At 33.7% G+C, this 144,179-nt stretch overlaps 2 protein-coding genes across 2 annotated transcripts; both read right to left on the bottom strand.

Moving 5' to 3' along the window:
- Window positions 1–25,215: 25,215 nt before the first annotated feature.
- LOC149573147 (uncharacterized) lies at window positions 25,216–115,298 on the bottom strand. The gene is made up of 4 exons (XM_089815916.1): window positions 115,080–115,298; window positions 114,523–114,813; window positions 113,612–113,728; window positions 25,216–25,464 (listed from the first exon to the last, which is right to left on the bottom strand). Exons 1-4 carry the CDS (start codon window positions 115,296–115,298, stop codon window positions 25,216–25,218), a joined length of 876 nt encoding a protein of 291 aa, XP_089672042.1.
- Window positions 115,299–134,798: 19,500 nt separating this feature from the next.
- LOC149573146 (GDSL esterase/lipase At2g42990-like) lies at window positions 134,799–137,896 on the bottom strand. Its single transcript, XM_089814326.1, has 5 exons — window positions 137,286–137,896; window positions 137,005–137,135; window positions 135,831–136,064; window positions 135,366–135,624; window positions 134,799–135,197 (listed from the first exon to the last, which is right to left on the bottom strand). The coding sequence occupies exons 1-5, from the start codon at window positions 137,554–137,556 to the stop codon at window positions 135,001–135,003; spliced, it is 1,092 nt and encodes a 363-aa protein (XP_089670452.1). The 5' UTR covers window positions 137,557–137,896; the 3' UTR covers window positions 134,799–135,000.
- Window positions 137,897–144,179: the final 6,283 nt, after the last annotated feature.

Here is a 144,179-nt window from a genome sequence, read left to right as displayed (position 1 = left end):
TTATAACAAGGTTTTCTACCAAGCTTAACTAAGTTCATACTAAGTGCTGAGAAAGCTAGTTCATGCCAAGCAATTTTTTAATTAGTGTTGAGCAAATAAAAAATCCAGTGTGTGCTGAGTGATATAGGAGCTAAGAAAAGTAATAAGAGTCGTGTATTAGAAAATTTATTTGATGCTAAGTGAATCCATATTAGGTGTCGAGCATTAGTAAAACATAGTTGTAACTGAGTAACACAATATGTGTCAAACACCATAATTTCAATAGTGTCAAGCTGCTACATTATTTGAAAAGTCAAATATTTTGTATATCTAAGATGACAAGTTTGTTACCTTGAATTTTGTGAACTAGATGGAGGATAAGGATGATGATCTAGAGGCATAAAATTTTAGGTAAACCATTTTTGGGTGAATTCAGGAGGATTCTTCATGATGTTTCTAGAAGGAACAAGATATGGGTTAGATTCAATGAATCCTACCTAATCCATTCAAACTAAAATTAAAAGTGGGAAGTTTTGGGAAGGAAAAGTATTATAGACTTCTATTTAAGGAGTCACAAGGAAAGAAGCTATAGTTTCTAGGTTGCCAAATTGTGAAGTGTTTGAAGGGTGTTAAGGAGAAGACATCAAGAGAAGGAAGAACAGAGCATAGAGACTCTGCTTTGATAAGTGGCCATATAGGAGATTGCATTGGTTTATCAAACATGAAGACTCAAGGAGACAAAGCTTGAAAGGAGGATAAGTTGTTAGAGCTATAAAGACCAAAAGCCAGGCAATGTTGTGAGCTAAACTAAGATCTAAAATCTGTAAATTAAGTTGTGAGTTGTATCAAGTCAAAAGCTCTTGTTTTTACTCTCTAGCAATCATAACACTTAGGGTAAAATCCTATGGACTCAAGTTGGTTCAAAAACCATTTGTAAATCCTTTAACAAGGTGGCATTCCAAGTGAATGCTCTAAAGTCCTCTAACTAGGCCCACTTCTAACAAGGTGATTAAATCCTTTAACCAGGTCACATTTAATAGTGTGTTGTAGCATTTAACAAGGTAGGCCTCTCATAGAGCATCACTTCAAAAGAGTGAGAATTGAGTAGCATGTTACTAGTGGTTTTTCCCAAATTGGGTTTCCATGTAAATCATTATGTTATGTTTTGTTCTTTAATGTTTTATTCTTACATGTTGATTTTATAGTAGCTTGCTGAATAGGAAATTTTAAGCTTGGATGCATGAATGGTTTAATGGGCTCACCTATACTTAGTGAAAAAGTTTTATTAAGACATTTGGACCTTGAATAACTGATTCACCCCCCTCTTAGTTATTCTAAAGCATTTCTAACAACATCTGGTTTGTTGTTATTCTCTAATCTACACTCATATTCTTGGAGTGCATACTTGTTGCAATTGAAGTAGTTACCATCAAATTTAGGCTTAGGATTGGACTAACCCTTTTTTCTCCTCCAAAAATTTGATGTATGACCTAATTTTCTCTAATGATAACATGTAGGCTTCTTGTTCTTTGGTTTTGCAGACACATTCCTTTTTTCTCCATGCTTTTATCACTATGCTTTCTCAATAGATGATATGAACTTGGTATAGTCTAATCTAGTAGTGTCATGAGGTTCTAGGTGATTTTAACTATTTAGAAAGTTGTCTCGTGATCTCTTTAGATTTTTTCGTTCTTTCAATAATTATCTTTCTAGATCTCAACTTATTTTTCATTTTATCATTCTTTTATCTTCAATTTGTAACCTATTTCACCTTCCTAGAAATCTCATGATTTGTACTTAATATTTTATTAACTATGTCAAATTGATTGTATGTAACCTTTTGTACTTTAGTGATCCTTTCATCAAGTCTTGTAATCATTTTCCTTCTATCTTCATCAGTCATTGCTTTATCATCTTCATCTTTTCTCTTTTATTCCATGACTTCACATAGTCTTACTAAGTTTATTTCATGTTCTCTCTTTAGTGCTCTTACTTCTTCATTTATATTTTTGTTCTTCTCCAATATATCTTCTATTGTTGTATCGGTTATACTAGATCTTCCTTCATCAAATAAGTCCTCAATTCTTTCTTCCTAGTTTTCTGTGTCATTTTGTTGGATTATCATCTCCTTCCTTTATTTTAAGGATTTTCTCAATTCTTCCTTTGTATCCTTAGTTTTCTCTAATGAAAGTTGAACTTCAAGTTTCTAATTTTGAATCACCTTTCCTAGTTTGTAGGCTTCCACCTCCAATATCTTTGACTCTCAAGTGTTTAGAATTTTTTCTTAGAGAACTTTTCTCTAATGCAAATTGTTGGAAATATAATGGGAAACTAAGATGTGTAGGGGTGTGTGGGGGGGTGAATTGGGATCACTAAAAATTTTCTCACTTCAAAAATAAATCATATTCAAACTTAATTCACCACACATCTCAACCTTAACCTTAACCATCCATCATCATGCAACAACATCTAATAACATGAATGAAATACATGACACTTAATCAACACATGACACAAGATAAGGTAATGCATAAACCCTCTAATGAGAAAGTAAAACTATAGTGGGGATGCTAGCTACAAAATATTCACTACTACAACAATAAAGTGCTTGTTAGGGCTACAATTTAATCAATTTTGATTATATGCCCTATGAGAGGTCTCCTCTATTAAAATCTTACCAGACCTCTAATTCTACCTTGATTAAAGTATTTTTTCATCACAATTAAAGAAGTACTATGTTAGGATATTTACAATAGGCTTAATAGGAACACTTTATTAAGAGACTCACCTAATACATTGGTTAGAATGTAATTAGTACCATGATCCTTTGGTTTGCACTTAATTGTTGATGAAAAATCTTCTCTGTCCAATATGTAATCACCTCAATATGATTGATGTATAATATCTCATCTTTGCACTACTCGGTTGCCTTAGGCCTTCAACCTATGATTCACCTTCAACTTTTTAATCCTCTTGCTAATAACTTCAACAACACAAAATTATGTCTTAAACCTTTTCTCTTTAACCATCTAAAGAAACTTATATATCTTGATCAACAAATAGGATTCATCCTTTTGTTTTTTAGTCATTCCTATTTTTTGATTGGTTGATTATATCAAATAGGGATTAATGATGTTCAAGTATAGGCATAATTACCTCCTTGACTATCTCCTCAAACTTAGAGACATGCTTCTAACTTGGAAAAAATGGTTTACATATGATTTTGTACCATTCTAGAAACAAATACAAAATCTGTGTAACTTAGCATAAATGGCTTCTAATGCTTGGTTATGCTTTTTATTCATGCTATCTCTCAGCATGAACTTATCTTGGTATAAACTATTTATATTTTCTTGTATAGAACTTGACGTACACTATTTCTTCCTTCTGGATAACTTAGCTTGTATGTTTCCCTCTAAATCACTTGGTAATCATTGGATTGAGAAGTGACACTTATGTGCACTCAACAACTATATTTCCCCTGGTACATACTAACTCTTTTTTCTTCTGTACTTTGTAGCTTGGTTTGCATGATGTCTTAGTCATAGTAGTAATTGACAAACTCTTCCTAATAAATGACTAAGTATTTTGCATTGATTGACAATCCTAAGATTACCTTTAGGGTCAACATGGTACAGCTATCTTTAGGGAGCTATTGGAGGATTCATATACTCTTTCCTCTATTATTATCAATTTACCTACTATTTCCTCAGATAGTGTGATAGTATTACTTGGAGCCATGGTTCTAAGTAGATTTTAAAAACCAACTCTTACTATTATTTTTTAGAGTGGTAGAAAGAGGAAATAGAGAGTCTTCTTGTTTTAGAATAATTTAGGGTAAATTTAGAAAGTATATACATGAAACCTATAAAAATTATAATACTAAAATAAAATATAAATGTACATTGAAAAAGCCATTAGAAGGGAGGATTCCACGAGCCTTCAATTTTTGTCCTCCAAGGAAAAAATGTAAAATATATTAATCTCATTTTCTCTCAATGTTTATAGGTAAAATATATAGAATTAATGCAATGTTCATACCATGTATTTATCTAGGGTTTAGGATACAAATGATTAATATATGAATTGTATGTTGATCATTATATCATAATTTTAAAATTTTGGTTGGAGGAAAATCCATATCTTCCAAGAGTATTAATTAATAGTCATGCAACTTTGGGATAAGACAAGAAGCATGTTGAAAGTTAATATGGAGGATTAATTTAGGATTAAAAATATTTATTCTTTAAATATAAAACTTACAACAACAAAAATTATCCCTTGTGGAAAGGACAATTGGTCAAGTTGTTTCCTTCCAGTAATTTTAAAAATAAAAGTAATAGATTTTGTGAGGAATGGTGGAAAGAAAATATAGTGGAGAATTCAATGAATCTTATTTTTCTTTTTATATGTTGTTGTATTTAATTATAAAATTGAATATTTTATCACTCTTGAGGATAAAGATATCATTTGATTCAATATGAAATGTATAGATTAATTTATCTCTATAATTTTTCTTCATTATTTGAATAAAAGAAATTTTTAGAAGATTGTGATAATTAGATGGAGTAAAAATAAAATATTAGGGTAGATGTGATAATCCCTTTTTTTTCTATTAATGTCAAAAACCAAGTCATTTATTTGGCAACATTGGTTTGTCATCATTGCAACTGATCCATCCCACTATGGTCCAACAATGTATTTAGAATTGTTCATATTTTAGTTAAGGGTTAGAAATTGTTATTGTTGAGTAATTCTAGGGTCACCAAGCATTCATATACATGTCAAGTAAGATAGAAGTAAGTTTGTACCAAGAAACATAGAGTTAGTTCATGTCAAGTTATACATTTAATGTTGAGCATTCAAAAGTTGAGGGATTACATGAAGAACTGGTCATGACTAGGTGTCAGAGTGTTCAAGTGTCAACTAAACCAATTTTGATATATTAGTTTAGAATTGCACAAACATTGAGGAAAAAAACTTTTGGCTAACTTATTTCATGATTTAATTATCAAGGAGTAATTTAAGGATTTGATTACATGTTATAAGTTGGATTACTAATCCCTATGCAATCTATTTAACTAATCAAAAAATGGGAAGGTTTAAGTAGTAAAAGGGAGAAATTTGGATCGTTGATCTTGATCTAGAACTCTCTCTAGTTGGTTATATAAGGAGGATCTTAAACCTAAAATAGTGTGTGAGTAGAAAAAATAAGAGGGTATGCACGAGAAACAAAATTTGAATTCCTAAGAAGGGTTTAAAGATGAAGTAAGGCAACGTGACCAAGTAGAGAAGTCAAGTGCATAACAAAGTTATATTAGATTAGAGAAGGATCAGATTATAGAAAAAGGAGATATGTAATATAGCATTATAGTGCTAACTAAAGGATTGTGTACTAATACATTTTTAGTTTAGTGAATCAGGGTAAATCTCTTAAGAAAGTGGTTCTAATATGCCTATGTAAATCTCCTAACATGGTGCTTACTTTGTTGTAAGTTTAAAATCCTTTATTCAAGGTAGACTAAATAAGTCTTATAAGTTCTTAGTGGCATAGACCTCTCATAGGGCAGATCGTTAGAAGTGATCAAAATTATAGCCTAATAGGAAAATTTGTTATTAGAGCAATGAATATTTGTGGGTCTCCTCCCCACCCCAATTTTACCTTCACCTTGGAGAGTTTTTGGGTAACCAAATCATTGTGTTATATGTTGATCATTTACATTTATGTTTATGGTTTTTATTATTAGATTAGATTTGTTACATCATTGCAATATATTCATATGTGATTTTTGATATTGATAAGAGGGTGAACCCACAATAGTGGGTTACACTTTTTTGGAGGAAGAAATTCCTCCAAAATTGCGAAAGTCGGATTTTTTGCCGAAAAACTTTTGATAGAAACTATAAAAGTTTCTATTGAAACTACTTTTGATGGTAGTTTCGATCGAAACTAACTATGCAAAAAAAAATTATCCTAAATAGTTTCGATAGAAACTAAATAGTTTCTATAGAAACTATTTAGTAAAATAATGATTAGTAGTGAATGCTATCATTTAATTTTTTTTAGAAGGTTAAAAAAATTATAGATCCTAATTCAACACCCCCCTCCTCTCATTATCTCACTTTCCCAATAGACTTCCAACAATTAGTATCAAATATTTGTTCTCTTAGCTAAAGTCTAACCACTTGAGAGATAAGATATTGGAGATGGAGGCCTACAAGTTGGGGAAGATTACTAAAAACTATTAGCTTGAGATATAACTTATATGACAACAACTTGAATGAGCAAGAAAAGAACTAAAGGAATGTTTGAAGAAAAAAAATATTTGGCAATCAAGCACATGAGTATATATTCAAAGCTAGCAACACATCAATTGCACCTGGATTTAAAGTCCATTACTACATTATCATAAATATGGACATAAAGATCAAGAATGTAGATCAAATGCTAAAGCTAACTAGGTACCTAAGAAGTAAGAAAATGCACCAAAGAAGGTGAAAATTTTTGACTAGGATTACAACACATGGTATAGTTGTCAATTATGTGGCAGGTATGGTCATGTTGCAATAAATTGCATCAGGACTCATTTTAAAGTTTAGTTTCTTATAGTTTTCACAAGATTGGACATGTGAGAAAGAACTATAGGACTCAAGCATTAGTACCTAGCAGTGATCAAAACAAAGGATTAAAAGGAAATTTTGATGTAGAATAAACAAAGAATAAGATGAATTAAACATGGAAAAAAAAGGATTAAGGAAATAGCTATGAAAATTGTGATGTTGAGATCACCTAATCCATCAGATCAAAAGACCACACTACCAAAAAATAAGCAAAGAAGGTATGTGAGGGATTATATTTTAAATAATTTATCATACATTAGATCCTAACATGTGATGAGGTGAAGTCCATATCCTCATGAGATTAGATGGATAAGGATAGCCAAAATGTGAGAATAAATAAAGTACACATATACAAAGTTGAAGCACAATTGATGTCGAGCATTAGTATTGATATCTATAGTGACCATGTCACAATGTTGATTGGGTTGTAATTGTGAACTAAAATGATGTTGAGACTAGGTTGGTATATCAAATGAGCTAGTGAATAAAGAATAAACACCAAGTTGTCTTTAAATGTCGAGATAGATGTCATACACTATATGTATACCTACTATATGTATAGAATAATAAATACAAGGGAATTTGGTTGTTTGATGGTATATAGTAAATTTTATGTTTATTTCTTCACTCACATAGTGATTTTGAGTTTGCAAAGTGATTCCAAGGTGATTCAGAGAAATTTGTGAGAATTTTGCAAAGATTTTATGTGTGTTGTTAGCAATAGTAAGAAGGAGTATGTAAATTTTGTGAAGCATATTTAAAACAATTTTAGTTGTTTTGAAAAATTATTTTAAAATTTCAAAACCCTAGTTCAATATGACATCTACTATGTCTATGAGTGGAAAGTGGCCATTGAAGGATAGTAATGCACAAATTGTAAGAAATGATGCATGCCCCCCACCTAAGTTCAAGGGTTATCCTAATATAAAGATGATTGCATATGCATCTGGTGTGTTTTCATATATTCCTCTATGTGCTATCATAGTACACAATGTGTGATCCTATTACATGTACAAGATAAGAGAGATTGGATATTTTGAATTCGGGAATGCATATAAAAAATTGTGCAAAAATGGAGTTTTGAAGGAAGAGAACAAGGTGGTTACTGAGAAAGGCCTTGCATGCCCTATCATTTCCAAAAACAAACAAGGTTGAATGGATCAAAGTGATTTTTAACAGAATTCATGATATTAAGTTATGGTTGGAGAATGGACCAATATAGATAGCAAAAGTGATCATTCAATAAGTCATTAGTTATCCTACCCTAGATCATGTGAAGACCATGTGATGCCCAACTAGGAATGTGATAGAGGAATAGAAAAAGGAAAAATGGAATAGATGAGGAATTTTAATTGATGGTATTGATGATCCTATTATAAAGTTTGTTGTTAGGGTGATTGCTCATAAATTCTACCAGTCAAGTTGAATGAACAATGTACCATGTGTAGTTGTTGAATTAGGTTACAAGATTATCAAGAAGGACCACATATATGATTTGGCCAAGTTGTAGTTGATTCAATTGGAAAATAATTTTAGAGCCATAAGGAAATAAAAGGAAATTTCATGTAAGTTTGACTCACTTTTTTTGTGCATATTCCTTTATGTGAAAAATGTGTTTCCCACCACTGGTTCAATAGTATGGAACAAATGTATGCATGTAACTAAGAAGATTAATGGTTACATTGAGTAATTAGGTGATAATTTTGAAAAAATATTCGATGGTTATTTTGATGATTTTAAGAGAAAGATGAAGAATAGAATGGAAATCCTTGAGTCATTTTTGGATTAGTAATATGATCATGTTTTTTTTATTATGGAAACTAACTACATTTGTGCTCTAGTGGTTATGTCGAGGGATGCATGGTTGAGACTCATGCAATATGAAGTTAATGTTGATGAAGTGTATGTAAAAATGACAACATTGCTATCAAATGAAATAGACAATAATATCAATCCATTCAACACATATGAAACTATTAAGATATTTAAAATGATGATGCAAACCAAGGTTCCCAAGATGGACCAAAAGAGAAAGAAAGTGATTAAATATTTGGAGGGAAAAATTAGTGAGGCACCCCTACAAATCACAGAAGGTAAAGGGGAAGAAAAAGGAAATTGAAGAATAAGATGAAAACAATGAATCCAAGGGATAAGAACTGGTGTTTTCCAAGCCTCAAGAAAAAAAAGGCAAGAAGATAGTAATTTTTTATCCAAATTTCAAGAGAAGCTTGAAGAAAGTGGTTAATTTTCATGTCCCCTTTTAAAATAATTAAAAATAATAATTTTTGTCAAGGCAGGCAGGCCCGAGAAGGTGAAGTTTCAAAAAAAGGGGGTTAATCTTTGGAAACCATTGGACTAATAAATGAAAATTATTATTAAAATATGTTTCATTAACCTCTCTTGGACGTTAGTTAGGGTTATGCACTCTTTTAAGGGGTTTGGAGGCATTTTGGGCTCATTCAAAAACTTGATTTTTGCGCATTGCTTTATTGTTCTTCAGAGGCTGTCAAACCTGTGAAGAAGGAGACCCAAGAATGGGAGTTTAAAGGTTTCTAGGAAGGATAAGGATGGGATTTTGAAGCCATTCCATGTGCATTCTCATGCAAAATTTGTCTTTGTGCTGAACAGTGCAGATTTGTCGGTTTTTAGGTGTATTTTTTGTAAGAGTTTGGTGTTTCCGGTTGAGTATTTCATATCAGTTTGGTTTGCTGATATATATAAGACTTTTAAATGTTAAAATAGATCTAAATATATGTATTTGGATATTATTATACTTCTGTGATAGATTATTAAGTTTTTGTGGTGATTCCGGGCTATTTTGTGCTATTTTCGGGAGCTCGATGAGCATTATTTTTGTCCTCCGTTTGGGAGCTATTGTGTGCATGTTATACAGATCTAGAAATTTAATTTTATAGGCTGTTATTCTTCTCAATTTTTTGTAAAAATTTCCACTTTCAGATTTATTAATAATAGGTGAAGTTGTGAAGCTTTTGGCACTATTTTTGGCATACCCGATTTGGGGTTTATTGAGAAATTGGTGGATCTTTGAAATATTAGTTGTTTGATTTTAAAGATCTGATTTGAGGCTTGAAATATCATATAAAATAAGAGAAAGGGAAATTTTAGTGGTATCAAAGCTATAATGTTTCCAGCTTGAGGGTTTGTAGAAGTTTGCATGTCAGTTTTGACAACTACCCAAATCTTGCATGTCATAATTTATGGTTGCATGTTGCTTCTAATCAGCTGCATGTCAAAATCTATGGTTGCATGCTACTTATAATAATTTGCATGTTAGTTCTTGGTATTTGAAGAAGTTATAACCTATTGGGGTTACACTCTACTTTATTCGAAATGGATAGATATAGTACAGAGTCTCAGAGGACACGATCTTGGACAATTGATATCCAGAGTCAGAACAGTAGAAAGGATGGTTATTTAGACATTCGAGATAAACTTAGGAATATAAGCCATGACATGTCTAAACAGTTGGTTGAGTACCACTGTATGATGAATGACATGTTATCTGACCCAGCTAAGGTGGATAAGTTGACTGGATTTCTATTTGGCAGATTTTTTCGCAGGGCAGATGATACAATTACCAAGAACTTACAAGAGGAGCATGAGAAACTAGCTTATAGCCAGGCAGAGGTCTTAGATTCTACTCCACCATAGGAGGTAGTGAGAAAGGATATTACATAGATTGATAGTAATGGTCAACTTGATACTCAAATTGAGACAATTGTATACAAGTCATCAAAGGGTGATGTCACAGGTACTCAGGATGGTATAGTTACAACAGGCAATGACTACAGTGTAGTGGCTTCAGATGATGATTATGAGGATGTTGTTGTGCATGATGGTGAGATACCTGGTAGAGATGAGTAGACATTGAGTATTCATGACTTTGCTGAGAAAGAGTACAGGCACAATTAGATGCTTCGTCACATGAGGTTGAGGTTGGTAGTACTTCACATGATTTGTCCAGCCAGCTGAAAGTGAACAAAGATAGTATTGTGACTTCATTATCTGATCATGAAAGGTATGTGGAGTTAGTTGGTATTGGTCATATTACTCAAGTGAGGAGTTTGCTTGAGTTACCAGCTAATTCTAGTTTACGGATATGGACTCGAGATTGTTATATTGGCATTTGGGATTCAGTTGACTGGAGATCTTTAACACTTTTTGGTAGCAATGTTTGTTTGGTTTCTATCATGGATTTGATTAGCAGATTGCATGGTGTTGTTTTTTCTTGTGCTAGCAGCTTATCCAATGTTGGTATTAGTTTTTATACACCGGTGTTGGGCTTTGTTCATATATCCAGTCGACCATTTTTGCTACAATGTGTTGATGATCTTTCATATTTGGCAATATGTACAGATAAGTCTCAGGATCATATTGGTATTGATGACATCCAGGAGGATGCAATGGGCAGTTTTGAAGACTTAGTTTCCTTGGTGGTTTCTTTTGGTACAGAGGAGTTGGATAGCAGTGCTACAGTTTTTGATACTCTGTATGTTGATATGAGCTTTGGAGTTGATTCGCATGTTATGGATGGTAATACTCTAGAGACCAGTAACCTTGAGGATACTCCTTTAGATAGTGTGTTAGAGGAGGTTTGTAGGATACAGTCTAGCCAGTGCCATCATGTGTCTAGTCAGTTGAGAGTTAGTGAGCGAGACATTGGTATTGCTTGCCAACATTTTGATGTTGTTTGTCAATTATTAGCAGTTTATGGATGGGGTTCTCCTACTAGTGATGAGTAGGGAGGTAGTTATCTTTCCTTGATAGAGCTCCACTCTTTATGGGAGGCTATCCAGATTTTGAGACAAGATTATATGCAATTGGTAGCCGATAGAGATTATCTTATGGAGTGGGGCAGTACAGCATATGATGCATTGTTGGCCAAGGAAGATGAGGTGAGTGAGCTTACTCAGTTCTAAGATTCTTGAGAGTACACATTTGGCTTTGAAGGAGTCACAGTTTCATTTGGCTAAGGTGACCATGGAGTTAGAGCAACTACAGTCTTTACCAGATTCTATACAGTCACAAGTTGTGGTGTCTGGTGATCTAAGAATTTCCATGATCAAGATTGTCAAAGATACTGGAGATGGGGATGCATCCATCCTTGATACTAACATTAGCATATCAGGTTCATCCCCACTAGAGTCAGGTTCAGTTGAGTTGGGTGTTGCAGCAGATTGTTGTGGTATGCCGAACATGGTGGTGACCTCTAGTACTAATGGAATGAAGACTAGAGATGATGTATCAAAGACCATGTGTGATGTTGGTGAGCTGACAGTTGGCATGGTTCCTGCTAGTAATACTACTCCCTTGGCGATGTCTTTAGAGGTAGTAGTCAGTTCCAACTTGGTTAGTGATCAATTATAGTTAGTTACATCTGGATTGCAGTTTGAGCCACTGACTGATATTGGCACATTCTATCGACATTACATTGTGAGGTATGCTCATCAATTCACCTTTGGTGACCATGTTGATGAGATGATGATATAGAGATGTACTTTGGTTCCTAGTGCTTATCATCAGTTATGGGATAGTTTGATGCCTCGAGATGAGAGTTGTGATGGGCACAACATGGCGATAGGTTCTGTAGTTGATAGTTTGATAATATATGACTTAGAGCAGGAGTTTTGGAGTGATGCTTCAACGGGTGTTGTTATTGATTCTACTCCTTTGGCTATGACATATCCTCACTTAGCTGGTGATCAGTCACAGTGGATTGTATCACTTGTTCATGGTGAGCTATTGACTGAGGTTGGTTTTTTTTACCAACATTATATTGCAGGGTATGTACATCAGTTAGCATTTGATCTTTGTGTTGAGGAGTTGATGGCAGGCAAACTTGGTTTGGGTTCCATTTCTTGCTATTTATCTTGTGATGGCTTCTCACCATCAAGGGTGCATGGGAGTTATGGTTATGAGATAATGGCTGGTGATCTGCAAAGTTGTGTTGACTACAGGAGTTGTACAGTGTGTGGATTCTCCATACATGGTACAGTTTCATTCAAGAGCATTCACCATTGTTGCAGAGTTGGATTGTATATTTCGTATAGGCCAGTGGGATGCATTGATGGTATTTACTGTGCTGGTAGTTTGATTTATCCACTTTACTTGGGTTTTTATGTTCTAAGAGTTTTTGTCTCGTAGGTTTCTGATTGTGGAAGTTGTGACTTTGGAGTTTGGTTGAGCACTAATTGTCAATTTGATTATGGATTCCTCTTGGTTATATTGCAGAGGATATTGTAGGAGCTTGTGTTAGTTGACAATAGTATAGTTCATGACTAAATTTGGGATCTAGGTGGATTGATTGGTTTATTGTTCAGCCATTGCTTGAGGACAAGCAATATTTGGAAGGGGAGGACTTGTCATGTCCCCTTTTGAAATAATTAAAAATAATAATTTTTGTCAAGGCAGGCAGGCCCAAGAAGGTGAAGTTTTGGAAAAAGGGGGTTAATCTTTGGAAACCATTGGACTAATAAATGAAAATTATTATTAAAATATGTTTCATTAACCTCTCTTGGACGTGAGTTAGGGTTATGCCCTCTTTTAAGGGGTTTGGAGGCATTTTGGGCTCATTCCAGAACTTGATTTTTGTGCATTGCTTTATTGTTCTTCAGAGGCTGCCAAAACCTGTGAAGAAGAAGACCCAAGAATGGGAGTTTTCAGGTTTTCAAGAAGGCTAAAGATGGGAGTTTTAATCCATTCCATGTGCATGCTCATGCAGAGTTTGTCTTTGTGTTGAACAGTGTAGATTTGTGGGTTTTTAGGTGTATTTTTTGTAAGAGTTTGGTGTTTCCGGTTGAGTATTTCATATCAGTTTGGGTTGCTGCTTTATATCAGACTTTTAAATTTTAAAATAGAGCTGAATATATTTATTTGGATATGATTATACTTCTGTGATAGATTATTAAATTTTTGTGGTGATTCCAGGCTATTTTGTGCTATTTTCGGGAGCCTGATGAGCATTGTTTTTGTCCTCCATTTGGGAGCTATTGTGTGAATGTTATAAAGATATGGAAATTTAATTTTATATGCTTTTATGCTGCTCAAATATCTGTAAAAATTTCCACTTTCAGATTTATTAATAATAGGTGAAGCTGTGAAGCTTTTGGCACTATTTCTGTCATACCCGATTTGGGGTTTATTGAGAAATTGGTGGATCTTTGAAATATTAGTTGTTTGATTTTAAAGATCTGATTTGAGGCTTGAAATATCATATAAAATAAGAGAAAGGGACATTTCATTAATCTAAATACTTCTTGGAGAAGAGTCACTAGAAAAGGACCAAAGGAAGAATATCCTACATCATCAAAGCCCAAGAAAGGAACTATAAATATTATCAAGCCAGCAAAGGGAAAGTCTCCTAAGGAAGGGAAACTAGAGTATAAAGAGATCGAGCAAGGTCAAAAGAAAAGATCAAGGAGGAAGTTGATTATGAATCCTACTGATGAGGAGGATGATGAAAGAGAAAGAATAGAATCTAATGATCTAAGAAAATTTTATATTTTACCTTTGTAAGCTCCCCATGATATCAAAAAGGTATGTGAAAACATTTAAATTCCATCAATATTTTTTATATTAAAACATGTAAAATATAATTCTTTAGATAAAGGTGAGAAGGAAAATGTAGAACAAGTAGTACTAGATATGATGATTAATTTTAAGTATACTTCTATAGAGCTAAGAAAAGAACTTCCTAAGGATTTATATAATAAGATGGATTCAAAATGGAAATGGGCATTGTCTACTAAAAGACAACTAAGAGAAACAACTCTAGCCCAAATAGTGCTAGATTTAGGGAAGACACATATGTCTATAGCCCTAAGGGGTTATGAAAAGAATTTTGTGCCCAAGACAAGCACTTACAAAATTTTGAGAAATAAGATTGAGGATGTAGTTCAATAAAGAAAGTTGGTATGGAAGAAAGAATTTGGATTTTTGGCACCAAATTTAAAAAAAATACAAAAGAAGATGAGAAAATAGAGCTTGACAATATAGAAGATCTATATAGTGATATCGAACACTCTGTAGAAACTATAGAAAAGATGACTCAAGAAAAGGTAAATTAAACAAAGCTAGTCACCATTGAGGATGAGACACCTGAAGTGACTCAAGTGTCAACTGAGCCAAAAGAGATAGTATGTGTTATGTCAGAACATGGAGACCGGTCTCCAAAGAGAAGAAAAGTGGAGAGCCTATTAAGGTTGATTAGACCACAGTGGGTCAGAATGATGAGCAAAATGAACAAGTAGATAATTTTACTATTGTTGAAATATAAGAACCAGTTTGAGGACCTCTTATAGATGGAAATAAGAATATAGAGAAAGAAAGTGTTATAGTGACCTAGGTACAAGGTCAGAAGAAAAAATAAACAAAGACGGGGTTGAACATAGAACTCTCTACACATTTTGAGACTTGAGAAGGTGGTACACCTAAATAGTAGGTGATTGTGACTTAGAAGGAGATAGGCTTAGAAACCTTGGATGCTAGTGGAGCAAAAAAGCCACAAAGACCAAGTTTTGATGTTCCATCACACTCACTTCAACTAGCACTACCAAGAAACGGTACTTCAAAGAAGAAATTATTTAAGAAGGAAGAAAGGTCACCTGGAAATTTAGTAACCTTATATAAGGTCATTTTCATCCCAAAATATGGCACTGATAATCTTACATTTGAAAAGATGCAAATTTTGTAAGATCTATTAGAAAGAAAAACTAAATAGGAAGAACTGAGAAACCAACTACAATAAAGGCAAGTGCTAGAAGAGATTAAGGAAATTTTTGTTGAAGCATTTGATGTAGAAACTATTGATGAGAATGCTCCTATAATAGCTTAGTTTGTTCATATTATGGAGAAGATCAATAATAATGATGTGAATACAAATGAAAATATGATGGAATGGAGTTCCAAAAATTTGAAAAGAAAGAAGTTGAAAAGGTCTCCACTAATATTACAATAAGGAAAGTATATTTTTCAAGTTTAGTCAATACTATAGATGATGATGTAAAGAACCTTGTTTCTTTGTACAAAAATTAATGTGGTGTTGAATTCTTCACAAAGGAGAATCAAGTTTTTATGATAGGTAGCAAGTAGATTTACAAGCATCTCGACACATTCATTAAACATGGACTTAAGTTCTAGTTTAAATTAGTTTAATAAATTAATTATTTCCCAAGTTAGAATATCTAATCTAGTGCATAATAATGGATGAATAAGGGCTAATCTTTTCTCTATTTAGACAATTTTGTTGTCTCACTTATAGGTTTTGCAGAGAGAGCTTATAATAGCCAAGGATGTAGCCTAAAGAGATCAAAATCTCTCAATTACTAAAAGATTAATTGATCTCACTACTATGCTAGAGATCAAGATTAAATTTCTAAAATATATCAAAAATAGTTTGGGATCATTTGGGGACCTAGCCATGATAATCCAACTTCACAAACCATTTTTAGATAAGTATAGTTTGAGCCCTACATCCCAACAGCCTATTGGAAATATAAGAGGAGTAATTAAGAAGGGAGGGTTGAATTAGTTAATACAAAAATTAATCCTAGATCCCTTAGATGTTAGTATAAAATGCAAAAAAATAACTAAATATTACTGAAGCTCAGCAAACACACAGAATGTTGTAACTTGGTAGTAACTGGATTAGCTTGGTAAAAGATTAACACATAAATTATTATATGTTATCTATGATTACCATTACTTTAACTTAGCTACAAACACATAAAAGAAAATTGCATGAACATATTTGACACCAAGATTTAATGTGGAAACCTATTTTGGGGAAAACCACTAATAGTAACTAACTAATTTTCACTCTTCTAAAGCGATCCCTATTAGAGGATTTCATCACCATGTTAGGAGTGGCCTGGTTAGAGGTCTTGAGAACAATTCAATGGAATTTCCACCTTGTTAAAGGATTTGGAAATAGATATTAAGCCAACTTTGTTAGGAGATTTAGATCAATGCTACAATGGTTAGAGAGTAATAATGAGATGACCTGATTTGACTACAACTAATTTTGTGATTTTAGATGTCTATTCTAGGTTGTACTCAATCCCTCCTAATCAAATATGACATTGTTGCACCACAAGGATATTCTTCTTATCCTTTAATTTTTCTTCCTCTACTCATTAATAGATCTTCAATCACATCATTACAATTCACTCATTTTCTTGCACTTTTTCACACACTTTAAAAGCACAACTTGACCTTATACTTATACCTTCTACTTTTTCAAGTTGGCTTAAATACAACTTACAATAATCAATATTCATCACTTTAGTCAGTTGGATTTTATAGATAAATCAATTAAGCTTATTATGAAAAAATAAGAAAATCCTTTGTTAGCTAACCTTGCTCGATAGAAACTAACTCTGAAATGATTTCCTTCATTAATCAATAGAAGCTTGGTTAGCACTAAAAACTTACAAAACTCCTTTGGAAATTGAGTGATCTCAGTTAGTACTAGTTCCATCCAATTTTCCCTTGTTACTCGAGTGAGCTCAATTAACACTCGCTTTCTGCAACTTTTCCTTTGACACCCGAGTGAACTTGATAGACACTACCTTCTATCTTCATTGCTTGAGTAAGCTAGGCATATACTTACTGATAATAATTATGACATTTTTGTAACATCAAAGACAAAAAAAAGTAATCAATTGTATCCAACAATCTCCCTCTTTGGCATTGATGGTAACACAACATGTCATAACACAATGAAATTTTGGATTTTACATTTGAGAACTCCCTCTGTCAGTATGAGCTCTTCCTTTTACTAAATTCTATCTACAATAACTCTTACCAAGTTCATTCAAAACATCCTCCCTCTTTCAACATACTTCTTCTTTGGAGGACTTCTCCCTCTCTGGTTTCTAACACTATTTTGGTTCCAAAAATTTCTCAAAGATATGATAGTAAACTTCTCCCTCTTTGACAACACATGTCAAAGAAAATAACTCTGTAAATACCAAGGTACCTTAAGTAATGATTCATCTACAATATACCCTTGCCAATTTTGCACCAACTAATTGATCTTTAATAGGTTCTAGTTGATGCATTCACTAAACTTCATTTAGTGAATTTTAGATAGGGCAATGAACCCTAGCTTACCTCTTAGATAAAAAAATGCATCCTTAGGTAATGGCTTTGTGAATATGTTTACATTTTATTCCTTTGTATTCACATATTCCAATCTAACTTCTTTATCTTGCACCAACTCTCTTAAGAAGTGATAATTTATAGAAATATGTTTTGTTTTAGAGTGCATTACTAGATTCTTTAATATGTTGATTGCAATGGTGTTATCACAATATATGACAACTGGATCTTTGATCTCTACCTTCATTCCTTCCAATAGTTGTTTGAACCAAAAAATGTTAGAATAATTGACTACTACTACTACATATTCTACCTCTTCTATGGATTGAGATGTACAATTTTGCTTCTTTCTTGTCCAAGATACTAGTCTTTTGCCAAGAAAATATGCTCCACCACTAGTGCTTTTTTTGTCATCAAGACTTCCTACCCAATCAACATTAGTAAATAATTTCAAGTCCAAATTACCTCCAAGTTTTTAGAAACCATAATCTTTAGTACCTTTCAGATACCTCATGATTCTCTTGATTTCCATTATGTGATTTTCCTTGGGATTTGTTGAGAATCTTGCCACTATTCCAACTGCTAGAGCAATATCAGGCCTTGTGTGTACTACATACTAGAGTTTTCCAATCATTGATTTGTATGTGGTCTTAACTACTTCTTTGAAATCATCATTTTTTAAAATCTTATGTCAAATAGACATAGGTGTTCCAACTGGTCTTGAATCTTCCATTCCAAATTTCTTTAGTATCTGCTTGATATACATGGATTGAGTGATGTAGATACCATTCTTCTTCTGTTGTATTTGCAATCCAACAAAGAATTTTATTTCACCAAACATGGACATCTCAAATTCTTTACTCATTTCTTCTGAGAATTCTTTTCATAAATCATCATTTCTTGTAAATAGAGTGCCATCAACAAATATTTCTACCAACACAATCTTCTTATATGGTCTTTCCTTGATATACAAACTACTCTTATCATTAGACATTTGAAAACCAATATGTACCAAGTAATCATGGAGTCTTTCAAACCAAACTCTGGGAGCTTTCATGAGACCATATAATGCTTTGTGTAGTTTAAAAACATGTCTTCTTTGCTATTACAAAACCTTTTTATTTCTCAATGTAAACTTCTTCATCAAGAATTCTATTCAAGAATGCAAATTTAACATCCATTTGATATAATTTAAATCTTCTATGTGTTGCATATGGTAGTAAAGTTCTAACACCTTCTAGACTTGCCACAAGAGAAAAAGTCTCACCGTAGTCAATACCTTCTTCTTGAGAATAAACTTTGCATACTAATCTTGCTTTGTTTCTTGAAACCTTTCCATCTTCATTTAGCTGATTTCTAAATACCCATGTTGTACCAATTACATTTTTATCCTTGGGTCTAGAAACAAGAGTCCAAGTTTTTTTTTTCTCTATCTATTCTATCTCTTCATTCATTGCTTCAATCTAATTTTCATTTTCTAGAGCATCTTTAACAATTCTAGGTTCAAATTCAGTGAGTAAACATGTACCTTTTAATTTTCTTCTTGTCATTGTTCCATTAGATTTTTTTCCAATGATCTAATTAGGTGCATGATGTCTTCTAACATATCTTGCTAACATAGGCTCCTTGGTCTTTGAATGAGTTCCACCATCCTCTTCTTGAATTTAAGCTTCAAACTTGGGTCCTTCTATCTATGACTTGGGTCCATCGGGCTTGGTTTGAACTACCTCAGTAGCCTTTGATTGTGACTCAGATCCTTGTAGCTCAGCTTGCACTGTCTACAATTTGGTAACTATTGTAGTTTCTAGGGACTTAAGAGATGAAGCTTCTTTTCTCTCAGATAGATTTGGTAGAGTACAGGTTCATAGTAAATGAATCTTCTATAGTCTTCAAGTTCCTTGTTGCTTTCTTTTTCACTCTTTTCTACATATTCCTTAATTTTGACATGTGCACTCTCTATAATTTTGTGAGTAGACAAATTCAAACATTTTTATGCTTTAATTCTACAAGAGTATCCTAGAAATATGTCTTCATCACCTTTTACATAAAATTTTCTTTTCTAGATTCTTTCAATATGTAACATTTGCTACCAAATATTTTCAACTTACATTAGTTTTGTAGCCATACCATAACTAATAAGGTGTCTTATTTGAATCTTTCTTTAACTAAACTTTGTTCAAGGTACAAACTATAGTGTTGATAGGTTCCTTCTAGTATTTGAGAGCAACATTATTTTTAATCAGTAGGGTTCTTGCACAATCCATGATAGATCTGTTTCTTCTTTTTTCCATATCATTTTGCTATGGTTTACCAGGTGAAAATACTTGTCTTTTGATTCCTCTTTCAATGTAGGAATTATTGAATTCATCAGAGATGAATTCACCACCTTTGTCTAATCTTAGGCATTTCAACTTCTTTCTAGTTTCTTTTTCTACTCTTGCCAGATGCCACTTGAATTTTTGAAAGGCTTCTAATTTTTCTTTTAGGTACATTACTATCATCATTCTAGAGTGGTCATCCACAAAGAGAATGAAAAAAATTTCTCCACTATAACTCTCTATTCCAATAGGTCCACATAAGTCTATATGAACAATTTCCAAGACTTCTTCTGACTGATAGTCTTTTCTTTTGAAGTTTTTCTTTCCCATCTTACCAATTTGGAAATTCTTTCATAGACCCATGTTAGGCTTCTTCAAACAAGGAATACCTCTTACTCTTTTATGTTTTCTTATCTTAACCAGATTATCAAAGTTCACATGACATAGCCTTTTGTGCCATAACCAACTTTCCTCTACTTGAGCAAAAAAACATGAAAAGTCACTGAGATCAAGATAAAATAGATTACCTTTTGTTTGTTTGCTAGAACCAACCAAATTTCCTTTTCCATCCAGAAGATTGGTCTATACATTCATGAATTCTACCTTAAATCCAATGTTATTCAATTGTGCCACACTTAATAGACTATGCTTTAGTCCTTCAAATCAATAAGTAGTGTTCTTTAGTTAACAAGATGCATCCTTTTCCTTTTATGTTACGAGGTTCATTGTTTCCAAATCTTACACTACCTCCTTCATAATATTCCATATGCTCAAATTTTGTTTTGTCACCAATCATATGATGTGAGTAGCCACTGTGAATAATCCATATATTATTTTTGCTAATATGAGAGATAAGTACCATCTTATCTCCTTCATCATTAGGTTCATCTTTCACGGCTATATATACCATTTCATCTTCAATGTTATTAGAATCTTTGGCCATAAAACAAGATTTTTTACCTTTTTCCTTACAACTCTTGTAGTTCTTGGAGTCCTTCTTTCCTTTATGCTAATTTCTTTTCTTCTCATCCTTAGTTTCCTTTCTTGGGCACCTAGTAGCAATGTGACCAATTTCTTCACAAGAAAAGTAGATTAAAGCAACTTTACCTTTGTACTATCCTCTTCTTTTGGAATAATTCCTTGCAAGCAAGGCTTCAACAACATCAAGATCATTGTCTAAACTTTCTTCTAATGATCCATCTTCTTCACTTCCTAATTGACTATATTTTGACTTTTAACCCTTTTCTTTGAGTGAAAGCTTAGCTGTAAATGCATATTCAATATTCTTTGAAGCAAGAACATAGTTATCATAATTGTCTAACTCAAAAGCTATTAATCTTCCAACTAGAGCATCCAAACACATCTTTTTATTTGGATCACATCTCATTTCTTGAATAGCAGATACTCTAATAGCATAAATAGGAAGAAGAGTTCTAAGTACTTTACTTAGAATAGTTTCCTCCTTGATGTCTCCTCTAGATGCTTTGATTGCACTTACACTAGCCTTGTTCCTTTCCACATATTTTTCAATATTTTCATCTTCTCTCATTTTCATTTGATCAAATTTTCCTCTAAGGCTTTCTACTTTGGCTCTTCTTACATTATCATCTCCTCCATAGATATATTTTAGTTTGTTCCACATTGCAAAAGCATTTTTGCAATCTTTTACCTCATCAAATTCAGCATAATTGAGAATAGATGCAATATCAATCATCATGACATTATGATTCTTCTTTTCAAAAATGTCTTCAACTGATAATGTTCTAGTGGGAATCTTATATTCAGCATCAAGATACTTACAACTTGAATCACTGATGGTAGTCAGATGTAATATCATAAGTCCTTGCTACAAAATTGTCTCTGATCAACTTGAGAATCTCTCTTTTGTAAGACATCCTAATCTTTACCTTAGGTCCTTGAAACCTTCTCTACAAGCACCAAAATCTCTGATACCAATTGTTGGAAATATAAGAGGAGTAATTGAGAGGGGAGGGGTGAATTAGTTACTACAAAAATAAATCCTAGATCCCTTAGATGTTAGTATAAAATGCAAACAAATAACTGAATACTGCTAAAGCTCGCCAAACACACAGAATATTGTAACTTGGTAGTAACTAGATTAGCTCAATAAAAGATTAACACATAAATCATTAGATGTTATCTATGATTACCATTACTTTAACTTGGCCATAAACAAATAAAAAAAAATATCATGAACACATTTCACACCAAGATTTAATGTGGAAACCCAATTTGGGAAAAACCACCAATAGCAACTACTTACTGATTTTTACTCTTCTCAAGTGAGCCATATTAGGAGCCAACCTTATTAAAGGTTACAAAACACACTGTTAGGTGTGACCCTATTAGAGGATTCAATCACCTTGTTAGGAGTGGCCTAGTTAGAGGTCTTGAGAATAATTCAATGGAATTGCCACCTTGTTAAAGGATTTGCAAATAGCTATTAAGCCAAGTCTATTAGGAGATTTAGATCACTGCTACAATTGTTAGAGAGTAACAATGAGATGACCTGATTTGACTGCAACTATTTTTTTGGTTTTAGATCTCTATCATGGCTTATACTTGATCCTTCCTAATCGAATATGATTTTGCTACATCACAAGGATATTCTTCTTATCCTTCAAATTTGATTCCTCTGCTCATCAATAGATCTTCAATCACATCATTACAATTCACACATTTTCTTGCACTTTTTCACACACCTGGAAATCACAACTTGACCTTATAATCACCTTCTACTTTTTCAATTTGGCTCAAATACAACTTAACATTAATCAATATTCATCACTTTAGTTGGCTGGAATCTATAGATAAATCAATTAAGCTTAATAGGGCAATATAAGAAAATACTTTGTTAGCCAACCTTGCTCAGTAGAAACTAACTCTAAAATGATTTTCTTCATTAACCAATAGAAGCTTGGTTAAAACTAAAAACCTACAAAAATCCTTTGGCAACCAAGTGAGCTTGATTAGCACTAGTTCCATCCAACTTTCCTTTGTTACCCAAGTGAACTTGGTTAACACTCACTTTCTGCAACTTTTCCTTCAATGCCTGAGTGAACTTAGTAGACAATGCCTTCTGTCTTCACTACCCAAGTGAGCTTGGCATATACTAACTGATAATGATTATGAAATATATATAACATCAAAGACAATGCACAATTAATCAATTGTATCCAACAACAGCCATTAGTGACAAAAGAAAGGGGGAATATATTTGTATGGGGGAAATATACCATGATGAGGATTGAATATAAAAAAGAACAAGTATTATTCTTTGACCTATTTTTCTAGTGAGAGTGCATAAATGTCATGTATATATATTGTACATTTTGAAGTCTTAATGAAGATTGAGTGATAGTCTAAGGGGGAGCACTATTTTTTTGATTTTTTGGATTGAATCATGACAAAGTATTTTTTCCACTAATGTCAAAGGGGGATTTTTTTATCCCTATAGTTTTTTGTCTATTAGTGTCAAACACTTAGTCATTTATTTAGTAGCATTGGTAGGTCATCACTATGACTAAGTCATCCTACTAAAGTAGAGAAATGTAATTTAGAATTGTTCATATTTTAGTTAAGGCCAAGAAATTATTATTCAATAAATTATATGGCCACTGAGTGTTCCTATACATGTTGAGTATGATAGAATTCAATTTGTGCTAAGAAACATAGAGTTAGTTCATGTCAAGTTATATAGTGAATATTGAGTGTTCATAATTCCAAGGGTGGTATGAAGAACTAGTCATGACAAAGCATTAGAGTGTTCAAGCATCAAGTGAACTAGTTTTGATATAATAATTTGGGATTGCACAAACACTAAAGTTAATAGTTTTTGGCTGACTTATTACAGGATTTAATGATCAAGGGTTAATTTAAGGAGTTGATTATGCATTATTATTTGGATCATTAATCCCTATGCAAGGTGTTTAACTAATCAGAAAAATTGAAGGTTTAAGCAAAAATTGGAAGAACTACGGATTGTTGATCTTGATATAGAACCATATCTAGTTAGTTATATAAGGAGGATCTAAACCATAAATTAATGCATGAGTAGAAAAAAGAAGAGGGTATGTGTGAGAAGAAAAGTTTGGATGTCTAAGAAGAGTTTAAAGGTGAAGCAAGGTAGAGTGACCAAGTAGAGCAATGAAGTGCAAAAAAACATTATATTGGATCATAGAAGGATCAAACAATGGAAAGAGGATATATGTAATCTAGAATTATAGTGCTAACCAACGGATTAGGTAGTGATACATTTTATCATAGAAAATTAGGGTAAATCTCTTAACAGAGTGGTCCTAATAGGCCTATGTAAATCACCTAACAAAGTGTTTACTTTGTTTTAAGTTTCAAATCCTTTAATCAAGGTAGACTAAATAAGTCTATAAGTTCTTAGCAAGGAAGACCCCTCATAGAGTACATCATCACAAATGATCAAAATTGTAGCCCTAACATGCGAAATTTATTACTACAATAGTGAAGATTTATGGGCCTCATCCCCACCCCAGTTTTACCTTCACCTCAGAGGGTTTCTAGGTAATCATATCATTGTGTTATGTGTTGATCATATATGTTTATGTTTATGTTTAGGATCAATGTATTAGATCTTTTACATCATTGCAATAAATGTTTATGTGATTTTTCATATTGATGAGATGAGGGTTAGTGGTGAAAGTTATCATTTTGATAATTGTTTAGAAGGTTAAAAAATTTATAATTCTAATTCACCATCCCCCACCACAATATCTCACTTTCCCAATATACATCCAACAAGATGATGGCCTTGATAGGACTCTATATTATATTATATTGTAGTGTAGTGTATTGTATTGTAGGAACACCAAATATTTACTCTATTATTGTCTACTTTTCTAGCTATTTATTTTATATAGTTTGATGACTACATCTAATTTGAGATTAAGAATAAAGGATAACATTCTTTAATTACAAAATAATAATTAATTTTTTGAATGTTAACATTAAAATGTTCCTGGGAAGAAAAATATAATATTTCTATCTCCTAATTATGTGGATTTTATTATAATGCATTGAATGATAAATTTAGAATAATGATCATTATAATAAAAATAGTACATAAGTTACGTACATTGTATTATTTCTACAAATATCTAAATATTTTCTAACAAGTTAAAATTCAACAATTAATTATTATGTACTTCACAAACCTGTAAACGTCACACTTTTCATCATATGGTTGAGACTTTATAACCTCTGGTGCCATGTACACATATGTTCCAGTTTCTCCAGTAAGAGCAAGCTCACCATCTACTAACAAGCGAGCATGACCAAAATCTCCAAGTTTAACATGGTAGTTTTCATCTAAAAATATGTTACTGAGCTTTAAGTCACGATGTAAAACCTTAGGTTTTTGTCCATGGAGATACTGTAATCAAACATAAAATGTTAGTATAACAAATTCTATATAATATTAAAGTAAATAATAAGTCGTGAATAGGATGTTGTGAAGAATAATAGTGATATGTTAAGAATTATAGGTTTTTCAAATCAAAGAAAAATGAAAAATATATTGTTAAGATATATAAAGAAAAATGTATGATATATGTTGATTAGAAGAAAAGTGTGTAATATAACTACTTTGAAGATTACAACCTAGTTATCCTCTAATTTTGCAGATCACATGTTAAAGTGTCAATATTATTAATGTAACTAGCATATTAAGATAAATCCTTATGTTGATTATAGTATATAATATAAAATATCTTGCATAGAATTATTTTAAAATAAAAAAAAAGTAAATGCCATTAAGCTCTAGTTGATAAGAAATTAACCTGCATCCCTTGAGAGATCTCCAATGCAATTTGTAATCGATGAGATAATGGTGGAAGTAGTTTGGTTCTTTGGTTTTGGCGATACTTATCACCATAAAGCCACTCTCTTAAAGTTTGTGGGCCTAGTAACTCTGTGACTAGCCATGCTATTCTCGAAGGAGAGAGACATGCTCCTAGAAGTTGAAGCACATATGGATGTCTTTGCCTTGCAATAATTTCTACCTCTTGGCAAAACCATTCTATTGCTTCCTATAATAATAGCAAGATGTATTATATATTCATTAAAATGGGAGAAGATTAAAGGAGAGAGAAGTAATGTAGTAGCAATATATTTACAAAAAAAATCCTTATTTCTTAATGAATAATCATATATTAACTATCGTTAAATTGTTTATAAAACATGATGCATTCAAATTCATTCACCAACATGTGGATTATAAATATAATTTAGATTACCAATGTTGTCTTACAATAAAATTGTGATTTAATACAAACATACTTGATCTATTCATAATAATCACTATTTTGTACAAATTAAATGGTAATTAAAACATAGTTTACATGATAAAATGAGTAACAATAGACAAAAAAGAAGAAGAAATCTGAACAAATTTTTTAAATCAAGAATAAAAACAATGTATGAAAATAATATAGATAATATAAAGTTATATTTCTACACTTACCTAAATATTCAAATTAACATTTAGAAGATTACTTCTAATCTAAAACTCTTCCTTTAATCCATTAGCAGAAGTATTACATTGCAGTGTTCCATATTTGGCCAATATTTCTATTTTATTATTTACTAATATAGAGTAACTTAAAAAAAAATGCAATACATTCTATAAGGAATTCTTGATAACACAAAATGAAGTACAATAGACTTGGTCTCCAAGTATTAAAAAAAAACTAATTATTTGATAGACTATTTGTGGGAATTTTGTTCCAAAAATACTTCTTAGGTAAGAAAATTGTTATATGCTCCACCTTTATCATGTTGAGAGGCATATGAAATGTCATTAGTTACAAACAATTTTTAAAAAAAACCAATTTAAAAGAGCAAATATCATTTGACATTTACAAAAACTTTTAAAACTAAATTTTATTATTCATTTTAATATATTAAACTTCATGTATTAAATCATAATCCCAATTTAAAATTGTTAAAAAGTCCACAATAATGTTAAATTTAAAATAGGAAAATAGGAAAATATGAAAATTTCAAGCTGTACCAAAATGTAGCCAATGCATTAGAAAGGAATTCAAATAGTCATGGTTGTAAAAAAAAATCACAACCTATTAAAATTTCACTCTGCACAAAGCAATTTCAAGTGATAGACTTGCTTGGCAAAAGAGGGTGTCGAGTGATAGGAAGACGGTGTTGAGTAATCTCAGCACAAGAAGGAGCTAAGTGACTTGGCACTAAGGGCAACTCAACATAGTGTATGCCAATTGTAAAGATGTTGAGTGAACTCAATCACCATTGCAAGGTGATGCTCAGAAAAAGAGGATGTCGAGTGAGCTTGATAGTAACATCAGAGAGTGAGCTTAGCCAAATACTAAACTAAGTAAACTATTCAATACACTTACAGTTTGGATTTTTCCACCATTAAAACTCAGAGGGAAAAACTTCAAAACTTGCAAGTATAGAAATCTTAAATGAAGAACATGTAATGTTAAGTAGAAGGAGGAAAATAGATTTCCAAGTATGCCTACTTGCTTGCTTTCTTATATTCTATTTCAACAAAACTATAACAAAATATGGGAGGATTCGACTTCAACTAGAAAAACCCTAAAACTTTAAACTAATAAAACTTAAACTTCAAACTTATAGCTCTAATGGCTACATACAACAATGCCTAGAGAAATCATTGCTTCATAGAAAAAATCAAAAATGAACTTACAGAATGACAAAAGGACCCAACATGTGCAACTGCAAACATGAAAACTTCCTTCTATCTTCTGAACTCTAACTTAATATGTTGATCGACTTCCTTCTCTACTTTGTGCTCTACTCTACAACTAATCCAGCTCTTCTACTCTACTCTCCTTTGAAAACTCAAATGAAATAGATTCATTCCTTTTGTCTCTTGGAAAAAATGTTTTCCCTCTCATTTCAAATCTGAACTCACCTAATAGCATTCAATGTTTCTAACTATTGTATAGGCCATTATGGTGGTAGGTGAGTGTTTGGCTCCATGAGAAAATGACTTACTATATTAAATTTCTAACAATCCCCCTTCCTCCTGAGCCAAACAAACAAGGATCACTCTTGATCAAAATTAACTACACCAAGACTCTCTCTTAGGTGCACAAAAGTTCCAATGCCTAAAGGCTTGGTAAATATGTTTTCTAGTTGCTGCTCAAACTTGCTAAATTCCATCTTGATGTCCCCATTCTCTACTAACACTCTGATGAAGTGATATCTGATCTCTATATGCTTTCTTCTTCCATGAAAGACTAGACTCTTAAACAATTCAATTGAGGAGATGTTGTCACAAATGATTCCGATTCCATCATCTTGCCTTTCGTTTAAATCTGTCAAGATCCTCCATAATCAAATATCTTGACATGCTACTACATTTTCTACTATGTATTTAACCTTTTCTATAGATTGAGCAACAATAGGTTGCTTCTTGGATGCCCATGAAATTGTACCTGATCCAATATGGAATATGTATCTGGAAGTGCTCTTCCTATCATCTAAACTTCTAGCCCAATCACTAACTGTGTAACCAACAAACCTGAAATCATTTTATGTAGTATACAAAATTCCAAATCCCTTGGTACCATTCACATACCTTAGGATCCTATTTCCCACTTGTCAATGGGAATCCTTTGGTGTTTCCATAAATTTGGAAATCAAACTTACTACATGCACCATGTCTAGCTGAGTTGCAGTCAAATACATCAAATTTTTAACCATACTTTTGTATAGTGTTTGATTCACACTTTTGTTGCAATCTTCTTTGCTCAACTTCAAACCTACTGCTATTGGTGTTAGGGTTGCTTTACTATTCTACATTTTGAATCTCTCCAAGATCTGCCTTGTATATTTTTCTTAAGAGATGAAGATGCCATCATGCATTTTTTTTACTTCTATGCCTAAAAATCACTTCAAGAGACATAGGTCTATCATTTCAAATTCATTTTTCATGGCCTCCTTGAACTCATCAAAATTGTCATTTCTAGTGAAGATCAAGTCATCAATATACAAACCAACAATCAACACATTACCATTGGCTACCTTGATGTATAGTATGGGCTCACCATCACTTTTTCTAAAGACATTACTCATCAAATATGATTCAATCCTATTATACCATGCTTCTGGAGCTTGCTTGAGCCCATATAGAGCTCTCTTCAATCTATACACTTTATGCTGTTCACTTGTAACTTCATAACCAAGTGGCTACTCCATATATACTTCTTCCTTCAATACACCATTCAAGAAGGTTGACTTCACATCTATTTGATATACCTTCCATTTGTGATAGGCTATAATTGCTATGACAACATGAACTATTTCCATTCTTGCAACTAGAGCATATGTCTCATCATAATCTATGCTATACTATTGCTTGTACCCCTTGATCACTAATTGTGCCTTATGCCTATCTATTTTTCCTTTAGCATTGCACTTGGTCTTGTAAACCCATTTCACTCCAATTACTTGCTTCTTGGAAGGAAAAATAGTTAACTCCCATGTCTCATTTATTTTAATGATATCTATTTCCTCATCCATGGCATGGCACCATTTCTCTTCATTCATAGCTTCCTCAAAATAAATTGGATCACTATGAGAAAATAATGCAAAATTTACACTCTCATCATAATCTTCATCATACCTTTCATCTTGGTATAACTCCCTTAGATTTTTATTATCTCTTGACAATAGGGGGCCAAGAGTGAGATCTGAATTTTTAGTACTATTGCTGCTATTGTTTTACATACTAGCTTGGGGTTGTCTTGATGTGCTTGGAGCTATTACTTGGCATGTTAAGGGTTGCTCCCCTTTTTTCCTTTTTTTGTAATCCATATTTTCTACTCCATCTTCTTGGCGATCACTAATGTCATTTTTTTTCTCTTCAATAATAGGAATTTACTTGAAGTGCTTGAGGATTCATCTACTAAGCCATCCCATGACTGATTTTCAAGAAATTCCACATCTCTTGAAATGGTGATCTTATTGGCAATTGGATCATATAGCCTATAGGAATTTGATTCTAAGTTGTATCCTATGAAGATGCACTTCAAACCTTTTTCATCCATCTTTTACCTTTGTTCCTTCCGCTCATGTGCATATGCTACACATCCAAACACTTTTAAGGGTTTAATTGCCCATATGTTCCTTAACCATGCCTCAAGAGGAATTTTATCATGAACTAATTTTGTAGGGTACCTATTTATCAAGTACATTGGTTTTTCTAAAGCCTCTCCCTAATATTCAATTGGGAGTCCCTTTGCTTTCATCATGCTTCTTATCATTTCAAAAATGGTCTTGTTCTTCCTATCAACCACTCCATTTTTCTATGGAGTATAACTGGATGTAAGCTCTTTTCTTATGCCATTTTTCTTACAAAAATTTACAAACATATTGGAGGTATACTCCCCTCCTCTATCTAATCTAAGGACATTAACATAATGTCCACATTCTTTTTCAGCTAGGGCTTTGAGTTCAACAAATTTATCAAATGCTTTAGATTTGTTCTTTAAAAAATATACCCATGTCCTACAATTGAAATCATCTATGAATAATAAAATAAGTACTCCCCCCAATAGAAGTATTTTGCATAGGGCTTTCCAAATCAAAATGCACCAATTCTAATGATACTCTAGCCCTTCTAGAATTTCTAGAATTAAAGGGAAGCCTATGTTTCTTAAGCAAAATACAAGCCTCACACTTGTCATATGAATCTACTATACTTGGAAAACCATCTACCATTCTTTTCTAGGATAAAAAATTTCAACCAACAAAACCAAGATGTCCATACTTGAGATGCCAAAGCTTGGAGGGGTCTTCAATCATGCTTCTAAGAGCTGATTGCTGATGTATTGTTGTACATGATACTTGGTAGTTACAACACTAACTTGAGAAGAGAAACATGTCTCTATCTTCAACAAAAACATTTGGTTCTTTGTCATTTGGACTACTGCAAGTAATATATTACTCTCATCCTTCTCATAAATGACACATTTGTCATTTTCCATCAACACCTTGTATCCATTTTGAATGAGTTGTCCAACACTCATCAAATTGTGCTTCATACAAGCGGAAAAATATGCATTCAGTATCTCCTTTTCACCTTTCTTGGTGCAAACCATGATAGATCCTTTGCCCACTATGGGAACGGTTCCATTATTTCCCATCTTTATTTCAAACTTAAAAGTCTTATCAATGAATGAAAATAAACTTTCATTACCACTCATGTGGTTGCTACAACTATTGTCTAGGTACCATACCTCAAGGCTACCTTCTTCACCAACATTATGTTGGACCAAGTTCCAACGTTCCCCTTCAAAATTTGTGACATAGCTTAACCACCTCCTATATTGTATAAGTCTAGTGGTTGTATCAGAAATTGACAGGTCGATCTTTTGGTGCAATGATAACTATAGCTTCTTACAAGTGGTATCAAAGCTTGGTCAAAGGTTTGAATCTCCTTAGGTAATGTTAAGGGGAGGATTTTTGGACTAACCACCAGCATTCCCCTTTGGGATTAATGACATGGCTTAATTTCCTCTTGTATTCTATAAATCTAGTGGTTGTATTGAACATTAACAGGTCAATCTTTCAGTTGCAAATTTCAACTCTAGCTTCTAACATGTTACACATGATGAAGGATGTGGGATTTTTTGCATTTCTCACATTCACATCAACCACATTAGCATTCTACTTTGACTAATGTTGCTTCTTCAAGAATTCACTTACATAATTCCCATACTTATGATAGTAGTAGCATTAAATATTTCTCTTATTAGAGTTGTAATTCTTCTTACCTCCTCTAGAGCTTTTTTCAGAGGTGCTTTCTCCCTTTTGGTTACTTGCTCTTCCTGAGATTTTTGCACCAACATTACTTTGACCATTCCTTCCACAACCTCTACTTCTTGATCCTCTACCAGAGCCATTTCTTCCTCTCCCCCTACCTCTTGAATTCTCTTGAGCCTTGAAATACTACTCTTGGGAAGTTGTTGCTGATTTGTTTAGCTAATGCTCATGGGTTCGAAGAGTTCACATCAATGCATCCATGGTCAATGTGGTGAGGTCCTTTTATTCCTCTATGGTCATCAAAAGATTGTCATATTTTTGAGGTAAACTTCTCAATATATTTTCCACAATCCTCTACTCTTTATAATCTTCTCCATTTGATTTGAGCTAGTTTATCAAAGTGGAGATTCGTGAGTTGAACTCTATAATAGGTTCATTGTCCCTCATCTAAAGGTTCTCAAACTCTCTTCTAATCATCTATAGCTTCATTACTATGACCTTATTAGTCCCCTTTAAGTTTGTCTCAAGGATATCCCATGCTTCCTTTGCATAATTTTTTGTCACAATCTTAGGAAAAATTATATCAGTCATTGTTGCCTGAATCAAACTTAATGCCTTGGCATCCTTTCTCCTTAACTCTTTCAATTAAGTCTTTTGTGGGATTGTGAGAGAAGCATACACTACTGGGACTATAACATCATTAAAACCATTGATCACAAACTCCCATAAGTCATTAGCTACCATTATGGTTTTCATCTTCTTTTCCCATGTATCATAATTCTATCCATTAAAGGATAGTGGTTTCTTCCATATTTTTCCTACATCTCCTACCATGTCAAATATCTTAGAAAACAAATGCCCTAACTCACTATGGATGTGGGGTTTCAAAGATCTAATACCATGTGAAAAATAAATTATAACCTATTAAAAAATTTCTTAGTGCAAAGAAATGCTAAGTGATAGACTTGCTTAGCACTAGAGGGTGCCAAGTGATAGGAAGATAGTGTTGAGTAACCTTAGCACAAGCAAGATATGAGTGACTTGGAACTAAGGGAAACTCTACATGGTGTATGTTGAGTGAGCTCAGTCAGCATTGCAAGGTGATTCTTGGAAAAAGAGGATGCTAAGTGAGCTTAGCAGTAACAACAAAGAGTGAGCTCAACCAAAGACTAAACTAAGTGAACTATTCAACAGACTTACAGTCTGGACTTTTCCACCATTAAAACTTCAAAACTTGCAAGTATGGAAATCTTAAATGCAAAACATGTAATGTTAAGTAGAAGGAGGACAATAGATTGCCAAGTATATCTGTTTACTTTCTTTCTTTCTTATATTCTATTCAACAAAACTATTACAAAATCAAGGAGCATTCAGCTCCAACCAAAAAAACCCTAAAACTTAAAACTAATAAAACTTAAATGCCAAAATTATAGCTCTAATGGTTGCATACAACAATGCCTAGAGCAATTACTACTTCATAGGACAAATCAAAAATGAAGTTACAAAATGAAAAAAGGACCCAATACATACAACTACAAACATGAAAACTTCCTTCTCTCTTTTGAACACTGACTTGATCTACCAATCGACTTCCTTCTGTACTTTGTGCTCTACTTTGCAATTAATCTGGCTCTTCTACTCTGCTCTCCTTTGAATAATCGAATCAATTAGATTCATTCTTTTTATCTCTTGGCAAAAGTGTTTTCCTTCTCATTTTGAATTAGAACTTACCTACTCGCATTCAATGTTTTTTACTATTGTACAAGCCATCAAGGTGATAGGTGAGCATTTGGCTCCAAGAGAAAACAACTTACTAAATTAAGTTTCTTTTAGTGGTCATGAAATAGTTCACCAATGTGTAACTATTAAATAAATGGTTATTATAAAAGTGCAAGAATCAATCAAAAGGGATCGAGAACATAGAGAGAGGATGAAATGTGGTTAAAGATGGCTCTCTGGCTATATAGCCAAACCCATCTAAATGAGTGCAAGGATTTGTAATTTGGAAATCAAATAATAAAGCTTTAATATTCTCATTATGTGTTTCAATTCCTATAGAAGATATTAAGTATTGACTCAAAGTCTAGGCATTGATTATTTGAATGGGTCATTTATGTAGTTTTAATACATTGAATTTGAAAAGTTTTTTATATGCATTTGATCTTATCATATTCATATGCTATAACTATTTTGGATATGCATATGGTTCTATGTGAATCAGATCTGATTTCGAGAATCAATTACACATAGTTTTTCTATCTTATTTTTGGAGCCAATTCAGCAATGCTATAATAGAATGCATTAGTCATAAAATTAATGGGTTTTTAACTCTTATTGGTTCCATGTTCTTAATTCCAATTATCATTGGTTTCATTTTCTTGAAGTCTCCACATTAAATGAAGATTTCTTATAGCAAGTAGATATAGTTGCATAAAATTGATTAATGGCATGAATTTATGAACGGATTTTAATGTATATATTATTTACCTAAATGTCTCAAGATTGAGGAATCGAGTCTTAGTTTAAAAACTGATTTAAACATGAAGTTGTGGCTCTATTTTATGAGCATGAAATCATTGGTAATTCACACCGAAGTTTGAAATTAAAACATGGGCTGAAAATGGCATTTGAAATTTCTGTTTTGTTTTACAGTATTGAGCATGGTTAAAAAAATTAAAGATTGGAATGTGATAAATGTGATGGAGTGTTTCAAGGCTTTGTTTTATAATATTCATTGGATTTTTAGAATGGAAATATCAATAGTAATAGAATGGTGAATTTTAAGAATGGTAAATTGTCAAATTGCATATTTGAAAATCAATAGTACGATTTTGTTTTTTTGTTTTTCTATTGTTTTAAAGTATTATTATTTATTTAATAAATATTAATTTGAAATATAGAACTCTAAAAATAATAATAAATTAAAAAAATAAGAAAATAAATACTCTAAAATAATAATATAGAAATAAATTATTTTTCTAATAACAAGAATTTCTTGCTTTTTATTAATAATCATACTTAATGAGTTATTTCTAATAAGAATATCATGATTAATAAATTTTATAAAAATATAATTTAATTTTGAGTATATATTTAATATAAATTCATTAAAGAATTGGATCTTAAATTTTTTGAAAATATTAATTTATAATTTATTATATATAATTATTTTTAACTATTTTTAAATATAATTATTTAATATTTTTGAATTAATATTTCAACTTAAGCTAAAATCTAAAATTAATTATCACTCCACCTATAATCTTAATTAAATGTTAATCATTAGTTATCTAATATATTAGAAATTATAATTCATGTTTAATTAACTTTGAGAGAGAGAAAGAGAAGGTACAAAATAGAGAGAGAGAGAGAGAGAGAGAGAGAGAGAGAGAGAGAGGGGGGGGGGGGGGGGGGGGGGGGAGGGAGGGAGGGAGGGAGAGATTGTGTTTTTAATAGACAAGGGGGATAGAGGAAGAACTTGGTAGGGGGATAGAGAGGCTCATATTATGTTTCTAATAGAGAGAGTGAGGTAGAGGGAGATGTTGGTAAGGGGATATATATAGATAGATAAATAGATAGAGGGTGATTGAGGAACATATATATAGAAATGTTGGAAAGTAGTAGCATTGGGAGGGATATTTTGAGAGAGAGTGAGGAAGCGGTAAAAGAGAGAGGGAGAGAAAGGGAGATATATATTAGGAAACATATCTAGAGAGAGAGAGAGAGAGAGAGCAATGAAATGGTGGGGGGAGACATAGAGAAAAGGCGGATAGGAGGAAGAAAGAGAATTATGGTGGAAAAAAATGGGGAGAAAGTGAGAGAGGGTGAATAAGGGGCATAATGAGAGAGAGAGAGAGAGAGAGAGAGAGAGAGAGAGAGAGAGAGAGAGAGAGAGATTGGATCACCTTTTATTTTTAATAGCACAATAAACAATAGAAAAAGAGAACACAATTTGAGAGAAAAAATATGGACTTCTTATTATTGCCACAAATACAAAATTATAAAATTACAATATGCAAACCCACATGGGCATCTTTCTTACAACAGTCTACAAGATAGAGCTGCAACTATCACCTAGAACTACCCTAGATAACCTATGGGACTTCCTTATATAGGAACTTTCAACTAGCTAAGAATTTTCTAGAAACTAAGTCCTAAACCTTGAGGCAGACTAACCTCATATTATATCATTACATTACACGTTATTACATAGGATCAACTCAAGATCATTTACAAATTACAGTTGAAAATGGGTCTATTTCTAGAGACCATAACTATCAAACCATTGACCTAATGGGCCATTATAATGCCATTACAAAATCCTAAACTAGCTATCTATAGCAGGTAATTTGTACAAGTGTCCATTAGTTGAGCTTTTGCCTTATTTTGGAGATATTTAAAGCTTCATCATTGGACCTAAAGTTTGGATAGATAAATTTCATATCAAAAATCTACAATGATTGTACTGATACATATGATATGACAATAAAACCCAACATGTAGATTGATATGTCGAGATGAACCTCCACATATGAGATTAGAAAAATATGAGCACACAATACCAACTTACTAAAATTAGCAAGCTCCCTCAAATAGAAACTTCATACATGAATAAAACTTATAAGAAAAACAAAACCTAGAAAAGTAGAAATAGAAATATTTTTGGGTGATGCAAGATTGCTCTTACACCCAGGATGCTCCAACATCAAACACCCAGGGTAATTTTCTTGATCAAAGATTCTCCCCTTAGTACCACAATAAACAAAAAAATTGAGAGAATAAAATGTGTGCTTCTTATTATCACCACAAATGAAAAATTATAGAATTACAATATAAAAACTCACATGGGTGCCTTTCTTACAAAAATTTGCAAGATAGAGCTATGACTATCACCCAAAAGTGCCCTAGGTAACCTGCAAGTCTTCCTCATGTAGACACTTTTAACCACCTGAGAAGGTTCTAAACACTAAGACCTAACCCTTGGGGCTAACCAACCTCATATTAGATCATTACATTACACTTTAGTGCAAAGGATAAACTCAAGATAATTTAAAAATTACATTTTTTCTTGGGTCCACTTCTAGAGACCATAACTAGCAAACCATTGACCTGATGGGCTATTATAACCCCATTCTTGAATCATCGGCTAGCAATCTACAGCTATTGATTGCATAAGAATCCTTGAGTTAAGGTTTTTCCTTGTTTCAAAGCCATTTAGGTCTTCATCACTGGACCAAGAGTTTGAATAACCAAATTTCATATTAGAAATCAATAATGACTGCACAAATACATATGATATGCCAATAAAACTCAATTGGTAGACTGATATGTCAAAGATGAACCTTCAAATATGAGATTAGGACAATTTGAGCACATAATACCAAATTACTTAAATTAGTAAGCTCCCTCAAATAGAATCTCTATATAGGAATAGCCCTTATTAAAAACACATAACCTAGAAAACTCGAAATATAAATATTTTTGTGTAATGCAAGATTTCCCTTACACCTAGAATGTTCCTACATTAGACACCCAGGGTAATTTGAGAAGTGACCCTATCACATCTTAGATGGTCAAAGGAAAACCAAGAAGATTAACCTCTTCCTATGTTAGCCATGATGAGTAATCCACTAGCCTCCCTTTCCATCACTAGATACTCCTCATACATTTTGTTCCTTGTGCTTCTTCCCACATGACTATCCAATGTCTCTTCAATCTCCTTTGTATTTGAAGTATATGCTAGAATACTCCACTAAGCTTTTGCAACTTCATCTCCATCCCTTCCCTTGTACTATTCTATCAAATATAAAATAATAAAAATTTGTGAAATGTTCAATTTAGTAGGAAACTCAACTTCATTAACATTACTAGAATAGCGTCTTTTCACTATCTTACATGATCCAAACTTCTTCATTTTTAGTTTATTATATATACCCACTAGAAATCGCTCCTTCCTTAAATAAACTATTACTTCATCACCAATGTTAAATTCCTTTTACCTCCTTTTAACATTTTTATTGGCCTTATAGTATGTATTCATCTTTGTAATGTGCTTCCTCACCTTGTAAAGGATGTTCAGCAAAATCTTGTGCTTTAGCACTACTTATTTCTCCTTTATCCAACTATCTCAATTCAAAAGCATTTCTAGTACTGCTCCTATATATAATCTAGAATGATGATTTTCTAGTACTCTTGTTGACAGAATTATTGTGTGTAAATTCTACCTGAGGTAAAATTAGATCCTAGCATTTTGGTTTATCTCCACCCAAGCATCTCAAAAAATTCCCCAAACTCTTATTCACAACTTTGGTGTGTCCATAAATCTGTGAATGGTGTGATGAACTAAATGTCAAATCTATCCTCAATTTCTTAATTAATGTACATCAAAAATACCCAAGAAACTTGGTATCTCAATCAAAAACTATACTCTTTGGTACACCACGTAGTCTCGCCACTTCCTCTAAAAATAGCTATGCCACATGAACATCATTATGTTTCTTCTTGTAGGGAATAAAATGTATCATTTTTTAAAATGTCAACCACCACAAATATGGAATTATGCCCTCATGGGTGTCCTTGGTAAACCAAGAATGAAATCCATGATAACCACTTCCCATGGCTTCTCAGGTATAGGTAATGGTTGATACAAACCTGTATTTTCCTTTACTACTTTTTCCATCTGACATACTCTATAACACCCCACAAACTTCTTCACATCTTACTACAATTGTTTTCAATAATAAGTCTTAGAAACTAAAGAAATGGTCTTAATTCTACCAAAGGGTCCAACCAATCATCCATTATGCTTCTCCTTAATGAGATTCTCTCTCATGGAACTCCTGGGAATGCATAACTAACTTCCCTTGAACAACATACCATCTTGGATTATGAAATCCAATCACTTTATCCTATCAAGTCTAACTAGTTATGTACAAGCTTTCCAAGCTTTCCCAAAATCAAGATCATTTGGATACAGATTCTTGAGTTCCTTGAACCCAACCACCTCAATCTGCATTTTTTTTAGCAAACTTGTCTTCTAATAGGATCATATGCAACTCTCTTAGACTTCCCACTCATGTGCTTAAAAAAAAATTTATAACTGTAAAAAAACTTAACCCATTTCAAATGTCTTTGATTCAGTTATCTTTGGCTATTCAAGTATTTCAAAGCTTGATGGTCAATATACAAAAAAAAAAACTTATCAGGAAGAAGGTATTGTCCCCACTTCTTCAATGCCTGAACTATAGCATAAAATCCCTTATCATAAAAAAAACACTTTCTTTTGGCATCATTTAATTTCTCATTTAAATAAGAAACATGTCTACCTTCTTGGCTCAAAACAACTCCTATTACAATACCACTAGCATCATAGTCTACTTGAAACACCTTATTAAAATTTCGAAGTGCTAAAATATGATGCTTTGTAACCTTTTGTTTCAAAAAATCTCCTACAGTCCACTTAAATTATTTCCTATCTCCAATCATTATTTTATAGAAATATTCACAAATATTGCCAAAACCTTTGATAAATTTCTTATAAAAACTATCTAGTCCATAAAAATATTTTACCTCTACTACACTCCTCGGAGTAGGCCATTTGAGGATATCCTTCACTTTCTCAAGGTCCATTTTCAAACCTTCTGCTAATACCACAAATCCTAAGTACACCAACTCCTTCTTTAGAAAACTACACTTCTTCAAATTTATCAATAACATCTCCTCCCTTAACTTATCAAAAACCTTACAAATTTTCATCAAATGATCCTCCAATGTCTTACTAAAGATAAAAATATTATCTAGGTAAACAATGACAAACTTATCTAGAAACTCCTTCAATACCTTATTCATGAGCCTTATGAAAGTTCTTAGTGCATTGGTTAGCCCAAAAGGCATGACTAACAGCTCATATAATCCTTCCCTTGTCTTGAAGGTAGTCTTCCACTCATCTCCTTCTCTCATGCTAATCTAATGGTACCCACTCTTCAGATCTGTCTTTGTGAAATATACAACTCCACTCAAATAATCCATACAACATCCATCTATGGCAATGGAAATTGGTACTTAATTGTGATTTTTTTGATGGCTCAAGAATCTGTACAAAAACTCCATTTTCCATTCTAATTTGGTGCTAATATTACTCGTACATCACATGGACTGAGACTCTCTCAAATCAACCCCTTTTGCAACAACTCATGAACTTGTCTATTCAACTCCTCACTCTCTATTGGTGTCACCCAATGTGCTTCCTTATTTACAAAATTGGCTCCTAGAATCATGTCCATCTGGTGCCTAATCTTCCTCACTAGGGGTGATCCATTAGGTACATTATTGGATACAATATAAGGAAACTCTCCCAACAAATCTGCAACTTCTACAAGTGCCTCCTCTACTTTCTTATTTACCATCTTTTGGGATTACACAAAATATAGGCTCACATTTCATGTCTTTTAGAAACTACTTTCAATCAACAAAAAATATTCTGGTAGCACTACATACCTTCTCTTATTTCTCCTTCAATAGCTTCAACTTATGTTTCACTCCATATTTTTCAAAGTATAGGTATTTGCATTTGCATCATGTACAACATGCTTTTCAAACTACCATAGCCTACCCAAAAACATATGGCATATGTTCATAGGTATGATATCGCATGGCACATCATCCCAGTAGCTTCTAATCTTGAACTTCACTAAGCATTTCTCATTGACCATGATGTTATTCTCATCCTACACCCAACCAATATGGTATGGATGTTGGTGTTTCTGCCTCTTGAGATTTAACTTTGTGACCATCTTCTCTAGTACTAGATTGTCAATACTTCCACCATCAATGATCACATCACAACACTTATCTGCACATTTGAACCTTGTGTGAAACAAACTCCTCCTTTTATCTAGTTCATTCTCACCACTCAACAAGATTATTTAATTAACTAGGACTTCTCCTCTTTTAGCATCTTCACAATGTGATGATTTGGAATCCTCATTAACATGAGCAACTTTGATATGGCCTTTATCTTGTTTGATTTCCCCTTCCTCAATGTTGGGAATTCTCAAATACTCTATGCCCTTCATCTCCATAGTAAAAATATTTTCCATAGAAACCTTCTCTTCGAGATCCTTTGCCTCTTCCTCTTCCTCTTTGATCTCTATTTTTCTAATCATGGAATTTTTTCCCCTCTGGTTCTGACTTCTACTACTAGCCTCATCCTTGTTCTTTGAGTCATCATTTTGTCCTCCATAAAACTATCCACCAAATATTTCACCATGACCTCTTCCATTATTCTTGTTATCTACCATCATGTTCAACTTTTCCTTAACTCTTAGGGAAAACTAGTATGCTTCTTCAATACAAGTCATTGAGACCAAGCTCAATTCCACTTGAATACTTTTCCTTAACCCATTAAGGTAATGGAAAAATTTCTCCTTATCATCTTCCACATGGCTTGTTCTAATGAGAACCTTGTAAAATCCTAAACTAATCTCCAACTTCCTTCAACTCTTACATTTTCTTCAAAAAATTAAGCTCATAATCTACATAAATTAATTGTCACTTCAATCTAGCTATCATGTGGTCCCATCCCATAATTTTTTGCTTTCCTCTCATATTTTTCTCCAACTAGATCTCATGCCAATAGATTTTTACGTGACCCTTCAGTTTGGCCTTTTCAAATTTTACCCTATCTGAATCTTCAATATCTTCATACTCAAATTATTCCTCTAGTTTATTGATCTAATCAATAAATTCCTCTAAGTTAAGATTTCTTGAAAATGTGGGAAGCTAAAACTTAGGTCTTTTTCCAATCCTAGAAATGGCCTTAAAAAGCCTCTCTTTCTTTGGGTTCAAAATGGCCTCTTCTTCAACATTTGCTTCTTCTTCTTCTTCTTCATCCTCACTTTCATTCCTTACAGCAAGATTTATCCCTCTACACATCTATTTTTCCAATGCTTGCATTTATTTCTAGAGGGATCTAAAACCATTAGGTGTAACACATGCAACTCTTCCACCATAGTCTCTACGTATAGGTATTTTTGCACTGTCACCAAAACCCTAGTTCAAACTACCTCACAATCGATGATTATTCCCCATGCTTAGCCCAAACCATAGCCCTAGTGTAGATTGCCTCCAAGCTGATAAGTTGTTTACACATGTAGAAAATCTCACTCTTATATAACTTGATCAAGTGTTCTCCCCTTAATATCATAATAAACAATAGAAACATAGAACAACAAAAATTATGAGGAAAAAAATGGGCTTTTTATTATCACTACAAATTAAGAATTACATAATTACAATATAAAAACCCACATGGGCTCCTTCCTTACAAAAGTCTACTAGATAGAGCTACAACTATCACCCAAAATACCCCTAGATAACCTATGGGCCTTCCTTACATATGCACTTTTAACCACTCGAGAAGGTTCTAGACACTAATCTCTAACTCTTTAGGCTAATCAACCTCAGATTGTATCATTACATTATGCTTTACTACATATGATTGATCCAAGACAATTTACAAATTATATTTTTGGATGGGTTCACTTCTAGAAGCCATAACTAGAAAATTGTTGACTTGATGGGCTATTATAACCCAATTCTAGAATCCTCGGCTAGCAATCTATAGCATTTGGTTGGGTAAGAGTCTATTTGATAAGGATTTTCCTCATTTTAGAGCCATTTAGGCCTTCATCATTAGACCTAAAGTTTGGATAGCTGAATTTCATATTGGAAATCTACACTGACTACAACAATACATGATATGATAATAAAACTAAAATGGTAGACTAAAATTTAAAGATGAACCTCCACATATGAGATTAGAACAATATAATAATACAATACCAACTTAATAAAATTAGCAAGATCCCTCAAACAGAAACTATGTACAAGAATAGCCCTTATTAAAAATACAAAACCTAGAAAACTATAACTAAAAATATTTCTGGGTAATGCAAGATTTCCCTTACACCCAAGTTGCTCCTGCATCAAACACCTAGGATAATTTGAGAAGTGACCATATCACATCTTACGTAGCTAGAGGAAAGCCAAGATGGTCAACCTCCTCCCATGTTAGGCATGATGAGTCCTCCATTGGCATCCCTTTCCATTTGACTAGATGTTCCTCATGTGTTATGTTCCTTCTATTTTTTCCCACACGACTGTCCAATATCTCCTCAATCTATGTTGTAGTTATAGTAGATGTCAAAATAGTCTACTTAGCTTATGCAACTTCATCTCTATCCTTTCCCTCATAATATTCTGTCAAATCTAAAATAATAAACATTGGTGAAATGTTCAATTCAGTAGGCAACTCTACTTTATAGGCATTTCCAAAATCATCACTTTTCACTATTGTATATGGTCCAAACTTATTCATTTCATCTTATTACATATACCTACTAGAAATTTCTCCTTCCTCAAATAGAACATGACTTCATCACCAATCTAAAAAAAAATCTACCTCATTTTCACATCTTCCTTGTCCTTATACTATGTATTCATCTTTGTAACATGCTTCCTCACCTCCTCATGAATGTTCTTGAAATATTCAGCAAAATCATGTGGTTCAATGCTAGTTATCTCTCTTTTATCCAATTGTCTCAATTTAGAAGAATTTTTGGAACTACTCCCATATACAATTAGGAATGGTGATTTTCAAGTACTCATTTTGAATGAATTATTGTTTGCAAATTATTCCTATGGTAAAATAAGATCCCAACCTTTCAGTTTATCTCCAACCAAGTATCTCATCTAATTCCCCAAAATTTGATTCACAACTTTGATTTGTCCATCAAATTTGTGGATGGTGTGATGAACTAAAATTTAAATTTTTCTTCAATTTCTTCAACAACATATGCTAGAAATACCCAAAACTTGGTATATTATTTAGAAACTATACTCTTTAGCAGACCGTGTAGTCTTGTTACTTCTCTAAAAAACAATTTTGTCACATGAACATCATCACTTGTCTTCTTGTGGGGAATGAAATGTTCCGTTTTTTAAAATTTGTCAACCACCACAAATATGGAATCATGCCCTCATTATGTCCTCGATAAACCAAGAATGAAATCTATGCTAACATCTTCCCATGGGTTCTTAGGTATAGGTAATGGTTCATACAACCCTATGTTTTTCTTCACTCCTTTTGCCATATGACATAATCTGCAAGACTGCACAAACTTTTTCATATCTTGTTGTAAGTATGGCTAATAATAATTCCCACCAATGAAATAAATGGTCTTATCTCTACCAAAGTGTCTAGCTAGTTCTCCACTATGCTACTCCTTGATGAGATTCTCTCTTGTGGAACTTATGAGAATGCACAATTGACTTCCCTTGAACAACATACCATCTTGGATTGTGAAATCTAACCACTTTTTCATGTCAAGTGTAACAGGTCTTGTACAAGCTTCCCAAACTTCACCAAAATCAGGATAATCTAGATACAAATTCTTCAATTCCTTGAACCTAGCCACCTCAATCTACATTTTTATTAGAATAACTTGTCTTCTACTAAGAGCTTTTTCAACTCTATAAGACTTTCTACTCTTATGCTTTGAAATAAATCTATAACTCTATAAAAAAAATAACCCATTTCAAATGCCTTTGATTTAATTTTCCTTGACTATTCAAATATTGTAAAGCTTGATGATTAGTATACAAAAGAAACTCATTAGGAAGAATATAGTGTCTCCACTTGTTAAATTCCTGAACTATAGCATAAAATTCTTGATCATGAACAAAATACTTTCTTTTGGCATCATTCAATTTCTCACTAAAACAAGGAATAGGTATACCTTCTTGGCTCAAAACAGCTCCTATTGTAGTATCACTAGCATCACAATCTACTTGAAACATCTTATTAAAATTAGTAAGTGCTAAAAGAGTTTGTTATGTACCTTTCTATTTCAATAAATTAAAACTCTTATCTTCTCTTACAGTCCACTTAAATTCTTTGCTATCTCCTCTCATAGTTTTAGTCAAAGGTCCACAAATACTACTAATACCTCTAATAAACTTCTTGTAAAACAAGTTAGTCCATGAAAATATCTTACCTTTGTTTCACTCCTTGGAGTAGTCCATTTGAGGATATCCTTCACTTTCTCAGGGTCCATTTTTAGACCTTACGTTGATACCAAAAATCCTAAGTATACCAACTCCTTCACAAAAATGCACTCTTCAAATTTATCAGAAACTTCTCCTCCCTCAACTTATTAAACACCACATGAATGTGCATCAAATGATCCTCCAATGACTTACTAAAGATCAAGATATCATCTAGGTAAATAATGACCCATAAACTCCTTTGATACCTCATTCATGAGCCTCGTGAAAGTGCTTGGTGCATTGATTAGCCCAAAAGGCATGAGTAACCACTCATACAATCCTTGCCTTGTTTTTAAGGTAGTCTTCAACTCATTTCCTTCTCTGATGGTACCCACTCTTTAGATTTATCTTTTTGAAATATATAACTCCACTCAAACAATATATAATATCATCCATTTGTGGCAATGGAAATTGGTAATTGATTTTGATTATGTTGATATCTCAAGAATATGTACATGTTCTCCATTCTCTATTCTTCTTTGGTTCTAATACTACTACACATGGACTTTGACTCTCTCAAATCAATTCCTCTTGCAATAACTTATGAAGTTTCCTTTTCAACCCCTCACTCTTTATTGATTTCATCCTATGCACTGCATTATTTGGAATACTAGCTCCTAGAATCAATTCTATTTGGTGACTGGTCTTCCTCATTCTGGGTAATCCATTGGGTACATTATCAAATATAATATCAGTAAACTCTCCCAATAAATCTACAACTTCTATAGATACCTCCTCTACTTCTTCTTTACCATCTTTTGGGATTATAGTGAAATGTGTATGATCATGTTTCATGCCTTACAGAAAATCCTTTCCATCAATAAAACATATTTTGGTATCACAACATACCTTCTCTTCTTTCTACTTCAATGGCGTCAACTTATGTTTCACTCCATCTTTTGTTAGAGTATGGGTATTTACATGCCCATCATGTACAACATGGTTGTCAAACTACCATGTCCAACCCAAAAACATATGACATATGTCCATGGGTATGATATCACAAAACACCTCATCCTCATAGCTTCCAATCTTGAACTTTGCTAAGCATTGCTCATTAACCATGACCTTATGGTCATCCTACACCTAGGCAATATGATATAGATGTTGGTGTTTTTGCCTCTTGATATTTAACTTTGTGACCATTTTTTTGACACAAAATTTTTATTACTTCCACCATCAATGATCACATAACACTTATCTTCACATTTTCAACTTATGTGAAACAAACTCCTCCATTGATCAAGTTCATTCTCACCACTGAGAAAGACTCTTTTATTAGCTAGGACTTCTCTATTAACATGAATTTTGATTGTGCTCCTTTGGTGGAGTATCCTACGAATTGAGGAGATTGTTAGCATGATTGTAATGTTTCATTCATGAATATGTTTGTCATTGATGTCAACATAGTATTTTTTAATGAATATAGGTAGAGTAACAGATGGATAATGATGTGATATAGATTGATTATTGTTGATTAGATCAAGCATAGTTAAGGACATGTTCTACACTATGCATGGATGAAGCGGTTAAGTACACATGAAGAAACTCTAATAAATCATGAAGATATGTTTGATTTACAAAAGATAGTATGCAAACAATGTACTAGAGAATTAGTTTCCAATGTTTGGATTGTATCTCCTAACATAGATAGAATCATGATACATGAAATTAGACAATGATAGTAAATATCATAATGATGGTGCTAATGAGTGCAAAAGTTTTGAGGTCACATGTTTGAGAAGTTTTAAAGAATGTGAAGCCAAAAATTTTGTGTAATTGTAAAATAATTAATTATCTTAAAGAGGTCCTATTATAATTAATTGGGAAAGCCTAGCTGACTCAAGGAATTACTTTTAGGATATGTTATAGAGGAAGGTTATTTTCTTTTTGATGAAGTGTGAATTTGATAAGTGATATGTGAAGTATTTGGTAAATGTGAGTAAGAGATCTAAGGGGTTATTGGATGTGAAGTTGGTGATCTAGTATCGAGATCAAATGAGGATAAGTCTAGTTAGAGGATAGAGAAGGAGTTATACATTTATATTATTTTGTAAAGAATATTATGAAGATCAGTTGGACAGTGAGTTCAATGATCCTACCCTTGACGCTTTTTAGACAGTGGATTCATCTACCTTCTACAACTCCTAACAAGGTTAGAATCTCCTAACATGTGATTCAAAGTGTCCTAACAGGGACTGATATGTACTAAATATATTTCATTGAATCCTACTAGGAGGCATCTTCTAACAAGGAACTTTTATATTAGTATATAGTTTTGTGGATACCATCCCCATCAAGGTTTTCCCTTTGATCAAGGGTTTTTGTAGTTAACATATCTAGAGTCATTGTGTATGAGTATCTTTTTATGGTTACTAATTATATTTCTCATGTGTTTAAAGATTAATAAGGTTGAAAAAGATTATATTTCTCATTATGAAGCAATGAAGAGGATATTCATATATCTAAAGGGTACACCTGATTATGGTATGATAGATCAAGTGATTTCATTTTATGTTCTTATTTAGGATTGGGTAGGTAGTATGGATGACAAAAAGAGAACTATTGGTGGAGCATATTTCCTTGGAGAAAGATTGGTTGCTTGGCTAAGAAAGAAACAAGATTATATTTCATTGAATATAGCAAAACCAAAGTATATAGAAGTAGCAAACAATTGTAATTAGATCATGTGGATGAAGAAGATATTAAAGTACACTAGAATAAAAAATTTAGAACCTATTATCATACATTGTGATAACACAAGTATAGTAAGTATGTCTAAGAATCATGTGTTTCATTTTAAGACTATCGTGTGTATATCTATTAAGTATCATGTTTTGAGAGAGAAAGTTGTAGAAAAGGAAATCATATTGGAGTATGTAAGTACAAAAGAACATATTGTATATATCCTTATGAAGACTTTTCCTAAAGACATATTTGAATATTTGTGAGGTATGCTTGGGTTATGCACTTGCCTACTTATAAAGAGATGATGTGGAGATTACTTTAGTCTAGTAGTATAGAACACTATTGTTTGACTGGATGGAATGCTGATGCTTCTTGTATGGGGGAGTAACTAAGATGAGTAGAGTCATAAAGGACTCTTGGTAGTTGGTTTAGAACAATGTCTTTGGATACTCGAGCTAATTGAAGACTTGGAGTAGATGATTGACATAATGAAGCCTTTGTCATTCATGTCAATGGAGGTGAAGTATAAATGAGAAACATCCTCTAATGGGGGAGAGAGTGTATATATAAAAGACAACTCCTATGTATGGGGGAGAAGTATTTTTAATGTCAATGAAGAAAAACATTGAATGGGGGAGAAGTTGTGAATAATTTATTTCCATCCATGTAAGAAAGAGATTCTTATAGAGAAGTGTTCTAGAGGATTTCAAATTTGATTGATGAAGAGGATTTGAAAAGAAGAAAGCAGCAACAAAGTGTTGATTTGTTATTCTTGGAACTTAGATGTTTTTCATCTATGTTGCCATCAATGCCAAAGGGGGAGATTTTTACCATGACTATTGATGGTAGTCCTTTGGGGGTGTATCCTAAGCATTGAGGATATTATTAGCATGATTAACACATTATATTCATGACCTTGTTTGTCATTCATGTCAACATAGTATTGTTTGTGTGAAGACTGGCAGAGTAGAAGACATAGAATGAGGCCATATGGATTGATTATTAATGATTAGGTCAAGCACATTTAAGAATTTTTTCTATAATGTGTCCTGATGAAGTTGTTAAGTGTACATGAAGAAATTTGAAGACATGCAAAAGATATTTTTTATTTATAGAAGATAGTATATAGATAGGATACCTAAGAAGTAGTTTTAGATGTTTGGATTGTATCTCCTAATAGAAATAGAATTATGATGCATGTAGTTATACAATGACAATAGACAACCTAATAATGATGTCAACAAGTGTAAAAGGTCTAATGTCACACATGTGATAAGTTGTAAAGACTATGAAGCCAACAGTGTTGTGTAATTATAAAATAATTAATTATCTTAAAGAGATCCTATTATAAATAATTGGTAAAGTGGCCTCAAGGCCAAATCAAGGAATTATTTAGAGGGAATGGTATAAAAGAAGGTTAGTTTCCTTTTGATGAAGTGTGAATTTGATAAGTGATATGTGAAGTATTTGGTAAATGTGAGTAAGAGATCCAAGGGATTATTGGATGCAAAGTTGGTGATCTGTTATCAAGATCAAAAGAGGACAAGTCTAGTGATAGGACTAAGAAAGAGCTATACATTTATATTCTATTGCAAGGAATAATACAAATATTAGTTGGATAGTGAGTTCAAAGATCTTACCCTAAAGTTGTTTGGACAATAGGTCCATCTTCCTTCTACAACTCCTAATAGGGTTGGACTCTCCTAATAGGGATTCAAAGTCTCATAATAGGGACTGATATGTACTAAATGTATTTCATTAACTCATAGTAGAGTCCATCCTCTAACAAAGAACTTTTATATTAGTACATCATTTTGTGGGTACCATCCCCACCATGGTTTTCTCTATGATCAAGGGTTTCCCTAGTTAACATATCTAGTATTATTGAGTATGAGTATCTTGTTATGGTTTTTAATTATATTTCTCACATGTTTAAGGATTAATAATGTTGATAAATGTTATAATAGTTGGATAATTGATTCACCACCCCCCCCCTAGTTATATTGGTGGACTTTACTTTCTAACATTCTCCTCTTTTAGCATCTTCAAAATGTGATCATTTGGCATCATCTTCAACATGTAAAACTCTGGTTTGGAATTTTATTATCTGATATGTCCTTCCATGGCACTGAAAAAACTAAAATGTGCTAGAAATAGGGATTACTGAGGAGGGGTGAATCAGTAATCTACAAACTTAGTCACCAACTGGATATTATTACTTACTTGAAACCATGCATAACAAAGAAATAAAGTAATGTTGAATAGTAATAGTAAAAATGGACAAAGATAACTCATAGCACCATATTTTGTTAACTAGGGAAATCCTGGCCAAGGGAAAACCCTGATGGAGATGATACCCACTAGACAATATACTGATATATAAGTTCCTTGTTGGAGGATGGACCCTATTAGGAGTTAATGAGAAAATTCAATATAAGGAGTCTTTGTTAGGAGATTTTGAATCCCTATTAGGAGATTCCAACCCTATTAGGAGTTGTGGAATAACATATGCAAGAAGAGCACACTGCCCAAACATACAATTTCAATTACAAGAAGAGCTCACTACTCAAACAAGTAATTTATTGTTATCTTTTTTTCTTGATTGATCTTTCATCTTTAGCTCAATCTCGAATCACCAAATAGCTCATATAAAACTTTTCATAAATCACTTTTACAAAAGTTCAGATATAGTCACAATTTGCAATTCACACTTGCACTTCACTCACATAACATCTCACTTCTTATCACAAAATGTCCTTAGCATAAATACCATGTCTTTATACAAATTTTTTTTGGGTTGGCTAAGACCACAAACCACTTTTCCAAGTTAGAGTAAACATCTAGGATGTCAGTCCTAATTGGATAAGTAATAACTTTGTAAACAAAACAATTCTTTCCTTTAATTTTGTTGTCCTATTTTGCTTCAAACATGATTATCTATGTTCTGTATAGTTTGTACTAACTTTTGAGGTTATACACATCATCACCAACATGTATAAAATCTCTATGTAACTTCACTAGTCATAATATAACATCAAAAATAAGTTATAAACAAAAAAATACATTGTTGTAAACCAAATTCTATACTTAGACAATTTTATGATTACCAAAAACTAAGTATCTTTATTTTTGAGGTTTCCTATGAATATGTACATCATGTGTTTCCATTAATGACAACAATTACATGTCACTATTAGCCAATTGTCAAAAAAAATCTCCATTCCCTTCTTCTCTACTATGAAAACATTTTCTGTGAAAACCCCCTCTTTCAAATCCTTGCCCTCTTACTCTTCCTCTCTAATCTATATTGTTTTGATCATGGAAATGATTGGATTTTTATTTTTTTTTATTCTGACTACTATTGTTAGCCTCATCCTTGTTCTTCTAATCATCATTTTAGCCTCCATAAGATTGTCTACTACATCTTCCACCATGACCTCTTCCACTATTCTTGTTATTAAACTTCTTCTTCAACTTTTCCTCAACTCTTAGGGAAAACTAGTATGCTTCTTCAATATTGGTCATTTAGACCAAACTCAATTCCTCTTGAATACTTATCCTTAACACATTAAGCTAATGGGAAACTTTCTCCTTGTCAACTTTTACATGGCCCATTTTGGTGAGAACCTGGTAGAACTCCTCAATATACTCCTAAACTAATTTTCTTCAATAGATGAAGATTGTAATCCATAAGAATGAATTGTCACTAAAATTTGGCTATCATCTGGTCCAATCTCATGATTTTTTCCTTTCTTCTCATATTTCTCTCTAATTGGATCTCCTGCCACCATATATTTGCATGACACTTTAGTTTGGCCTTCCTAAATTTGACTATATTCAAATCTTCAATATCTTCATACTCAAAGTATTCCTCGAATTCATTGATCCAATCAACCAATTCCTTTAGGTAAATATATCCTAAAACTATGGGAACCTTAAACTTAGGTATTTTTTCAATATTGGAAATGAACTTAAAAGGCATCTCTTCTTTTAGGTTCAAAATGACATCTTCTTCAACATTTGCTTCTTCTTCTTCATCCTCACTTACATCCCTTATGACAAGATTTATCCATCTACACATTTATTTTTTCAATGCTTGCATTTATCTCTAGAGGGCTCTAAAACCCTCATGTGTAACACATGGTTTTCTTCTACCACACTCTCTTCATGGAGGTATTTTCCTACTTCCAATAAAATCCTAGTGCAAACTGCCTCACAATTAGTGATCCATCCACATGCTCAGCCTAAATCATGGTCTTGGTGCAAACTACCTCCCAGTTGGTGATTTATTTACACACTTAGAAACTCCCACTTTGATACCACTTGATCAAGGGTTCTCCCCTTAATTCCACAATAAACAATAGAAACAAACAAAAACACAAATTAAGAGAATAAAACATGAACTTCTTATTATTGTCACAAAAATGTGGAATTATGTACATAATTAGAATATGCAAACCCACATGGGCACCTTTCATACAATAGTTTTTAAGATAGAACTATGTCTATTACTTAGAACTTCCCTAGATAACCTATGGGTCTTCCTTATATAGGCACTTTTAACCACTGGAGAAGGTTCTAGAAACTAAGCCCCAACCCTTAAGGCCAACCAACCTCATATTATATCATTAAATTACACTTTATTACATAGGATTGACTCAAGAAAATTTAAAAATTATATTTTCAGATGGGTCAACTTTTGCAAACAATAACTAGAAAATTGTTAACTAGATGAGTTATTATAACCCCATTCTAGAATCCTCAACTAGCAATCTATAGTGGCTGATTGCAGAAGCATTTAATAGCCATAGTTTTTCCTTGTTTTAGAGCCATTTATTCCTTCACTATTGGGCCTATAGTTTGAATAGCCAAATTTCATACCAAAAATATGCAATGACTACACCAATACATATGATATAACATTAAAACTCAACTAGTGGACTGATATGTCAAAGATGAACTCCACATATGACATTAGAACAATCTAAGCACATAATAAAAACTTACTAAAATTACCAAGCTCCCTAAATAGAAACTTTATAAAGGAATAGCCCTTATTAAAAACATAAAACCTACAAAACTGAAAATAGAAATAGTTTTGGATGATGTAAGATTGCCCTTACACCCATAATGCTTATGCATCAGATATAGATAGAAAGAGAGATGAAAATAGAGATTAGGGAGCATATATATGTATAGAGAGAGAAAGAGAGAATGGATAGGGGGAAGAGATGGATAGACATATAGATAGATACATAGATCATATGATATATATATATATATATATATATATATATATATATATATATATATATATATATATATATATATATATAGAGAGAGAGAGAGAGAGAGAGATCTTATTATTTTTAATATAAAAATAACTTAGAGATATGGATAGAGAGAGGTAATGGATAGTAGAGGTAGGGAAACATTGAGAGAGATGGGAGAAGGAATAAAAGAGAGAGGGAAAGAGACTAGGAGGCATATATATATATATATATATATATATATATATATATATATATATATATATAGAGAGAGAGAGAGAGAGAGAGAGAGAGAGAGGTTCATATTCTAATTTTTGTTTCTAATAGAGATGAAACTAGTGGTAGGGGATACACAAATAGAGAGTGTGAGAGGGTATATTTAGATGGATTAGTAATTGATATGAGAGAGAAAGAGAGAGTTCTAAATCTTACCATAATTCTAGCCATAATCAAGGTCTTAACTCTAACTCTAATCCTACCCATAACCTCAACCTTAAACTCTAATTGTATAATTTATCCTAACCTTCCCTATAATAAATAAAACCATATGCATGTATACCTTGATATGAACCCAAATAGATTATAACCTAAATACTAACCCTAATCCTCACAACTAATCATAATATAACCCTAACCTTAATAAAATTTAATTATAATTGTTAACTTAATAATATTAATTTCCACTTTAATATTAATCTCAAGTGACTCCTGACCCTAACAGCTAGCCTAAGTCTAATTGTACTCCCACCCATATTCTTAATTCTAAACCTAAATATAACTCTTCTTCTAACTAGATGTCATTTTCCTAAGTCTACTTGTGTCCCTATTCATAACCTTGTCCCTAACACTAAACATACAACATATAAATAAATGGTTTACATAAGTTAAATAAATTGCTAAAATTATAATAAATTGAAGAAAACCAATCTTGTGTGAAATCATGCAACTAAAGTACTAGATATATAATATTCAAAAAAAAAAAAACTAAAAGAATAATTTGATAGTAACCTTACAAAAATAGAACTAAAAAGTGCACTCTAGAACCTAAGCCTAACTACAACCATATCCATAACAAAGTTTTAAAAAAAAAAAATTAGACATAATTTTTTTTCTAAAAAGTATTATCATTCAAAATCTTTGAAAATGTCTTCCATGGTGCCTATTTTCATCAAATCCTAAAGTTTCTTTTTGTGTGGCTTAGGATTTTATGAAAATAGGCACCTCGAGAAGATTACTTTTGACATATTATGTATAAACTTTATTTTTAGTTATTTTTATTTTTTTGACCATATAAATATTTTTAGTTCATTAGCATATTCTTACATGCTTTTTCACTTTTATTCTTATTTTTTCCCTCATCCTTATCTCTTTTTTTTTACACTTGTTTCTTACATTTTAGCAAAATTTAATTATCTTATTTAATAAATTAAATAAATAATTTTATATAATTTTATTGGATATAAATTTACATTTGTTTTTTAATTTAAGATTTCTTTATGTACATTACTATTTTTCCTTATCCATTATTAGATTTTAGTATATAAAAATATTTTATAAATATATATTTATTATTTTAGTTAATATAATATTATTATAATTTTTATTTATTTATAATAATTTTTATTTGGTTATTAATTATAAGATTCAACCAAAGACATAATGGATCATTCCCTTTTTAAGAGATAAAGAAGAATTATTTGATCTTATATATGAGTCATTAATTTTCTTTTTTGACTATATGGTACCAATATCTTATATTATCAAATAAACATTCTACTTACTAATTTCTTTTTTTTCCATAGTTTGACTCAATATTTTATAAATTTCAATATAAAATAATTTAGCTAATTATTTATGTGTTTTAACATAGCATACAAATATCAAAACATTACTTTAGATTAGAACTATAACTATGGTTCAAAATTTATCTCAATTAAAATATAAATTAACTTATAAATTACTCAAAAAATTATTTCTCCCTATACAAAGGTTAACTCTATATCACATGCTTTCAGTCTATATAAATATTAAACTACATAATATAATAAAGATGTTGAAAACCCTAATCGCTTTGATACCCTTAGTCTTCAAACACATTCTACCTTAAGACGTAATCTTAAATTACTTAGATATACACTAAAAAAATACAAAAACCTATCTACATGTTTATTATTATGTTAATTTGAAGACCTCTTTCAATAATATGGAAAATGAATTGTTTGCAATAATGTCAATTTTATCTAATTCATAATACCTCTTCCACAATAGTTCAAATCTATTTGACTTTTTTTTTACCACAATCAAAGTGTTATTGCAACATCAAATGTGATCCAATTATTAATGCATGATCTTTTTCTATTTAGTGTTCTTATTTATGTAATTGTCTACTTAAAACCTACAAGATTTCTTTGAAGGATGTATATTCATAGTAAAATCCTTCTCTAGTATCACTATGATGAAAATATAAGTTTTATATTACAAAATTAACTAACATCGATTTCGTATAAATATGATAGTTTGCCTCTTAACAATTATATATTATGACAAAATAACATGGGAGTAATTTAACTTTTAAAATCATTAGGTATATTAAAATTTCACAATATATCAACCAATTAAAACTCCAACTTAATAAATTCAACTCACATAAACAAGATCCTAAGAGGGGGTCAATTAGGATCTTGAACTTTTGACTTCAAAACCAATTTTATAAATTCATACCTAATTCATCTCATATGACAGGTCTACTAGTAAAATTATAATGCTAAAAATGAAATACATCATGGCCATAAAATATGCAACACATAACACAATGATTTGGTTACCCAGAAACACTTCAAGATGAAGGTAAAACTAGGGTGGGGATGAAACCCACAAATCTTCATTGTTGCAACAATAGAGTTAACCAACTAGGGTTACAATGTTTGATCATAAGATATGATCTACCCTGTTAAAAGCTTAAGAGATTTTTAGGTCTCACCTTGTTGAAGGATTTTACATTCAAAATGAAGTAAGGACTATGTTAGGATTTGATTTACATAGGTTCATTAAAACCACTCTATTAAAAGATTTTATACCCTATCTCAATTAACAATAATTGATTTAGTACCTAACCCTCAATTTTCTACATAAGAAAATTTTGGGTCTCCTCTTTTTTATCTCTCTAATCTATTCTCCTAATCTGATAACTTTTTTTAGTCCTCCACTCCTCTGATTGCTCTCTCTTTGATCTACTTTCAAACTTAGTCTTCACTCCTTCACATGTGCATACACTCATACGCATCTCCACACACACTTGCATATAAGGATACTTCTCCTTCTCTCTTCATGCATACAATTCTATGTTTATAATCCTCCTTAAATAGACGATATGTGAAGGTTCTAGATCTTGATTGATGGCTTACACTTCATCATCTTTTGTCATTTCTATCCCATTTTCTAATTCGTTGAATTTCATACCTTGGCATCATTACCTTCTAAAATGATGTATGATCAACTTCTTAGCTAGCTCTACAAATATTAAATATTATATAAAATTGAGTCGAAATAGTTTAAATATGTGTTTGTGTCATTACAAACTTATATGACAAAATTGGACTACTAAGCACTTGAATGCTCTAATGCTCAGTCATGTATACTTCTTCATGTTCTAACTTGGCTTCTATATTCATGTTTTCTCAAAACTTAATAACTTTTCAATATGCTCAATCTCAACTATATCACTTGGCTCCAACTATATTGCTCGATGCGTACATCTACTCAGTTACTACTAAATACTCATTTGTAGTGATGATCTTGTAATCTTTCCTAGTAAATGACTAAGTTTTTGGACACTAATTGACAACATAGGCTTAGAGATCAACAATCTCCCCCTTTAACATTAGTGGAAAAAACACTTTGTCATGAATAATCATGTCTTTCAAAAAATGACTACTCCACCTGAGACCATAGTTTGATCATGTAAGATCTCATATTTGATCTTTGATTTGTATATTGCCTCTCCTTGTTTTATTTGTCTTTAGCTTGTATTATTCTTTCATATCCCCTTTTATTCCATATCCCCCTTTTTTTGTCACTGATGGAACTTGGGGCTATTGGGGCTAATTGATACTAATTAAAGAATTTTTTATGACTTTCTATAATACTAGCATAGCCTTTTTTCCATCATTCTTGAACTTGTTCTAAAATTTGAAATTGAATCTCTAACTTGGTAGCTAGATCAATGAATCCTACTAAATATTTTTAAAAATTGTTTCTCTTTCTTCAAAATTTATTTGGCAATAGAGACCACCTTCTAAATAATCTCTATATGTAGAAATAACTGTAGTTGAATTGGCATCAACTTATGCCTGATCTTGATATCTTTAGTCATGAGCTAGGCTAACCTATTTTGACTAAATGTCAATTCATTATATGAGGATGAGCTTGAACTTGCATTCTTTCCCAATGTAATAACTCTCACTCTAATGTATGCATATAATGGCTCTAGTGAGTGTGTTGTATCTATTGTAAATAAATTAATATCACACAATCTCAAATATAAAGAATTGATGGTTTGCAAAATTGTTTCCAGCTGTGTGACTGATGTAGAAAGCTCAACTTTTCTATGTACAAGTTCTTTTGAGAATTTTTGTAACACTTTATGCTCCATTCTTCTTTTAGACCATTGTAGTAATTAGTCATTAGTCTTTGTGTCTTTTGTTTGAATCTTATCATTTAAGTATACAAGCATATCCAAAATTGTATGTTGGTTATTCAAATCTTTGATTCCAAATTCCTCTACAAAAATATCTTTGACAATATGCAGTACCTACCTTCTCTTCTACTCTCTTCTCACCTGATCTTGTTTTTCCTTATGGCTCAACAAGGTTTGGAGCTCTTGCATTTTCTCTAGTGTAAGATTTTTCAAATCATACATAGGTAATGTAATTTCCTCATCTAGGCTCATTGACTCATCATCTTCCTCACCTGAATGATTCACATCCTTAGATCATGAAGGTGTATCACTTAGTAGTGATAATTGTAGTTGTTTCCCCTTTTCACTTGATCTTGATTTTGGTTGATACACTTTTGTAGAAATTACCATAGCTGTCATAGTTTTTTATTAAGTAGCCTTTGTACTCAAAAATTGAATAAGAGCTTGAGTATTCCCTTTCTCTTTCTATTTTACTTCTTCTACCAATTTTGTGCATGAGTCTTCTTCAAAATTTGCCTCCTTTTGCAAAATAGGCATACAAGTTAATGGTGTTTATAAAATTAAAGCCTTAACAAGTTTCTCAAAACTTGTATCCTCTATAACTAATGTCACATTTACATCATCAATCTTCTTATTTTGAAGCTTTCAATATTCAACTATCTATAAAAAAATTGGGTTATTACAAAGTTTGCTTGAATCTTTCATTAAACCTTGAATTTCCTCTTCTATCAATATATTTGGATTAGGTGGAGAGGTATTAGTTTCATCTTCTATTGTGATATTCTATTTATATTCATACTAATTGAGAAGTTATTGAATATCCTCAATTAGCTTAGCCACTTCTTGTTTGTAATCATCTTTGAATTCAATTCCATCTTAGCCTTCACTCACTTCCATAGATGGAGTAAGAAATCCAAATGCTTCTTTCTATATTTGAATATTGTCTTTCTCAACTTCATGAGTTTTATTTTCCAAAACCTTATATGCCTTGTCTCTTGGCATAAAATTATTGACAAAATATTCTATGGGCTATAGACATATGAGCCTTCCCCAAATCTGGCATAGCTTGTGCTAGTGTTGTAAACCTTTTCTTTTAGTAGACAATGCCCATTTCCAGTTTTCATCCACTCTTTTGTACAATCCCATGAGAAATCCAATACCCAATTCTAAGGGTGTGCATCTAAATTTGATTATAAGAAATCATTTCTTATGATTTATGCATTGTTGTCCTTCATCATTTCACCTCCAGATGTCATTCTGAACTAGCGTTTGAAATAAAAATCTTTTTCAAATATATTCACTGAATATTTAACTCAACACTAAGAGTAATACTCACTTCATTTCACAAATTTTTTTTAAGTTGTTGTGATTCTTTTTCTCTGATAACTAAAATCACTTTGATCACCTTGAAATTTTCTCACAATCTCTTTGATCACTTGGTGAATGAAAATAAATGTCTAAATTTAATAAATACCTTAGAACTTGCATTTTAGGTCTGCAATAAATGTCTTCATACTTGGTTGATGTATAATAGCTAGCTCAGTCTCCACTTTGGCCTAGTCAAGGTTACTCACTCAGTCATAACCAATTCATTCGGTCAGTATGTTACCTTCCTTGATCACTCGATCTATTCTACAAATCTAAGTCAATATAGACTATACAACTAATACTCAATACTTTATGATTTTGTTTATCTAATAGTTCTTAATTCATCTTTACTTATGTAGATATGAACTTTTAATACTTTTATGCTAGGAACTTATGTAAAATATAACATTGAGTATACTATTCCTACATACCTTCTTTCTTTACATAGATGTGGTGTGATCATCGGAGAAATTAGATTGGGTGATCACAATTTTTCCTACTCTACTACATCCAAATCTTACTATATGTATCCATGTTTTATTTCCTTTAGGTTTCACACTTCCATTGCTAGGTGATGGTGTTGGTGTTCTAGTTTTGCAATTTCTACTCATATGTCCAACTTTGAGATAACTAAAATATACTATCTCTCCATTTAGCCATTTCTTCCAATTTCCTTTAAAATGTGTTTTTATTTAATTCTTTATAATGTATCCATATTCTCCACAATAGTGGCAACTGTACCATGTTTTGTAATCCCAATTGTAGGAATTATCTTTCCTTGATGTATGAGTTTGTTTGTCAGGTGACCAATTTGACTTTTTCTTGAATTTATACTCATGAGCTCTATGTCCATACTTTCAAAAAATATAGCAATGACCTTGGAATTTAGATCACTTTTTGGTTGAGACATTATTCTTTGATCTACATTCATGTGCTTGATGTCCTACTTTCTTGCAATTAAAAAAATTATCACTTGGTTTAGGTTTAGGAGTTTGTATAACATTTTTGCTTTTGCAAATATTGGTTGTGTGATCAATATTCCCACATTGATGACATGTAGGTTTTTCTTTGGATTTTTTATTGTGTTGTTCTCCATTTTTGGATGATTATCCTTCTTTAATAAATGAAGAGTCCTTGTTCTATCCAAGTCCAGAGGTGCCTTTTGTTCTAGCTTACCTCAACATTTCTTCAAAGTTTTTGTTTGCTTCATTTGGTTTATTCATTCTCTCCATGAGTTTTTTTCATGCCTTCACTCACCTTTCAATTTCTCATTTTGTAGCATTAAATTTGTTATCTCCAAATCCTTTATGTTTGCTTCCTTATTTGCAATTACTAGTTGATTTATCATATCTAGCTAATTATTGGTATGATTATGTACTTCAAATGATCTCTCTTCAAGTATACTAGCCATCTTTCTTTTGTCTTCCTCATCCATGATCTTGTCTTCCATTTCTTGCTTCTTTTGATTGATCACTTCACATAGTGTAACTAATTGAATTTCTTGTTCTGTCTTGAGATTGTTTGCTTATTTTGCTAGGGCTCTCTTCTTCTCTAGAAATCCTGTCAATGCTTCATCATTTTTACCAATATTTAAACTATCAATAAGTCCTTCCATGTCAACTTATTTTTATTGAGTGTCATTTAGTTGAATAGCTATATCTCTTCTTCTTTTTAGGGTTTTCCTTAACTCCTCTTTTGTTGCTTCTAATTGTTGCAATACGACCTAGATTTCAATCATCTAATTTTCAAAGATTTTTCACATCTTATACACTTCCATCTCATGACATGATTCTCCCATCCTATTAGGATTCTTGATAAAAGAACTAAGCTCTAAAACTAATTTTTGGAAATAGTATATGTGAAACAAGATACTAAGAGGGGGGTGAATCAAGATCTTAAAATTTTGACTTCAAAACTAGTTTCATAAATTCATACCTAATTCATGTCATATAAAAGGTTAACTTGTAACATAAGTTTTCATAAATTCATAACTAATTCATGTTACAATTTTACGGATGTGATGTATTTCACTAAAAGGTTAACTTGTAACATAGTTAAATAACTATATTATGGTTTTATGGATGTGATGTGATGGGTAACCAAATAACTATTGCAACAATAAAGTTAACTTGTTAGGGTTACAATGTTTGATCATAAGATATGATCTACCCTATGAGGTTTCTACCTTGTTAAAAGCTTTAGATGTTGTTAGGTATCACCTTGTTAAAGGATTTTACACTCACAATGAAGTAAAGATTGTCTTAGGAGGTTTACATAGGTATGTTAAAACCAATTTGTTAAGAGAGTTACCCTATCTCAATTAACAATAACTAATTTAGTATCTGACCCTTAATTTTCCCTATAATCTGATCTTGAGTATCCTCTTTGTTGGAGTTGATGAAAGCCAACTCTGAAGATGCCCAAGATCACCTACATGTGAAAACCGGTCAAAGAGAAGCCAAGGAGAGGAAGAGCATGGAGCAAGGGTAAAACCCTAAACAAACATGAGAAACCACAAGATATTAAAACACAATGAAAATGTATTTACAATATGCAAGAAGTGATGATCTGATGATTAAAATACAAAGAGGAAGCCCACTTATAAAGAGCTCTAGGAATCTTCTAGAACAAGCTAGAAGATGCTAGGAGATAAGGATGACAACCCAGCACACATCCACAAAAGGTGTAACATGCTAGAAGGGAACAAACTCCTGTGTTGTCAACAACTAACCACTACATGCATTAAATACTAACCACTACATGCATTAAATACAAAATATTAAATAAATGCATTTACCTAAGTAAGCTTAAGTAATAGAATAAATAATTAAATAATTAATTATTTACTCTAACACTATTTGCTATCTCCTTAATTTGATCTCCTAATCAGATAACTCTATTCATTCCTTCACTTATTTGATTTCTCTCTCTCTCTCTCTCTCTCTCTCTCTCTCTCTCCCTCACCCTCATATGCTTTCAAACTTAGTCTTCACTCCTTCACATGCACGTACACTCATACACATCTCCACACACATTTTCATATAAGGATATTTTTCCTTCTCTCTTATGCATAAAATTCTAGGGTTGGAAACCTCATTAAATAGATGTTTTGTGAAGGTTCTAGATCTTGATCAATGACTTACACTTCATCATCTTTTCTCATTTCTATTCCATTTTCTAATTGGTTGAATTGCACACCTTGGGATTATTACCTTTAGAAATGATGTGTAATCAACTTCTTAGTTGGGTCTACAAATATTAAATATTATATAAAAGTTGGCCAAAATGGTTTACATATGTGTTTGTACCATTACAAACTTATATGTCAAAAGTTAAAACTAAACTACTCAACACTTGAATGTTTTGACACTTGGTCATGTATACTTGTTCATGTTGTGACTTGGCTTCTATATTCCTATTTTCTTGACACTTAATAATTTTTCAACATGCTCATTCTCAACTATATTGCTTGGCTCCAACTATATTTCTCATTGTTTACTCTTGTTTGGTCGCTACTAAATACTCAACTCCAGTGATGACCTTGTAATCTTGCCTAGTAAATGACTAAGTGTTTGGACACTAATCGACAACATAGGCTTAGAGATCAACAAAGATTTATATTACAAAATTAACCAACATCCATTTTATACAAAACTAATAGTTTGAATCTTAACAATTATATATAATGGTGAAATAAAATGGGAGGAATTTATTTTTAAAATCATTTTGTACATTAAAATTTGACAATATATCAACCAATTAAAACTCCAACTTAATAGATTCAACTCACATAAACATAGAACCCTCAATTAATCTTTTGGTTATTATAATCTCGAATATTTTTATTTTCCCATTGGTGGTTTATTTTTTTTTACTATTTTCATGGTTAGTGTGTATAACATTGAGATTTTGTGTGTTAGGTTTGGTGTCCTATATAGTAATTGCATTGCTTATTTGAATTAGAGTTGCTCCTACATTGGTTTGTACTATTGTAGAAAACTTTTTGGGCTTGCAAATGTGGCTTGAAAATAATATTCATCTATGATAAGGATTGTAGTGAATCAATAGTCTACATGTTCATTCCTCCCCACCATGTTATAGCCATGTGGTTTGCATTGATGCCTCTTCTCCTTTTCATTGAAACTTTCTTGATTTTTCTTCTACCACATTAGCTACAAACTTCATTCTTTTGTAGGCCAATGTTATCTCTTATTCTAATTTTGTATTTGATGATGGAGTTTTATACCTCCAAAAGTAGATCCAAGTACTTGGTCTTATTTTCCTCTATCATTAGTTAGATAACTTACCCCCTTGCATGGGGTGGGAGGCAATAGTTGGCAACTTGATTGATAATTTGACATAGAATATTTGGTGCCCACTATAAATTTATGGAACTATGTGTCTCTACTATATAATACATTGCTAGATTAATCCAACAATGGGGGTTGATGGGTGATATATTTTCCTTTTTAGATATAAGTGCTACATTGGTTGAGACCCAAAGATTTGTGTATCTTAGTTGATGGTTTATCTTAGAATATATTGCTATTAAAACTCTTTCTTCAATTATAAAATAATAAATATTTTCAAACCTTTTTAAGTCACTAATATCAAAAAGAAAAAAATCTATATCAATATATTCAAATTTATGGTCATAGAATGCTATGTACTCTTGCTTATTTTTTCTTAATAGAAAAAGGTATGGTTAATATCTACAAAGATTTAGATTAGCTATAGTAAAATCTTATATGCTAACAATGATGACATATTAATGCATCGGATAGTTATTTTCCAAATGGCTTGGTTTGCATCAAATTTATAGATCTTTCATTGAGAAAGTGGAGGGCCAAGATAGATTGAAGAGATTGTAGAATACTATAGCTTGAGAGGAATGGAGAAATGATGTAATGTCCATTTTTTAGGGATATGTCTATCTTTTTGTCTAATTCTTTAAAGATAATGTAGAAGTACAATTACAATGGGAAACTCTACAATACTTTGGCATAGTTTGATCAAGACTTGTAGAAGTAACATCTAATAATTTGATATATAAATGGAATTACCACTAATCTATTAAATGATGCATTTAATAATCATATTTTGAATGTGAAGTCTAATAGTCACTTCACCATTCAACATATAGATTATTCACTTCATAGCTGAATATATTTCTATAAAAGCTTGTGTATATGTCATGGATGGATGTATTGATTAAAAATTTATAAGAAAATTCTATGCTTTGAGAGTGGACATAAATAAATAAAATTGAACTACTATAAATATTGTGTTTTGTGGTTTTTCTTCTTTTTATTGTAGTCTCCAACATGGTCAATTTTTTTATGTACCTATTTAAAATTTGTAATAGGGATAAGAGCTTCTTTAGAACCAAGGAATGGAAAATATGGAATACGATGAATTTTTTATTTGAACTAGAAAAAAATCACAAAAAACATTGGGTTCTTGTCATTTCATACTACTTTGCATAAGAATCTTTTCAACACCTTCCAAAGTGGTAATTTTTGTAAGTTATCTCTTGCAAATGATAAATATCTTCAAATTATTGGAAAATTGGATGTTTTGTTAAAACTAACAAATCTAAGTAGTTGGTTGTTATAGGATGTTAGGTAATATCCCTCAGCTTAAAAATAAATCAATTTTAGTTGGATAATTGATCTCTCAAGGTTGTGATGTGAGGTTGGAATCTAGCAAATAGAATTACACAAAAGAGTCTTTAATTGCAAAAGGAAGTAGATTAGCTAGTTTATTAGAGAGTCTCAATAAAGTAGGAGTTGTTTGCAATAGTAGTGCAAAGTGTGGGCACAAGTTCCTTGGGGATCCACATCAATAATATGTTAAAAAGGAGAAGAAAACATATAAGGTAAGAAGTTAGGAATTAGATATTAGGGTCTATTTTTTTGCTGGAATTGAACCTAAATCAGTAGGAACAAATGCTAAAAACAAAAATCCTCAATTTGGATGTTTCAAACTATAATTAGAATATGAGTTTTAAATTCTATTTTGATCTAAAATGAGAATTTTTCTTTGATTAGATAAATAGGTTTTACAGGGAACCTGAAACTTGAAAGTTAAAATATAAAAGGCTGATAATAAGCATGAAAGCCCAGCCAAAAAAGTATAAGTTCAAAGTCTGATAATAAGCATAATGCCTAGCCTAAATGTAGAGTTCTATGAAAAGACCAGGAAAAAAGATAGGCAAAGCCACGGCCTAAAGCCAAAAGAAAACAAGAAACAAAAGAGTAGGTGAGAGTTATTCCTCGTTCTTTCACTCCTGCTCTTGTATAACCTAAGCAGCCTCAAAGGCCAGTTGATTCTCCTCCGCTTCTAGCTATTGCGCCCTTTGGTTCCCTTGGTCCTAATCAGGAATGGAGTTTTCCTTTATAGAGTCATCCTTCATTCTGGCTTCAACCCTATCTTTTCCTTCCTCATCTTCTTGCATTTCTCTTTCTTTGATCTAGCCCATGAGAGAGATGATGTTGTTGTTAATGGAGCTTAACAAAGAGAACATCTAATTTGCAAGGTTGTGATTGTATTTCTCCAGGTTATGTATCCTTTTTTCTACCAGACTAAGCTTGTCAACTGAATCCATCCTCCTATTAGCATGCATCCCTTTTCTTGTTGCCTCAATATGTTTCACCTGATCTTTGACCTCCTCCAGCTCATGGCAAAACCATTTGATTGATCTAAAATTTTCAATAATACTATTATGAGAATTATTCAAGAGGTTCATCCCTGTCTCCCTAGCTGTGTCTGAAATAGCCACAATCACTGAGTCAATGATTTCTTCCAGCCACTGTTCTTCTTGATTTTCCATGAGGATTTGGGGTTTCATGGCCTCCCTAAAGATGCCCATCTTTGAAGTCTTGACATTGAAGTTTATCCACACTTTCCTCCTATCATTGGTCTACACTTCCCCTTCTGCATACCCAACTTTCTCCTCTTTCTGCTCCTCAGGTTGGAGATGGATAGGAGAAAGGGGCAGCATAGACGCCTCCTCAAATTGAGAGTGCACTTCCTCCAAACTCTCCCTCCTATGTTTCTTCCTTCCACTTTCCTTCTTAATTTCCTCCTACATCTCCTTAACCACCTCCTTAGACTCTAGCTCCTCATCATCATCATTGTCTCCCTCCTCAGCCTTCTTAGGAAGCTTCTGCCTGAGATCCCTAGGGCTTTTTCTACTTGGGGTTATGGGGGTGAGAATTTTTTAGCTCGGTAAGTCATAGCTTTCCCCAAAGAAGAGATCCCTCCTTTCTTAGAGTTGAGGCTCTGTATTTCATCCAAGTCAAAGGAGTAACTAGAACTACCAGACTCTACATTCTCTTCCTGAGGGGGGGTGATGCTTATAGTTTGAGCCTTGAAGTGCTCATGGATAAGCAATATAAGCCTCTCATGCAAAGCTAGGTTTGCAATGGGCTTCTTTTTGAAGCTATCCACCACCTTGCTCATTGAGGTTAACAGATAATATGAAAAGGAAATTTTGGCATTATGCTAGAAATGATTCAAAATAACAAAGTGGTGGGTACGAGCTCTATCAAACCTAGGGTCCAAAGTAATGTACTTGATAATAGCTTTCAGAACATACCTCCATGGCTTCTTCATGGAGTCAAGGACATAGTAGGTGTCAATCTTTGTCGGTACCTTCAATTCCTTCTCACTCTCCACAAATTCCCTAACCGCATTAGCCGAGAGCTTCTTATCCCTGAAGAATTTAGAACCCTTGATAGGGATTTTAGTGATAGTTGCAATCACCACCTCCATTATATGAAAGTAGATACCATTCACCTTCACCCTGCCATCCTTCCAGGACCCCACCATACTTTTGGTTACCTCCTAATCGAATCCATGCAACTTCATGATATAATTGGTAACCCCACCCTCTTCAAGCTATTCGCACACTTTTGGCCTACTTCTCCATTTCTCAAAATCTCCCACTGGCTAAAATGAGAATTTGTTAATTCCACTTCAAGAGATGGAATTGGAATTGTCGATCCAAATCAAATAAAATTTTCATTTTCATTTTTGCTCTATAAGAAAAATATAACATTTGCAACCAAATAGACCCTTAGAAATTACAAATATAACTATTGCAATTCTATGTTTAAGAATTTAAGAGAAGTTGTGTTTGCTACTATTGTTGAATGTTAAATTATGCCCATACAAAAAGATGATTCTTTATGATTACGTTTCCATTGATATGAAAATAGATTAAGCATATGGTCTAGGAATATTTAATAGTTGTAACCTTGGAATCAGTGTTACTTTCATGTGGCCAAACTTTAGGGAAAAGATAGAGCAAAAAAAAGTATTCTATATGTTTCCTTAGCAACTCAAATTGAATAAGGAATCATCTGTGAAGATGGTTTCAGAGGTTTCCAACATTCAGAAATTAGAACTAACATGGTTTAAAACAAATGGGAGACAATACGAAGGAAAAATTGGTTGATTGTATTCTTTCATGAATGAGAATGATTTTCATTAAATCAAACCATAAATAATATTGATATCTTCCTTCTATATCTACATATTTATTCTTTTATCTTTGTACACAATCTTCTTGTATATTGACATATTCCTTTTCACTATATATGTATATGTCTTCTCTTCTAATTCAACCTCTTAATAACTTATATGTAGATCTAAAATTCTCTCCATCATTCCATGCCCTCTCCATATATATGGTTTATCTTAAGACTTATGTCTTATTGAATTGACATTTTCTTCAAATATTTATTTAATAACAAATTATATCATTCTAAACCAAATCATAACCTTTCCAGAATAATGTTTTCTTTATTTCTAAAATCAAACATAAATTGATCCTTGGAGATTAGTATCATGCATTTTTAGAAGTACATAAACTTTTTTTTTATTTCCTTTGAAATTTTTTTGATATTAATAGCAACCAAAATGAGGGGATTGATCCTTGGTACATAGTCATGGTTAAACCATTAACAACACAATTACAACAAAAGACTACTAGTTGTTGACCTTATGGCCAGACTAGTTGTTAGTTAGTGCCAAAACACTTAGTCATTTGGTTGGTTACATTTTTCTCGAGCACCATAGAGTAAACCTTGCAGACAATGTAAACTAAGCTAGTCATGGAATGTTAACCCAGCAGAGCAATAAGTAGTGTTAACCGAGCAAAGAAAAAATTAGTATTGACAGACCTACAATAGTAACTGAGTTGTTGTAGTGTCAAATGAGATCTTCAATGTTTATCTCGAGTCATTAGTGTTAACCAAATTCCATGCCAACTCCTGAGTGATCAATGTGGACCAAGCACCAGTGTCAACCAAGTGCCATAGATTGTCGAGTTCACTATGTTGTCAAGTATTAGTATAACACCTAAGTGGTCTTATAAACCCAAGTGTCACCACTAAGTCAACTAGGTGAAGATTTTTCAATATGGTATTATAGCTGACTTCAGAAGGTAATTATTTGGATTGGTATAAATGTGAGATATCTTGTCAAATCCAAATAAGAGAAAGAGATTAAAAAGAGAGAGAGGGAAAAAATATGACGATTGACTAAAGGCTACAACTAGTATAAGAGGAAAAGAAGAGTCCCATCCATCACATTCATGTGATCACTCTAAATTAAAGGAATCTCATTCAAAAAATCAAGTTTCATAATAGAAATCAATTATTTATTCAATCCAACAACTACATCGACCAAGTCCTCTACAAGGTGGACTTAACAGTCTTATACATAATCTCCTAACCAAGCACATACTTCATTTATTGTAAAAATCCTTTTACAAGGTGGACCTAAGAGTCCTTATTGCTCCTAATAGGGTAGATCACCAGAAGTGATCAATTATAAGCCTTAATAGAGCAAGTTTATACTCTAGTACTAAAGCTTGTGGATATTGTTGTCACAAAATTTTATACCCTTGTCCAAAGTTCTTACCTAAGGACAACCTTGTGAAACATGGAAACAACCTCCAAGTTGTGGGACTTGAACTGTGAGGTTGAGTCTCTGAAGAAGGTTGGCTTCCTTTACTATCAAGGTGCAACTAGCTACACTTGGAAAGGAAAAGGGAGAAGGAATGCATAGAAAGAAACTCTAACTACTTCTAACCTAAGGGAGTGATGCACCAAAATAGAATGTTCAAACTAATATCTACACATATATGCACTTTTGAACCATCATGACACCAAAAGATATACACATCTAGACTTGTTTTAATATAACAATTGCATGCAGATTAGAAAACCCAAATAAATGGCACAAGGAAGATGGGAATTCACTTATATATCATTCATAGGCCAAAAGGAGATACAGTCATGCAAGATTGTAGATATCCATAATACACTAATGAGAAGAAAATGGGTCTTGCATAATACATCAATGGCTAGAGGAGATAAGGTAGAATGTCATATAAGTTTAGAGACAAAGGGCAATTATGGTGAACTTGTAGCAATATCAAAGAAAACATAGAAGAGTCCAAATTTACAAAGTTTACAGAAATTTCCTTTATAGCTTAGGCATAATTGAGATATTTCTAACTAGAGTTACTCCACAACCACTATCTTAAATGCTTCAAAAAATAATCATACAGCCCTGGGGAAAATCTAATTTTAGTACAGAGTCAAATACAATGAAATCCAATATTTTTCCAAAATAAAGCCTTGAGAAGATAGAATGGTGCCATTAAATAACTCTAACCAAATATATGGATAAAACTAGAGATGGTAGAGTGTTCTCCTTCATTCACTAGCTGCAGTATTCATTGGAAGTGGTTAGAATTGATTATGAAGATTGGATCATGCAAGAAACCCTATCTTCTCATTTTTGGCTTTACAAATCAATGAGGTCAATAGGTCAACTAGGTCAACCAACCAAAAACCTCCATGTGGACCAACCATATCATTTCCTTTTCTCACCTTGTGGAGTCCTCACATGTTTGACCACCATATCACCTTGACTACACCACCCTCAAACTTAACCAGGTTGGCTTACAATATTGTTGATTTAACCTTGATGTTAACCTAATTGCACCTGCCAAACTAGGCTAGTCAAGACATGTAGCAAATCCTCGTTATGTCACTATAACTAAAGGTTGAGAAACTTCCTATAACAACATAGAGAGAAGCATTGATCTCACCATTTAATGGTCCCAAAAAATCATCAATCCTACCAGTACACCAACCAATAGAAACATAGTCCTTTTCCAACCTATCTGACACTAACCCACCACATTGAAACCCATAAAGGTATGGACCCACCTACCACGCACCAACTTGTCACTTTTTTTATATGAATAAATATTGAGCAACTTATTATAGTGACAAAGTGACCATAATTGATCTATTCACATTAGACAGTGGAAGGTATAAATTGAGAACATGTTGCCCATGACCTAGACACATCAGAGGCTCAACCAATTAGGATTCGACCGTATGCCATCTTAGTCTGACCCACCAAAGAACTCAGACCCACACAAAAATATGGTGCAATTCCACTATGTCACATGAAGTAATGGGCATGTAACTCTACATAGTGATAAGGCAACCACCCTAGATGATGAAAGATCTGATAATGGGGAAGTTGCAGGAAGGAACTAGCCTAGACATCTTCCACAGTCATATCATGTCCAATGAGAAACCAAACAAATGTTGACATGCTCTAACAACTACCTGGCTATTCTAACAGGAAAGGGGGTCCATCAAGTCATAGCTATGTCACATGAAATAAAGGTTGTGCAACTCTGCATAGTGACAAAGCAACCACCGTGGATGATGAAGGATCTTATGGAGAGCAAGGTGCAGGTCCACAGAATATTAAAGTGCACAGTCACTTAGTAAATAAATTATAACCTAAATTTTTATATGAAATATTGATGTGCCACACTTTATTTGAATTTTAAAATATGTGGATGTTACCATGTTTAAATTCAAAAGTGGCAATTTTGGTAGGAAGGCAAAAATGACCAACAATTCTAGCAACTTAGGGGGGATGCAAGCCTATTATGCATACGACTAGTGACCTTATGCATCCATTAGGCTATAGAGTCATAAAACATGAGGATCTAAAAATAGTAAAAAACCATAGCCCTACCCCTATTTCTCTGCAACCACAAAAATTTAAAATTTTCTATCCTCCACAGGGACAACCTATGCTCGTGCACTTATTGGAAAGAAAGAAAACTATTCTAATATGTACAAAAAACCTTTAACCTTCTCTAAAAGAAAGGTTTAAGGTGAATCCCATTGACTAAGATTGGGAGAACTTCACCATCAAGCCTAGATAGCTAAAAAGCATTACCCTCTTTATAGTTGGTGATAATATATGGGCCACTCCACATCGCATCAAATTTGGATTTCCTACCTAGCTTAGCTCTATCAGCATCCCATTTAATGACTATGCCTCCTTCCTTGAAGACTCTAGCCATAGCCTTCTTCTAAAAGCTTCTTTTGACCTATATAGTGTATGCATAGCTTCTTGTCTTTTTTCCTTCAGTTCCATTATTTCAGCCATCCTAACTATCATAACATTACCTTCAACTACCTCCAATTGATGAGCTATTTCAAGAAAGGGGAACTCAAGTGAAATAGTAAGCCTTGCTTCCCTTCCATATACTAGCATGAAGGGTGATTTCTTAATTGCTCTCTTCGATGTAATTTTGTTAGTCCAAAGGGTAGTTTTCAACTTAGCATGCCAATACCTCTGATTGTCTTCAATTTTCCTCTTCATTATCTTGATAAGGTTTCTATTGGATGACACAACCAATCCATTTCCTTGAGGGTAGTAGTTTGAGGATGTGCTCAAATATATATCATGATCAACTACCCATGCACAAATCTGAGCTCCTACAAAATATTTTGCATTATCTAAAATAATAGTTGAAGGGGCACCAAACCTGGTCACTCTTCCATCAATAAACTCAATCATTATATTTTCTATTGCATCTCTTAGATCTACTGCCTTTGTCCATCTTGTGAAATTCTTGGTTTCCAAGATACATTTGTGACCAGCACTAAAGGGAAAGTTTATTGGACTAATAAAATCCAAACCCCATTGAGCAAAGGGTTGGTCTAATTGGATGGGATGTAGAGAAAGGGTGGCCAATATTTTATTTTTGGAGAATAAAGCACATTTCTCACATTTCCTCACATGTTTATGGCAATCATTGAAAAGAGTTGGCCAATAATAACCAGCCCTCATTATCTTCATTGTTGTAACCCTAGCTGAGAAATGACCACAAGCAAGCCCATCATGGAATTATTTTAATAGCCTATTGATCCATTCTATTTTGATACATCTCAATAGGACTCCATTAGAATCTTTCCTAAATAGTATTCCATCCATCAAGACATAAGGGATAGACTTCAATCTAAATTGCCTTCTCTTAGCACTACTCAGGCCATGTGGATATCTTCCCTCTACCAAGAAAGTAGTCATATCATGCATCCAATCATTCTAATTTTTATTCCCTCCCTGTTTCTCATTTTGTATTAAGAGGGCAGCTTCCTTGGGTGCCTCAAAAGAAGAGACCATCTACTCACACAATTCCTTGCCTATCACAAGTTTGGTGATCCTGATATCAATATCATATTCCATGACTTTTGTGATCCATCTAGCTCTTTTTTCATTGATATACTTTCTCAAAATAAAATCCTTTACACTGGTGTGGGGTACCAACAAATGGATCTTGTTATGAGACAGAAGGTGTCTAAATTTCTTCAAATCTCTGATGACTACAATGACTTTCTTCTCTACATAATTGTACTTTCTTTTGTATTCCTTAAGCCCTTCACTAAAGAAGGCAATGGGTTACTTTTCATTCTTATCATTTTTTTGAGTCAATATGGAAAAAATACTTGATCCACCAACTAAAGTATAAACAAGGAAATCCTTCTCAAAATTTGGGTTGATGAGAGTAGGAGCTAAGGCTATGGCTACTTTGATCTCTTCAAAACTTTCTTTCCCTTCCTTGGTCCATGAAAAGACCATATTCTTCTTAAGTGTGGCTATAAGACTTTTCACCATGGTAGCTAAATTAGGGACAAACCTCCTCACAAAATTTATTCTACCAAGAAAACTTTGTAGACCCTTCTTATGACTAGGAAAAGAGAGAGAAAGTATTGCCTTTGTTCTCTTTGGATCAATAATTAAGCCACCTTTTGATGCAATGTGTCCCAATAATTTTCCTTGATTGGTGGAAAAGACACAATTGCTTGGGTTAAGGGATATGCCAAACTCTCTACACTTTATGAACACTTGTCTGAGATGACCAAAATGATCCTCCACATTCTTTGAATGCACTATGATATCATCAAGGTAAACCAACACAAACTTTTCATTTATATTTTTGAAGGCCATTTGCATTTGCTTTTGAAATGTGGCACCTAAATTTGTTAGCCCAAAAGGAATCTTACTATAAGCATATGTGCCCCACTTGGTAGTGAATGCATTCTTGTATCTATCAAATTCTTTGACTAGCACTTGATTATAACCACAGAATCCATCAAGAAATGAGAATCTATCTAAACCACTGACCTTAGACAATATTTTCTCCATGGAAGGAAGGGGATGGTGATCTTTAAGAGAATTCTTATTAAGATCCCTAAAATTCACACATAATCTGATTTCTCCATTCTTCTTTCTAATAGGAAAAAGATTGGCTACCCATGAAGAGTGCTTAATAGGAAAAGTGATATTGGCTCCTATAAGTTTGGATAGTTCTTTTCTCATTAAAGGTTCAATCTTAGGATTCACTGGCCTCTATTTTTGTCTTACTAGTTTGACATTATCAATTAAATCTATGGCATGCTGAAACAAACTTGGGTCAAAACCCTTCAAATCATCATATATCCAAGAAAATACAAAATTAAATTATTGACATAGATGAACAAAACTTTCTTGTTTAGTTTTAAAGATACCTTCTCCATGTTTAAGGTCTTTCCATTAGCAACCAAAACTAGTGTATAGTCATCTTTGTTAGTAGCTAGGTTCATGATTCTACCTCTTTCTTGGTCATCAAGGTTGAAAACACTCTCTAAGGTAATGAGACCCTTAGGAAATTTTTTGGAACTGAGCTTGATGATCTGATCTTCATACTAGTCATGTAACCTAGACTGGTTTCTCCCTAAGAACTCTATTTCATTCTACAAGAAGTTTACAATTTGTTCATCAAATTCAAACACTTTCCAATTGGTGCAATTGTCTAGGATTGCTAGTCTTACAAAAATTTGTATTTGCTACCTCTTTTCATCAAAACATGCTCTAGTATATTCGAATGAACACCAATGGTTGCAAGCCTATCAACATGTTTATTTTATTTTCTAGGAATGCTTTGAATATTAAATGCATTGAAATTTCAATAAGATCCCAAACTCTATGTTTGTAAGACTTTATCAAACCATTCTTAGTGATATTTTGATTTCTCACTTGATTAACCATCAACTTACTATCTCTATATACACTTAAGATTTGAATTCCTCTTTTTTGATAAAGCAAGAGACCCTAAATCAAGGATTCATACTTGGCCACATTATTAGTGCAACTAAATTGGAGCCTAAAGGAGAAGTAGTACCTTACTTGTGTAGGAGAAATCAACATCACACTAGCTCCTAATCCATTCTTATTTCTTGATCCATCAAAATACATACTCCATAGCCCATTCACATCTTCTTTGGTTTTCATAAGGTTAGGGACAAGAACATCCTTTTCTTACACACAGTATGTACCAAGACCTATCTCAAGGGTTTCTAATATGTGATCGAATTGATATGCATTACTCAATTCATCTAAGAGAAAATCAGGTATCTCTACTAGAGAAGTGGTAGGCTCAATCACTTTGTCATTCTCATCCATTTCTAGGATAATGCAATTCATATTGATGAGATTAGGGGCATAGGGTTCAATATGATGGAGGGCTAGAGGCTCTACTCTGATTGAAGCCTTGGTCACATATCTTGTTCTAAAAAATGTATATGACCAATTAGAAGATATGTAACCACCTATTTGGGCAGTGAAGTCTCTTGAAATATAGATGACAAAGTGTGGCTTGACTTTAGAAACTATATATCTTGAGTTACAGTACAACTAGGGCATGCATGTAGGGCCATTTCCACATTCCTAAGGATCCCTATAGTCTTGATAGTACTACAATCCAACTATAATACATCCCTAACAATGGGTTCAAATTTCATTTCTAAAGCATCAATAATGCATTTAGGCATCACTGAACTACTAGCCCTTGAATCAATCATGTAATTATGGACTAGTTTATCCCCTATAATCAAAGAAACATAAAATGGAGGGGGTCTAACCTTTTTACTAGTTTCTACCTCCTTTGATGGTTGTACTAAGCTTGTGGCACTTTCCATAATGGAACATCCTCCTTTGCATGGGTATAGTGGTAATAGAATCCCACATGGAAATATTCACATTTATCTTCTTCATTTGATCTACTACATTGAATGATGCATTATGTGCTCTAGTAAAAGCTTTGGGAAGTACATTTGTAGAAGGTTGAGATGGAACAACTTGTGGACTATTCACATATCCTCTAGAATTACTCTATTTTTGTTGTAGAGGAGCATTGGCTCAATCATCTGCTACTTGTATATGAGGCACTACATTTGACATTGAATCTTGATTTGGAGGAGGAGGGGGAGCATCTTCAATAGCTCTTCTTTTTCTCCTAGTTTAGTGAGCAATGGAATTCTAGTTACATTATAGTGTTCCTCCACCCGATAATTCATAAAGGAGCAATCACCTTGTCTTTGCATATATGAGGCATCTTTGGATTGTTCCTCCTTGTATGATTATCCTACTACATGCTCTTGAATGGTAAAACCCAAATAAGATTCAGCCTTCTAACACATGCAATAGGCATAAGAGTAGTTATAGGAGGGACAAAAATATTGATCATGGGCCATATTGTTTTGAGCGACTATGGCCCTACTTTGGTTTACCTTTGAGGTTGAAGTATGACTATTCTACCTACTTTGATCAAAAGAACTGTTCCCATAATTATGATTTGGAGGCCTACCATTGTTAAAAGTTTGATATTGCAATTGATGAGCCTTACTACCTTGATCTTGCTTCCTTTCCAATGTCACCACTTTGTTGCCCACCTTTTGCATCATAGAGAAGCTATCTTTCAATTTCTTCTCCTGGCCTTGAAATCTTTTATCTATGTTCAATATCAAAGACTACATCATCTCCTTGATTTCATCTATTCCATTCAAAGATGTGGAAGCTTGAGGGACTAGAGCAAGGGGTTGTGATGTGGCAATTTTGGGAATAGGAGCCATTACTAGTTGGTGATTTGGGACATCAAGGAAGAAGGGAATAGGAGGCCTTGGGGCTAACTTTCCTCCTTGTAACAATATGTTATAGGCCCTTATTGCAATTTCATAAGCATTAAGAAAAGTGTCTCCTCTCATGGTTTGAATTATGGTGGTGATGTTAATGTTTTTGATTAAGTAAAAGATGTTTTACAAGGATCCTAAAACCCAAAAGTATACAGCATAATAGAAAGAAATTATAAATCCTAGCTAACAAGAGACTACTGCTAAAAGCCAAAAACTGACAAAAGGCATGAGGCTAGGAGGCAAAGGCTAGAAACCAAAATAAAGAACAAAACCAAAAGTGAAGCAGACTATTGGTTGTCCTTCTCTAGGTCCTATAGAGTTTCTACAGCTTCATTATCCTTCTGACTATCTGCTCCTTTCTATTTCCTATTTTGGATCTCCACCTAGTCCACCTTGTTCACCTAGTCCCTGGCTTCAGTCTAAGAAAACTCCAACTACCCAAAATCCATCCCAATCTTCTGTATATTCTCCCTACCTAAGTTAGCTCTCATCAAAGAGTCACCCAAGTTAACAATATTCTCATTTAGAGTGTGCAGGGTGTCCACAATTTGTTTAGTCAGCACTTGGTGGATGGATTTGAACTTCTGGACTTTCTATTCAACCAAGGAGATTTTTTCCTCTTGTCTGTCCTTGGTGTCCTGGCCATCATAGATGTTCTGGTTACCAACCTAGGTAGTATTCTTTCCTGTGGTCTCTTGAACCTTGTGGGTATTCTAACTAGTGTCTTGGTTGTTCTTTTCCTTAAGAGTCTCAATTTCCTGAAATAGCCATTTGATAGAATAGAAATTGTCTACCAAGCAATTCTTCACATTATTTAGGAAATTAAAGCCATTTTCCTACATGTTGTCAGAGATGACCAACATGGTAGGGTCAATTAACTCATCATAGTGGGTTCTTCCATCAAGCTCCCCCAACACTTAGATGTTCACCAGTTCTTTGACAATACCTAGTCTAGTTGTGTCCATGTTAAAATTTCTCTAAGCCCTCCTCCTATTCTTCCTTACCACCTCCCCACTTCTTTCCACCATAATTTCATCCATCTCCTCAAGTGAGGATATGGGTGGGTCAAGGCCATGGGTTTTGGGAATCTAGGCTTCTTCCTAAATTGGGGTCTAGTCAGCCTTTCTTTTCTTGGGGTTACATAGAGCGGAAATAGGGGCAGCCTCCTCCTTGTCATTATCCCTCCCCTTCTCCAAATCACTCACATTGTCCTTGTTGGGTGATGCGATGTGCTCCCCTGTCCATAGGTGGTTAATTATGTGGTGTTCCATGTTCACTAACAGTCATGGCTTTTGGTGCAATGACAAATGGGCCCTACAATTGGTATCAGAGCGAGGTTGTCTTTCAGTTATCCTCTGTAGGAAATTCTAACAGTTAAATGGGAGTCTCATGGTTGAGTGGGAGCGATGGTAGATGAGGGTAAGTTAAGGGTTGACAGGTTTAATGGGCAAAACTTCCAGTTATGGAAGATGCAAATGGAAGACTATCTATATCAGAAGGATTTATGGAAGCCGTTGGAAGGCAAAGCCAAGAATTAGGGAACTATGTCAGAGGTTGAATGGAATCTTTTGGAAAAAAAAGTACTCAGAAGCATTTGGTTATGCTTGGCACCATCGATGGCATTTAATATTACAAAAGCAAAGATGACAGAAGATTTGATGAAAACCCTAGCGACACTATATGAAAATCCCTCTGCTTCAAACAAGGTATTTCTCATGAAGTGTTTATTTAATATGAAAATAGAAAAAGGTGGATCTATTGCAGATCATTTAAATGAGTTTAATACTATTACTAGTCAGTTATCTTCTATGGGTATCAATTTTGATGAAGAAATTAGGGCTCTGTTGATTTTGTGTTCTTTGCTTGAAAGCTGGAATGGCTTGGTAATGGCGGTGAGTAATTCTATTCCTGGATCTAGTACCCTAAAATATGATGATATGATCGGTGTTATTTTAAGTGAGAAAACTCGTAGAAAATCCTCAAGTGGATCTACATCAGGAAGTGCTTTGAATGCACAAAGCAGGGGCAAAACAACTGAGAGAGGAAATAACTTTGGAAATCATGGGAAATCAAGAGGAAAGTCAAAGGGGAGGAGGTATCAATCGAGAGGACCAAATGATTGCTGGTACTATGGGAAACCAGGGCACAAAAAGAAAGATTTTTGGAATCGAAATAAAAATGAAGGAGATAAATCAGATGGAGACAAAGAGGCAAATGTGGTAAGTAACAAATCTGAAGGGGATGCTTTGCTTCTATCTTTAGAGAGTGTTGATGATTCATGGGTTTTAGATTTTGGTGCTTCATTTCATGCTACACCTCATAGAGGTTATTTCATTGATTATGTCCAAGGGGATTTTGGGCTTGTTTATTTGCGGAATAATGAACCCTATCAGATTGTTGAAAAGGGAAAAATTAAGATTAAGTTGCAAAATGGGAATCATTGGCTACTACATGAGGTAAGACATGTTCCAAGGCTGAGTAGAAATTTAATTTCAGCCGGGCAACTCGGTGATGAGGGTTGTGTAGTTACTTTTAATGATAAAATTTGGCAAGTTTCAAAAGGTTCCCTTGTAGTAGAAAAAGGTGTGAAAATAGGCACCTTATATCTTTGTATAGGTCATATTGTTCCTTCTACTTTGATTGTTTCAGAGAAAAATGAATGTTCAGGAACAATTGCTGTAGTTGAGCAGGGAGAACAAATAATTGCTGTAGATTCTAATACAGCGCTGTGGCACAATAGACTTGGGCACATGAGTGAGAAAGGTATGAAAAGTACTTCATTCAAAGAAAGTTTTACCAGGTCTAAAATGTGTGAATATGGATTTTTGTGAAAGTTGTGTGTATGGAAAACAAAAGAGAGTGAGTTTTGTAAAGACAGGGAAGGAAAAAAAAAAAGGAGAAATTAGAGCTTGTGCATACAGATGTATGGGGACCAGCTCAGGTATCTTCCCCTTGTGGCTCTCATTATTATGTTACATTTATTGATGATGCAACTAGAAAAGTATGGGTTTATTTCCTTAGACAAAAATCTAATGTATTTCAAACTTTTAAGAAATGGAAATGCTTGGTTGAAAATGACACTGGTAAGAAATTAAAATGTCTCAGATCTGATAATGGTGGTGAGTATTGCAGTCATGAATTTGAAGATTATTGCTCCACTAATGGTATTCATAGATAGAAAACTATTCCAAGGACTCCACAGGAAAATATAGTAGTTGAATGCATGAACAGGACTATAATGGAGTGTGCAAGGAGCATGAGGTTGCATGTTGGGTTTCCCTTACACATGTGGGTGGAGGCTGTCAATACTATAGTATATTTGATTAATAGAGGTCCCTCTACTCCTTTGGGTTGTGGTATTCCAAAGGAAGCATGGACTGGTAAGAAGGTGAATTATTCTTTCCTCAAGACCTTCAATTGTGAAGCCTTTGCTCATATAGACTTTGAAAATAGAACCAAGCTAGAAGCTAAATCAAAGAAATGTGTCTTTGTTGGATATGGTATTAATGAATTTGGTTATAGGCTTTGGGATTTTGAAAATCTTAAAATTGTTAGAAGTTGGCATGTCATATTCAATGAGAAAGTGTTGTACAAAGATCTATTGCAGCAACATGAGAAGAAAGAAGATGATTATGTAGTGCTGGATGATACTCCAAAAGTTGATGTTCCATCCATTCCTCATGATGTGCAACAACTGTAACAAAAAATACCATACACACCAGTAAATGTTAGATGATAAATGAGGCAAATTAGACCTCCACAAAGGTTTTCTCCCTCTTTGTACTCTATTTTACTTACTGATGCTAGTGAACCTGAAAGTTATGATGAAGCTGTACAGATGGATACTAAGATTCAGTGGGAGTCTGCAATGAAAGATGAAATGGACTCTTTGCTGAAAAATAAGACATTGGATTTGTGCAAGTTACCTACAGGTAAAAAGGCTTTACAGAATAAGTGGGTTTACAGGTTGAAAGAAGAGGAAGGAGATAAGAAAATATTTAAGGCTAGGTTAGTTGTAAAAGGATTTGCACAGAAAAAGCGAATTGATTTTGATGAGATATTTTATCCTATTGTTAAAATGACTTCTATTTGTACTGTTTTAAGTCTTGTGGCTACTGAAGATTTGCATTTGGAGCAGTTGGATGTTAAAACAACCTTTCTTCATGGTTATTTGGATAAAGAAATATATATGGCTCAGCCACAGGGTTTTGAGGTCAAAAGTAAGGAGAACTTAGTGTGCAAATTGAAGAAAAGTTTATATGGCTTGAAGCAAGCACCTCAGCAATGGTATCTAAAATTTGACAGTTTTATGCATGAGCATGGATATAACAGGTGTTATTCAAATTACTGTGTTTATTTTAAGAGATTGGATGATGATAGCTACATTATTTTATGTTTATATGTTGATGATATGCTTGTAGCTGGGTCTAACATGGATCATATTAAGGGGCTAAAATGCCAGTTAGCACATACATTTTCTATGAAGGATTTGGGGGCAACAAAACAAATCTTTGGTATGAAGATATGCAGAGATAGGAAGAATAGAACCTTGACACTATCTTAGGCTGATTATGTTGAGAAGGTGTTGCAATGTTTCTCTATGGAGAATGCTAAAGCTGTCAGCACACCTTTACCTGGTCATTTTAAATTGACTAAGGAGATGTGTCCCAAGACACAGGAAGAGGAGGATAAGATTTCCAAGGTACCCTATGCTTCAGCTGTAGGAAGCTTGATGTATGCTATGGTATGCACTAGGCCAAATATTGCACATGCAGTGGGAGTCGTTAGCAAGTATATGAGTCGTCTAGGATTTGAGCATTGGAATGATGTTAAGTGGATTCTCTGATATTTGAGAGGAACATCCAAAAAGTGTTTACACTTTGGGGGCTCTACTACTGATTTACAGGGCTATGTTGACTCAGATTTGGCAAGGGATATTGATAACAGGCAGAGTACTATAGGTTATGTATTTACTGTTGGTGGGGTAGCTGTGAGCTAGGTTTCTAGGTTACAAAAGATTAATGCTCTATCCACTATAGAGGCATAGTATGTTGATACTACAGAGGCAGCCAAGGAGATGATATGGCTTCAATTCTTCCTGGAAGAATTGGGACATCCTCAAAAGGATAATTATTTGTTTATAGATAGTCAAAGTGCCATTCATCTTGCTAAGAATTCAGCTCTGCATTCTAAGACCAAACACATACAGTTGTGGTACCTTTTCATTCGGTCAATTTTGGAGGATGGACAGTTAAAGCTGGAGAAGATACATACCAATGACAATCCAGCAGATATGTTGACAAAGGTTGTAACAAGGGAGAAGCTAAACTCCTCTTCAGCTTTGGTTGGTCTTTTAGACTAACCATAAATACAAGAACAGTAGAGTCTAGGGTGGTTTGATCTAGTGGGAGCCCCATGTAGTAGTGGTATTGGTACAGAATCAGTCTCCAAGTGGGAGATTGTTGTTTCATGTGGAGCCTGATTAGTCCCAAAGTAGGAGATTGTTAGATTATGGTGATTGATCAAGGAAGTAGTGTACATACTTCATAAAAAAAAATTTGGGTCATGGCCAACATGGTAGCCGACATATTATGGCTGACATATGGCCGACATGTTGTAACCTTAAAATGAATAAAATACTTGTATAAAAGTCTTTTGGGTTAGGTATTTTTCATTATGTTGTGATGCGAAATTGGTTCTTGTCGTGGTATTGAGCTGTAAGGGATTACGGATTGTAATCAGGTTGTAATCACTGGATTGTAATAAGATCAGACTTGTTGTTTGGTGGATGTAGCCCAGGGATTGGGTGAACCACATTAAATCTTGGTGCCTTGTGTTCATTTCTATGTGATCTATTATTTTCTGTTATTGGTTATATTTGTATGTAGTTTTTTATTTATGTTTGTGGTTTATCCTAACACTTAGTTTATACCTTCCATTGTCCAATGCATATAGATCAATGGTGGTCACTTTGTCGCTATAGGAAGTTGCTTGATATTTATTCATAGAAATAAAGTGACAAGTTGATGCATTGTAGGTGGGTTCATTCCTTTGTGGGCCATGGTGTGGTGGGTTAGTTTTAGATAGGTTGGCAAAGGACCATGTTTCCATTGGTTGGTGCATTGGCAAGATTGATGATTTTTTGGGAATGTCAAATGGTGGGAAATCAACATCTCTCACTATGTTGCTATAGGAAGTTGCTCAACCTTCAGTCATAGTTACATAGTGATGATTCACCGTGTGTCCTAGTAGACATAGTTTGGCAGGTGCAATTAGGTTAATATTGCAGTTAAATTAACAATATTGAAAGCCATCATGGTTAAGTTTAAGGATGACATAATCAAGGTGATATGGTGGTCAAATGTGTGAGAACTCCATGAGGTGGAAAAAGGAAATGATATGGTTGGTCCATGTGGAGGTTTCTAGTTGCTTGACTAGGTTGACCTATTGACCTCACTATTTTGTAAAGATAGAAACAAAAAGATAGGGTTTCTTGCACAATCTAATTTTCATGATCAATTCCAACCACTTTCCAATGAATTTTGTACCCAATGAATGAAGGAAAACACTCCACCATCTCTGGTTTTATCCATCTACTTGATCAGAGTGATTTAATGATGCCATTCTATCTTCTCAAGGCTCTATTTTGGAAAAATATTGGATTTCATTGTATTTGAATTTGTACTAAGATCAGATTTTCCCTAGGGCTGTATGATTATTCTTTGAAGCATTTAAGGTAGTGGTTGTGAAGTAACTCTAGTTAGAAATATCTCAATTATGCCTTAGCTATAAAGTTAGTTTTTGTAAATTTTGTAAATGTGGACTCTTCTCTATTTTCTTTGATATTGCTCTATAAGTTCATCATGAATTCCCTTTGCCTCCAAACTTATATGACATTCTACCTTATCTCCTCCAACCATTGATTTATTATGCAAGACCCATTTGCCTCTCATTAGTGTATTATGGATATTTAAAATCTTGCATGACTATATCTCCTTTTGGCCTATGAATGATATATAAGTGAATTCTCATCTCCCTTGTGTCTTTTATTTGGGTTTTCTGATTTGCATGTGATTGTTAGATTAAAAAAAGTACGGATGTGTATATCTTTTGTTGTCATGATGGTTCAAAAGTGCATATATGGTAGAGATTAGTTTGAACATTCTATTTTGGTGCATCACCCCCTTAGATTAGACATAGGTAGAGTTTCTTTCTATGCATTCCTTTTCACTTTTCCTTTCCAAGTGTAGCTAGGTGCATCCTAATAGTAAAGGAAGCTGGCCTTCTTTGAAGACTAAACCTCATAGTTCAAGTCCCACAACTTGGAGGTTGTTTCCATGTTTCACAAGGTTGTCCTTAGGTAAAAACTTTGGACAAGGGTGCAAAATTTTGTTACAACAATTTTTGGCATGCCCAGTGGGACAATATTCATAAAATTTCATGTCTACTGGTGTCAAAAGGAAGATTTCAATATTAATGCTGAGGAAATAGTGCTACTCTTAGTATTCTGGGCCTTTAAGAGGCTCATTTCTAAAAAGTACTTGGCAAATCTACACCCTTCATATCTAGTTTAGACCAAATTGCAGTGATTCATTCTGAAAGCTAAAACAAGGGCATCTTCTAAAGGTAATTTTCAATATCAAGAGCTTTCATTTTCAAATCCTAGAAGAAGAAAGGCTAGATTATGTTTATCACCATTTAGGAGTGTAGCAGTAACAAATACACCTATGAAATCCATCTCTACTCCTCCTGTTGTTAAATCTCAACCTAGAAAGCCATCAACTCATATTAATAGATTACTTGTTTATATGGTTAGAACTCATTCTTTTTCCACCTTTATTGGTGGAAGTCCTCTTTTATTGGTCCAAAGACATGACATAATAGTAGCTACACTTAAAAAGTATACCTGAATTTATTGGTGAAACTTCTATCTCTCCCTTGGACCGTATTCAAGAGGTTGCAAATGTCTATAATATCCATGGTATAAAAAAGATGATGTGGTTGTTAGACTCCTAGCTTCATCTTTAAAAGAAAAAGCCCTACAATGATATAGAAGTATATCAAATGGTTCTATAGCAGATTGGGATGGATTAGGAGTAGGACTATGTAAACACTTTGAGGACAAAAGTGACTATTTGTCACTTTTAGAACAACTAACTACTATAAAAAGAGCCCCCCATGAATTTATGACTAATTTCAATTACACATTTCAGAAAACATGGGACAAAATACATTACCTCAAGGCTTTTAACATTGAAATTGCATGTTGGAAGTAGAGTAATAAGAAGTAATGTGAAGCCCTTTTCAAGATATAATTACGCGTATAGAAGGCATGCTTTGAAGGCAGGCTCGAACAGAACCACTAAAAATCATACAAATGTTTTCATTTTTTGCATCTCAACCAATTCTATGATCTATAATACTACTAGTGGTTTCAAGTTTTCTGAGCTGAAGACTACCATGGTGGGTGAAAGGATCAGAAGAGAGCCTTCAGGGGAATTGAAGAGTTGCAAGGAGAAGAAGGTTTGGCATAAGCTCAGAAAAGGTGGAATAACTAGGTTCATGGAGAAGCTACATGGTTTTGACACTGGGGTTATGAAGGTCATGGTGGACTCTTAGAGAAATAGGAGAGTCAAAATTGATGGTGTCACCCACCAAATTTATGAGGACTTAATCATGGAGGTGACATAAATCTTGCTGGAGGACATAAAATTTTATAGGGACAAAAAGATGTCGGCCAATGCTGTAAATGAATTTGTCAAGGATAATAAGGAGAGAGACAAGATCATCAAGATTGAAACCTACTATGATATTGAATCCATCAAGAAATTATGGAGGTATGTTCTCAGAATCTTCATTGAGTACATCACTCTTGATCCCAGGTTTGACAAGATAAGAACACACCATTTTGTTTTGCTGAACCACTTTAGGCATGGTGTTAAAATTTCTTTTCCCTTTTATCTTTACACTTCCATGTCTAAGGGTATTGAGGGTTTCAAGAAAAAAATTGTTACTAATCCCACCCTCCACGAAGGCATTCTTCTCCTAGTTTATGAGTTTTTGAAAACCCAAATAAGAGGAAAATCCCTTGGTGACCAAAGTAGTGAATTAGAGGATATTGCCAGTTTAGACTCGAAGGATGTTCAAGTCATTAAAATGAAGGATGAGGAAAACCCCACCAAAGCCACCTCTATTACTCACAACCCTACTATTCCTAGTAGAAAGAGTCCTATAAGCCCCCCCCAAGCTTGAGCCTCAAGAGGAGAAAATTGACAGAGGGGAAGAGGAGGAGACAAATACTGATTTAGAGGAAGATGACAAGGAGCTAGGGAAGGACTAAAGGGCCCATTTTCCATTGCACCAAAAGCCATGATTGTTAGTGAAAATGGAACACCACATAATTAACCACCTATGGGCAAGGGAGTGTGTCACATCACCCAAAAATCTCCCCCTCGATGCACATACCAGGTGCTTATGCGGGTCGGGAAGGCACCGGGGAGATTTGAACCCATGACCAAGCTAAAACCAGGCTCTGATACCAATTGTTAGGATAAACCACGGACAGAAATAAAAAACTACATGCAAATATAACCAATAATAGAAAATAATAGATCACACATAAATGAACACAAGGCACCAAGATTTAACGTGGTTCACCTAATCCCTGGGCTACGTCCACCAAACAGCAAGTTTGATCTTATTACAATCCAGTGATTACAACCTGATTACAATCTGTAATCCCTTACAGCTCAATACCGCCACAAGAACCAATTTTGCATCATAACATAATGAAAAATACCTAACCCTAAACCCTTTTATACAAGTATTTTATTCATTTTAACGTTACAACATGCCGGTCATATGTCGTCCATAATATGTCGGCTACCATGTCGGCCACGGCCCAAAAAAAAATTTATGAAGTATGTACAATACTTCCCTGATCAGTCACCATAATCTAACACTAAGAACATGTGGCCCATGACCTAGACACATCATAGGCTTAGCCAATGAAGATTCCACCATATGCCATCTTAGTCCAACCCACCAAAGAACTCAGACCCACACAAACATGTGGCATGATTTTGTTATGTTGCATGAAGTAATGGGCATGCAACTCTACATAGCAACAAGGAAACCACCTTGGATGATGAAAGATCTAATGATGGGGAAGTTACAGTAAGGAACTGGCCCACACACCTTGTATAGTCATATCATGGCCAATGAGAAACCAAGAAAATGTTGGCATGCTTTGACAACTTCCATGTTATTTTGATAGGAAAGGGGGTCCATCGAGCTATCACTATGTCACATGAAATAAAGGTCATCCAACTCTATATAGCAACAAAGTGACCACTGTGGATGATGAAGGATCTTTTAATGAGTAAGGTACAAGTCCACAAAATATTAAAGTGCATAGTCACTTAGGAAATAAATTATAACCATAAGTTTTATAAGTAATATTTTTGCACCCCACTTTATTTGAATTTTAAAATATGTGAATGTTACCATGTGTAAATTCAAATATGGAAATTTTGGTGGCAAGGGAAAAATGACCAATAGGTATCATCCCCACCATAGTTTTACTTCTTTTTGGAAGGTTTTTGGGTTACCAAATATTGTGTCAAGTGTTATGAATTTTTTATTGCTTTTATCCTTTCATGCATACAATTAGATCATAATAGTTTATAAATGATTAAATGGTGAATTGAAGTAAAAAAATTATTGGTTCCTAATTCACCCCCCTCTCCGGCACCTAGCCTACTCTACATTTCCAACAATTGGTATTAGAGCAGGGTTCTCATATCATAAGTTTAGCAGCTTGAGAAAAGATTAGAGGTACTAGAAGTGTACAAACTAGAGAAAGCTTTTGAAAGTGAAAAGTTGGATCTTCATATGGCCATAGAACAATTCAAGAAACTGAAGGAGAAACTCTCTAAATCCTTGCAAAGAAAGAAAGAACTAGTAGTAGAAATGAATGACAATCTTTTCATAGAAGAAAGAATTGAAGATATTTTCCAAGATAGAAGTTTAGATGAAGTTGATGCATCAATTAGAGATCCACTTGAAAAGAATCTCACTCTACATTAAGAAGTTAGAAAATTGAAAAGAGAAAAATAAATTCAGTCTATTAGAATGTTTGAAAACATGGAACAAAAGGACATGGAAAAAGAAGAGAAAAGATTCCTAACTAAAAAGATAGAAGAAAAGGATAATGAAATTCATCACCTATCTCTTTAGCAAGAAGATTTGATAAATTATCTCAATTGTGCAAATCAAGAGCTTATCAACTTGAGGACAAATAATCTAAGATAATGGAATGATCTCATCATAGAAAGGAAAACCAACAAAAGGATAATGAAATCTCAAGAAAGCATGAATCAATTGAAGAAGAAAAATCAATTCAGACACAAAGGAAAAGTTGGATTAGGCTATAGAGATGAAGGTGAATCATCACAAAAAGGAGCTCAAAAGAACAAAGCCTACATGTAATCATTTTGGAAAGATAGGGCATACATCAAACAAGTGTTGGAGCAATGATAAATCAAAATTCAATGGAAATTGTTAAAGTTGTAACAAGCAAGGACATAGAGCAAGTGAATGCACAAAGAAAACCAAGTTTGAAGGAAAAATTATCAAATGCAACAATCAAGGGAACAAATCTTTAGAATGTAAAACAAAGAAATGGAATCCAAGAGAACAAATTGTGAAAGTTATCTTTGGTTGGAATTATAACACATGGTACTAATGTTACTTGTGTGGTGAGCATGGACACATTGGAGATAATTGCATAAGAACTCACATGAGGAAGAGAGACCCTACAAAGATATCCTTTGTATGCAAAGAACTTGCTCATCTACCCAAGAACTGTATGAACTAAGCTACAACTTAAGATAAAAAGAAAGAAAAGGTTGACAATATTAGAAATGAGATGAGGTAGTAATGGTTAAAGAAATCTCTAGAGAATACAAGAAAAAGTCATGAAAGTGTTGACACCCAAGTCAATGTGTTGGGCAATTCAACTACTTCAAACTATTTATCCATGGAGATCATTAGAGTTATGATTCAAAGAAACATCTTATATTGATTCTACTCAAGCAAGCAAGAAGATCCAAATTAGCATTTCAAATGTATTTGAATCACTGGGTTGAATGTCAGTTTGAACAAAGCATCTTAGACATTACTAAAAAGAGTCAAGCACAAGTTCATTCTAATAGAGCTTTACTAAGTTTGGAAACCTCACCAAGCCTAGATGTAGATGACATTAACCAAACTAAAGACTTAAAGGTACCAAAGGTATTAGCTGATCATCTCACATCTGTTGAGTTAAATAGGTTGTCATTGAGATGTTCATCGTATGATGCATTTATGGTGACTTAAAGACAATTTTTTTTAATTAAAGAAAGAATTGAACATTTTCATTTTCCATAATGAATTCAAGAGTGAACAAAGAAGACAAACCTCAAGCCCCCGAGAAATTCAGAGTGAATTTGTCAAAGATTATCCTTCCATCATCGAACATTATGCCATTCTCATCTAGTAGCAAGGTTAAGAAAGGATCTAAGATGTTAGTAAAGGATACTATGTGTGAAGACCCAAATTTCAAGATTTTTCCTATGATTGCAAAGGAATTAGACCAAGTCAATTCACACTCACAAATTTCTTAGAAGGTACTTTTAATTCATGACATCAAATCTTTTTATCACTATTCAATTTAGGAATTGGGAACCCTAAAGGTAAACCAAGCATATGAGGCATTGTGTGTGGATGGAAACCTCAAACCTGAGCACAAACACCTGGAAGTGAAGGGCTTAACTCATATTATGAATATGCTAAAGAATTTTCAAATCAAATGGATTAGGTTCATCTTGAGTTGTGTTCACAATACTCAATTTTAGCTTGACCAATCCATCAAGATCATGAAGAAAATGATTCACAAGGTTACTGGATTTCCTATGCTTGATAAATCCAAGATAACTACAACCCTAGGTTGGGTTGAGCTAGAAAAGAAGACTCTTACCAAGTGGTATGGTAGAGGAATGAAACTAAATGGTATCATTTACATGGAAATTAAGTTTGGTATTCATGTTATTGCACATAAGATATATAGTTCAAGCTGACCAAACAATGTTCCATGTGAAGCTGTGGACCTAGCTTACAAGGTAGTCAAGAATAATCTTTCTTTTGACCTCACCAACTTGCAACCAATTTAGTTGAGAAAAACATGGAAATCATTGGGGCATCAAAGAAAAACTCATGTAAGTTTGGTTCACTTTTAGTCTACTTATTATTTTATGTTCAATTTTTTTTCCCTTCCAAGGTAGATGTAGTATGGAAGAAGGATAGAGCCATTGTGTATCAAAGTAATGAGTACATAATTGAAATGGAGACAACTTTAAAGTCATCATGGATGCATACTTTGAAACTTTCAAGGAAAGGATGCCAAGAAGATTCAGAATTCATAAGAAACTAGTAGAAAACTATGAACAAGACATATGTTTCATTATAGATTGTGATAAGGCACATATTCAGGTAGTCAAGCCTAGAGTTGCATGGGTAAGACCTCTTTCCTATGAGGTGAATCTTGATGATACTAAATACATCATTGAGGCTCTTTTCAATGAGCCTTTGGAGCTAGAAGAAAAAAAAATTGGAACTTATGAAGAAGCTAAAACTAGGATTTCACTTGAAATCAAGATTCCTCAAATTCTAAAGAGAGGAAGAAAGAAGGTAGAAAATATTGACAAGTATAATATGAGATTGGGTTCCCCTCTTCTAATCATAGAAGGTAAGGGTGATGATATTGCATAGGAAGAAGAAGTAGAGGAATATGAAGAAGAAGAAGAAACAGAAGAAGAACCACCTAAGAAAAAGGGAAAATCATAATCAAGGAGAATTACAAGGTCTACACCTACTTTTACACCAAAAAACCCACCAAATCAAGAAAGAAGCTCAAAATTAAAGATGAAGAAGAGCAGCAACATGTATCATTCAAAAGGTCAACTCCAACCTTTGAAGAAAGACTAAATTGATCAAAGAAGGTGGAGGTATGGCATATTTCAAAAATCTTAAATATGATATAAGAAATAAAGAATAATAGATGTAGATAGAAGAAGCCTTAGTAGAAAACATGGTAAAATAGAAATACTCTCCAAGTGAATTAAGAGGGCAAGTCCTTGATATTCTACTTAAGGTAGTACCACATCAATGGGATAATGTAGTAATGAATTCTAAGGATATATGTGATCAAACCTTGAGGAAGCTGATCCAAAACCTATCAAACAAAGAAGTGAAGGAGGCATTGAAAAATCATGAACAAAAGTTAACTCCTAATTTTAATGCATTCTTAGTTATGTCAAATGATATTGAATTTTTTGTGCAATCTAATACAAATGTATGTAAAAACATTTATGGATTGAATTTTTTTAAGACCACTGGGGAAGTAGTACAAATAGTTGATGTGAATGATGATGAAGTGGATACGGAAGATCAAATAGTCACTAAGGATCTACCTAAAATTCAAATTATTGAAGATTCAAATTCAAAAAATATTGTAACAAAGATAATGGCCTCCCTCCCCAACTCTTCGAAAAAAGCCTTAGTGACATCAATCTTAGAGAAGATTGCATTTGAGTCTTAGACCTTGGGTTAAACATAGTTCAACCAAGAACTCAATTAGATGTTGGATATGTCTTACCATGTACAGAGATGAGTATTGTTATTGATGCAGGAGCATCTAGAGGTATAAGGGAAATCCTGTGTCAACCAAAAAAAAATGTACTTAGACTTAGTTTCTATTTCATGTGTTTTCATTTTTGGATACCCATTTGGTCAAATAAAGGTTCCAACTCTCACAGTTCCACTATCAATGTTCTAGGATAGAGTATTTGAACACTTGGGATACGTGTAAATGCTAAAAAATAGGAGTATGTAATTGAGCCATCATTTTGGTGAACTAGAAGGTGTAAATTGGTCAGAAGATTGTAATTGTAATTTAGAGCATTCCAAAAAAAGAATCAGGTCAAAAGGCCCCACGATTTAAAAGTTATCGCAGTTCTTCATTTTTTGGAGACCTAGGAATGCTTCAAAGTTGGGTTATGGGCATTAAATGACCTCAAATAGGGCCAAAAAATGGTGGATGATCTAAGCTAGTCCATAGGGCTATAGAGCGCTTTGAGAGCTTTCTAGATATGTAAACGGTTCGTCAATCGGAGCTACGGTTCAAAAGTTATGCCTCTCAAAAGTTCAATTACCATTTTTGGATTCTTCTAGATTTGTGCCAACTTCTAACATTGCTTCTAGAGCCTTCTACTTGGTCGATGGATGCCAACTAGCACTTTCTAGAATGTATTCCTAATCCTTAACCCTTCGGTGTCTATTTAAGAACATTTTTGGCATTGTAAAAGGCAGTTTGGAGTGGAGTTTGAGAGAAGGTACTGGGAGAAGAAATTATCTCCAGTTTTATGCTATTGTAAGCCCATAGGGCCTATTTTGGAGTCTTTTTCTCTGCACTAAGTGTACTAGCATATTTTTACAGTTAATAAAGTTTTCCCTTTCGTGTTGTGTCCATTCTGTGCTTGGGTTGTGTCCCCATCAGTTATCACCACTTCATCTATCGAGCTACATATCCACTTATCTTAGGATCAAGTCAGACCAAATTATAGCAAGGCACTGTAAGTACTCCTACAATTATTGTTATTTCCCCAATCAGTCATGTTGTTACTAGTGCAAGTGATTCCACAACAAGTGCAATGACAATTGAAGTCAAGCCTCAACCCAGCACTGAAGATATGAGTTAAAGTAAGGAAATTATTCCTTCACCTAGTCCAAAGGATAAGGGAAAGCAAATAGAAATTTCCAATGATAAAATTGATTTGGATGAAGACATAGTGATTCCAAATTGGAATCTCTCCAATATTTCTCCTAATCAAATGGACACACTTAGAGAACTTTAGAAGAAAAGAGCCAAATAGCAAAGCTTAGAGTAGAGAAGAAGAAAAGAAATCAAGTGCTAGAAGATATCAAAGGTATATTTCTTGATGCATTGAATGTTGAAATTGATGAAAAGAAATCTATTTTGGGCTAGCTTACTGACATAGTCCAAAATTTCAATGAAGATTTAAATGGTCAAGAGAAACTACTATAGAGGTAGAGAGAAAATTTGAAAATAAGATTTTCAAAAATGTGGCATAGAAGATTGCCATAAACCAAGTGGAACTATCGACTATTCTTATTTCTTTTGAAAGTACTATAAATCAATTTGTTTCCTTGTTTGTAAAATTAAGTGATACAACAAATTTCACCAAGGAAATCAAAGACAAGCTATCAAAGATTGATACTTATCTGAAGGAAAGTGCAAACCAATTGATACTTGACCCTAGTACTAGCTCAGCACATTTTGTCAAGATCAGGTATCTAACTGACTTATAGGTAGAGTTATTGAGAGAAGAAGCAAGAATTAGAGCTACACTAAAAAATATTTAGATTTTGGTAATTCCAAACATGGATTTAATGCATAAACACATTGTTCATGCAAAGACATTAATCCATGATAAAACCTTTTCCATTGCTGACCACATAATGGAGTTATCAACTAAAGTTTAGATAGATTTGCATACTTCTAAAATTTTGCAAGAAAAATAGGACAAAACAATGTCTTTAATTTTGAAGGTATAGTGATTTCCTCTCACATTTTGGTATTATCTTGTAAATATGTATTTTTGGCATTTGTATCAAAAATAAGGGGGAAATATAAAAAAAGGGAAAATACAACATATGAGGAGATCTATGTACAAGATAGAAAATTTAGAAGGAATATATGTATATAGCCACAAAAAAAAAAATTGAAAAATCAAAAACAAAGTTAGTATCAGTCATGTATCAGCACAGAAGTCAAAACTGAGCTAGAAACCCAAGTAAATTGATAGGAGGAGTTTTGACTCATCATTTTGAGTATTTATATTTTTTTGGTATGATAAGTATTTTTGTCACTAATGCCAAAGGAGTAGATCATTAACCTTATAGCCAAACTAGTTATCAATTAGTGCCAAAACACTTAGTCATTTAGTTAGTTACAATTTTGTTGAGCACCATAGAGTAAACCTTAGAAACAATGTAAACTAAGCTAGTTATGGAATTTTAATTGAATAGAGCAGAAAATAGTTTTGATAGAGCTGTAATAGTAACTAATTTTTTGTAGTGTTAACTGAGCTCTTCAATGCTTGTTGATTCATCAGTGTTAACCAAGTTCTATGCAAACTCCTAAGTGATCAATGTAGACCAAGCACTAGTGTCAACTGAGTGCCAAAGATTGTCAAGTTAACTGTGTTGCCAAGTATCAACTTATATCACCTGAGTGTTAACACTGAGCTGACTAGGTGAAGATTGTTCAGTATAGTATTGTAGCTGACTTCATAAGGTAATTATTAGGATTTCTATAAATGTGATATATCTTGTCAAATCCAAATGAGAAGAGAAAAAAGAATGAATATATATATATATATATATATATATATATATATATATATATATATAGAGAGAGAGAGAGAGAGAGAGATTGACTAAAAGCTACAAGTAGTATAAGAGGGAAAGTAGAGTCTCATCCATCATATTCAGGTGATCATTCTACATTAAAGGAATCTCATTCAGCAAACTGAGTTGCATAGTAGAGATTAGCTACTAGTTCATCCTAATAGTTGCATCTGTCAAATCCTCTAACAAGATGGACTTAACAATCTTATGCAAAATCTCATAACCAAGTACATACTTCATTGTATTGTATAAATCATTTAACAAGGTCGACCTACCAGTCCTTATTGTTCCTAATAGGGTAGATCACCAGAAATGATCAATTTTAAGCCTTAATAGGCCAACTTTATACTATAGTACTAAAGCTTGTGGGTATCATCCCCACCTTAGTTTTACTTTCTTTTTGGAATGTTTTTGGGTTACCAAATATTGTGTCAAGTGTTAACAATGTTTTATTGCTTTTAGGCTTTCATGTATGCAATTAGACCATACTAGTTTATAAAGGATTAAATGGTGAATTGAAGTAAAAGTTTTATTGGTTCCTGATTCACCACCCCCCCCCCCCCCCCCCCCTCTCAGTCATCTATCCTACTCAAAAATTTAAACACTAGCATGCCACTTTTACTTTTAAAAACATAGTAACCCACCTAGTAAGTTGAGTCCAAATACAATAATAAATATTCACATAACCACTAGTAAAAAGACCAAAATTACTAGTGGAAAGAATCACACAAACTTAACCAACAAAGTAACTACTAAACTGCATAAAGTTATTCCAAAATATAAAAACTAGTCTAGCTATGCATCTACTAGCATATCTACTACAGAGTTTGGAACATAAAAATATAGTCTTTAAGGCCTAATGACCTGCTAATAAAAGTTTAAGATAGACATTACCAATAGCAAAGACTCATCAATAGAAAATAAAAAGATGCTAGGCCTAAAAATTTGCCTTCTCCTTCCCTTTCTTAGCTAGCCCAATCATCCCCCAGGAAGCCAAATAGCTTAGCAGAGTCCTCTCCACCAAGGTTTTCCTCCTCATTCTCCTATTGTAAAAGATGGATACTAACAAAACTAGTATAAGTGATTTCTCCTTTAGGGTCACAATCTCTTTCTTGATCTCCTTCACATTACTGGACAACTCCTAGCAAGTAGAACAATATCCTTTTCCATCCTCCATAGCTTCTACCTACAATAACATGTGGTTAGTAGAAACCACCTTATTATTTTTTAAGTCTACATGTACAAGGGAAGTCATTGTCATTAACTAGTCATCAACCTTCCTTTCTAGTGAAGGGACTGCACCAAATGTAAAATTCATCATGTTTATAGTGAAGCTAGCCGACACATGAGTTGTGTTATGGCTAGCCTTTTCCTTCTTTTTCTAGGTTTTATTTCCTCTAGCACCAAACTAGTGTCTTTAGTCCCTGTCCACTCCAAATCTTCCTCCTTCCTAACTCTCTTCTTTGAACTTTTCTCTTCTTTGTCACTGGTTTTAGACTTTGTTTCCTCATTAATCTCCCAGTTCCTACAAGTTATTTGTTTCATCCTAGCCCTATTTTAACAAAGTCTCCTAGACCTTCTTCTACCCACCTCATTATCTTCCTAAGAATCAAAAAGGTCAATTTCCTCCTTTTCATCTTTCAACTTTTTTTAGGTTTCATTCTTTTTGGGGTTTCCTAAGGGTGTGGGCAAAGGAGAAGGCTTAGGTGTAGGAGCATAGAGAAACCCCCACCATTTCTAGGTGGAAAAGGAAGGTCCTAGTTATTAATGATAAAGTGGGGAGGGGCTAAGCCAAGGTGGAAAATGTAAAGTTGAATGATTAAACCCTGGTATAAAATAGTATATCATTTCCCCTTTGTCTCCTATCCCTAACATCTACTACAGTGGCTTCAAGATCATACAAAAGGAAAAAAGGAATTTAAATTTCATCATAGTGTCTAAAGTGATTAAAGAAGGGGAAATGATAAAAATAGAAGACCCCAAACCTACCCTCTAAGATTAGACACTTCATGAGAATGAAGAATACCTCATTCCAAAGCGTTGGGAGACTTCCTCTACTAAAACTACCTCTAAACCTCATCGGCTACTCATTCTTCTTGAAAAATATATTCATGTTGGTCTCATCTATAACCTTCATGGCCTTCTATTATTTTTGGCCATCCATAGAAAGACTAGTGGCCATTGCAATGATCTCCTTGTTCACATGAAAATAAACTCTTTTAATGGTGACTCTCCTTTCAACCCAGGAATCCACAAATTGGGTGAAGATATTATCATCATACCTTTCCATGGCTTTCATAAATAGAACCAAGATTCCTTTTCTCATAAACATCCTAGTACATGGTTTCTTTGTATAATCCTTGATTTTAGAGGGCTCAATGTGCACCATATCCCTACCATTTTTTAGCCCTACTCTAAGTTCTCTAAAACCTCAAGATTGCTAAGTTTGGAAATAACTTGGTTATTTTTCAAAAATCTTAGAAATAAAATGAACATACTTTTCTTTGCAAGAAACTTATAATTTGACCTATAATAATAATTACAATACATGCATTTTAAAAAAACTGTCCCTTCAATAGTAGATGACCACAGGGGTACTTTCATCCTTACCTTTGCCTAAATGCCACCTAAACAAGCCTCTAAGAATTGTACTTCAAAAATCTATTTGAAGGTTTCATAATTAAGCAATAAATATCTTTTCTATGATTTAAACTAACTTAATCTACCAAAATCTTAGTCAGCTTACATTCACTACGTATCATAATTGCACCACCATACATTTTTTTACTTTATGCTATTAGCATCAAACTTATAATATTTTTTACTTTATGCTATTAACATCAAACTTATAATATTTTTTATTTTTATTATTTAGAATCAATTTTGAATCCATGTCCTTCCTTAATAAAGATGCCACCCACAAGATCCAATAAAAACATTATATTTTAATCTTACTCATTGATCACTTTGTATAAGATTTTGTTCATTCTCAATTAGAGTGCAAATATCAGCAAGGATGGACTCAATCTGCCTTTAGCATTGTAAACCCTTGACTTTCAGCCCCTAAGTTGCCACATCATTTCCTTCCATATGAGTGTGTTGTAGGTCATAACTTTCAAGCTTTGTTAGAAGGTGTCAGATCTCTCCATTCTTCTTATTAACTACCCCAGGTAATAATTTCCTTTTACCATCTCCAACTCCAATATAGATTCACCTTCAATTTTGACATGTCTCCATCCTAAGATGCTAACCAGCTTTAGTCCCCAAAAAAGGACCATAGCTTCAGACACATTATTGGAGGTATTGATGAGGTTACCAACATAATCCATGAGCTTTTTAATAGAAAAGTCCTTTACGATACATCTACTAGAAAGTAAAGTCTTCCAAGATAACTGAGAGGGGGGGAGTGTTAATCTCAAATTGGTTTTAAGAAGTGAGTCTTAACACACTCAAGTAATTTACTTAGTTCATGTTGAATAAGTAATATATCCCAAACAAATCATAGACCAAGCTAAGTCATAGTGAGTGTCGAGCCACCCATGTGTCAAGTCACTCAAGTTTCGAGTAGATAGTATATGTTGAGTGACATAGGAGCTGAGTAAATAGTGGATGCCAAGCAATGAAAGTGCTAAGTCACATCAAGAAGATTAGTGCATGCCAAGTATCAGAGACTTCAGATGTCGAGTGACATAGTTTTGACATATTTGTTTGTAATGGCACAAATAACTATGTCAAGCATTTTTGAGTTGACTTCAGATTGAATTTCAATATTTTGGAGATAAGGATGAATCTCAAGTTGGATTCCCTATGCAATTACATGCAGCCAATCAAAAAATGGGAAGGATTAAATGGAAAAATGGATGAATCTCAATTGTAGATTCATACCTAACCCTAAGTCACTAAGCTTTCTAAAGGAGGATGAAACCCTAAACTCTTTATGAATGAATGCGTTTGTAAGGAATTGAAGAAGCAAAGAGATTCACAATGGCTTAGAAGTTATGAAGTGAGATTCTATTGTAGAATTAGTTAGAGAAAAACAAAGGATAGAGAAGAGCATACAACAAAGAGAAATCTAATCAAGAAGGATCAAGAAGACATTGTTTAGAAGTGATTTGTTATCAAACAAGCAAGTGCTAAATGTAGGATCAAAGCTAAGACATTCTAACAAGTGATTTCAATCAAAATCTCTTAATAGAGTAGTCCAAATAGGCTTTATGAAATCCTTTAATAGGGTGGTTACTTATTTATAAGTTAAATTCCTCCAGCAAGGCACACTTCTAACAGGGTGTTGAAATCCTCTAACAAGGCGAGACCTAATAGTCTTTGTAAGCCTTTAACAGGGTAGACCTTTCATAGGGTAGATCATGACTCATGATCAAAACATTGTAACATCCATTAGATACACTTTATTATTGTGGTAATGAATAATTTTGGGTGTCATCCCAACTCTAGTTTTATCTTCTCACTTGGAGTGTTTCTAGGTAATCATATCTGGTGTTATGTCTGTGAATTCTTACATGTTTACATGATTTAGATGTATATTCTTTACATGTTATTTTAGTTTACTCATTGAATGTTTGAGATAGATGTGTGGTGAAATTTTTATGGGTCTAAGTTTAATCTACTGAAAGATCTTGAAATGGAATTCTACAATTTGGCAAAGACTATTGAGAACTAGGAGATTGAAATACATCTCATACTACATCAACTGAATTAAGCAAGAGAAGACCTAAAGAATTCTTTGAAGATAAGGAAAGAAATTTCCATTGTGGAGAATGACACACAATACAAAGAGATAGACACTACTAAGCTATTTATAGATAGAAACTCAAATGAATTTAATGCAGTAGTTGTAGATCTAATGGAAAAGAATAGATCCCAAGCTAAGGAAATTAGAAATCTCAAATTAGAGCAAGAATCACAAGATATACGATTATGTGAGGTAGTTTAACAAAAGAAGAAAGCCATTAAAGAAAAATCCATGATTGAAGAAGACAACAAGGTTTTGGCCAACAAACTAGAAGAGAAATCATCATAACTAACCAAGATTCCTAACATGCAATTGGATACTCTAAGTCAAATGATGAATGCCAACTATGAATTAAATGTCAAGGACATTGAGATAACTACATTAAAGTTGTAGAATGAACAATTGTAGAGTAACCTAAAGAAAGAAAGGAATTTTTTGAAAGTTTCAACAGACCAAATGAAGTCATCAAATACTTTAAACAATTATTGAGATCCCCTAGATCCAATAATGATACATCTAGACTGGGATACACAAACGTTGAAGGAGAATTATCCAAAAGTGAAAAAGAAAGGAACAACAAAGGTAAGTACTCCAAACCTACTTGTCATAATTGTGGTAAGAAAGGACATACTACTAATGTGTGTAGGAGCAAGATTGTAAATCAGAATGTCAAGCCTAAGAAGATGGTTCACTACCATAAGTGCAATAAGCAAGGTCATCAAGAACATGAATGCAAAACTAGGACCATGCATACACAAAGATTTGAAGGATATTGCTACAACTATCAAAAGTATGGACATAGAACTTTTTAATGTAAATCAAAACCCATGTGATCATCAAATAGGCAAACAAAGGTAAGGAACTATGGTAACTCTTATAATCGAGATTATAATACAAGATACAGCTATCATTATTGTTAAGAATATGGACATGTTCCTAAGAATTGTATTAGGACACACTTAAGTGGTAACTATCAAAGGTGGTTAAGTCAAACCACATATTTCAGCTATTTTAAGATTGGTCACATTAGCAGGTATTGTCCAATTAGGTCAAAGGCACCAAGCTATGAATTTGATAAAGGAAAAGGCAAGGAAAATTTTGAACTCATTAGAGATGAGATGAATAAGACATGGAAAAACAAGAATGATTGCAGTACATCAAATGGAGAAGGGATCACTTCACCCAATGTGTCAGGTGATCACACCTCATCAAACTAGGTAATCAAAAGGTATGTGGGACTAAAATTTAAAACTTATATCATACATCAGTTCCAAAGGAAGCTGGTACTAAAAGGAATAAATTAGCATGAATTAAGATGCAAGATGTTAGGAATTCAAGATAAATCTTTAATTTTTTCATGTTGTTACCAAGTATGAAATATTTCCTATGTGTGCTGAGTGAAATATTAGAAGATGCCAATCTAGTAGTCTTGCTAGTTGATGTAGCTCATAGTGGTTGTTGAGTGATGGAAATGTCAATGGATGCTGAGTGAGCCTAAAATTGGTTGATACCGAGCTTACAATTATATAAGAACTTAGCATTAATTGTGGGGTTTTCAAAGGGTATTTGGTCAATTTTAGCTCATTTTTCATCATTTCAAATGTGAGAAAGAGTGAGCAGAATAGAAGACAATTTGGAAACACATCCAAGCAGTTGCAAAAGATCTAAGTAGTGATTCTATGCTAGTTTGTCAGATCTCACAAGGTATTTATTAATAGTGAAGCTATGAAATTTAAAATTTCATAACCCTAGTTTCTCAATATGGCATATAGTTTGAAGAATGTAGAAGGGAAGGAAGTTTTGAATTTTTAGTTAGTAAGTAATGAGGTCAAGAAACCTATTTTCAAAGCCATTCTTGACATTGCATATAAGGAAGACCCTTCTGGTGCATTATCAATGATTCTGTCAAATGTAATAATGGTGCAAGATGTAAGAAAATGTTATAACTGAGAGATTGGTAGCATTGGTGACATGGAGATTAGGGAGGCATATAAAAAACTTTGTGATTATGGTGTTTTGAAGGAAGAGTTCAAATTTGTTAAAAGAAAGGGATTAAAATAAGCTCTAGATTTTCCTAATGTATTCACGATAGAGTGGATTGGAATAGTGCTTAGCCAAATCTATGACAATTAATTATGGCTAGACAATGGACCTATTTAAATAACTAAGAGAATAATACATAGGGTTACTAGTTACCCAACTCTAGATCAGCCTAAGACACTGAGAAGTGATTCTAAGTAGGTGATTGAGAAGAATATTGGAGATGTCTAGAACAAGAGAGGTATGACAATAGATACAATCACTGAACCTCTTATTAACTTTTTTGTAAGGGTGATATCACACAAGTTCTATCAATCCAGTAGATTAAACAATGTACCCTATATAGCTGTGGATATGGGATATAAGATTGTAAAGAAAGATCATACATATGATCTAGCAGAGCTACAATTGCAACAATTGATGGATAACCTTGGAGAAATCAACAAAACTAAGAGTGCACAGTGAAAATTTGGTTTGATTTTGATTTGTATATTATTTTATGTGCAAAAAAAATTCCCCTCATTGGGTACTATGGGATGGAAAACCAAAAGATCAAACGCAATGCAGATTGGTAAGTATATTGAGCAGCTAGGGGAGAATTTTGAATCTCTAATGACAAGCTATTTTGAAGACTTCAAGAAGTCAATGAAGGAAAGATTAAGAATACTAGTATCCTTAGTTGAGAAACACTATAATGATGTATGTTTTCTTATGGATGTTGGCTATACATTTGTGCAAGCTACTACACCTAGAGTAAGATGGTTGAGTCCACTTGATTATGAATTAAATGTAGATGAAGCCTATATAGCCATCATAACTTTACTATCAGAAGAGGTAGAAAAAAGTGCAAAGGTATTTGGAAACTATGAGATGGTAAAATTTCCATGGAATTGAAGATAGCCTTTACCATGAAGAAAAAGGAGAAGACAGTAAAGAAGTTGAAAGCTAAGTTTGGAGAGGGTGTCGAGGAGGAGGAAGAAGAAGAAGAAGAAGAGGATGAAAAGGAAGAAGAAACCTAAGCACAAGCACCTCTAGCTTCGACACAAGGCATGGGAGAAGATAAAGAAGAAGAGGAGACTAAAGGTGTCAAGGGAGAAGAAGCTAAGGAAGCACCTACTCCTACTGAGCCAAAGAAAAGAAAGGCCAAGGCACAACCTATGTCAAGGGCTAAGAAAATTGCTAAACCAAGCCAAGATAAGCCCATTACACCAACTACAAGAGCCAATAGATATGCAACTACACAAAAGGCCAAGGAAAAAACAAAACAAACTAAACAAGGAGGTCAAGAGCAAAAGAGACTAAGAAGAAAGTATGTGGCACAAGAAAAGTCTGATGAAGAGAAAATAGAGTTAGATGACAATAGCCAATTTATGGTGGTGAGTCAAAATCCTCTCTCAGATCTTGATAATTTTATGTGAAAATGTTAGAAATGGTGTAGAGCTATTAGGATTTGGTCATGTTGATATTGATAAATTGGGTAAAGTAGAGAAAAATCAAGTGGAGTCTGAGGCCATATAAGCCATGATGACAAAATTCAAGACAACTCCACTAGAGATTGCCAACTCAATACCAAAAATTTTATATGACAAAGTTGAGCAGAAATGGCATTATTGTCTAAAATTGGAGAAAAAAATAAGAGAAACATCTCTAGCCCAAGTGATGTTAAATTAACATAGGAAAAAATTTCTAAGGTTGTAAAGAAGTATGTAGTTAGGTTTGTACTTAAATAGTGAGCCTTCAATATTTTGCAAAACAATATTGAGGATGTTTTCAAGAAGACCACTCATATGTGGAAACTTACTTATGGGGTTGACAATAGTAAAGGAAGGAGAGGAAGAACCCATTGAAGTAAAGGATGATGAAGGAGATGATGACAAGGTGACATATTTGGAGGAGGAATATAAATGAAAGAAGATGACAAGACAACAGTTGAGCCTAAGTAGCAAGAAGAATAGAGTGTGCAAGACACAAAATTGATGAGTGTTAGTCCTCCACATCTCATAAGTGAGACTACTAAGACAATAAATGTCAAGGATGTTTTTGATATATTAGCTTAGAACATCAATCCTCTTATTGAAGATGATTTTAAGAAGATCTTAGATCAATCTACACTACAGGCCAAACTTTGTGGCAATCTTGTTTTGGTCAGTGTGGATGAGCTACAAAAGTCAATGATTGATGTTGCAAGGGAAAAGGTGAATCCACAAGAACCACCTTCTATCATTCCTCCAGTCACTAATGTACAACCTTTGGTAAAGATACCAGAAGCCATATCAAATAAGGTTGATACAATTACGAAGATTGATATTGAAAAGAAGAGCACAGTGGAAGCACAAGTTGCTACTATTGAAATAGGTCAGATAGAATTATCTACACCTACTACACAAGGATAAGGTGCAAGTTAGGTCATTGTAATAGAATAGGGAAATCTTGAAGAGAGTGAGATGATAGCACAATTGAAGGAGAAAACTTCCATACAAGCCATGGTAACCCTACTAGTATCTAGCACTCCACCAAGTCATACTCTTTAGAAGCTAAGCATAGAAGCTACTCCATTGCAAATCTCAATATCAAGCCCTAGTTCATCAAAGGTTGAAGAAGTAATTCAATATGGAGATGTGAGCCTTGATGAAGAAATAATTCTACCAAAAATTGATTTTGATACCATGATAATAGAATAGATGAGCATATTGCAATAGGCCCTAGCAAGGAAAAAGCATCAGGAAATGCTTAGAAGGAAGCATAGAAAGAAGCAGGCACTTCAAGACATCAAAGACATATTTATAGATGCATTTAGTCTACCAACTCCATATGAGACCAAGCCACTAATGAATCAACTAAAAAATATAGTGGAGAAAGTTAGTAATGAAGACCTGGATATAGATGCCAAATTACTTGAATGGTCAACAAAGAAGTTCCAAAACAAAGAAAATGAGAAAATATCTAGTGAAATAGCACTAACATAAGTTTCATTGGCAACTAAGTTTGAGGATGTGAAGAAGCTACTTGAGAACATATTCTCATTGTACACAAAATTATGCAATCCAACACTCTTCACCTAAGAGATGAGAAGTCAATTTCTGAGTCTAGAGAGCCAAATTTCTACATCAAGTGAAAGACTACCAATGAATCCAACTCAGAGTGAGAAGCATATCAGGACATTTCTTCAAATACAAAGTCAGTTAGTTGTATTAATAGCAGATGATGCCAACATGAGAGCCAAACTAACTAGCATACAAGAAACACTCACCCCTCATATGAAAATAATGCACAAGGAGCTAGGCTATGTTGAAACCCTACTAAAAAAAGACCCCAATCTTTCTACCTTACATGGTCTAGTTCATCTTGTTGCTAAGCTTTCAATCCAAATCAAGTTATTGGATGTAGCACGTGAGAACTGGGATGCAACTCTTAAGATGATATTAGATGTCCATAAATCTTTTATGGACAAACACACAACCAGTGTATAGCCCATTGACATAAGTATCAAAAATGGGGAGATATATATTTTTGGGGGAGAAATAGAGAAAAGGGGGAGAATGAAATAAGGGAATGGGGGAATGGGGGAGATATTACTTTTGGGAGAAAAACAGAGCATCAGATGAAAGAGTATCAACAAGTATTAGCAAATTAGTGCATTGAATTCAAAGTGTATCAGCAGAGACACATTTACTCAATAGGAGTACCAAATTTTGGATACAAAATAGACATATCAATGTAGCGGAGAGTTATCAAATTTTAAGGTATCTAAGTTATTGCAAAATTTTGAAAATTTGAAGTTTTGTATATAAGTCGAGTTGAGATATGTTATGTTCATAAGATTTAAGGATGATAATGTATACTCAAGTGTTTTTGACACTCATGTCAAAGGGGGAGATTGTTGATCTTAGATTGGTTTTGACAAGTGAGTGTCAACATACTTAAGTAATTTACTTAGTTCATGTCAAACAAGTAACATATGCCAAGCAAATCATAGACCAAGCCAAGTCATAGTGAGTGTTGAACCACTCATGTGCCGAGTCACTCAAGTGTCAAGAATATAGTATATGTCGAGTGACACAAGAGCTGAGTAAACAATGGATGCCAAGCAATGCAGGTGTCAAGACATAGCAAGAAGATTAGTCCATGCCGAGCATCAGAGACTTGAGATGATGAGTGACATAGTTTTGACATATTTTTTTGTAATGGCACAAAAAAATATGTAAACTATTTTTGACCTAACTTAAGATTGAAGTCTCAAGTTGGATTCCCTATGCAATTACATGCAACCAATCAAAAAATGGGAAGAATTAAGTGGAAAAGTGGATGAATCTCAGTCATAGATTCATACCTAACCCTAAGTCACTAAGTCTTCTGAAGGAGGATGAAACCCTAAACTATTTATGAATGAATGGGTGTGTAAGGAATTGAAGGAGCAAAGAGAGAATTTTGCATGTGCAAATAGAGCATTCATAGTGGCTTAGAAGTTATGAAGTGAGATTGTATTGTAGAATTAGTTAGAGAAGAACAAAGGATAGAGAAGAGTATATAGCATAGAGACATTTGATCGAGAAGGATCAAGAAGACATTGTTTAGAGGTGATATGTTATCAAGAAAGCACGTGCTAACCATAGGATCAAAGCTAAGACATTCTAATAGGTGATTTCAGTCAAAATCTCTTTAAAAAGTAGTCCTAATAAGCTATATGAAATCCTTTAATAGGGTGCTTACTTAGTTGTAAGTTAAAGTCCTCTAACAAGGCACACTTCTAATAGGGTGTTGAAATCCTCTAACAAAGGGGAGACCAAACAATCTTTATAATCCTATAATAGGGCAGACCTTTCATAGGGTAGATCATGACTCATGATCAAAAATTGTAACCTTCATTAGATACACTTTATTACTCTAGTAGTGAAGATTTGTGGGTGTCATCCCCACCCTAGTTTTAACCTCTCACTTGGAGGGTTTTGGAGTAATCATATCTGGTGTTATGTTTGTGAATGTTTACATGTTTACATGATTTAGATGTATATGCTTTACATGTTATTTTAGTTTATTCATTGAATTGAATGTTTGAGATAGATGTGTGGTGAAATTTTTATGGGTCCATGTTTAAACTACAAATTCGCCCACACCCCCCCCCCCCCCCCCCCTCGCGTCCCTTCTTAGAATTTACCTTTCCTATTGTATTTCCAATAGGGGGTGAATTAGTTATCAGACCAATATTACTTTTATAAACCTTATTAAATCTCAAACATGTGATCAATAAAAATAGAAACCATAAGAAGATACACATACACAATGACACTAGATATGTTAACTAGGAAAACCCTTGATCAGAGGGAAAACCCTGATGGGGATGGTACCCAAAAAATTATGTACTAATATATAAGTTCCTTGTAAGAGGATGGACTATGTTCGGAACTAATGAAATACATTTAGTACATATCAGTCCCTATTAGGAGACTTTAAATCCTTGTGATGATATTCTGACCTTGTTAGGAGTTGTAGAAGATAGAAGGACCCACTATCCAAATAGCTTTAGGGGCAAGATCACTGAACTTGATGTTCAACTAGCCTTTGTATTATTTCTTTTAGAATATTAGAAAATGTACAATTAATTGCAATATCTCAAACTCTTTCTCTATCCTCTCACAATTCATTTTCTACACCAAACACTTCTTTGATCTCAATACCATATCTGCAAATTTGCATCACAATAATCCTTTCGATGACTTACCCACATGTACCTCAGATTTATAATTTTTTTTCTATTTCAAAAGCATATTATACACTCACTTACATACTTTGTTACAAGGAAAATAATTTTTCTTTATACCAAGTCCTCAAAATAATTTATTAAGTCATTCTTGAGGCTTTCCCAATTGCAAATACAATAGGACCTCATTACTTGATAACGTGCTACATAACATCTTTTCATAATTACATAACACTATCAACTTATAGTCTTCACAAAACTTTCACACATACGACTTCAAACTTCATGCACTCACTGATATCATCATCAAGATGTTGTCTACCTCTTTCTAACTACACTCAACCAAATTCTATCTCTGTTAGGAGATATAATGTAATTACCAGAAACCACTTCTCGGGAACTCTGTCTGCAAATTGTCTTCTGTAAATCTTGAATAACTACTGTTAGTCTTCCTCTTTCTACATGCACTCTTAGCTACAGCATCATGACACTCTATAGAAAATGTCCCCAACTATGCTTGATTTCATCTTAAATCCTCAAACCATATGGTCTCAAACACTGTCTACTGCTCTTCCAATCTTCTTAGCATGTTGACATCAATGACAAACATAGTCATGAATGCAACTTAAACTCATGATATCAATATCTCCAATGCTACAACATTGCTAGAATACTCCCCCATATAAATATCATCGGCATTAATGCTAACAACATCTCCCAAATGCTCCCCCATTCCTAGCAGTGCCATCACAATTAAGCTTCACCCTAGGGATAGCCAGAGGCTTCCGTTTAGTATTTCTTCTCTTAAGTATTATAGTGTTGCAAACTCATTAATTGAGTCTAGTAGGTTCTACTATATAGAAATCTTTTTCTCAAATATCCATGGGGAGTTCTATTGTATTTTCCATTTACTAGTTTCCATATTCTCCTTTAGTAGTCTGACAATAATATCACTCACTATCTCCTCTTTTTTCTTTGTCTCCCTAAAGATTTTGTTGTTCCTCTCTTTCCAAATCCCCCAACAAATATGAGGAGATATCATTTTCCTCATGAGCCTAAGAAAAGGGTGCCCAAATTCCTTTTAAATGGTATTAGCAATAGGAATAAACATTATTAAATTTTGAGTGCTATGACATAGATGTTATATTAATCTTGTATGAGGTCATTGCATGAATAGATCTTTCTTAGTATTTATTGTTGGTCTAAATGGTAGCCTCCCTATACATAGACGTCACATGTTGACCATTTATGACCCACAATTAGCCCTTCAAACTTGGTGTAGAAATATGAGGCATTGATATAAGCTTATTTATAAAAATAAGCTTCTTTATACGACTAAGAATTGAAAGTAGATCAATTCAAACTCTTCTTAGTCGTATAAAGAAGCTTATTTTTGTTAGTGTAGTTTTTTAATTTTTTTATTTTCGTAGGTTTTTCCTACACTTTTAATAATCTCACTTAGGTTAATAAAGCATGTCTTATTAGGTGAATGGTTGTGAGGTGTCACCTTCTTACATGTGAGCATCCATTAGCTATCTTGGGAAGATACTTTGCTATCTTTAGTCCGATAGATGGTTGCTCCTCATTGGTTGGTGTTGCCACCTCCTCCCTCTTCCTAGCCTATATAAGCATGCTACCTGGCTTGTATTTGTATCTTTTGTTTTTGCATCCTCTTAATGCTATTTTGCTTCTAGCATTTGCATTACTCTCTTGGAGACTAACTCTATGATGCTATTTTGATTTTGTATCATTTGCATTCATAGTTTAGATATTTACTCTTTGCACTAGTTTTCTGGGTTATTAATCTTTTCAGATTCTAACATGGTATCAGAGCTTTTTGACGTGCAAGAGTAGATTCCAGTTTCCTTATTTGAGAGATTCGGAGGGGGCTAATAAACTTTATTGTAGTTTTTTGAAAAATGAAGTATCCTCTTCTCTTGCATCTTTGGATGATCTTGAGAATCAAAAAAGTTTTGACAAAAACAATTTTTCTCTGGGGTTTCAATCTCAAATCTGACAACCAACTTGCATATTTGGAGTTTTCAATTAGTTTTGTAGGTTCCAACATGCCATTGATGGACTTAGGAAGTTGATCCAACATTTGCATGTCATATTCTGGTTGCTGGGGTCATTTTTTTATTTTTGGAGCCTTTTTTTACTATTAAAGACGTCTAATTTACACTACAGCAACATTTTTTGTACATGAGAAAGAAAAATTCTTTCTGGGTTTTGTTCGTAGCCCCAAAAAACCATTTGGATATCTTTTAAATTTTGCATGCAAGCTGTATATTTTGCAAAATCGATCATGCAAAGCTACAGCCATACCCCTCTCCAACAGCCATACCCCTCTCCATTGGCAGTCGCAAATTTGAATGCAGTTTTCAAATGTCTCGTTCTTGCTCATACAGACTCTGATTTTGATGATTCTTAATATGAACTTGGCTATTTTTTTGTGCTCTATGCACTAGTGGAGTTGTTTTTTTATTTTCATGCATGAATTCTTCAGAAATTGCAGATTCTCAGCCGTGACTGTGCACAGTTCTCGTTTTGGAAACTTCGGAGGATCATAACTTTCTCATATGACCTCGTATCAAGGCGATTCTTTTTTTGAAAGTGCATGATTTTTTGAGTAGATCACAGTGGTGCTATTTTTTTCCTTGATTATTGTGCCCAAGTTTCACTTTTAGCATATGCTCTTCATGAGGAGGCCTTGTTGGTTTTTCTTCCGTAACTTGAGCATACGGATGTATTTTTTCGATCCAAAAAATGTGTCGAAAAGCTGGTTCTAAGATGGAGATGATGGTACAAGTTTTTTTGATTTTTGCTACAATCTAGTTGCCTATTTTGGTAGTCAAAGCCAGATGTTCTATTTTGCCTTTCGGGAGCCATATCTCGCTCATTTGGACTCTTTTCTGGGCTCGCCAGATATCATTAGAAAGCTGGTTCTATGAGTTATTCAGTTGCAGAGGTCTTTTATCCAGATTCTGCTCCGGGTTATTTCTTCTTTAAGTTTTGCACTTTCGCACTCTGGCGGATTACTTGGATTCTACAGGTGTTGGAATCTCTTCTTCTGTTCTTTTGACTCACTCTTCTTTCTGACTTATGAGCATTGTATGCTTCTGTTCTGTTGCATTCCTTTTCCTATAAACGCACTGAGATAAAGTGTCTGCTTTTGCATATCTGGGATCTTCTACACCTTGTGTTTTTTTGTACTCGCACTCAGTTATAAAGTGCCATGGGGGGTCATGATGTTTTTCCATTTTGTGCTCATCCACCTTTGTCAAGTGAATTTTTCTTCCACGACATTAGCCCATGTAGTGTGTTGGTGACACCGCTCTGATACCATGTTAGAATCTGATAAGATTAATAACCCAGAAAACTAGTGCAAAGAATAAATATCTAAACTATGAATACAAATGATACAAAATCAAAATAGCATCATAGAGTTAGTCTCCAAGAGAGTAATGCAAATGCTGGAAGCAAAATAGCATTAAGAGGATGCAAAAATAAGAGATACAAATACAAGCCAGGTAGCATGCTTATATAGGCTAGGAAGAGGGAGGAGGTGGCAACACCAACCAATGAGGAGCAACCATCTATCGGACTAAAGATAGTAAAGTATCTTCCTAAGATAGCTAATGGATGCTCACATGTAGGAAGGTGACACCTCATAACCATTCACCTAATAAGACATGCTTTATTAACCTAAGCGAGATTATTAAAAGTGTAGGAAAAACTTAGCAAAATAGGAAAAATAAAAAAACTACACTAACACCCCCCTATAAGCGAAGCTTAGGTGGATGCTAACCTAGCAAAGCTATGAAAGCAAGAAAATGGGTCCCGGCAACAAGGCCTAATTAGGTACCCAATACAAGAAAAAGAACTAGATGAAGGAAACTAAGCCTCCAATCTAGGAAATGTCCCAAAGAGAGGAACCAAAAAGAGCATGAAGCATCTCTGAAGCATGAAGCTGCAAACTCTGTCAAAATGCTGATCTGTAGAACCTCCATGGAAATAGAAGGCATGAACCATCAACCAAAGAAGCATAGAACAACAAGTGAACCCCCCCCCCATAATGCTGAACAGGGAGAGGGGTGACAGGAACACTGAAATGCAATGCCAAAAACATCTGCAAGAAGAAGAATCAGGAACATCAATAGTGCAATAGAAGTACAAGCACAGGATAAACGGCGGTGTCACTGACACACTGCATGGGCATTGTCGTGGCTGGATTCTCTTCTTTTTAGCATTTCTTCTCTACATTTCTTCATCATGGATCAAACAAATATGCCCATCCTAACTCCATACAATTAGTTTGAGTGGAAATCACGCATGACAATTCACTTAAAGAAAGTTGGATTAAATAGGATAACTATGGGACTTGAAACTGAACCTACTAAAGATGAAGACAAGCCTAAGTGGTTTAACAAATGTGATGAGGCATATGGAACATTGTGTTTGTCTGTTTCTCCTTACTTGCTATTTCACATTGAGTCTTTGGATACACCAAATGAAGTATGGACAAAGCTAGAGACACTATTTGGCACACAAGATTCAATGAGGTGTCATATATTGGAAAATGAATTAATTAGTTTGAGTCCAGGCAATTTCAACACAATCCAAGATTTCTTCACCAAATTGAAATCACTAAGGCTGCAGTTAAAACAATGTGGAATTGAAAAGAAAGATGTTCTTAGTATTCTCTCTAAACTAAGTTCAGAATATTCTGTGTTTGTCTCTACCTTCTATGCTACTAAGGGTGCACTTGGTACTCAATTCACCATGCCATCTTTAGATGATTTTGCTGTCAATCTCACTCGAGAATAGGACAAGCTAATCTAGATGGGCATTCTTAAGTCCTTTAAGTCACATGCCTTGGCTGCTAACCAAGGCACAAAAGAACAACAAGGACAAAGTAGTAACAACAATAGTAAGGACAAGAAACAAAAGAATAGCGAGGAGAAGAAGGATCAGATGTCGGTTTTTTCAAAAGAAACTATTGATACACCATCTTCCAAGGGCGATAAACCTAAGAAAGAAAAGGTCAAATGTGCCTATTGTAAAAGACCTGGTCATGATGAACATAAATGTTTGCAGAAACAACTTGATCACTTGACATACATTCTTGAGAAGAATAATATCAGTGTTCTTGAGTCTATCAAACAAAGTTCTAATGAAGGGTCTAACAAGGAAAAAGAAAACATCAAGGGGAAAGGAAAGGGCAAGGCCCTTTTTGCAGTTGCTTCCTCACCATCCACTTGGGTTCTTGATTCAGGTGCTTCAGACCACATGGCTTCATCTAAGGAAGAACTTGCATCCTTGGAGCTGTGTACTATGTCTTCTATTTTGATGGGTGATAACACTCTTGTTGAGGTGTGTGGGAGAGGGTCTGTTGATGTGGGGGATGGTACATTCCATGATGTTTCTTATGTACCCTCATTGTCAACTAATCTCCAATCGGTACACCAGATCACTCACACAGGTTTAGGCAAGCGGGTTGAGTTCACTCCTAGTTCAGTGGAGATATATGAGTTGCACAATGATTCTACAGTTGCAGTTGGGAGAGCAGATCATCAGTCACGACTCTATATGTTTTCTCACTTTGTTCCTGATCCTCCTTTGACTATTTCACTCACTCACTCTAATGATGTGAGTAGATTATGGCATGAGCGGTTTGGCCATCTTAACTTCCACTACTTGCATCAGCTTAACCAACAGAGCATGGTCACAAGGTTGCCTTCTACTTTGATATTGGAGTCACTTGGAATACATGATAGAACTTCTAATGGGTCAGATTCACTTGAGTAGTCTTCTACCTCTACTTCTGATGTAGAGAGTGATTCAGAGGACTCATCTCCTTCCTCTCCTAGTCATCATTCACAGGTTGATGATTCTTCTCTAGATTCTCCATCTTTTGGTCCACTTTGGGCTAGACAGACCTTGCAGTTTGCAGGTGATTGGGTTGGGGATCCATCAGACACCAAGCAGACTCGTTCACAATTCTAGGATGCTCTACATATCTTCATTGCTACTGCCTCAAATCCACAGTCCTTTCATGAGGCTTCTGGTATTTCTGAGTGGGATACAACTATGCAGGAAGATTATAGTTCCTTGATGAGGAACCACACTTGGGATCTTGTCTCTTTTTCTAAGGGAAGAAAAAAATTTCGATGTAAGTGGATCTACCAGACAAAATTTGCAAGCTTTTCTGGGGGTATGGGATGCTTCATCTTTTGGGGGGGGCGCTTCCTCTCACTTGGAGTCCTAATTTTCTTTGGGGAGTCTCTTTTCTCTCTCTTTTGGGGGAATTTTATGTACATGGGTACCTCATCAGGCTTGACTTACCGGGACCCATTTCTACATCCACCTAAGCTTCGCTTATGGGGGGCTGTTAGTGTAGTTTTTTATTTTTTTTATTTTTCTAAGTTTTTCCTACACTTTTAATAATATCGCTTAGGTTAATAAAGCATGTCTTATTAGGTGAATGGTTGTGAGGTGTCACCTTCCTACATGTGAGCATCCATTAGCTATCTTTAGTCTGATAGATGGTTGCTCCTCATTGGTTGGTGTTGCCATCTCCTCCCTCTTCCTAGCCTATATAAGCATGCTACCTGGCTTGTATTTGTATCTTTTGTTTTTGCATCCTCTTAATGCTATTTTTCTTCTAGCATTTGCATTACTCTCTTGGAGACTAACTCTATGATGCTATTTTGATTTTGTATCATTTGCATTCATAGTTTAGATATTTACTCTTTGCACTAGTTTTCTAGGTTATTAATCTTATCAGATTCTAACAATTTTGTTACCAAGACTATAACCCTACCCAATTGAAATAGTAAAATATATTATTTCTTTTTATTTATTTATTCTTGTGCAAATTCATTCTGTAGATTTTTAATTCCCTACAGATGTGATGACCCTCTCAGTTTTATTCAAGTTGGATAGATTGAATCCTAAGAATAGTGAAGAATTTATTAAGAATCTATTGTTTTGCAAGGATCCTAAGAATAGTGAACATATTGTTTTGATGTTGCATACATCTTATTTCGACTTAGTGTTCTGTGATATTTTGCAATTATGTGAAGTTTAGGAAAAAGACTCAAGGAGGCGTGACCTTATGCCAAGCATTACCCTCTAAATCCATATATACTTTTAGATGCATGTGACAACTTAAGTACCTATTCACAAATGTGTTATGAGTACAAGTGGAAATGTAGATAAAAGAAGAAGCATGGTGATAACGTAAGAGTGGATGTACCTCATGAATCTCGAAGTAGTCAGGCCGTATGCACTTCACTGCAACATCTAAACCTCTCCATGTCCCTCTAAATATATCGGATGTTGCCCCTTTCCCAATCTGCTCATGCAACTCTATCTGTTTCAAAACAATTCATCATATCAGCCTTTCCTGAGATGTCCACATTAATTGATTTCATTCTTCTGTAGACAGAACTGACTTCTCAGAATTCAACAAACTGAGTACAAGAACAACTCCATGGTTCCCTAAACTGCATAAAACACATTCATAAAACCAAAATGTATATCTCATTCTCTTGTCCATGGTTTTTGGTTTTGAGGGTGCGAATAGCTTTCCGGGCATATGAACTCCATGATTAAGATGGAAGAAATTGATAAGAAAGTTGAGAAAGGAATTATCTTATAAAAGTTATATTATGCATTATGATTGAGAGAGAAACTGGATTAGGAAATGTTTCAATTTGGATGACAGGGATGGCGGGAGGTGTGTTGTATATTATACATATAAAATTTGAAATGCTAGTTATGAAATGATGTTTCAATATAACATATCTAATCGAAATACGTGAGCATAGAAAATTTGCAACATAAACTAACTAGAGTTATTGAACATTCAACATAATAACATAGTGCTTACCTTATAGTAATATTCAAAAAAAAAATCCAAGTAGTTTGGAGAGATATTGAAGGAGTGGAGTCCTCAAATTTCACTGACTAAGATTCATAAATGATCAGAGAGAAGAAATGACTAGGAAATGTCTGTTAAGATTGGTGATTGAGAAACAAAGTACATCTAAAAAAGTGTTCTTAAGATTCATAGAAATTTTCCATAAGTCTCTCCACTTAATTATAAATGTTGTCTAAATCATAATTCTATACAATATAGATTGCAGAAATGAAAATTATGCATGCCTCATCCTCGTTTATCTGCCAGCCGTCTTGAATAGCCCGTTGATGCAGAGAGTCCAAGCAAGTTGAAGTTGTTGGGGAAGCAGAAAGCTGCTCATTTGCTAATTCCTCCATTCTTTCTTGAGGATTTTCAGAGAAAGAATTTGATGGGTTTCCTGCAATCAGATGAAGAAAACCATTCTTTTGTGCAATGTTAAGCATTTCTCTAATATCTCTCTGAAGATTCATGGCTTTGCTGTGATATGTCTCCTTCAATTCTATATGCTTTTGCAGCTCTCTTTCCAACTCAGCCACCTGCATATGAGATATTGAAAGAAACCATAAATTTAAAGATATTGGATTAATAACAAGGAAAGGAAAGAGAGATCCATCATCGTCATAATAACAAGCAAGAGAAGAGAGATGATAGATTTCTAATCCAAAACGTGAATTCAAAATATATACACAACCAACCAAACATAGTTACGATCATAGCAATGCTGGTTAGTGAGCATTGATGGATTAAAAGCAGAAAATCAGGCATTTTGATCATAGCAATTGTGGGTGATACTGATGATTACCTTTCCTTCCAAACCGTTGATCTCTTGATGGTTAACCATGACTTTACCAAAGAAGTTCACATTCTCAAACCCTATTTTGTGGAGTGCTTTCATCCAAAAAGGCATGTTTTGAGGATAAGTAGCTGCCTCCGCCATGTACCTCGTCACACTGGTTTTTGATGTTTCTACTGATGACTTTGGCGATTCGGTTTCCTTCTTCTCTTGACGCAAACAGCCCATTATATTAGTCCTGGTGCTTCAATTGAATTCAATGTGGGCTTTCATTAAACAATGGTAAGGCCGGCTTCACAGTACTATTTGTTGTTGGACATAGAACTGAAGAGGAAAATTGTTTGCTTAGTTTCCTCGTGACTCCATCGAGGCTTTGGATGGTCCACTGTGTGTCGAAATGCATTGGTTGTATCGAAATTATAGATTGATAACGTTTTGCATTCGTAACGTAGCTTGCATTGGCATCTCCCGTCGTTTACTATGAGAACCGCATTTCCACCATTCTTGGATTTAACTTTGCATAGGCTAAAGTTTAAACACATAAAACAAAACTGTTATGATATGTATTGCAAACAATCTAATATGATTGTAAAAGTTAAATTATATGAGTTTAAATGATAAAATTAGTTATTTTTTATTTTGTAAGGAAGTAAAGGTATGTAGATTCGCTTGTTAATGTTGACAAGACTATTATACAAATTTCAACATAATTATTGCAAAGATTTCAAGAGATAAATAAGAACTTAAATGAAGTAACAATAAATACATAACAAGGTGATTATCATGGAGAAATTCTTACGAGAGAAAAATCCCAAATTGTAAGACAACCATAATGCATTGTCAAAATCAATGGAGATTACAACACACTTGCAATTCAAGTTCTTACAATAGCATCACCTCAACTCAAGTTTAGAGGAACTTCACAAGCAATACCCTTCTAGCACCCTATCTCGCTAAAAAAATTGAATGTTCAAACTCCTCCTAAAAAACTCCTTTTGTAGGTTTCTCACAACCTAAAAATCATTTGTGGTTTTACAATACCATGTGCAAATGCTCATTAACACGTGTTGCATGTCCTTGACTTGTATTGCCCAAGATAGATATGAACCAAGTTAAAAATAATATCTCACATCCAAAATCTTATCCTCTATTTTATACCCTCATAATTATCATCACAGTTGCAATATAATAGCTAAAATGGCCCTCCTATATTAGAAATTGAATAGGGCATCTTTTTGACAATACTATTGCCTTTTTCAAGGTACCGACATGTGAAAAAATCCTAACTACTTAAAAAGAACTATCTATAAAATATTGTAAGGTTGAGACATGTGTTTTTGCAACATTCTCCCACTTGTTGAATACCTTGCAAGAGTCAGGGGATCCATACTATCATGGACTTAGCTGCTAGGATCTGAAAGGCCCACAGACTCCTAATGCTAATTGAACTTTTATGTGCTCATGAGATTAGTTAAAGAATCAACAACATTCGCCAAATTTTCTACCTTCTCCAACTCCACCTTTCCATCCTCAACAATAGCTCTCACAAAATGATATTGCACATCAATGTGCTTGGTCCTGACATGAAATGGTAGGTTTTTCACTAGGTTAATTGCACTCTAACTGTTACTATAAATTTTTACTTTTCCATGTTTGAAGTCTTTATCTTAGTGCAATCTCTTGAGAAAAATGGCTTTCTTGGAGGTATGAGAAACTCCCATATACGCTGCTTCTATAGTGCATAAAGTAACCATAGTCTATCTCTTTCTCATCTAACTAATTGCACCACCAACTAATGTAAATACATATGCACTGGTCAACATTATTCTATCAAGATCTCTAGCCCAATCTGAACCTACATAGCCTCAAATATCAAAGAAATGTCCATTTCCTATTCCATAGAAATATAAATAAAGTACTCTAAGGTACTCTGCAAGTATCTAAAAACTATTTTTACTGCATCCCAATGTGCTCTTTGTAGATTATACATGTAATAGGAAATAACTCTCACTACTTGGATAGTATTTATCTTGTACAAACTATAGCATACATCAAACTTCCAACAACACTCTAATATGGTAATCAACTCATGCCTTCCATCTCTAATGGCAATGTAGGACATTGTGAACTGGTAAGTTTCATTCTCATTGTAACAGGAACTCACAATGGTCTAGAGTCTTGCATATTGAATCCTTTCGATCTAGTGTCAACAGACTTATTGGCCTAACAAAAAGCTTTCTATTTTGTTTGTCACTTATAATCTCCATTCCTAGAATGTGTCGTGTTGCACCAAGATATTTCATTTCAAACTTAATGACATCTAAGATTTTAATTATACAATTAAACATTTTCCTTTGCCAATAAATAACATGTCATCAACATATAAGGCAAAAACCAAGAAATGGTCACCATGAAATTTGAAATGTATGTGGATATGTGCACAAAGATGGTGTACAATTTAGTGGGCGCCATGAAAAAAACACCAAAATCATCAATAACTCGATCGGGTTATTTGAAATTTCAAAAAGTAGTCAGGCTTAGTTACCAAGTTTGGCTAAAATACATTAAAAACAAAACCCAGTCTAGTTCTAAGGACAAAATGTCTTCAAAACTTGATCAGGTTCCAAGGAAAAAAATATCTTCAAAACCCGATCGGGTTTTGAAGAAGATAAATCATAATCTTACTTCTTCAAAATCTAATCGGGTTTTGAAGAAATAAAAATAGGCTCTACTCTAGCTAGAAGTGATAACTTTCACATAGGGAGTCTGAATGACTCCATTCAAAACATGCGTTAGAAATCTATTGACAAACTCTACAACATAATGTAACTAAAATAATCCTAGGAAATCAATATTTTTTCCCATCCATTTTGATCAAGCATGGTTTGAAATAAGTAGTCACTATTTATAAAACATGGAATGAATAGGTAGGTAAGTGCTCTCTCTCTCTCTCTCTCTCTCTCTCTCTCTCTCTCTCTCTCTCTCTCTCTCTCTCTCTCTCTCTTTCTATCTCCTAACCTCTCTCTATCTAGCTCATAATCTTTAGCATCTCTCTAACTAACCTATGAACTACCTTCTCTATAACTAACCCGTAAAATCTCTCTCTCTCTCTCTCTCTCTCTCTCTCTCTCTCTCTCTCTCTCTCTCTCTCTCTCTCTCACACACACACACACACACACACATGCACATAGAATAACTCTTAATCTCCCTCCCTCTTTCTAACTCCTAAACTCTCTCATTCTCTCACTAACTCTTAACCCCTCTCTATCTACCTCGTAATCCTTAAAACCTCTCTCTTAAAAAAAACCCTAAACTCTCTCTCTTTCTCTCTCTCACACACACACCCTCATTCACTCAATAACTCCTAATCTCTCTCTCTATCTTACTAACATTGACCTTAACCCTAATCATAACCCTTATTATACTATAACCTTGACCCTAACCCTATTCCTAACCCTAATCATGTTAGCCCTACCTAACCCTATCGTTCACATTCCAACCAATATATCTTACTAACCTTGATCATGTCGTCAACATATAAGGCAATAAACAAGAAATGATCACCATCAAATTTGAAATGTATATGGGTATGTGCACAAAGATTGTGTACAATTTAGTGGGTGCCATGAAAAAACACCAAAAACATCAATAACTCGATCGAGTTATTTGAAATTTCAAAAAGTGGTTAGGCTTAGTTAGTCTAGCCAAAATACATTTTTAAAAAACCTGGTCTAGTTCTAAGGACAAAAAAGTCTTCAAAACTTGATCGAGTTCCAAGGAAAAAAATATCTTCAAAACCTAATCGAATTTTGAAGAAGATAAATCATAATCTTACTTCTTCAAATTTTGATTGGGTTTTGAAGAAATAAAAATAGGCTCTACTCTAGCTAGAAGTGATAACTTTCACATAGGGAGTCTGAATGACTCCATTCAAGACATGCATTAGAAATCTATTGATGAACTCTAAAACATAATGTAACTAAAATAATCCTAGGAAATCAAATTTTTTTCCCATCCATTTCGATCAAGCATGGTCTATAATAAGTAATTTCTATTGCCCAAACATGGAATGAATAGGTAGGTAAGAGTGATCTCTCTCTCTCTCTCTCTCTCTCTCTCTCTCTCTCTCACACACACACACACACACACACACACACACACACACACACCTTCATTCTCTCTCTCTCTCTCTCTCTCTCTCTCTCTCTCTCTCTCTCACACACACACACACACACACACACACACACACCTTCACTCTCTCTCTCTCTCTCTCTCTCTCTCTCTCTCTCTCTCTCTCTCTCTCTCTCTCTCTCTCTCTCTCTCTCTCTCTCTCTCTCACACACACACACACACACACACACCTTCATTCACTCAATAACCCTAAAATTTCTCTCTATCTTACTAACCTTGACCCTAACCCTAATCATAACCCTTATTATAGTATAATCTTGACCCTAACCCTAGTCCTAACCCTAATCATGCTCACCCTACCTAACCCTATCGTTCACATTCCAACCAATATATAACTCTAAACTTGAGAATACTCATTATCATTAACCTTAAATATTAACCCACATTCTAAAATCCAATAGTTAACCCTAACAATAATTTTAATTATGATGTATACTAGGCTAAGCCTATTCATAATCATAATTTTAAACCTTCTACCTAAAGCCTAATTCTAACTCTAATTAAAATCCTAAAATAACCCTAAGTTGTAAACCCAAAGTGAGCCCTAAAAATTACTCTTAATCAAAATTCTAGCTTGTAAACCCTAAACCTAAGCATAACCCTAATTCAAAACCCTAAAACAAAGCCCTAATCCTAAACACTACTCTAAGACCCTAAGGCTAAACCCAATCCTAATAATAATCCTAAGCCTGAACAATCTTATTCATAAAGCCTAAACCCTAAACCCCAATACTATTCGATAAGTTTACCAAAGATGAATAAACAATATAAGGAATTACATCCATTAGGAGGTAAGGAAACACATTGCAAAGATGAATAAATAATACAAGGCTAAGAAATATGACAAAAAGGAGGCATAAGGAAATTTAGGTTGGGGATGAGGTCATGGTTCATTTGAGGAAGGAGTGATTTTGAGTAGGAACATATAATAAGTTGAAAATGAAAAGGTTTGGACTATATAAGATATTGAAGAAGCACTATTTGAGAAATGTTTATAAAGTAGAGTTGCCTACTAAACTAATTATTTCACCAATATTTAGCATTGTATATTTGCTAAAGTATTATGAAGGAGGTGTTGAAGATGAGGTTAGAGAAGTGTGGTAGAGTATTTTGGCAACTACTTTAGCTACAAAGGAGATTGACAATATATTGGATAGTTGTGTTAGCAAAAACACAACCTTGATCATGACATATGAAGAATATCAGGTCAAATGGAAAGGATGACCTATATAATATTCATCATGGCTAACAAGGGAGGAGGTTAATCATCTTGGTTTTCCTCTGAACACTTGAGATGTGACAAGGTCACTTCTCGAATTACCTCAAGTTTCTAATGCAGGAGGATCTTGGGTATAAGGGTTATCATGCATCGCCCAAAAATGCTTTTGTTTCTATCTTCTCAATAAGAGTTGTTTCAGTGCAAAGGTTTTATTTGTGGAAACTTACTATTTTTAGTAAGTTACTCATATGAGCTCAAAATGTTCTGATTTCAAAGTGGAGGTTTATCTTAGATATATCAATCTACAATTTGAATTCTATTGTCATATCATATGTATTTGTGAAGTTATTGAGGATTTATGGTATAATTTTTTTCTATAAAAACTTTGAACTCAATTTTGAAAGCCTAACAGGCTCTAAAACAAGGTCAAACCTTGACTGACAAATACTTCAGCAGCCAAGCATTGTAGATCAAGAGCTTTCATTTTTTTAAAGTGGTTATAATAGCTAGTTGGGTCTACAATTAAAAATTTATGGCCTCCAAAAGTTGGGCTACTTGAAATCATAATTTGAAATTGTTTTAAGTTGACTTTATGTAATAAATATGAAAAATAAAAGAATGTATGGGTTGGTCAGCCTTAAGGGTTAGGCTAAAGTCTAGAACCTTCTCAAGCGATAGAAAATTGCCTATATAAGGAAGGCTCATAGGGTTGTCTAGGGTGGTTTTGGGTGGTTATTTGTGGCTCTATCTTACAAAATATTCTAAGGAAGACAACCATGTGGCTTTGCATATTGTATTGTTGAAATATGTAATTTCATACTTTTGGAGATAATAAAAGCCCATTGTTTGTTCTTGCAGATTATTGTTATTTCTCTATTTTTGTAATGTGTTTGTGGTATTAAGGGGAGTGCCCTTCATCGAAAATACACTTATGTGTATATCACTTATTGTATTTTCCAAAGAAAAAGAACAATCAAAGAAAAAATTAGAAAGACATGAAAGAATATTGGAACAAACACCTAATAGGTTACAAAACATCATACCTGTTCAAGGACACTTGAAGGAAATAATGTTGTAGAGAATCTAAAAAAGGTCATTGAGGGATTTGATGCACATTACACCACACCTGTAGAGTTGGGTAAGGCTAGAGCTAAGAGAGAATTTGAGGTAGAATAGCTTCATAAAGTTTGTACAAACATTACAAATGATGTACACATAATTGATGAATGTACCAAAGATAAGAGGTTGAGTAAAAGAGGGTAAGAAAGTCTACATAACATTCACAAAATCATTTAAATGTGTTGAATATGTAACCAATTTTATTAAGGAAGATGAAGATGTTGACATATCAGTCAAGTTTGTTATTAGTGACACACACTTATTCAAATTATATATAGCTACCGAGTTCTTTGTATAGCTCACAATGTTTTCGATGTATTTCAGTTGTCACCAAGTTCTATAGTTGCTACTGAGTCCTTTGGACAAATCTTAATGGTTACCAAGCAGTCACAGTTACAATGAAGTTCAATAGTGTAAATCATACATCTCAGTGTATGTCGAGTTTACTTGTGCAAGCTGTCCTATGCAATGTTCACCGAGTTTGCAGTGTATGTCATGCGATTCTAATGTTAACTAAGATACTCAATGTGAACCAAGTGACTCATTTTATACTGAGCTCGAGGTGAGAATTTTTACCAAGTCATGTCATGGTAAACAAGTGATTCAATTTATATGATGAGTTTCAAAGTATCTACCGAGTCACTAGTGCAGACCGAGTTCAAGACTACTAGGAAGTGATCAGTATGGACCGAGCTTATATGTCTACCAAGTGTATGAAAATGTTGAGCATTGATAGTGGATGTTGAGTATCAGAACTTAATAGAGTTAGTAATCAGAACCCAATTGTCTTCATGTGGGCTGACTTTGTAATATTTGTGTAAACTTGTATTATGGCCGAATTTGTAATTTGTATAATTGGATTGATATATATGTAATGAATTGTATCATATCCAAGTGTGTAAGTAAGGAATAAGAATGTGAATGCAATTAGAGAAAAGAAGAAAGAGTAGATTGAACACAGGCTACAATAGTATAAGGATCAAAAAGTCATATCTATCACAGCAAGGTGATCAATACTTAAAGGAATCTCATTCAGCAAACCAAGTTGTAGATCAAAGATCATCTACTGTTTCATCCTAATAGGTGGATCAGTCAAATCCTTTCACAAGGTAGACCTAACCATCTTTTATAAATCTCTTTACCAAGTGCATACTTAATTCTATGTTTGTAAATCCTTTCACAAGGTGGACCTAGTAGTCCTCATTGCTCCTAATAGGGCAGATCATCAGAAGTGATCAATGTAAGCTTTAACACGCTAACTCTATGTTGCAGTACTAAAGTTTTTGGGTATCATCCCCACCCAGTTTTACTTTCTATTTGGAAGGTTTCTGGGTCACCAAATCTTTGTGTCACAGTGTTATGAATGCTTTCATGTTTTTAGTTTCTTATGCATGCAATTAGATCAGATTATATGTGATGGATTATATGCTAATTGGATTATTGGATTAAGAATTGAAATGTTTGAAGTTTTAAAAGTTACTAATTCACCCCTCCCCTCTCAATAACTTAGCATGGTCTTGAGTATTTCCAATAGTTGGTATCAGAGCATTATAGTTCTCAGGAGAAAGCTAACAACTTGAGCAAAGATCAAAACCATGGAGATATTCAGACTTGACAAAGCTATTGACAATGAGAAGCTAGATTTGGAAATGGTCATTGCCCAACTCAAGAAAGCAAAGGAGCAACTCTCTCAATCCATGAAAAGAAGAAAAGAACTTACAATTCAAATAAATGATCATCTCTACATTGAAGAAAGAATTGACAACCTTCATTCAAGTAATTCAAGTGAAGCTAATGAAGCAATCAAAGACCTCCTAGAAAAGAATGGTTCCCTACAAGAAGACATAAGAAAACTAAGAAGAGAACAAGAAATTCAGTCAGTAAGGTTATGTGAAGTCATGGAAAAAAAAATAAGATAAAGGAAGAAATAAATGAAAGGAACAATGAAATCTAGAATCAATCCCTTTAGCAAGCAGACCTTATTGATCAGCTCTCCAATGCAAATGCAGAAATCATGAGCCTAAGATTTGAAAATGAAAGAATGAGAAATGATCTAAATTTTGAAAGGAAAATCAATAAAAGAATGAGAAATGATCTAAATTCTGAAAAGAAAATGAATGAAAGATTACAAAATGATCTAAATTATGAGAATAAAATCAATGAAAGAATGATGAAATCCCAAGTAGACATGAATCAATTGAATGAGAAAAATATCTATAGGTAAAAAGAAAAAGAAAGAATTGGATATATAGAAGGAGAGTCATACAAGCAAGGAGCTCAAAAGAATCAAAAACCTACTTGCAATCACTATGGTAAGATAGGTCATACATTAAACAAATGTTGGAGCAATGAAAAACAAAAATTCAATGGAAAATGCTACCATTGCAATCAGCATGGTCATAAGGCTAATGAATGTAAAGAGAAACCAAGATTTGAAGGCAAATGTCACAAATGTAAGAAACATGGACACAAGTCATTAGAATGCAAAACTAAGGTATTGAATCCAGTAGAGCAAATTATGAAAGCAATATTTGGTTGGGACTACAACACTTGGTGCAGATGTCATTATTATGGAGAATTTGGACACATTGGAATAAATTGTGTAAAGCATCATTTGAGGAAAAGCAACACTACTAAAAGATGTTTCATTTGTACAGAACTTCATCATCTTGCCAAGAACTACATAAATACTAGTAGAATTGAAGATGAGAAAAAGGAAAAAGCTGATATCATCTGAAAATAGATGAGATAGTAATGGGTTCCTAAGTCTACTGAGGATACAAGTCCAAGTAATGATGATCAAGTCACTCAAGAATTGGGTGACTATCATTTCTACTTGAGTTATCAAAGGAGAAACTAGAACTATGCTATCAAAGAAGACATCCAAAACAGTTCCAAATTGAAAGAGGAAAATGATCCAAATCAATATTCAAGATACAAAGGGATCGTCGAGTACAAGTGTCTACTGAGTTATCTTCTCCACCAAGTGAGGTTGGGTCACAGACTCTACGGACCAAGGCCAGGAGTATAAAAGATGTGTATGGTTACCGAGTCATGAAGACCTCTCCGAGTGTTCAATGCAATCATAGTGGATGAGGGTTTGTCAACATGATGTTAGTTGATCTACCTTTCATACTGAGCATTTATGGAAAAATTTTAACAAAAGGCATGAAATCGAAGTCATTTCTTACCATGAAATTTTGAGTGCTATTGTGAAAGTGCGATCTTCAAAGCTTCCAAACAATTTGAGTGAATTTCCAACAAAAAATTTCAAATTCCTTCAAACCCAACCAAGTGAAGATGGCATCCAGTAGTAGCAAGGTTAAGCAAGGATCTGACATGTTGGTTCATGGAGTGGAATGAAAAGCACCGAATTTCAAGCTCACTCATGCGATCACCGAAAACCTAGATCTGAGTGGAGCGCAATCTCAAATCCCTCCAATGGTACTTCTGATCAATGATATTTGCACTCATTTCAAATGTGTTATTCAAGAAATTGGTACATTAGAAATGGATGATGCCCTAGGCCAACTGTGTGTAAATGGAGTTTTGAAACCTGAGCACCAACACCTAGAAACCAAAGGGTTAACTCACATCCCTCGCATGCCCCATGAATTTCAAATTAAATAGATTAGGTTTATCCTTAGTCAGGTGCATAATGGTTAGTTATGGTTGGAACAACTAGTGTTGATCACAAAGAAGACGATTCATTGACTCACTAGCCTCCCAATGTTAGCCAAAGCCAAAATGACAAAAACTCTAGGTCAGGCTGAACTTGAAAAGAAAACCTTAACTGAATGGGATGATAGAGGAATGAAGATTAGCAGTGTTTTAGATATGGAATTGAAGTTTGTTATTCACATTATTGCACACAAGATATACAACTCTAGCAAGTTGAACATTGTGTCATGTGAAGCTGTGGACTTGGCATACAAGGTGGTAAAGAACAACTTATCATTCAACCTTTCCAAGCTATTGTTGAAATAGTTCAACAAAAATATGGAAAGCATAAGGACTTCAAAGAATAACCCATGTAAGTTTGGTTCCTTGTTAACTTATCTATTCTTTTATGTTCAAAAATTATTCCCTTCAAAAGGCACTATTGTGTGGAGAAAAGATGTGCCTATGTTATATCAGATAAATGATTTTATTGCTAAAATGGGTGAAAATTATAATAGTATTATGGATAATTATTTTGGTGCATTCAAAGTAAAAATGAACAATAGGTTCTAAATCCCCAAGAAACTAGTTGAAGATTATAAGGATGATGTATGTTTCATGGTGGATTGTGACAAAGTTTACCTTCAGGCAGTTAAGCCTAGAATTGTGTGGGTAAAACCTCTTGGTTATGAGGTTAATATTGATGAAACTAAAGACATCATTGAAGCTCTTATAAATGAGCCAGCTGATCCTAAGGCTACATATTTTGGAACATATGATGAAGAAAAAGCCAGGAGTGAACTTGAAATAAAGCTTCCTTAGGCGGTGAACAAAGGAAAGAAGAGGATTGCTAAATTGAAAACCAATTCTACCCTTTTGTTAACCAAGGGAAAAGGAGAAGATGAGGAACCAGAGGATGTGGAAGTAGAGAATGAGGTAGAATCCGAGGAAGAAGGGCCATTAAGGAAGAAAGGCAAAGTGATTATCACCAAGCCCCAAAAGCCATCCATTGCAGTATTGACAAGGAGATCTTCAAGGAAGAAATTTGATAAGGAAGGAGGAGACATTGTATTCAAAAAACCTCCACTCACCTTCCAAGACAGATCAAATGATTTGGAAGTAGGAGCTGGAATAACAAATTTCAAATCGTTAAAATATGAAATTAGGACAGCAGAGGAGCAGAAGCAGATTGAAGACCTAGAAATGAATAAGATGAGAAAATGGAAATACTCACTAGACCAACTTGCTTCTCAAATTCTTAATGATTTATTGGAAAAGATAAAGCCAAGATGGGATTTTTCCATGCAAACTATCAAAGACATATATAAGAAAACCTGTAGGCAGTTATTACCAAACATATCAAATGCAGAGGTAAAAGAGTCACTGAAGAAAAATGAAGAAAAATTGACTTTGAAGTTTAATACTTGTCTGATTTTGATTAAAGACATTGAACATGTTGTAAAGAATGCAACAAACACTTGGAAGAATATTTATCTGTTACATAAACCAAGTGATTTTCCAATTGATGTTAAAGATGATGATGATGATGAAGATAAGGAGAAAGATGAAGAAGAGAATATTGAAGAAGTAACTCATTTTGACAATGAAGAAGATGAAGATGATTAAGAACAAGAGGCTACTATGGAAGCGAAGCAAGATGATGAGGAGACTGATCCAATTAAGATAACTACAATAGTCATTGCCTCACTTCCTCACTCTCCAAGAAAATTAGTGACAATATCAAGCACAGAGACAGTCCCAACAAGTTTGATTGTGACTACCAGTGCCAATTGTAACATTCAATCACTCTTTGCTCCTACTCAGCTCGGCACATCACTGACAAAAGTGACCTCCACTTCATCTACCGAGCTGTAGACTCTTCCTTCATCAACCAAGTTGAGTACTTTAGTTTTGAGAACTCCAGTTTTGAGCACTTCAGTTTTGAGCACATCTATTTTTGATTCTTTAAGTATTTCTATAAATATTCCTTCAATAAGCACAGTGTCAATTTGTATAGCTAGTCCTAGTATGCCTACAATTGTTTCTATATAGAGCACACCAGCATTAAGTAAAGTTGAGCCCAAGGTTCAACCGAACACAAATTTTTTGGAAAAAGGAAAAGAGTTGGAGCAAGAAATTGATTTAGATGAGGAAATTGTAATCCCAAATTGGGACATTTCCAAGCTTACTTTAGACCAAATGTAGTTATTTGGTGAACTCCTCTAGAAGAAGGCTAAATAGCAAAAATTAAGAGAGGAGAGAGATAAGGAATTCAAGATAATTCAAGATGCAAAGAACATTTTTGCAGAGGCCAAAGGTATTGAGGTTGACTCTTCTTAACCAATTTTATATCAGCTAACAGAGGTAGTACAAAAATTTAATGAAGATACTGAGGGACAAGATAAGTTAGTGCAAAAAGAAGAGAAGAAGTTTGATAATAAAGTGTTGGAGCACATTGCTCAACAAATAGCCATTTATCAAGTAGAACTGTCTATAATTTTGGGCAACATAGAAGCATCTTGTACAAATGTGTCATCACTTTTTGGAAAGCTACGTGATGTTTTTGAGTTTACTAAGGAAATAAAGGACAAAATGTCCAAAATAGATGAAGATTTGAAAGCTAATGCTCAACAACTACAACTTGACCCTAGTTCAAGCTCTGCACATTTTCAAGGATAAGATTTTTGTCAGATATGCAAGCAGAATTGCTTAGAGAAGAAGAAAGGATTAGATCCACATTAATAGATTTACAAAATATGATTCTTCCCATCATGGATGCACTACAGAAACATATTGTACATTCAAAAACTCTCATCTATGACAATAATTTCTCCATAGCAGATCATATGATAGAATTATCAACAAAAGTCCAAATTGCACTTCACACATGCAAGGTTCTGCAAGACAATTGGGATAACACCTTGGCGATCATTCTTAAGGTACATTCAAAATTTTTATCTCATTTTTGGTGTTACTATGTAAATAAATAGAATAAATCTTTGGTATTAATGTCAAAAAGGGGGAGAAAGATATATGTATGAGAAAGACATATGTTATGGGGGAGATCATGCAATAAGTTGAAAAATCAAATGGGGAGCAAGATATGTACAGAGAGATATGTTTTATATAGCAAGAAGATGTATAGTATAGTATATGAAAGAACCTTACCGTGTACAAATATATACCTTACAAAATCAATTTTAAAAAATCTCAAAAATAGTATACTCTATCGAGCTAGCATCATGAGGTGATGGATAAAAGGTATTCAGGAAACTTTTTGAATTCAGTTTTGGCTGATAAGTGTTTTTATCACTAATGCCAAAGGGGGAGATTGTTGACATATTAGTCAAGTTTGTTATTAGTGACACACACTTATTCAGATTGTATGTAGCTACTGAGCTCTTTGTATAGTTCACAATGTTTGCCATGTATTTCAGTTGTCACTGAGTTCTACAGTTGCTACTGAGTCCTTTATACAAATCTAAGTGGTTACCGAGCAGTCACAGTTACAATGATGTTCAGAAGTGTATATCGTGCATCTCAGTGTATGTCGAGTTTACCAGTGCAAGCTTAGATGTGCAATGTTCACCTAGTTTGCAGTGTATGTCATGCGAGTCCAGTGTTAACTAAGCTACTCAATGTGAACCAAGTGACCAAGTGACTCAGTTTATATCAAGCTCGAGGTGAGAATGTTTAATGAGTCATGTCATGGTAAACAAGTGATTCAGTTTATATGACAAGTTTCATAGTATCTCCTGAGTCACCAATGTAGACCAAGTTCAAGACTACTTAGAAGTGATCAGTATGGATTGAGCTTCTACATATACCAATTGCATGATGATGTTGAGCATTGACAATGGATGCCGAGTATTAGAACTTCATAGAGTTAGTCTTCAGAACTCGAGTGTCTTCATGTGGGCCAACTTTGTAATATTTGTGTAAACTTTTATTGTGGCCGACTTTTTAATTCGTATAATTGGATTGATATATATGTAATGAATTGTATCATATCCAAGTGTGTATGGAATAAGAATGTGAATGCAATCAAAGAAAAGTAGAAAGAATGGATTACACAAAAGCTACAATAGTATAAGGAGCAGTAAAGTCGTATCTATCACAACAAGGTGATCAGTACTTAAAGGAATCTCATTCAGCAAACCAAGTGGATCATCAACTATTTCATCCTAACAGGTGGATCAGTCAAATCTTTTCATAAGGTAGACCTAACATTCTTTTATAAATCTCTTTATCGAGTGCATACTTTATTGTATGTTTGTAAATCCTTTCACAAGGTGGACCTAGTAGTCCTCATTGCTCTAGGTAACCGGGCAGATCATTAGAATTGATCAATGTAAGCTTTAATAGGCTAACTTTATACTACAATACTAAAGTTTGTGGGTATCATCCCCACCTTAATTTTACTTTCTATTTGGAAGGTTTCTAGGTCACCAAATCTTGGTGTCATAGTGTTATGAATGCTTTCATGTTTTCAGTTTCTTATGCATGCAATTAGATCAGATTATATGCGATGGATTATATGTTAATTGGATTATTGGATTAAGAATTGAAATTGTTGAAGTTTTAGAAGTTACTGATTCACCCCTCCCCTCTTAGTAACTTAAGCATAGTCTTGAATATTTCCAATAGAAGAAAGGCGAGGGAATCTAGCTGATGAATTTGAGAAGAAAGAATTAAGTATAACAAAGATGGATAAGGTTGTAAGTGAGACATCTGATGTCATCAGTATTCTATAGAAGGAATATTGTGAAGCCTTTTGACCCCCAAACTGGACATGATGCAGAAAGAATTTGAGTTATTGGAGTCATCAAAGAAGACTTATGAAGCATTCAAGACACTTGACTTCAATGGTGTTGAAATTGCAGCATATTTCATTTGTGTTGTCAAACATGTAGCTAAGAACATGAAGAAGACATGGGACATAGAGTTTGAGACTCTAAGAAGAAACTTTTTTAATTATGAAATATGTTTAGAGATATTAGAAGCACTATAGTTTTCATTTGTATATAATCCACTCATCTTTGCCATTGATGTCAAAGGGGAGGTTAGAAAGTGAAAAACATATGAAGTATGCATATAAGTATATGGAGACAAGTACAATATGAACCAAGAGGGAATATAGAGCGAATAGATATAATCAGATATAAAGATTGAAGCTTTTGTATGGATAGAAGTTTTTGACTAGTTTTGAAGTTTTTATAATTTTAACACTTCATCAATTTTTCACTAAGTGTTGCCATCAATGTCAAAAGGGTCTAGATTGTTGACAAGTTGATTAGTATGGGTACATGGATGTTTTAATTTATGGAGACACTCACACAAGTTAAGGTAGTATTGGTTTTAGTTGATGAAGGAATTGTCTAAGTATAACTCCATGAAGTTAAGGTGTACAATTATAGTCAATGAGCTTCATTGGAAGCATTTATATACCCACAATTTTGGAATATGGTACAACAAAGACTATAGATGACATAGCTACATTCGAGAGTATTAGTATAATGGTTGGCATGAGTTTTGGTTGGAGAGCATGATGTCAATTTGTTATTGCAAAGTTAAAGTATGTGGTAAAGGACAAATAATTTGGCTAAGTAATTGAATTGTCTTGACAACTCAAGAACTTGGAAATGGAGGGACGACATCCTAGATGTTAACCCTCACTTAATAAATTGTGATAATAAGTTTTGATAAGTGTTTACATGTTTTGTTATCAAGTCGACTGGACTGGAGAAATATAAAGGTTATATATGAAGCTCTTTTTATATGTGAAGATATGTAATGACATGATTATGTTATGCGAGTTTTATGTATGTTGGAATATTGATGTTATGATGATTAGATGTCATATGGCAATGATTAGATATGAGGAACACACAAGGACTAATTAGATATTAAAGATATCAGTGTAGTCAGTTTTGGTACAATATTTATATCTCTTGTATTGATTGTAAATCATTGTATGAGCAATGAGCTCTTTTTTAAGTCCTCTAATTGTTGAGAGATTGTTGGAAGCATGAATGCTGGTCATATTCCTATGGGGGAGTATTGTAGATATGTTACTATGATGATGTGTTAAATTAATGACTGAGTTTGTCATTGATGTCAATGTAGTAGTTTTTTGTGGTATCTAACAGAAGAATAGCGGAAAGATCAAGTTGGTATGGATGGCTAGTTGGGTATTCTAACTATCTGAGGTTATGGGAGATATGTCTAAGTATCTAGTATATGAAACATCGGAAGAAGGAATGATAAGTCTGGAAAAAGTTATGTAAGTTTTGGTGATGTTTGTTTTGAGATAGAGTTTACAAAGGCATGTTTTGGTAAACTTGTTATAGCTCTTAGCATAATTGTTATTCTAAGAATCAAGATTGAGGATGTGAAGAAGACATGTTGGTGATGACGTGGCTAAGTTTGCTCATCATAATATTGCATGTACAGAAAGATATTCAAGTTGCAAGGCAGAAGATTAATGTTATCACTAAGTGTAACATGTTCTTAATGTGGTCCTATAATGATTACTTGAGAAGGTCTAACAGCCAACTTAGGGAATTATTTTATGGACTCGATATAAAGGAAGGACATTCTCATTTATCATGAGATGGACATGAAGAACTATCTGTAAGCAGCACAAGAGCGGAATGCGAAGTTGAGCGAAGTAGAGCGGAAGTGAAGGAAACTTCATTGCCAAGGTTTTGCTGAGTGATCTGAGGTTTGATATTTGGATCTGAGGTTCATGACCTAGTCTACAAGGTCTGACAGTGATTAGTTCAGTTGACAGAACAAAGGAAAGAGGAACGTAACAGTAAATTGCATGTCTAAGCAGTGAGCTCTTCTTGTAGTTGAAATTGCATGTTTGGGCAGTGGGCTCATCTTGCATACATTTTACTACAACTCCTAATAGGGTTGGTACAACTCCTAATAGGGTTGGAATCTCCTAAAAAGTATTCAAAGTCCCTTAACAGAGACTCATATGTACTAAATGTTACAATAGACTCCTAACAGGGTCCACCCTCTAAAAAAGAAAATTTATATTAGTACATCTTGTGGGTATCATTCCCACCAGGGTTTTCCCTTTGATCAAGGGTTTCCCTAGTTAACATATCTGGTGTAATTGTCTATTTGCATCTTATTATGGTTGCTATTTACTTTGGTTGAATGGTTAAGTTTCTTTAAATAAGATAAAAGTTGCCCCCCCCCCCCCTCTTAGTTATCTTGGCGAACTATTGTTTCTAACAATAACAAGGTCTAGTCCTCTAACCAGGATCGATGTACTAACTTCATGTAATAGACTCCTAACAAGGTCAACATTTCTTACATAATATTTTTTATTAGTGCATCATATTGTTGGTACCATCCCCACAAGGGTTTTCCCTAATTAACAAATATGGTGTTATGAGTTTCATTATATTATGCACTTCACTTTTTAGTTTGTAATTATGCAAGTATACATGATTAATTGTTGAAATCCATAGCTGGGCAAAAAGTGTTAGAATATTGATTCTATTGGAAATTACTATTTGAACAATTGTTATGTTGTCATTGATGTCAAACCTATTGGTGAGACAATTTGCTATCTAATCTAAGTGTTATATCTATTTGATTGATGGAGAGGATTTGAAGTTGTTCATAACAAAAGTATCTAGAGGATAGGTTGAGTTATGAAGAGGAAACTATAAATGGACACTTGATTAGTTTGACTTTGACAAGATAAAGTGATTGTTTAAATCATGTTGCAAGTAGAGAAGACAATAATGCCGAAGTCTAGAAAGTGTGAACAAAGATAGATCAAAGGCATAGGCTTGACCAAGCAACAAAGCAGAAAGACAAAAGAATTTGAAGTACATATCGAGTGATGCTAGTGTTGGACGAGCGCCAGAATAAGCCAAGCAAAATTAGTGTTGACCAAGCATCAATATCAATCGAGTGACAGTGTGTGTGCCAAACAAGAAATTCAGTAGCTCACTTTAGAAGAGTGAAAATTAGTGACATGTTGCTAATGGTTTTCCCCAAATTGTATTTCCACGTTAAATCTTATTGTCAAAATTGTGTGTATGTTATTTATGATGTTTTAGTGACAATGTTGCTAATGGTTTTCCCAAAATTATATTTCCACATTAAATCCTATTATCAAACTTGTGTGTATGTTATTTATGATGTTTTACTGATTAATGTTTATATTTTGCAAGTCCGTTAAATTTAAGATAGTCGACTACTAATTGATATTACTAAAAGTTGATTATATAGACCAAGCTATGGAATGATAAGATTTGAAATTGTTTAAGTTATTGTTTGCTCAATTGGTAAATCTGGACCCAAGTTATTCTAAATATTCTAACAAATTCACCCCTCCCCCCTTAGTATTCTTTCTTTGCTAACAATAATATGTTGAGACTGTTAATATCCACAATTTAGAGCTATTGTTTTCCAATTTAATTCCTTCTGTTGACAACTCTATGACCTTGGTAATGATTTCATCATTGTTTTCAAAGGAAATACCCTTAACCAAAACTCTTTTGATATCCCAAGCTCTAACAAACTAGGTAGGTAGGATTTCATCAAACCCATTAATAGATTCAACAAAATTTTTAACCTCAAACTTCCTTCAAATATGCCAAACTATGGATCATTTTTTAACTCATCTAATTTCCCCAACTCTATGTAGTTGCCTCCCCCCATAATAGTAACAAATATACAAGATCATCTCTAAAATGAAAACTAAATGGTACAAGGGGGAGTATCTATTAACATGGAGCATTTTAAAGGCAAGAAATATACATGTCTCTCCAATTGGTTGAAATCATTCATCCATCCTCCCAATGAGTTGTTGTCTTATCAATACAATGTAAACATAGTAATTTTCATTATGCAACATTTAATGACAACACATGTCACCACTCATATTAATTGCAATGTGCCATCACATGATGATAGTTATAATTCAACTTGCAGCATATATTTTATTGTTGCATGCATTAACCATGTTATAAGGGAAATAAATGCTTTTAATTATAACTAGCTACATTTATTTGACAATAAATGACATATTTGGACTTTTCTTATCCATCATGTATGGATGGATGCATTCATTATGACTATACTTATATATACTTATGCACAAATGCATGAACAATATGGAGAATCCCTTTGCTAAATTAGGGTTGATATTTGAATATACCACTTTATTAACTCATAATGGACAAAGGAAGAGATGAAAAAGATATAAGTTTGATTTATGAGTTAAAATTTTCAGAAATCATATCTAGTGTTGGTAATCTAAATTTCTTCCATATTTGTAGAAACTATATCAAATCGAAAAAAAAGTAAATTAAAGATCAAATCAATTCTAAAAATGAATGTAGTCAACAAGCCCTTGGTCTACTGGTGAAGTTGAATGGCTCACAAAGAGCCCACCAAGGATCAAGTCTTGCTGAGTGCAAGGTCCAAAGACATCAAAACGGGATGAGGCCGGGATTGTGCCCCCATAATAAATAGATTAATAAACAACATACTAACCTTGTAGTCAATTTTTCACCATATCAATAATAATAACTAATCATAAAATTAATTTACAGTCAAATTATACACCTCCTACAACTCAACAGAAAGAAGCTTTTACATTCTTAACCAAGAGAATAATTGCTTCAGTGGAACACATGGGCATTAAATATTAAAAGCCAAATCACAGAAACGTCCTTTTATACGCCAAACATTGGCGTAAATATATGTTTACTGGATGAGCTTGGAAATATAGTCCTCTAACACCATCTTGGCAGTAATCTCATATGTTCTCTCTGTAGAATGAACAGCATCCCAAAATACATACTTTGAAGCATTTGAACAAGTGTTTGTGTTTCTACTGTTGCACGTTGGCCCTACCTCTGTCAACCCTGTTCCACAACAACCCCTACTAGAAACTTCAAAGCCTGCAACAAACAATTTGCATTGTACATAAATTACAATAAAAGTTGTGAAAACTATAATATATTAATATTAATATTAATAATAGTATAAATATTACAATGCTTTCCTAGTTTCTAGACCGAATTGCAAGGAAAACAATTCCAATAGGAGGAAAACGAGAGAATCCATACCATAATTAAGAGGATTTTCTACAATGTCATGAAAACTGTTATAGATGTCTATGAAGGTAACTTTAATGTGAGGAAGGGTGAGTTTGAGGCCCCTGAGCATTGATTTCAACTTTGCATTGTAAGAAAGAGCATGTTTGTTGAGCTCCTGAATGCATCCCTCTTCATTGGGTTTCCCATACAGTGTTTTGGAGAGTGGTAAGCACCCAGGTGGGGGAATCCCATATACACCAAATCTCCTACCTCCGGCTGTATACATCTTCTGCAACTCATTTCATTACAACATTCCACATCATCTTCAAGAGGATTCATACAACTAATGGAAAACTTTATTTTCTTTGATATCCACCTTATATGTAGATAAATTTTGGAGTTCTATAGTTCTTGACTAAATCAATCTGAGCTTTTCTTTTATTGGGTTATTGAGCTGAAGGGAATGTTCATGAAATATTTTGAAGTGATTTGTACCTCAATAAAACTGCTGCAGGTCTCGAGAAGGAAGTCTTCATACTCTGCAATGTTGAACTGCTGCCTTCTGTGAGGAATTTGGTTGTAATTCCCCATAAAATCATTAGTTCCTGCCGAGATTAAGAAGATGGCTTTCCCAATTACGAAGGATGAGTTTTCTTCTCCCACCATCTCTGCCAACACAGACTTGTACGCTTTGAAATACTCCATTTGTTTCCATAATGGTATCACAGACTGCAAAACAAACCAAATATGATATCTAAGACTCTTTCAGATGTTGGAGGAGAAGAATATTAGGTTCAATAATTGTTTATTAGATTTTAATAATTAAAATTCTATTGAAAAGTTATTTTATTATTTAGAAAAAGGTTTGTAATAAGATCAATTGTACAATATTATTGGAATTTATAGCATACAATTATTAGGATAGTAAGTACTAGATTTTTGGTTGTCAAAAGAAATGGGTAATGAGATAATTGGGTATATGTTTAAAATGATCTCTTTGACCTGCACAAGGATTCTACAGCATTCATATTAACTACGCTAAAATTTAAACAATAGTTCTACTTAGTGAAGTCACATTTGAAGACAATCCAAACAAGATAAGCAAAATCGGATATACTATTTAGGAGCTTGAGTTGGGCTTAATTAGCTACAACTAGTTAGTGATGTTCTCCTAATTGAACATTCTAATTTGTGTTTTTAAAATATTCTATATGACAGTTGCAGATCACTCTCATTTTCTCAAAACAGATTAATTGATAAGTCTTCTACTTATAACTCGTTAAGATTTAATGATCTTATATCAACTTGATGTCACATCACACACTTTTTTGTTGATCTGTAACAAAAAAAGTTTCAGAAATCAATATAATAAAACATGAGTGTAATATCTTTTTAAACTTAAAAATAATTTTTTATTAATTCCTCCATAACCACACAAAATTTCAAATTCACAACTATTAACATCTTACTATTAAAGAAAATTAAATCAAACCTCTATAAACATAGAAACCATAAGTTCTTTTACCCCCATATTTCTTAATAAAAACCAATGGCTAGGTTTGTTAGGGTTCCAACTCCAAAACAAATCGTCATAAGCCTAGTGCATGAGCATTGAAGACATAATAGAAGATTCGTCTATAGTGGAAGCTTAAAATCTGAGGAGACTTACAAGAGCCTCAGCAGTAAGGTTATCATAACCAGTTCCAGCAGAAGCAAAACTGACACCTGTGAGCAGATCCTGGAGATCAAGTCGAGGATCTAAAAATGGAGGCAATCTGTTCTTCAGCCCAAGCCCTTCAGCTGAATGCACACCAAAACATATATTCCATACTTGAGGAAACCAAACATAACTATGGAACTGGTATTAAAAAGCTTTATAGTGCCACAAAAAAAGTTTTACAATCACTTGTTTTGAGGGGTTTCAAACTTGTTGACATGTTTGGAAGATACCTATGAAATCAGTGGAAAGCTTGCCATTGCAGAAGCGGCCAGTGGGCTCCTGACCAATGAAATCTCTGCCATGGGGTGGAAAGTTAGCTTTAACCAAGGTGGGTATGAAATTGTTGTTGCCCGGATCCACAATGGAGTCCCCAAATGTGAATAGTGCACTCACTTGAGGAGCACCAATCTTGTTATAATCACCGTGCCCTGATCCACCACACGCAAGAAGAAAACACTGAACCAGTGAAATGAAGAGATGTGTATATCTTGCATGCTCCATCTTCAAAGACTGCGAATGGAATTATCTGTTCCAACTTGACGGACATTTTTTTGTTTATAGAACTCATAAATCCATACCATTCAGTAACCCCATGTGTTAATGTCAAGTTTAATGGAACAGAGAAGTAATGAGGAGTTAAGTCCAACGTGTAGCTGTCACCGATCAATCGCATGAACCTTCATAACTACCTACAAAGTAATGATGAGGAGGTAGATGGGACATTAACTTGATTGAATGTGAGATATGCAAGGCAAAAATGATGAAGTGGCTTGGTGAGCCAGAAGGCTTCTGTGGGCAAAACAGAGATCTCCACTTGAAAGCTCTGATTGTAAGCAATCGAGTGTAAAGCTCTAGGGATTTTGACCAATCAAGACATAAAGATTTTGCCTTGCATCACATGGCATTTAATCTTAAAGAGACCAGGGTAGGTTATGTACAGCTGTTCCCCATTATAGGTTTAATAGGTACGTAGAGTAATTACACTCAAAATGTGCAATAACTATGGTGAGAGTAATATTGGGGGACATTTTTTTTTTCAAACTTTATTTAGTTTACTATTTAGTCACGTCATATTAGTGTAAAGGTCAGACTTGTCTGTTTTGACCATCTTTATTTTCATTGAGTTTTTTTTAATAAATGATACACTAGCCGTCCAGGCTAACTTTATGTCCCTGTAGTTCCTAATCCATATATTGAAGTTTGTCAATTTTTATGGTGAATCTCTATAGGTGAGTGAAGAACTTAAAGTAAATTTTCCATTTTTCCCACGTGTACAGAGCTCTTTGTAGAACTCGTAGAGTGCAAGGTGGTCTAAAAGTGTTATTCTAAAATGGTCGCTTGAGCCCCGCTAATGAGACCCTCCAATAGCCACTCACCCAAAAGATACTATTTTTTGCAAAAATAGACCAATCAACAAATAAGAAAAGTTTAAAATGGTCAACTATTAGTACATGTGTGATCAACTATTAGTACATGTGCGATCATTTTTTGGAGCTTTTTATGGTGGTAATTGGAGGGGAAAGGTGGTGGTAATTAGGCGAGTGGACGTGGTGGCAATGCGTACATGGGCAGCAACTGGCTCATTCCCCCTAATATACTAGATTTAGAAGCAATTTCTTTAAACTTAGAGTCTAATTAGTTCATATCAACTTACATGTCATTTTGGAAGTCTAGGAGCTACCACAATGCTAGATGTCACTTTGGGTATTCATATGTAGATCCATCTTGAAAATATTATGACTATGTTATTAAAGCACAACCTTGTTTGCTAATTTTATAGTATCTTAATGAACATTGCATGAAAGAGGACTTTCTTAAGTATATTCTTATTATAATTTAGGTTTAGTATTGGCATCCCTCTTGCTTGGGTCTTGCTAATCTAACTTGAGTTATATTATATTGAATGGCTTAAGGTGAAGATATTTAACTAATGAACTCATCTCATCTAGTTTATATAAACAAATTCGTCGCTTCCATTTTTCCTATAAATAATGACAAGCTTCAAACAGGGGCCTAGAAAATAAAAAGAGAAGTGTTGGTGCTATTAAAAAGCTTGTAATGAATGGTTAAGCTTCATCTTAGGCTTTTTGGGCCTTATACGAAGAACATATGCACAAAATGATAAAATATTATGCATATCATATGCTAAGTATGCTTAGGAATAGTAAGAGTGTTAGAAATAGGAATTATTGAGAGGCAGGGGGGGGTGAATCAGTAATTCACAAATTTTAGTTGCCAACTAGATATTATTTGTTACTTTAAACCATACATAACAAAATAATAAACTAATGTTGAACAGTAACAATAACCATGCACACAGATAACTCATAACAACATATTTTGTTAACTAGGGAAAACTCTAGTGGGGATGATACCCACTAGATAATATACTGATATATATGGTCCTTGTTAGAGGATGAACTCTGTTAGGAGTCAATGAGAAAATTCAGTACAGAGAGTCCCTGTTAGGAGACTTTGAATCCTTGTTAGGAGATTCCAACCCTATTAGGAGTTGTGCCAACCTTGTTAGGAGTTATAGTACAATGTATGCAAGATGAACCCACTGCCCAAACATGCACTTCCAATTACAAGAAGAGCTCATTGCCCAAACAAGTAATCAGAGTTCTAGAATGTAGGTAGTGTAACTTCTTTCGTGTTTGATCTTTGATCTACAACTCAATCTTAGATCATAAAATCAACTTCGCATATATTGCTTTCACAGAAAGTTTACATATCACAATACTTGCACAGCTTACAACACAATTTACACTTTTAATTCGCAGGATGTCCTTTGCATAAATAGCATGCCTTTACATAAATTGTTGTTGGGTTGGCTAAGACCATAATACACTTTTCCAACTTAGAGTAAGCATCTAGGATGTTGGCCCTAATTGGACAAGTAATTGTTTTGTAAACAAAATAATTCCTTTCCTTTAATTTCATTATCTTGTTACATTGTTAAAACACGAATATCTATTTTTCATACAATCCATACTGACTTTTAAAGTTATAAATGTCATTATCAACATGTATACTATCTCCATCTAACTTCGCTAGTCATAATATGACATCAACAATGAGTTACATACAAAACAATACATTGTTGTATACCAAATTCATACTTAGACAATTCTAAATACCAAAAGCTAAGTATCTATATTTTCAAGATTTTTTGTAAGTATGTACATCATGTGTTGTTATAAATGACAACAATTACATATCTTCATTAGCCAATTGTCAACAATCTCCTCCTTTGGCATTGATGGAAACAAAATAGGAAAAAATGGCTAAGTATCAAAAACTTAAAATGAATAATACATTAACATTACATCTACTACAACTTGTCCATCTTACACATGCTCCCCCTTACTATATGATTTCATACATTTCTCTTTACTTGATTTACAATTTTTTTATGTTTTTATCCCCCTTTGACATCAATGACAAAGATTAAATTGTCAAAAACTATCCATTTGTTGTCAAAATTTATGTAAACATTTGCCTTAAATTGATATTATCTTCATGAAGTCATCAAAACTTGCCTTAAGATTGTTCATACCTTTAGTCCATGTATTTTTAGCTGATTCAACGGAGTTGAGAATTTCACATAAGGCATATGATGCAATCTTAACTGCATTAAGGTTGAAGTATAAAAAGTTAGAATAAGTGTCCTTGGCCTTGATACATTCCTCCACCTATTTCTTAACAAAAGATATTTTTAGAGCAATGGACTCTCTGAAATCTGATACTTTCTTCAAAATTTATTCCTTCTGAAGTTCTAGTTTCTTGATATCACTCTGAATACTTGCCACTTCTCCTTCAAAATCATCAATTTTACTAGTAGGATGTTGTAACTGGCTAGATAGAGCCTCTAGCTCACTCATTTTTCCTCCAATCTAACTGTCAATATCCTTAGTTAGCTTGTGAGATAGAGTACACTTAATGAACAATATCTTGCCATCTTATTGACACTTCTGAAGTTCCTTGATACAAGTATCAAGACTTATCAAATCATTCTTAATATTCTAACAAATAGTGCTAAACAAGTTAGCATCATGTAGGATTTGTGCCTTAGTTTCTACAACATTTAGTAAATTTGTGAATTCCTCATCAAAAAAAATTAGCATTGCCTATGCCCTCTGTTCTGGATTTGCTTCTGTGTGTTGCACTTCCATAGTACTATGTAATCTATCAGTAACCTCTATCAAGGTTCTTTGTAGGCTCTTCACTGTCTTGTTCTTTTGAATATTTTTTGACAAAGATGAGATCAAGTGAGTTTGATCATCATCATCTGTTGTTAGGCTAGCAAGCGAGAGTGGAGTAGATGAACTAGAAGGTTTAGTGACATCTTCTTGTTGCTTCTTTTCAGTTGCCTCTTTGACTCTTCTTTCTTCTTCCTCTTTCTTTTCTCTTTTCTTTCTTTATTTTTCTCTCTTCTCTTCCTCTTCTAATCTCTTTTTCTCATCTTCCTCTATTTTCCTTTTCATTTCTTCTTTAGCTACTCTTTTTTTTCTTCCTCTACTTTTCTTTTCATCTAATCTTCAAGTGATTTCTACTTCGCCTCGTCTATTTTCTTTATCTCTTCCTCTAATAACCTTTTCTCCTCTTCAATTTGTCTTAATTGATCTTCAATATCCTCAATATGAGGTTCATTCTATTCGTAACTGTCAAATGGGTTTGTATCATCAATGTTAATGGTAACATTGATCTGATCTATTTGCATTGTGTCACTGCTCACTGACACTTCCAAGGTTCTAGGTGCTGGTGAAGATGTTGCCTTGGACTTTGTCATCATTTTTCTTATGGCTACCATTAGTTCACTTCTTATACTATCTTTCTCACCCACCATAAACAGAAATGGTCATACTTTGTTTCTCAAGTAAGGCACTAGATTGTTCAACAATTTCTTGATTTCTTCTTCATCATCAGTCTTCCATATTGTTCTTAACATAGAATTCTAAAGTTCTATTTCTTCTTCTCAAGCTGGTACCTTCTTTTTAATGAGTCTATGATAGACTTTATGGTTTACTCTGCCTTCAATATCTTTGATTTTCAAATTATTGACTATTATATATCTCATAGTAGAGATATTAATTTGATCTTTCTCAAAATTGGTATATAAATCATAAAATTTGTTCATCTGAACAAAGTTGCATTCATTAGCAATAGTTGAATTTATCTTCTCTATCTTTAGCTTCTAGGGTTGTTGAGATTTCCCTGCTGACTGCTTAGAAGTGGTTACCTTCTCTGTCTGTTTGCCCTCTTGTTCTTGTTCTTGTTCTTCTTCACTAGACTCAACAATTGTCAACAAAATATTTTCTCACTTTCTTGGTCTAATGGTTTGTTGTGTAAACCTTTTAGTCTTTGTGGTCATAGCTTCCACTAATCTCTCAAATTTTCTCTTTAGCTCACTTGGTTGAATATCTAACACTGTTGTACAAGGGATGTTCTATTTCGAAGATGTCTCTGCAATATATACTAACAAAGGTTGTACATTCACTATACCTTGCTTCATAGTTTTCCTAACTTCTTGTGACTCACGCTCAGTCATACCATCTTTTGATAAGGCTTTCTTCATTATTGTCTCTATCTTCTTGTGAGATGCCTTCTCCAAGGATGCCTAATGAGCTGAATGGGTAATCTCATCATAAGTTCCAAATTTGTATTCAACTTGGTACTTTTCTGATTTCAACAATAAATCAATATAACCAACTAGTGTTTCATCACTCAATTTATAACCTAAGGGATCAAGAAATATTTTTCAAGGTTCTACTACTTGAATATAAGTAAAATCTATATCAACCATAACACAAATATCTTCCTTAAATTTGTCTACAATTGCAAGTGCAATTTTGAATCTTTGCCTCATTTCATTCTAAAATATTTTCATAATCAAATTCCCACTATCTAATAGTTTATCTACTAGATGTCTTCTACACACTTCTGTGATCTTCTCCATTGTACACCTCTCGCTGCCCATAATCTTTGTGACTAACAAATATGGAAATCTTTTAAGCACATGAAAAATTAAATGATAGATTAGTGACTGAAAGCTAAACAAACTATTCTTAGTCCTTTCAATCTTTTCTAGGTTCTCAAGAAGTTGCATTCTTAGAATTTCATTAAGGTTAGCTTTTTCCTTCTCAACACATATTTTCTATGCTACATAGATGAATCCAACAGACAATTCATCTATCTTGGAACTTGCACATATAAAGTAGGCAATGATTCTACTCAAGAATCTTATATCATCTTGTTTAATGGTGCTAATCACCATGGTCTTTCCATTATACAGTACCTGAGTTTTGCTCTCAGGTTTCTTCTTAACCATTTTCTGACCTATAGGTACACTGCCTTGTTCACAAAGACCAGTTACCTCATTAACAAGGTATACTTTAAGAAACCCCCCACTTTAGAAAAGATGTAAAAACTTGGCGAAAGGTGTAAAATACTTGACAAAAAAATTATTTTTTGTGGCAAAAAAAAAAATTTTACAAAGAAAAAATAATAATCTCCATTGGCGAATCATTCATAGTCTCTCAAACAATGCATAAAATCTGGGCAAATTGTGTTATTTTAAAACCACAAAAAATATATACATTGGCGAACAAAAAATAATAATCATAGTAAAATATTAATTTTTTGGGTGAATCATTTCATTGTATTAGATGGAAAATATACACATTAGCGAATAATAATAATTTCAAAATTAAACATAAATTTTGTGGGCGAATTAATTCATTGTGCTACTGCTAGACATATAATATATGCATTACAATTATATGGTTAAATTTTATAATAATATTTCTCATCTTAGCAATTCGTAATTATATTTCTTATCTTAGCATTACTCTCATAAGGCATAAGTTAATCTTTAGTAAGAGGATTTGATACTTTAGGAACAAAGCATTTATTTTACAAATCCAGAAATCAAAGTGGACTCCATTTCTATCTAGTAAGAGCTTTTTGGAGATCTGATAAATCAATGTCTACTACAAGCATTTTAATATTAGATTGATGAATGTGTGGTATAAGCTTTTTGATATTTGATGTGAAAATGCACAGATAATCATTGTTGTAAACAATTTGATTTTAGAGACTTAAAAGAATGCACTGGAATCTTT

Source organism: Cupressus sempervirens, chromosome 2, assembly GCF_028749045.1.
Source record: "Cupressus sempervirens isolate cs-2001-9-10 chromosome 2, ASM2874904v1, whole genome shotgun sequence".
Taxonomy (NCBI): domain Eukaryota; kingdom Viridiplantae; phylum Streptophyta; class Pinopsida; order Cupressales; family Cupressaceae; genus Cupressus; species Cupressus sempervirens.
The sequence above is the reverse complement of the archived record's forward strand: the minus strand, read 5'-3'. Positions and strand labels throughout refer to the sequence as shown.

Bases quoted from the DNA above. Each gene is read 5' to 3' on its own strand.
- LOC149573146 (XM_089814326.1), bottom strand. From the start codon at position 137,556: ATGGAGCATGCAAGATATACACATCTCTTCATTTCACTGGTTCAGTGT. The intron at 137,136-137,285 runs GTATCTTCCAAA...GTGTGCATTCAG, and splicing joins GCTTTCCACTGATTTCATAG to CTGAAGGGCTTGGGCTGAAG. The intron at 136,065-137,004 runs GTAAGTCTCCTC...TTTGTTTTGCAG, and splicing joins ACCTTACTGCTGAGGCTCTT to TCTGTGATACCATTATGGAA.
- LOC149573147 (XM_089815916.1), bottom strand. From the start codon at position 115,298: ATGGGCTGTTTGCGTCAAGAGAAGAAGGAAACCGAATCGCCAAAGTCA. The intron at 113,729-114,522 runs GCATGCATAATT...GTTTTGAAACAG, and splicing joins GGCAGATAAACGAGGATGAG to ATAGAGTTGCATGAGCAGAT. The intron at 25,465-113,611 runs GTACATCCACTC...GTTTGATTACAG, and splicing joins ACTACTTCGAGATTCATGAG to TATCTCCATGGACAAAAACC.